The sequence below is a fragment of the Sus scrofa genome, chromosome 2, assembly GCF_054392235.1.
Source record: "Sus scrofa isolate SSC_HxYL_T2T_F1_AM1 chromosome 2, Sscrofa_HxYL_maternal_Yorkshire_Landrace_v2.0, whole genome shotgun sequence".
NCBI lineage: Eukaryota > Metazoa > Chordata > Mammalia > Artiodactyla > Suidae > Sus > Sus scrofa.
In genome coordinates, this window is record NC_139384.1 from 76,620,120 (window position 1) to 76,743,085 (window position 122,966).

Below are 122,966 nucleotides of genomic sequence, written 5' to 3' on the forward strand. Positions count from 1 at the left end.
TGCAACATAGATCACAGACGTGGCCTGGATTCTGCATTGCTGTGTCTGCGGTGTAGGCTGGCAGCTGCACCTCCAATTCAACCCATAGCCCGGAACTTCCATATGTTGCAAGTGCAGCCTTAAAAAAAAAAAAAAAAAAGGTTGAAAAAAAATTTTTCATTTTTGGCAGTCCTGAGGCACATGGAGCTCCCAGGCCAGGGATCAGATCCAAGCTATAATCACAACCTAAGACGAAGCTTTGGCAATGCTGGATCCTTAACACACTGTGCTGAGCCAGGGATCGAACTTGTGTTCCAGTGCTCTCAAGACACCCCATTTCTCTCTCTCTCTCTTTCTTTTTTTTTTTTTAGGGCCGTGCCTTTAGCATATGGAAATTTCCAGGCTAGAGGTAGAATCAGAGCTGCAGCTGGTGGCCTATACCACAGCCACAGCAATGTGGGATCCGAGCCACGTCTGTGACCTACACCACAGCTCACAGCAATGCCAGATTCTTAACTACTGAGCAAGGCCAGGGACCAAAATTGCATCTTCATGGATACTAGTCAGGTTCGTTTCTCCTGACCCATGAGAACTCCCCATTTCTCTTTCATAGTCATTTAGGATACTACTTAAAATGATGCCCTCTTTCTGTAGTTCATCTTGATTATCCCCGCATGATTGACTCTAAACAGCCATTGCCCTGTTTGGTTTGCTGCTGGGAAATCACAGTGCACTTGCAGAAACAAAATCTACATGGGCTGGAGTGATGCAGATGACACTTCTGTTTCTCTAAATGGGTGGAATGAAGTTCTCAATGTACATACTGTACACTCAGTCCATACAACAGAAAGATAAAAACACCAAATACTGTCAAACTTTCAATTATTTTAAAATGGAGTTCCCATTACGGCTCAGTGGAAATCAACCCAACTAGTATCCAAGAGGATGTGGGTTCGATCCCTAGCCTTGCTCAGTGGATTAAGGATCCAGTGTTGCCTGTGAGCTAAGGTGTAGGTTGCAGAAATGGCTCGGATCCTGTGTTGCTGCAGTTGTGGTGTAGGTCAGCAGCTGTAGCTCTGATTGGAAACTTTCATATGCTGCACATTTGGCCCTAAAAAGCAAGAAGAAAAAAAAAGTATCACCTCCTATGATATTAAACACAGAAAGAAACCACATGTATCTAAACATGTGGCCTAAATCAACAGAATGTCTCAATTCCCAGGTTAAGATCACAATGACATCCTCACTCATTGAGGCTTCTGCCTTCATAGAAAACATACATACCCCATCCTTCTTACAGTTCACATTTATTTATTTTTTCCTTGAACGCCCTTTATTTCTATCATATAAGGCAAAGACCATTCCTTAGTGATCTCTTTTCTCACAAAAAACACTATTACTATAAAAACATGATTACTTCAAACCGGTACTTTCAAATCCTACAGTGCCTTCTTCTTTGTGCTAAATTGGATACACTAACTCTAAAATGCATGGTAAAGATGCTGAAATATCAGCATCAAGGGTATAGTCTTTCAAACTAAACAGACATTTCTCCGGAGACAACATTTAGATGGCCAAAAGGCACATGAACAAGGCCCAACATCACTAATCATTACGTAAATAAATCAAAACTACAATCAGGTACCACATCACACTGGTCAGAATGGCCATCACTGAAATGTCTACAAATAATAAATGGTGTGGAGGGTGTGAAGAAAAGGGACCTCTCCTACACTGTTGGTGGGAAAATAAACTGGTGTAGCCATTATGGAGAATAATATGGAGGGTCCTCAAAAGAGCTAAAAACAGAGTGCCATATGATCCAGAAATTCCACTCCTGGGCTCAAATGCAAAAAAAATACACGCACCCCCATCTTCATCTGTTGGTGGGGCATTTAGGTTGTTTTCATGTCTTGGCTATTGTAATTTTTTTTCTTTTTTAGGGCCGCTCCTGTGGCATATGGAGGTTCCCAGGCTAGGAGTCAAATTAGAGCTATAGCTGCTGGCTTACACCACAGCCACAGCAATTTGGGATCTGAGCTGCATCTGCGACCTACACCATAGCTCACAGCAATGCTGGATCCTTAACCCACTGAGCGAGGCCAGGGATTGAACCCACAACCTCATGGTTCCTAGTCGGATTCGTTAACCAGAGCCATGATGGGAATTACGTTGGCTATTGTAAATTGTAAACAGTATTGTACTGTAACTTGTAAACAGTAAATAACACACACAGACAAAACTGCATCAATTTGCTATACAGCAGAAATTAACACATCATAAATCAACTATACTTCAATAAAATATTACCTGGTATACTAAGAAGTGAATTTATGGTTTTATAACCCTATAGCTAACAATGGTAAAAGATAAAATTAGAAATTGGAAAAGTGAACAATAGTATAAACGAATGTAGCTTCCTATTAGTTAAGTTTACTTCCGTGACATTCTTTTTGTCTTTAATGATTATATTCACCAATGATAGAATAAAGTTCACCAATTCGTATTCAATAAAGAAAAACTTCTCGGGGAGTTCCCGTCATGGCACAGTGGTTAATGAATCCACCTAGGAACCATGAGGTTGAGGGTTCGGTCCCTGCCCTTGCTCAGTGGGTTAACGATCCGGCGTTGCCGTGAGCTGTGGTGTACGTTGCAGACACAGCTTGGATCCCATGTTGCCGTGGCTCTGGTGTAGGCGGGAGGTACAGCTCCGATTCGACCCCTAGCCTGGGAAACTCCATATGTCTCGGGAGCGGCCCAAAGAAATAGCAAAAAGACAAAAAAAAAAAAAAAGAAAAGAAAAACATCTTGGGATCTTGGGAGTTCATGTTTGACCCAGTGGGTTAAGAACCTGACGCAGTATCCCTGATGATGGAGTTAACATCAGTGGGTTAAGGATCTGCATTGCCACAAGCTTCGAGGTATGTTGCAGATGTGGCTGGGATCCAGTGTTGCTGTGGCAGTAGTATAGGCCAGCAGCTGCAGCTCTGACTTGACCCCTAGCCCAGAAACTTGTAATATACCTCAGGTGCAGCCGTTAAACTTCCATGGTCTTCTTTTTGGTTGCACCACTGTGAATGTCATGGTGAATCAGGTAAACACTCATTACCACTATTAATAGCATAAAGTGTTTCCTACACAAATTAGACACTATACGGACATAACCTAGAGAAGAGTGGCATCAGAATATTCCCAAGCATTCTGAAATACTTCCCTGGTGGACTCACGAGGCCTTATAGGAAAAAATTCAAATTCTCATGGATCTTTGATGTGGAAGCTGTGATAACATCAGGGGAAAACTACATTTCTATGAAAACAGAAATCAAAGAGTTGGTGGCAGTTGGAGGACACTCTTGACTGAAATCTGGAAAATAAGCTGGAAGACGGTGTCCTTGAAGCTGTTATGTTGTTATATATTTGTCACTCTCCTAGTGTAGTGACTGCAAAATCTGGAGAATGCCTTCTTTGCATCTGCTTTTAAATCACTCACAGGTGATGCTACTGGTGAATTCTGACACTGAACCACACACTGAATCACATACGGGATGGATTTTGGAAAATCTAGGTCCTAACATTACTCAGAGGCAAGATACCTCCAGCTTTAGATTTTCTGTTATCATAAGTTTCTCTTCTTAATTCCAATAGCATTCACCAAATAGCAGTCAGAAGGAAAGACAAAAAGCAAACAGGAAAATTGTAACTGACATAAAATTATACTCATTGACAACCTTGCCATATATAAAACTTTATTCCAAGTGTTGAACAAGAAAGTCACAGAAAAAGGCTTCTGTAAATACCATGCCCCCCAAAAGGCTCTTTCTCAGTAAAAAAAGGTACAATATATGTAGTAGATTACAGATATCTAGGAACTGCTACCCAAGACCAAGAAGAAAACCCCAACAAATACCAAACTGCTATTTTCAATGAACCTTTAATGGAGAATGAAGAGCACATTATAAAAATTCAAGCCTAATTACATCATCGCTTGATTAAACAAAAAGTTACTGAACTTTATGTACTACTGTTGAAAGACAACTTACAGGACTATCTCACATTAATGTTCATTTCTGAAATTAGTAGAAATCCACCATCCAAGGATACACTTCAAGAAATATCCTTAGTAGACACAACATATTTATAAACTTTTAAAACAGCTCTTTCATATTGAAGGTTTTCTGGAATATTAGGCATGGATTGCTTTCCAACTAGTTATGTTACATTTTTATTTCTTCATTTGTGGGAGTTTTCATATGTAAAGATGTGAGCCCACTGAATTGTTTCCCAGGCTGTATACTGACAAGAGGTTTTATCTAGTGAATCTTGTCATCCTTTTGTAAACAAATAAGATCAGAATAGGGTTTCTCACATTCTCTACATTTTATATTGTTTCTGTCTAGTGTGCATTCTCATGTGTCTTCGAATGATTGAGCTACAAATGAAGCCTTTCCCACATTCATGACATCGATAAGGTTTCTGTCCAGTATGAATTCTTTCGTGCACATGAACATAAGTAGAAGTGAAGGTTTTCCCACATATCTTACATTTATAGGGCTTTTCTCCAGTATGGGTTCTTTCATGCATTCGGAAACTTTTTTGAGAACTTAAATTTTTACCACATTTTTTACACTGATACGGATTCTCTTCAGAGTGACTCCTTTCATGTATTTTAAGAGAACTGGGATTAATGAATACTTTCTCACATTCTTTGCATTTATAAGGTCCATCTTTAGTGTGTGTTATCATGTGATATTGTAAGTTATTATACCAGGCATAGGCTTTCCCACATTCCTTACACTCATAGGGTTTTTCTCCAGTGTGGATTCTTTCATGATTTCGAAGAGAACTGGGAGTACTCAATTCTTTAGAACATGTTTTACAGGCATATGTTTTTCTTCCCATGTGCTGTCTTTTGTGTATTTGTAAAGAACTAAAATAAGTGAAGGCTTTTCCACACTGCTTACATCCATAGGGTTTCTCTCCTCTGTGAATTCTTTCATGAATTCGAATAGTTTTAGCACATTTAAAGGCTTTTCCACATTGTTTACACTGATAGGGTTTCTCTCCATTGTGACTCCTTTCATGTATTCTAAGAGAACTGGGATAAACGAATGCTTTCTCACATTGCTTACATTTATGAAGTCCATCTCCAGTATGTGTTACCATGTGTTTTTGAAAGCTTGTTTGCCATGTGAAGGCTTTCCCACACTCCTTACATTCATAGTGTTTTTTTCCAGTGTGACTACTTTCATGTATTTGGAAACGGTTTTGAGATCTGAATTTTTTACCACATTGCCTGCATTCATAGGATTTTTCTCTTATGTGAGTTCTTCTGTGTGCCTGGAAGGTTTTTTGATATAGAAAGGCTTTTCCACACTGTTTACATTCATAGGGTTTCTCTCCAGTGTGACTGCTTTCATGTGTTCTAAGAGAACTGAGATAAATGAATGCTTTCCCACATTCTTTACATTTAGATACCTTCTCATTGCATTTTTGATACTCTTGTGGTTTGTGTTCAGTGTGACATCTCATATGTTTATGAAGGGATGAATGATCCATAAAGACTTTTTCACATGTACTGCATTTACATGATTTCAATCCAGGAGTTTTTTGGTTTAGATTGAGAGTTGGAATAAGGTTGAAGTTTTTTCCACATGAACTACTGTCTTTACTTTCAGGAAGTCTCTTTACCATGGCACTTCTGAAAATAATGAGAATACTATTAATTATTTCTTTAGTAATCATTATACATTTATTATATTTACTATGATTTACAGAAATAGTGTGGTTTTCTATCTTGTGTGCATTGTTAGAAACTAAATATACTAACTTTACCCTTTATATTAAAAATTGGTATTCAAATATACTAGGTATTAATACTAACTGCAAGTGAACTATTTTGCAAACAGTGAACATTTATATCGCATTTAAGGAAATGTTTTTGGTAGACATTTTCTAAGAATAACTAAATTTGAAAATGAGGCTATTTGTTTTGTTTGTTCTTTACGCCACAATTCTTGAGGCAAATGTTTTGTATAATGAGTGTGACTCACCTTAATTTCCTCCCTGGGTTTTTGTACTGATCTTCAATGTCATGATCTTTCCATTTGGTTCCTGAAATTCAGACCCAGAAAAATGATCCCAAAGAACTAGAAATTATATAAAAACTATTATATTCTAGGCCCATGATGAACTCTGACCATGCCTAGTTCCTTTATCCATGTCTATCCTTTTCCACAGTCCACATCTTGGAACAATAGTGACAGGTGAGAAACACTGGCTCTCTAATTGACAAAGTGTGGGAATTTATTCATTCTTACCTATTAAAGACAGGTTCCTGAAGGTTTCCTGCATCACATCTCTGTAGAGTTTCCTCTGTGAAGGATGCAATAAAGCCCACTCCTCCAGGGTGAAGTTCACAGCCACATCATCAATGGTCACTGAGTCCTAAACACCGAAAATATATGTAAAGTATGATGCATCATAAGACTTACAGAACTAGGAGTTCCCGTCGTGGTTCAGTGGTTAATGAATCCGACTAGGAACCATGAGGCTGCGGGTTCAAGCCCTGGCCTTGCTCAGTGGGTTAAGGATCCGGCATGGCCATGAGCTGTGGCGTAGGTTGCAGACGAGGTTCGGACCCCGTGTTGCTGTGGCTCTGGCGTAGGCCAGTGGCTACAACTCCAATTCCATCCCTAGCCTGGGAACCTCCATGTGCCATGGGCGTGGCCCTAAAAAGACAAAAAAAAAAAAAAAAAGATTTACATAACTAAACACCCACTGCATCTACAGGATCATTACATATGATTCTGTTCTTTACAAAGAGTTATTCTATGACTTGATCATGAGAAACATGGAGTTCCACAGGGGCCTAGGGGTTGAGGATTCAGTGTTGTGACTGTTGTGGCTTGAGTTTGATCCCTGGCCCAGGAACTTCTATATGTAATGGATGTGGCCAAAAAAATTAAATTAAAAAAATAAAAGCCATATATGACAAATCCACAGCTAATATTACACTCAGTGGTGAAAAGATGAAAGCATTTCCTCTAAGATCAGGAACAAAACAAGGCTGTCCACTCTCAGCAATACTATTCAACATGGTTTTGGAAGTCCTACCTACCATAGCCATCAGAGCAGAAAACGAAATAAAATAAGTCCAATTAGAAAAGAAGTAAAACTGTTGCTGTTTGCAAATGACATGATACTACACAGAGAAAATTCTAAAGATATTATCAGAAAACTACTAGAGCACATCAATGAAATCAGTAAAGCTGCAAGATATTAAATTAGGAGTTCCCGTCTTGGCAAGCAGAAATGAATCTGACTAGGAACCATGAGGTTGTGGTTCAATCCCTGGCTCTGCTCAGTGGATTAAGGATCTGGCAGTGCTGTGAGCTGTGGTGTAGGCTGGGAGCAACAGCTTCGATTAGACCCCTAACCCCCCTAGCCTGGGAACCTCCATATGCTGGGGGTGGGGTGGAGGGTGGGGGGCGGCCCCCCCAAAAGAAAGAAACTTTTGTGTAACAAAAGAAGTCATTGTAAAAAAAATGAAAAGACCACCCATAGAATGGGAGAAAAATCTTTGCAAATGAAGCAACCCAAAGAGATTTATCTCCAACACAACTCCTGCAGCTCAATAAAAAAAAAAAAAGACCAATTCAATCAAAAAATGGGAAAAGAACCTCGATAGAAAGAAATAGAAGATATAAGTAACTGAGATTTTATTAAAATTGATGATAGACAACAACTGTAGATTCATGAAGCTCACTGTACAATAAACATGAAAACACATAAATGGAGACCAAAGTATATCATACTCAAACTAGAGAAATAAACAAAGGCAGAAAGGAATATATTCTAAGAAGTCAGAGCAAAAAATTCATTTCAGGTATAAAGAAACAGATTAGAATCAAATAGGACTTCTTTTCAGAAAAACAAACAAAGCAGGAACCAGGTGGATTGATACATTTAAAGTCTCAAAATTAGAATACCACTTTCCTAGAATTCTGTTAGAAAGTGCAATTAGGAGTTCCCACTGTGGCTCAGCAGGTTAAGAACCTGATTAGTATCTATAAGGATGCAGGGTTGATCCCTGGCTTTGTTCAGTGGGTTAAGGATCTGGCGTTGTGCAAGTTGTGGCACAGGTCACAGATTCAGCTTGTATCCAGTGTTGCTGTGGCTGTGGCATATGCCAGCAGCTGCAGCTCCGATTTGAGTCCTAGCTTGGGAACTTCCATTTGCCGCAGGTGCAGCCCTAAAAAGAAAAAAATTAAATAAAAGCAAACATCTCTTATATTTCTTATATAATAGAGGCACATTGCTAAATGTATACTGATAATTCAAGGACAACCACTAAAAAAGTGATTTTGAAATGTATAACTGGTTGGCTAAGAATCAGGTAAAATCCTCAATTAAATCCAGAGAAGTTAAAAGGAGAGGGAAAACAAATGAAGAAATAAGGACAATGAATAGTAATGGTAAAAAATGTGGGTGATATTAATCTAACTATATCAACCACCATCTCAATCATCAATGGTCTCATTATAAAAGAGAGAAAAATATATTAATATCAGATTATTTATTTATGTATCTTTATTGAAGTACAGCTGATTTACAATGTTGTATGTCTGGTGGAAAGTGATTCAGAGTTCCTGTCGTGGCTCAGTGGTTAACAAATGCAACCAGCAACCATGAGGACGTGGGTTTGATTCTTGGCCTCCCTCAGTAGGTTAGGGATCTGGTGTTGCTGTGAGCTGTGGTGCAGGTTGAGGTCGTGGCTCGGATCCCAAGTTGCTGTGACTGTGGCATAGGCTGGCAGCTACAGCTGCAATTCGACCCCTAGCCTGGGAACCTCCATATGCTGCAGGTGAGGCCCTAAAAAGACAAAAAAGATTTGTTTCTCTGTTTGTTTTAGGGTGGCACCCATGGTACATGGAAGTGCCCAGGCTAGGGGTAGAATTGGAGCTGCAGCTGCCAGCCTACACCACAGCTATAGCAACTTGGGATCCGAGTTGCATCTGTAACCTATACCACAGCTTATGGCAATGCTGGAGCCTTTAACCCACTGAGCAGCGCCAGGGATTGAACCTACATCCTCATGGATTCTAGTCAGGTACTTAACCCAATGAGTCACAACAAGAATTCCATGTATTTATTTAGATTATTTTACATATGTACATAAACATATAACACATTTATATATATCCTCTTCTGTTATTATTATTATTATTATTATTATTATTATTATTATGGCTGCACCTGTGGCACATGGAAGTTCCCAGGTCATGGACTGAATCCAAGCAGCAGCTGTGACTTAAACCAAATCCTTTAACCCACTGTGCCAGGCCTGAGATTGAACCTGCCCCTCCACAGTGACCCAAGCTGCTGCGGGCAGGTTCATAACCCCTGTACCACAGCAGGAACTCCCCATTAGTACCCTATGCTAAACTGTTTTATATATAGTAGTTTACATCTGCTAATCCCAAACTCCAAATTTATCCCTCCAGTACTGCCTTTCCCCTTTGGTAAGTGTAAGTTTGTTTTTTGTCTGTGAGTCTCTTTTTATTTTGTAAATAAGCTCATTTGTGTCATATTGTAGATACCCTATAAGTGATGTGGTGTTTGTCTTTCTCTGACTTTCTTCACTTAGTATGATAATCCGTAGGTCCATCCATGTTGCTGCAAATGACATTATTTCACTTTTACATCTTTTTTTTAAATCAATTCATCTGTTGATGGACATTTAGGTTGTTTCCATGTCTTGGCTATTTTGTTAATATTGCTGCTAGGAACACTGGGTGCCTAAATCATTTCGAATTATAGATTTGTCTGGATATATGCACAGAGGTGGGATTGTTGGATCACATGGTAGATTTATTTTCAGGTTTTTTAAAAACATTTTTAAATTGTTTTTTTCTTTTCATGGCCACACCTGCAGCATATGGAAACTCCCAGGCTACGGGTCATATCCAGGCCTATGCCACTGCCATAGCCACGCTGGATCCTTAACCCACTGAGTGGAGCCAGGGATCAAAAATGCATCCTCACGGACACTGTCGAGTTTTAACCTGCTGAGCCACAATGGAAATTCCTAGTTTTAATTTTTTAAGGAGGCTCCATATTGTTTTCCATTTTGACTGTACCAACATGGATTCCCATCCACAGTGGAGGAGGATTCCCTTTTCTACACGCCCTTTCCATTTTGCTTATGTTCTCTTCTAGGAGTTTTATGGTGTCATGTCTTATATTTAGGTTCTGAAGGCATTTTTTGAGTTTAGTTTTGTGTATAGTGTAAGGGAGTGTTTTAACTTGATTGATTTACATGCAACTCTTCAGTTTTCCCTAAAACCACTTGCTCAAGAGACTGTCTTTCCCCATTATATATTCTTACTTCCTTTGTCAAAGATTAAATGTCTAGGAGTTCCCGTCGTGGCTCAGCAGAAACAAATCTGACTAGTATCTATGAGGACGCAGGTTTGATTCCCAGCCTTTCTCAGTGGGTTAAGGATCCGGTGTTGCTGTGAGCTGTGGTGTAGGGTGCAGACGTGGCTCAGATCTGGCATCGCTGTGGCTGTGGTGTAGGCCAGCGGCTACAGCTCCGATTCAACCTCTAGCCTGGGAACCTCCATATGCTGCCAGTGTGGCCCTAAAAAGACAAAGAAAAAAAAAAAAAGGATTAAACGTCCATAGGTGTGTGGGTTTATTTCTGGGCTCTCTGACCTGTTCTACTGATCCATATGTCTGTTTTTGTGCCAATGCCACACTGTTTTCATTACCAGAGCTTAGAATTATTGTCTGAAGTCTGGGAAGGCTATTATTCTAGCTTTGTTCTTTTGCCTTAGAATTGCTATGTCTTTTATAGTTCCATATAAATTTTAGGACTATTTGTCCTAGTTCTGTGAAAAAATGTGGTTAATTTAATTGAGATTATATTAAATTTGAAGAATGATTTTGTAATATGGCCATTTTAATAAAATTAAATCCTTCAATCCAAGAGTATGGGATAGCTTGCCATCTACTGATTAATTTCAATTTAGTATATCAATGTTTTATAGTTCTCATCATCCAAGTCTTTTACCTCTCTGTTCATGTTTATTCCTAGATATTTTATTATTTTTGATGACTTTTTTTTTTTTTTTCCTTTTCAGCAGCCCCCGCAGCATATGGAAGTTCCTGGCCAGGGACAGAATTCAAGCCATAGCTATAGCAACATCAAATCATTAACTCACTGTGCCACTGTGGGAAGTCCCTTGATGAGATTTTAAAAGAGATTTTTTGTTTGTTTGTTTGTTTTGGGTTTTTTTGTTTTGTTTTGTTTTGTTTTTGGTCTTTTTGTCTTTTTTTTTCCTAGGGCTGCACCCGTGGCATATGGAGGTTCCCAGGCTAGGGGTTGAGTTGGAGCTGTAGCCACTGGCCTACACCACAGCTACAGCAACGTGGGATCCGAGCCACGTATGCAAACTAAACCCAGCTTACGGCATCCCCGGATCCTTAACCCACTGAGCGAGGCCAGGGATCGAACCCTCAACCTCATGGTTCCTAGTCGGATTCGTTAACCACTAAACCACGACAGGAACTCCTAAAAGGAATTGTTTTTATACTTTCCCTTTCTGATACAGCAATACTATATTTTTAAAATGACAATCATGTGTTGTCTACAAAAAACTTATTTTAAATATGGAGTTCCTGCTGTGGTGCAACAGGACTGGCAGTGTCTTGGGAGTGCTGGGACACAGATTCAATCCCAGGCTTGGCACAGTGTGTTAAGGATCCCATGTTGCCACAAATATGGCTTAGGTTCCAACTATGGCTTGGATCTGATCCCTGACTCGGGAACTCCATATGCTGTGGGGTGGCCAAAAAAGAAAAAAAAAAAAAAAAAAAAAAAAGCTATACAGGAGTTCCCGTTGTGGCTCAGTGGTTAGCAAACCTGACTAGCATCCATCAGGACATGGGTTTGATCCCTGTCCTCGCTCAGTGGGTTAAGGATCTGGTGTTGCTGTGAGCTGTGGCTAGGCCAGTGGCTACATTTCCAACTGGACCCATAGCCTGGGAACCTCCACATGCCTTGGGTGTGGCCCTCAAAGACAAAAAAAACAAAAACAAACAAACACAAACTATATAAACATGAAGACACAGGTGGATGAAGGTAAAAGGATGGAGAAAAAGGCACCATGCCAAAACTAATCAAAAGATAGCTGGCATTGGTATTTGAATTTCAGACAATGTAGATTTCGGATCAAGAGAGCTCAGAGGTCAAAAGGGACATTATATTATGACATTCTCCAAGAAGACATAACAATCCTTCATGTGCACATACACAGCATTAAAGGGGCAAAATACATAAAACAAGAAGAATGCAGGGTGGAATACATGAATCTATTATTATAGTCATACACCATCACCCTCTCATCATAAGCTATATGTGAATATATATATATATATTATAGTAGGCAGAAAATCAAGAAGGACAGATTGAACTGAATAGTGCTATGAAACAACTCAAATTTAATTAATTAATTAATTAATTAATTTTTGTCTTTTTGTCTTTTCTGGGGCTGCACCCACAGCATATGGAGATTCCCAGGCTAGGGGTCTAATCGGAGCTGTAGCCACCGGCCTATGCCACAGCCACAGCAATGCCAGATCCGAGCCGAGACTGCAGCCTACACCTCAGCTCACGACAACGCCGGATCCTTAACCCACTGAGCAAGGCCAGGGATCAAACCCACAACCTCATGGTTCCTCGTCGGATTTGTTAACCACTAAGCCACGATGGGAACTCCTCAATTTAATTTTAATCTATGACTATTTCGTGCAACAAGAGCAGAATACACCTTCTCAAGTTTGCATGGAACATTCAATAAGATAGAGCGCACTTTCTGGGACATAAAACATACCTTAACAAACCTGAAAGAACTAAAATCATATAAACCATGCTCTTAGAAGTCGAAGGTGGAATAACATGGTGGTTCAAAGGGTTAAGGATCCGACATTGTCACTGCTGTGGCAGTGTTCAATTCCTGGCCTGGGAACTTGTGCATGCCATAGGGGTGGCCAAATAAACAGAAAAAAAGAACCCAGAGGCATTAATCTAGCAATGAGTAACAGCAAGAGAGTTAGAAAAGCCCCTAATAAGTACAGATTCCACAACACACTTCTAAACAATACATGGAATCAAAGAAGTCTCAGAGTTCCCGTCATGGCTCAGCGGAAAGGAACCTGACTAAGATCTCTGAGGATGCAGGTTGGAACCCGGGCCTTGATCAGTGCGTCAGGGATCCGGCGTTGCTGTGAGCTATGGTGTAGGTTGCAGATGAGGCTTGGATCTTGCATGGCTGTGGCTGTGGTGCAGACTAGTAGCTATAGCTCCCAGTTCGACCCCTAGCCTGGGGAACTTCCATATGCCTTGGGTGCAGCCCTGAAAAGCAAAAAAATTTTTTAAATTAAAAAATAAAAAATAAGTCTTAAGAGAAATTAAAATATATTTTCAACTAAATTGTAGGATGCAGCAAAAGTCTTATTTACAAAGAAATTTATGCCATCATTAAATACAGCAGGGGAAAAAAGATCTGTAAACAATAACGCAAATACCTTACCTGGAAACAACAAAAAGAAGATATAATCATGAAGTAAGCAGAATAAAATTATAAGAATCAGAAATGAAACTAATGTAATTGTGGGAAACTGGAGGAGAAAAGATTTTAAGCTAGTTCTTTGACAAGAGTAACAACACTGATAAATATCTAGTTAACATCACTAGAAGGGAAGACAGAAATTACTATTATCAGAAAAGAAGAGGGGGGAAATAGAAATTTAAAAGGATTTAATAAAATCCAACTTCTATTTATGATCACAAACAAGTAAAATAGGGAACTTCTACTTCCTGAGAAAGCACATATTCATGAATCCCCTAGCTAAATCCAAATATTTGTTCTCTAGGACATAATTATCTCTGTGAAACATCTGAAAGATTCTCCAACAAGATAACTCTTGGTGTTAATAAGACACATACCAACACTGAAAGATAATCAATTGTGTACACCCCCACTGAACTTAGACAGAGAAGGAAAGGCAGTTCAAATGAAAAGGAAGTCTTTTAAACAAATAATGGTGGAATACAAACACAAACAAGACAGATGTAGACACATGACCTGCATATTTCTGCAATAAAACCCTTGAAACACATCACAGATCTAAGTATAAAATGCAAAAATAATAAATTCCTGGAAATGTATGGCAGAATTTGGCACAACAATGTAAATCAACTATACCTTAATAAAAAATAAAATAAAAAATAAATTCCTAGAAAATATAGATAGAAATCTAGGTCACATTAGGTTTGGTGATGAAATTTCAAATCCAACAACACAAGGTTTATAAAACAAAAAACATATAATTTCACTTCATTAAAATGAAAAAATGCCTCTTCTGAGAAAGTTGAGAGAATGAGAGAATGTTGAGAGAATGAATGAATGGACAAGCCATAGAATACGAGAAAATCTTTGCAAAACACTTATGTGAAAAATGACTGGTATTCAAAATATCTAAAGAACTAATTCAACAGTAAGAAGATAAACAACCCAATAAAAAATGGGCAAAATATCTGGACAAGCAGCTTCCCAAGGAAGACGTACAGAAGGCAAAGATGAAATATGAAAACAGGCTCAACATCAAATGTTAGCAGGAAATTATAAATGAACCAAAGAGACATCACTACACACTTCCTTAATGGTTAAAATGCAAAACACTCAAAAACACCAAATATTGGTGAAGATGTGAAGATAATCCTCATTCACTGCTGAGGGGAATGGAATTGGGTGTCTCTACAATGGAAGACAAGTGTTCTTCTAAAACAAAATAAACTCTTACTATATATAGTAAGATCCTGAGATCACAATCCTGGTTATTTGTCCAAATGAGTTTAGCTGTTAAGCTTACAAAACCCATATTTACGGGCTTTAGTCATAACTGGCATGAGTTATAGGTAAGCAAGATACCATTCAAGAATCAAATAAACAGGGGGGAGGGAGGGACTGGGGTTTGGGACTGGCACATGCACAGTGAGGTATATGGAATGACTGGCCAAAGGGGACCCGCTGTGTAGCACAGGGAACTCTACCCAATATTCTGTCATAAACTGTGGGAAATAATGTGGGAAAAGAATCTGAAAGAGAATGGATGCGTGTACACATATAAGTCAATCACTCTGTTGTTCAGCAGAAATTATCACACTGTAAATCAACTATACTTCAATACAACTTTAAAAAACAAAAAAAAAAGTCCAATAATCAGTGGTGTAGCCATGAGACGAAACACTGATAGAAAGAAATGGGGGGAGTTCCCGTCGTGGCTCATTGGTTAACGAATCCGACTAAGAACCATGAGGTTGCGGGTTCGATCCCTGGCCTTGCTCAGTTGGTTAAAGATCTAGCATTGCCGTGAGCTGTGGTATAGGTTGCAGACACTGCTCGGATCCTGCGTTGCAGTGGCTCTGGTGTAGGCCAGCGGCTACAGCTCTGATTAGACCCCTAGCCTGGGAACCTCCACATGCCTCGGGAGCGGCCCAAGAAATAGCAAAAAGACAAAAAAAAAAAAAAAAAAAAAAAAAAAAGAAATGGGGTATTAAGCTATGAAAACATATGGAGAGGAGTTTTCGTTGTGGCTCAGTGGGTTACCAGCCCGACTAGTATCCATCATGAGGATAAGGTTTTGATCCCTGGCCTCACTCAGTCAGTTAAAGATCCGGCGTTGTCACGAGCAGTGGTACAGGTTGCACGATGTGGCTTGGATCTCACGTTGTTGTGGCTGTGGCGCAGGCTCTGATTTGACCTGTAGCCTGGGAATTTTCATATGCTGCAGGTACAGCTGTAAAAAAGAAAGAAAAATATATTTGCCAAATCCATACGTCATGTAACACAAAAAGTCTACATTGATGTAATCCGTGCACATTAATGCATCAGTATTGGTGCAGCAATTGTAACAAACAGAGCAGTATGCAAGATTTTAAAAATAGTGACTACTGTGTGGATGCAGAAGGGTTATATGGGAACTCTGTAACTGCTGATCAGTTTCTCTGTAAACTTAAAAATGCTCAAAAAAACGAATCCTGTTTTTTTTTTTTTAAAAAAGGATTGACTCATTACAACCCACCCTGATGACTGCCTGATGTTTCACTACATGTGATGACCATTGGGTTGGGTTCCTCATCAAGGATGTCCCAGTCAAGGGATGAAAGGCAGCAACTCTCCACTGAGCCCATCATGCACCAGGCTGAACTGTCATCCTTAGTCTCTGTTCTTCCCACACCTGTGCCTTCACTTAATCCCAAGCAACTACCCAGGGAACCAAGGTGTAGAAGGGTGGCTCCTCTAGCACCAGAGCATCTTTCAAAGGACTGAAAAAAGAAATACCATCTCTCCACTGGGAGAAATAACCCGAGGGCCAAGGTTTGGCTCCTCATATCACAAGAAGGGGTCAGAAGCTGAGCTGGGCTGCTGGTCTGCTGTTTCCAGGACCAAAGTCATAATAAGCACTTCAATGGAGGCCTCTATTTTTTATTTCTTTGAAGGGCCACACCCATGGCATGTGGAAGTTCTTGGGCTAGGCCACATGCATGGCATATGGAATCAGGACTGTAGCTGCCAGCCTATGTCACAGTCACGGCAACATCAAATCCTTAAGCCACTGAGTGAGTCCAGGGGTTGAACCTGCATCCTCAGGGTCACTATGCTGGATTATTAACCTGTGGAGCCACAATGGGAATGCCTTTTTTTCCCCTTCTTTTTCTTTTTCTGATTGCAGCTTTAACGGCATATGGGACCTAGGGCAGTGCCTTACATCAGAAGCTTATGGACAGTGTAAGACCCCCCCCCCCCACTTCCAGAGAGTGTGCAATCACCGCCAGAAGGGTTAGAAGCCTCCACATTGTTAGGTGGTATCTATAACCTGGAGGGAGAATACCAAATGGAGGACATAAACAACCATGCCCTCCAGATCCCACCCAGGCTCCAGACACAATTTCAGCTGACTAAATCAATAGGAAACAGACTCCAGCACGGATGAAGGCCCCAGGACCAAACTAATTTAAGGAGCTGGTAAACCTCAAAATAAACAGAACCAAAAGGAATGGTTAAAATTCACACTTAATGACCTAAATCCTCCTTCTTGTTTCCCAAGCCCCCTACCCTTTTTTCCTTGAGACTACCTGACCTATCACGCAAAATCCTAACTCTAAAAAAGCCCTTGCTCCAATAGCGGGGAGCCTGAGTTCTCTCTGCCCAGTGCTCCGGGCCACTCTTTTGGTCGATAACCTGCTTACATCTCACTGCTCCAGCCTGTTTCTCTTGACTCTGCCATCCTAACACACATGACACCAAATTTTTTAAATAGAGTTTTAAGGAACCCCAGCTTAAGTTGGGTTTGAACCTCTTGCTGTGCCAAACTGAGACTGTGGGTGTTGTCCTTCATAACCCAGAGGACAAGGGTCTTTGATGCAACAGATGAAGGACTGATAGCTCCAGAGGTACTTAAAAGTTTTGGTGAGTCTTCTGCAATCTCACCACCTATTGGCTACCTTTTCCTGTCTCTTCTCTTTTACTTTCTCTCTAATAACTACTCTTTTTAAAGTAGTGACTATTGGAGTTCCCATCCTGGCTCAGTGGAAATGAATCTGACTAGGATCCATGAGGATACAAGTTCAATCCTTGGCCTTGCTCAGTGGATAAAAGATCCGGTGTTGCTGTGAGCTATGATGCACAGGTCACAGACAAAGCTTGGGTGTGGTGTGGCTGTGGCTGTGGTATTATAGGTCAGCGGCTACAGCTCCAATTTGACCCCTGGACTGGGAACTTCCATATGCTGTGGGTGTGGCCCTAAAAAGACAAAAATACATATATAAATAAATAAAGTAGTAAGTATCTTTTGGGCTGACCTCATTCACTGGGTATAATCATGCTTCTAGTCACCAATCCCCCCACACCCAAAAAACCAGCCTCAGTCACACCTTCACTCTAAACACAAGTAGGTTCCTGCTCAGACATCAGCCAGAACCACTGTTAGGAGGGCCCCCTTCTCATACTCCTGCTCCCAGAGTACCAGGAATTAACAAACTGCCAACTCTGGGTCCACTGTGTATAGAACTCAGGTGTGGTGGGCTCGCCAATGTGGGAGTTCAAGGCTTCTCCGAGAAGATAAAACTCAAAAAGCCCAGATAAGAAATGCCAGACCCTTATCCGCCCACCTATCTCACTGTAGTTGTTACAATGTTCCTAAGGACCTCCCCACTCCAGCAACTTGGCCTACTCCTTCCTACCCCTACTAGGAAAGGTATATGGCCCACTCCTCACTTCCTACCCTTGATCAACCTGGACTACTCCTTCCTGCCCACTACTAGAAAAGGTATGTAGCCCACTCCTTACCCCGCCCCTACAGGGGCAACATATGCCCCCAACCAATCAGCAAGTGTAGTGGAAGACCCCATTCTTCCTCAACCAATCAGCAGGTCCACAGGTGTATGGCAAGACCACTCCTTGCGCTCCTCTGTCTTTGGGCTATAAAAACAGACATGCCCATGCACCCAGGGTTGGCTCTCCCTGATTATCAGGAAGTCTGCCTGCTGTGTTAGCAGTGTTTCCTGCCTCAATAAACTTGTCTTTTGTACACCTTGGTTTAAATCCACAAAATTCTTTTTCCACCCTTGTGCAGAGACTGCAACGACCAATGCCATACATGCCAGCACAGCGCAGGGTGCAGGGAAAGCTCCCCAGCAAAGAGCAGCTCAGAGAGCAGGAGCCTCCAGGCTTTCTTATCAGCAGGTAAGAAGCACCAGGGGAAAGGGAGGCGGTGAGACTGACTTTGAGTAGACAAACATCGAATATGTGGATCCTGACTACCCACTACAAGAATAAAAACCTTAAGAAAAATGGGCTGCCAACTTAAAAAAAAAATTAAAAAAGGACAACATGGGAGTTGTAAATTTTATTAGGGACAAAATTGAAAGCTGACATGGCCCTGGGGGCTCCAGGGCACAAGGGTCTTTCTGTGACCCCCATTTCTTGTACTTGGAAATGGGCCTCATTCGGCCACCATGACCTTCCCTGAGTTCCTAGGGACAGGTTCAGACTGTTATGATCAGGGAAGGGAGGGACAGTCAAGCAACAATAGTACAACCTTGGGGCAGAATCCCGGTTCCCTCTCAAGGGATACACATAATAATATAGGCATCTTATACACTTAAGCTTAAGAGTCCTTCTTTTTCCTTCTCCCTGACTTGATGGCACCCTAAACACAATCACCCATAAGCTAAAGATTAGGCACCCTGAGCACAACTGCCTGTGGGTTAAAGATTATTAACACATGATGTTTTTCAGGAACTTTCCTAGTTTCTTCTAATCTCTGATCAATATGCCCTTTTTGCAAGTATTGTTATTCTAGGCAATAACACAGAAGACTACCATCACGAACGGACCAAGATCGCCTGACTCCCAACTAAGATTCCCCCAAAAGAAAGAAGAATGCATGTATGCCCTACATGAAAACCCATTTTTCTCCTTTTTACTATAAAACTCTCACAATTCCTTCTAATGGGGTGGGGGAGGGCGTTAGCCTGGTGTGACCCTCCTTTGCCTGGCAAAGCAATAAAGCTCTTTTTTCTCCTTTACCCAAAACTCTGTCTCTTTGTTTCAATTCAGCACCGGTGGAGACTGAATTCCGACAACAAAACGAGGAATACAGCCCTGGAGGCAGAATCTATCTTTCTTTCTTTCTTTCTTTCTATCTTCCTTTCTTTCTTTCTTTCTTTCTTTCTTTCTTTCTTTCTTTCTTTCTTTCTTTCTTTCTTTCTTTCTTTCTTTCTTTCTTTCTTTCTTTCTTTCCTTCCTTCCTTCCTTCCTTCTTTCTTTCTTTTTTTGTCTTTTTGCCTTTTCTAGGGCTGCTCCCTCGGCATATGGAGGTTCCCAGGCTGGGGGTCGAATTGGAGCTGTAGCCACCAGCCTACACCACAGCAACGCCAGATCCAAGCCACGTCTACAACCCACACCACAACTCACGGCAACGCCAGATCCTTAACCCACTGAGCAAAGGCAGGGATCGAACCCGAAAACCTCATGGTTCCTAGTCGGGTTCGTTAACCATTGCACCATGATGGGAACTCCCAGAATTTTTGAGAGCTCTGAGAAATAGCTCAGAAGAGGGAAGGGGGACACTAGGATATACAGGAGTTTAGGAACAAAAGAAAACTAGGTCCAGCAATCCCACTCCTGGGCATCTATCCAGAGAAAACCAAGACTCACAAAGACACATGTACTCCAATGTTCATTGAAGCACTATTTACAATAGCCAATACATGGAAACAACCTAAATGTCCATCGACAGAGGATTGGATCAAGAAGATGTGGTACATATACAAAGTGGAATATTACTCAGCCATTAAAATACGCACCTCAGCTCTCTGGGGCCAGGATCCTAGTCTTTGTTTTTAACACCCTGAGTTTCCTCAGGACTCACCACTGGGAGTGGCTGCAGTCTGTGGGCTGCTAGAAGCTGGCACTCCTAGTTTCGTCCTTCCTGAGTGCCCTCAGAGCTCATCAGCTCACTGTAAGTGGTGGCTACAATCCTGCAAGACTGTGAAATCCTTTGTTTACTGATAAGGCAGACAATGTTTTATTGCTCAGGTTTTCAGCACTGGATTGTTTGTATATAAAGAAACACTAAATGGATGAAGGCTGAATCTAAATTGGTGATCTGAGGGGGGCTGGAGTTCAGAGCAGAGGAATGAAGCAAAATATATGCGCAGTGCATCTTAAGCTACTTTTCCTTCTTAGTTTAATTTTAGCTTTTCTACATAGGAAACCACTGCAAAATTTGATTCTTTAAACAGATAGAAGACTGCAAAGCACAAAAAAATGAAAACCCCCTTTCTAACTAAAGGCACAAGGGATATTATAGGTTTTCTCTCCACTATAGTTAACATTGGAGATACTTTCAGGAATAAGAACGATATCACACTACATTTGAGGTTTGCAAATTAAGCCTTTGAATGGGCTAGGAATTTGAAAAATTTACATAAACTGAAGTGTTTCAATTAAAATAGAATTCAAGGAGTTCCTGTCGTGGAGCAGTGGTTAACGAATCTGACTAGGAACCATGAGGTTGGAGATTCGATCCCTGGCCTTGCTCAGTGGGTTGAGGATCTGGCATTGCCGTGAACTGTGGTATAGGTCGCAGACGTGGCTCGGGGTGGGTGTGGTGTAGGCCGGCAGCTACAGCTCCGATTAGACCCCTAGCCTGGGAACCTCCATATGCTGCGGGGCAGACCTAGAATAGGCAAAAAGACAAAAAAAAAAAAAAAAAAAAGAAGAAGAAAGAAAGAAAAAAGAATTCCATTCAGTCCCCCCACATCTATTAAAATAGAAATTCATTTGTTTTAAGAACAGTAGAGGCCTAGAGTTCCCTGGTGGTGCAGCAGGTTAATGATTTGGCACTGTTACTGAGGTAGTTTGGACCTCTGCTGTGGTGTGGGTTTGATTCGATTCCTGGTCCAGGAACTTCAACATGCTAGAGATATAGCCAGGAAAAAAAAAAAAAAACAGCAGAGGCCTTTTAGATGTCAAAGTGATACCGGAAAGATGGTACTGGAATCTGGGTTCTTGTTCACAGTGGTCAGCGGTTGAAGAATGAACACCGTGAACACACAGGCAGCAAGCAAGCAAAGTCTTTGTTAAAGAAAAGCAAATAGCTCCCAGGACAGGCTGGGAGCGGGGAGAAGAGCCCGGCTTTCCTATTGCCCTTTAGGGGTTTTTATCTCGTAAAGGTGGGGAGGGGTACCAACGTGGGGTCCAGAAAGATGTGATTTTCTCCCATTGGCCTTGCTCAATTACCTGTATCAGTCCTTGTCCAACAGGGGTTTTAGGGTTGGAAAAGTCCCTTTTAAGTTTTGTGGTTTCTTTGTCCTTTTTTTTTTTCTTAGATTAAGTCACCATTCCTCTCATCCCTTTTTTATCAGTTGAGGAGTGGACTAGAGATTCGCACTTCCTACAGTAAACAAAGTCTGTGGGGAATTTGCATTTCCCATAATAAAACAAGGCCTGTGGAGGTGTTACTGCCTAGAGCCCTTAAGCTGCAAATGTTAATCAATAGCCATATCAAAGGAATGTATGGAGCCCTTGCTCCTACACTAACTACCTGAGATAATATTCTGCCTCATAGGGACAGGTACCTATAAACAAATGTAAAAGCACCTGAAAACTTAAATGCACTCCCATCTCTGGTCTGCGGTTTCTCTTGTGTAAATGAAACAAAAATTCTAATTAACTTCCCAATTTTCTTTCCTTAAATGGCATTTGTCAATCAACATCAAACTTTATTTTTATTTATTTATTTATTTTTGCTTTTTAGGGCCACACCCTCGGCATATGGAGGTTCCCAGGCTAGGGGTCGAATCGGAGCTGTAGCTAATGGCCTACACCACAGCAGCGTGGGAATCTACCAAGTCTTGGCCTACACCACAGCTCACAGCAATTTGGGATCCTTAACCCACTGAGGGAGGCCAGGGATCGAACCTGAGTCCCTATGGTTGCTAGTCAGATTCATTAACCACTGAGCCATGACAGGAACTCTTCAACATAAATTTAAAAGCCCAAATGTTAATGGTAACTAGAATCAAGGCACTGTAATCTAGAATGAAGAAAGGAATCCAAGAAAAGAAACACAAATATTGGAATCAAAACATATAAATAGACTGTGTCCCTACAATTCAGAAAAAAAAGTCCATTTTCAGAAAGTTGAGGAGTTCTGGTTGTGGCTTAGCAGAAGGAATCAGACATCATGTCCATGAGGATGTGGGTTTGATCCCTGGCCTTGCTCAATGTGTTAAAGATCGGCATTACTGCAAGCTGCAGTGTAGGTCACAAAGGCAGCTCAGAACTGGTGTTGCTGTGGCTGTGGTGTAGGCAGCTACAGCTGGTTTAATACCTAGTGTGACCCGGGATGGGAGTGGGGTGGGGTGGGGGGAGGGGGTGGAGTTGAACATCTTTCCAGACTTGAGAGTCTAGATAAACTGGATTGAGCTAGAAGCCCTGTCAAGGGACACCCGAGCGGCGACGAGAATAATCTCTGAGAGCTTCCCATACCCCCCTCCACACACCCTGTAAGCAGGGATGCTCTCCATCCCCCAAGTCTTCCATTACCACATGTCTGCAAACTCTAAGCCAGATTCAGGTTAAAGTTCTGATCCAAATGGACTCCCAAATTCGCAGACCCTGTCCCCAGGACAGAACAGCTCATCCTTACAGATTTCTCGATGTGCAAAAATTACACTGAGTGCACCTATATCATGGAGGCCACACTCAAATATAACATTTAAAATGCCAAATAAAATAAAATAAAATAAAATGCCTAGGACAGGAGTTCCCACTGCGGCACAGTGGGTTAAGAATCCGACTGCAGTGGCTCAGTTGCCAAAGAGGCAAGGGTTCAATCCCCAGCCTGGTGCAGTGGGTTAAAGGATCTGGCGTTGGTGCAGCTGTGGCACAGTTTGCAGCTATGGCTGGCATTCAATCTCTGGCTAAGGAACTTCTACATGCCACACTCATGGCCATAAAACAAACAAATAAAATGTCTGGGTCAAAGGAAATCACAATCACAACCCAGAAATGGTGTCACCCCACACCTTTGTGCCCTTGCACCCCCAGATTTCAGGGGTCTGCAGCTTCGCACAGTATAAGGAGAACTTCAGCGGTGGGTGTGAGCAGGTAGGAGCAAGTGGAAGGCGGGGAGCTCTTCAGGAAGAGCCAACTGGACCTTCGAGCACCTCCTTTCACAGGTCAAACGGGAACTGAGCTTGAAGACATTGACCTCAGGCTCTGCCACCCATTACAGGTGCTCCCGACCACCAAGATACTTTATAGGAAATATCCAGAAAGGCAAAAATAGAGTCAGAAAGCAGATTAGTCATTTCCTAGGCCTGAAGATGCTAATGGTCATGAGTTTCACTTTGGGAGTGATGGAAATGTCTGTCCTAAAATCAGTGCGGTGAGAGTGGAACAAGTCTTTAAATATGATTAGCACCACTGATATATATATGTGTGTATATATGTGTATATATATATACACACACACACACACTTATGGCCATACTTGCGGCATATGGAAGGTCCCAGGCCAGGGGACTGAATCTGAGCCACAGCTGTGGCAACTCTAGATTCTTTAACCTGCTGTGCCAGGCAAGGGATAGAACCTGCACCTCAGCAGCACCTGGCCGCTGCAGTTGGATTCCTAACCCACTGCACCATGACAGGAACTCCTACCACTGATATTTTAAATATACAAACCCTGTTTGAACAATTCAGCAAAATCACTCAAACCAGTGTTTATGTAGAAATGAGAGAAGAAAATCATAAGCCACTTTCAGTAATTCACTTAGAAAACCCCAAATATCTATTCCTTTCTGAAAAAAATAGGTCAATTATTATTTCCAAGGCAAGTTTATTTACTACATAATCATACTTGAATACTTTTATTCTGCAAGTCTAAATCCTGGAATTTCATTTGAAATTAACCAACAGCAGAGTCCATAGAACTCATCATAGGGAATGAAAAAAAAGTGAAACAAAAATTTTTTTAAAATGGAGTTCCTGCTATGGCCCAAGAGGACTGGCAACGTCTCTGCAGTGCCAGGAAGGTTTGATCCTCTGCCCAGCACAGTAGTGAGGCAGAATAATAATTCAGGTAGTTAGTGTAGGAATATGGGCTTCAATATATTCCCTGATTGATGTTCATGGTTTAAGATTTGTAAAAACTAGGAGTTCCTATCATGGTTCAGTGGTTAATGAATCCAACTAGGAACCATGAGGTTTCAGGTTCGATCCCTGGCCTTGCTCAGTGGGTTAAGGATCTGGCGTTGCCATGAGCTGTGGTGTAGGTCGCAGACGCAGCTTGGATCCCATGTTGCCGTGGCTCTGCTGTAGGATGGTGGCTGCAGCTCCGACTGGACCCCTAGCCCGGGAACCTCCATGTGCTGTGGGTACGGCTCTAGAAAAGGCAAAAAGACAAAAAGACAAAAAAAAAAAAAAAAAAAAAAAAAAATTTGTAAAAACTAATCAAGACAAACCAGCCTTGCTTATTGGAAGATTAACTATTGAAAGTACACTTGAGGAGTTCCTATGGTGGCTCAGTGGTTAACGAATCTGACTAGGAACCATGAGGTTGCGGGTTTGAGCCCTGGCCTTGCTCAGTGGGTTAAGGATCCGGCGTTGTCGTGAGCTGTGGTGTAAATCGCAGACGTGGCTCGGATCTGGTGTTGCTGTGGCTGTGGAGAAGGCCCACGGCTACAGCTCCGATTAGACCCCTAGCCTGGGAACCTCCATATGCAATGGGTGTGGCCCTAGAAAAGACAAAAAAAAAACCAAAAAAACAAAAAACAAAAAAAAAGAAAGTACATTTGATTTACATCAACATGGGAGTTAACCCCTGACCTAAACATTTGACTGCTTGCTAAAGAATGTAAAGAGTGGTGACTCTAAGTCTAGGAGAAAGAAGAGCAAAAGGATCATAAAACTTACGGAGCATACCCTAACTCCCTATTGCTGAGGGCTGATACAGGTACACTGCGGAAGGCCAAAGGCCAAAGGGAAAAAGAACGGATAATCTGGAGCCCACGTACTCCTTGTCTTTAACAAATAAAAACCTCCACAGAACAATAGCAAGGGGCGGGGGGGGGGAAACCTCTTCCTCTCCCTCCCAGTGTCTGTGCTGGGAGCTATTTGCTTTCTTGTAATAAAGACTTTTGCTTGCTTGCTGCCTATGTGTTGTCCAAGTTCATTCTTCGGCTCCGTGAACAAGAACCCGAATTCAGGTAATATCTTTCTGGCAGCAGTAGGTTAAAGGATCTGGCATTGTGACCACTGTGGCATAGGTCAAAACCACAGCTCAGATCTGGCCCCTGGCCTGGGAACTCCATATGCCACACAGCGGCCAAAAAAGAAGGGGGAAAATGTCTTAATAAATGAAAACACCATAATATTTTTTCCCCTAAAATTCACCTCTTTTACTTTTTTGGAAATATTCCATATGGTCTTTCAAGTACTATTAATTTAATACATTTCATACTATTGAAAAAATAAACTTAACTGAGTAAATATTTTGAAGGGCACTAACCCAAGGATGGGAACTGGTCACAGGGCAGATTGTTCAGAAATGTGTCCCAAAAACCTCCTGAAATCAAGCAGTACCCTGTGGGGCTCCTGGGCACAAATGCCTTTTTGTGGCCTCCCAATTCCAGTTTTTAGGACAGAGCCTCCAAGACCTTCCCAAGAGTTTCAAAGGGCAGGTTCAAACAGCTGCTAATCCAGGAAGGGAGGGGATGCAAAAGACAAGGAAGGAACCATCAAAAAACAACAGTGCACCCTTGGGGCAGAGTCCTGGTTTCCTCTCAAGGGATACTCGTAAAGATGTAGGTATCTTGGACACCTAAAAGAAAAGATTACATTCCTTACAGTTTAAGGAATGAACAGCTTAAAAATGAATAGCTTGGAGCTGTTTTTTGCCTTTCTCTCTAGCTGGACTGAATTCTAAACACAATCACCTGTGAGCTAAAGATAAGACACTCTGGGCACAACTGCCCCTGAGTTAAAAGACTGTGCTAATAATAAGCACATGGTGCTTTTCAGGTACTTTGCTAGTTTGTCTAATCTCTGATCAATATGCCCTTTTTGCAAGTAGTGTTATTCTAGAAAAAGTCAAGACGCAATAACCACCACCTGCATTGGACCCCTGACACCAGCTTGGATAATTAAGATTCATGAAAGAAAGAAGAATGTGTGTTTGCGCCAAGCCAGATTCTTACCTGGAACCCCGTTTTTCTCCTTATGGTCCTAAAAAACTCTTCTCCAGGAGAGGGCATAGTCTTTAGGGTCTTAGCCTTCTGTGGTCTCCTTTGCCTGGCAAAGCAATAAGGCCCTTTTTTTTCTCCTTCACCTGAAACTGTCTCTGTGTTTCTATTTGGCATCAGAGGACAAAGGCTGAATTTTAGCAACACTCCACAAGACTTCTCATAGAATGTTTGTTTCCAGAAAAAAAAAAATAATAATAATGGAGGAGAAAGGATTTCATACAACCTACTTAGAAGTAGTTATTCAACGCTTGCCTCTCCCATAAAATATCCACAGACCATCCTCCCCAATGCCATCCACCACTCTACGCAAACAAAATAAACATTTAAAATACTGGCTTTGTTATAAATGCACCACGGAAGAGAATAGTTGATAGATGATGTAAATAGAAGTGGGAAAACTGACTTTGGGAATATAGGTAGCGATCTGGAAATTTTATGATTTATTGCCAGCCGTACAAAGCCCCAGGGGGGCCAGGGACTTCGACTTGACACCCCGCTTCCCAAGCTTTTGGAAAACTCAAGAAGAAAAATGGTGGCCCCAGGGCAGAAAGGACGAGCTGAGACCCGTCAGACGATAGCTAATCCCATACCCAAACCCTGGAGAGCGCGTCACAACTGTCAGCTGAAAACCGTGCCGGTTGTCACCGCACAATCTAGGCTAGAAGAGGGGATGCGACAGTAGAGCTGCCCAAAGAGGTTCCGGGGCCGAAGTTCCTGCGCGAAGTGACGCAACAGGACGCTCGGGGTCCCGGCTGCCCGGCCAAGCCCCGCCGCGCAACTGCAAACAGGAGCGGACTGAGATCCGCGCCGCACCCCAGACCCACGCGTATCCGCTGACTCCAGCGGTGACGAGGAGGCCGGGTCAAATGAAAACCGGTTTGGCCGGCTCTGACCAGCCCCTCCGCTACATCTCTACGTCCGGGGCAGCACACTCACCATTACGTTTCCTGGGTCTGAGTACCTCCTAACGACTCCAACGACCAGTGCAGATCACAGGGGAACAAAGATATCGCAGAGTAACCAGAACCAGAGAACTCTACACGGGAGGCGACCTTGTACGCGGTGGGAGAAAAGGAGGAAGTCCTCGCTGATGCTGCGCGTCGCCCCACCCACCTGCTTCAACGGCTTCCCGGTTGGACAGATCCCAATACCCCGCCTCCTTGCGTCTGAGTGACAATCTGTAGGAGGAAGTCTGGCTCCACGGAATTACTTTCTGCGAGTGGGATGGGACCGGTCGCCGCCTGGCACTTTCGTTTGCAACATAACTTATTCCACGCCTAGGGTTGCCTCTGCTGTCTTCCGCAGCCCCTTCTGCCCTGGGATTCCTTATTCAGCTTCAAGATGGAGCAAGTACAGATTAAGAGGATGGCCCAGGCCAGATCTGCCTGGAACAAGAGGGTTTTAGGTACTCCAGGGGACAAGGGCTTGGTGTAACGCTCTGTGGCCATTCATTGAACTGGGCTTCTTCTTAAGAAAGCAGACATTTGATGAGTTCCCTGGTGGCTCAGCAGATTAAGAATTCTGCGTTGTCACTGTTATGGCTTGGGTCGCTTCTGTGGCACAGGCTAGGGAACTTTCATATGCCAATGGGTCGGCCAAAAAAACCCCGGTAAGTTCCCCGTTGTGATCAGCGGTAACGAACCCAACTAGTATCCATTAGGATGTGGGTTCGACCCCTGGCCTTGCTCAGTGGGTTAAGGATCTGGTATTGCCATGAGCTGTGGTGTAGTTTGCAGACTCTGCTCAGATCCTGAGTGGCTGTAGCTGTGGTATAGGCGGGCAACTGCAGCTCTTATTCAACCCAGAGCATGGGAACTTCCATATGCCACAGGTGCAGCCCTAAAAAGACAAAAAAGAAAAAAGAAAAAAAGACAGAAAGAAAAAGAAATGCCGACACTCAAATGTGAACTCACCGTTATAATAAAGATGCTGGCTCCATTTTCAACTTTGGTCCTTTACAGCACTGAGCCTTCCATCCATTCCCACTCATTAGGTACTTAAGCTAAAGAATCCCAGAGCACTTGGCTGTGGAAGGAAGTCTGCCTCAGTCAGCCCTAGCTGGGTGCCAGGATAAATCTTGGTCAAACTCCAAGCTGTGAGGTGTGTTCACTAGCTTCTCAGGTGTATACTAGAAGGAAATTTATCCCAGATCAGTGTTCCCTGTGTACTAGAAAATGTTGCAATGTCAACAGCGATAATATAGCTAAGGAAATTGTATTACTCTTTCCACCGATAGAAGAAAAACAGTAAGTTATTACAAAAATTGTAAACGATGTGAAATTTTATAAAAAAAAATTAGAATGCCCCCAGCTTTATTGAGCTATCACTAATAAAAATGCATTATTAGATTAACTGGTAATTACCTGATGCAGTTACCTGACGGCCTAGGATCCCGCCCTGTCACTGCTGTGGCTAGCATTCAATTCCTGCCCAGGAACTTCGGAGTACTAAAGGCAGGCCTCCCCCGCAATCCCCCAAAAGAGTTCCTGCTGTGGCTCAGTGGGTTAAAGATCTCAAGCTGTGGTATAGGTCTCTGATGTGCCTCAGATCCACTGTTGCCATGGCTGTGGTGTAGGCCTCAGCTGCAGCACCCCTTTGACCCCGAGTCTGGGAACTTCTATTAAAAAAATAAAATAAAATAAAACATGATGACCTGATACACTTATGTTGTATTATATAATTAAAATTTGGCACGAAAGTGGAATTTTTCCCCAAAGGAAATCCTAAAAAAACATTTTAATGGAGAATGGCAGAAACCACAGTGGTCTGTTATCAGAATTGTGTAAATATCAATCTCTCAGTTCAAATGTATTCATGTTCAATGTCTCTCTGTCTTGTTACAGTTCTCTCAATTCTGTAAGTGCACTGGTTATGTTCTCTGTAGATCTGGGGAAAAGGAGCCAGGGATGGAAGTTCTATTTAGTCCAGACAGAATGAATAGCCATGACTGGTCAGCACAGAAGGAAACTGGAAAAGTGTGTTAGTCCCTTTCAGTCTGGCTGGATTTAGGGGAGCGATAGGGTTGAGAGCCCTCCAAAAGTGGACTGCAAGGGGCTCTGAGTCAGTAAGATGAAAGTTTGTGGAAAAAAAAGTGCTGATGTAGCAGTTCATGTCTTGGCTCAGCCATGACATATATGACTAGTATCCATGAAGATGCAGGTTCGATCCCTGGCCTTGCTCAGTGGGGCAAGGATCCAGCACTGCCATGAGCTGTGGTGTAGGTTGCAGACTGGGCTCAGATCCTGCATTGCTGTAGCTGTGCTGCAGCTCTGATTCGACCTCTAGCCTGGGAACTTCCATATGCTGCAGGAGTGGCTCTAAAAAAAAAGAAGGAAAAAAGAGAGCAAGAGAAAGGGAAGAAATACATAGAAAATAAATAAAGAAAATAAAAAGGTGGCTCTTAAGCATTTTCACCACACAAAAATAAAGCTTAACTAAGTAAGGTGATGGGTGGTAGTTAACCTAGAAATTCTTAAACTCTCAGGATCTGAATTAAAAACTTTTCCATTGCAAAACAATTCATGCATTGATTTATTTGAACAGCTTTATTTAAACGTATTTTTCATACCTCTAAGGCACTCATTTAAGTATACATTTTTTATGCTTTTAGTATATTTGAAGATACATACAATCACCACAATTTTTGAAAATTTTTTTTCACTTCAAAGAGAAACTCTTCTACTTTCAGCTGTAAAAAACTGCTAATCTGTAGTTCCTGTCATGGCTCAGTGGTTAACGAATCCAACTAGGAACCATGAGGTTTCGGGTTCGATCCCTGGCCTTGCTCAGTGGGTTAAGGATCCGGCGTTGCCGTGAGCTGTGGTGTAGGTTGCAGACACTGCTCAGATCTTGAGTTGCTGTGGCTGTGGTGTAGGTTGGCGGCTACAGCTCTGATTGGACCTCTAGCCTGGGAACCTCCATATGCCGCGGGAGTGGCCCAAGAAATGGCAAAAAGACCAAAAAAAAAAAAAAAAAAAAGATAATTTCTGGAAAAAAAAAAAAAAAAAAGAATGACAGCATGGTTTTTTTCACGGGGAAGTTAGGAATCAATATTTCCTTCTGGAGTTCCCGTCGTGGCGCAGTGGTTAACGAATCCGACTAGGAACCATGAGGTTGAGGGTTCGGTCCCTGCCCTTGCTCAGTGGGTTAATGATCCGGCGTTGCCGTGAGCTGTGGTGTAGGTTGCAGACGCGGCTCGGATCCCGCGTTGCTGTGGCTCTGGCGTAGGCCGGTGGCTACAGCTCCGATTCAACCCCTAGCCTGGGAACCTCCGTATGCCGCGGGAGCGGCCCAAGAAATAGCAACAACAACAACAAAAGACAAAAGACAAAAAGCCAAAAAAAAAAAAAAAATTTCCTTCTTTGTATGTCAGAACACTATTCCATTGATTGGATAAATACACGTTGTTTATCTATTCATCCTTTCATGGACATTTAGATGTTTCTATCTTTTGGTTTCTATGATTACTATAAAGCTCATGTATAAGTTTTAGCGAAATGTGTTTTCTTCTGCTTTTCTTTCTTTTTTTTTTTCAAATGGCTGCACCCATGGCAAATGGAAGTTCCCAGGCCAGGGACTGAATCTGAGCTGCAGCTGTGACCTGTGGCAACTCAGGATCCTTTAACCCACTGCAGTGGGTGGGAAATTGGCCCTTGCCTCCACAGGTGGGATTCTTATCCCACTGTACTGCAGCAGAAATTCCAACATGTGTTTCATTTTCTTGGGCATATATCTAGAAATGGGGTTGATAGGTCATATAATTCTAGGTTTAATATTGGAGGAACTCTCAGACCTTTTTCTAGAGTAGCTCTGCCATTTTATCTTTGTTCCACCCTTATGAGAGTTCAAATTTCTCCATATATCCTCCATAAAAGTTACTAGCTCACATTCTGTCATCCTCGTTCCAGTGGAATGTCCTTGGGGTTTTGATTTGCATCTCCTTGATAACTATTCATGTCAAGAATCTTCATATGCCCTTGACCATCTGTGTATTTTATTTGGAAAAATGTTATTCAGAATATTTGCATATTTAATTTGAGTTACTTGACTTTTCTTTTTTCTTTTTAGGGCTATACTTGCAGCATATGGAAGTTCTCAGGCTAGGGGTGGAATAGGAGCTACAGCTGCTGGCTTATCTCACAGCTACAGCAACTTGGGATCCAAGCCAAGTCTATGATATACACCACAGCTCACTGCAACACCAGATCCTTAATCCACTGAGTGAGGCCAGGGATTGAACCTGCATCCTCATGGATACTAGTTAGGTTCGAAACTGCTGAGCCACAACAGGAACTCCCTGAATTTCTTGACTTTTTATAATTATGTTACAGGGTCCTTAAATATTTTTAATACAAGTTCCTTTTCGATGCTTGATTTGAAAATTTTTCATCTATTCCATAGGTTGTGTTTTTACTCTCTTGCCCCAAAATATTTACTTATTTTTTTTGTCTTTTGTCTTTTTAGGGCCACACCCTCAGCATATGGAGGGTTCCAGGCTAGGGGTCTAATTGGAGCTACAGCTGCCGGCCTATGACACAGCCACATCAACACCAGATCCAAGCTGCGTCTGCGACCTACACCACAGCTCACAGCAACACTGGATCCTTAACCCACTGAGCAAGGCCAGGGATCGAACCCGCAACCTCATGGTTCCTAGTTGGATTCGTTTCCGCTGTGCCACTATGGGAACTCCCTGTTTACTTTTTTTTTAAAAAAATTTATGTTTTTCTTATGGCCGCATTTGCGGCATATGGAAGTTCCTTGGCTAGGAGCTGAATCGGAGCTGAATCAGAGCTCCAGCTACTGACCTATGCTTGCAGCAAGGCCAGATCCTAAACCCACTGAGCAAGACCAGGGATAGAACCAGCATCCTCACAGACACTGTGTCAGGTTCTTAACCCCCTGAATCACAAGGGGAATCTCCTAAAATGTTTACTTTTTATTGTGCTAATATACACATACCATAAAATTTTCATTTTCACCACTTTTAAGTGGATACTTCTGTAGTATATAATATGTTGATGCATCATTTACACACAAACAGTATTGTCTGCCAACAACAGGGCACTGTGCTCCTTATTGGGCAGTCTCTGTCACCAGGAGATGGAGATTTCAAAGCATAGTGGTAAAACTGCTATCCCATGATTGACATGCTTTCAAGGTCTGGGAGGCAGCAGTGAATCTTTGTTCCATTACTTTGGAAATATTCAGAAATGCTTTTTTAGGAGTTCCTGCTGTGGCACAATGGGATCTACAGCAGCTTGGATCGGATCTCTGGCCCCGGGGAAATATATATTCTTAAAAGGGGGACGGGCAGTGAGCGAGAGAATTGCTTCTTCTGGATCAGAAGTTCTCAGACTTGGAAAAGGGGTCCTTGCTGAATCAGTATTTCAATAAATGAGCGGCTTGCCTATGAGGTCTGTTTGGGCGCATCTACGTGGTGCTACTTTATGCCTGAAGGAGCCCAGGTTTGTAATCTGGCTGGCAATATATGGGATACTTAGTGAGGGAAGATGTCAGGTATCCATGTCCACATTGCCCTGATCATTTAGATGGAAACTTTACCTTATTCCTACAGAAAAGTAAACAGACTAGAGGTGTTCACAGCCAAGGTTGAGGGTGGAACCCGTGACCCACCAGGCTGGAGTTCAGTGTCCAGGGTAGACTCTGTCATTAGTTAATTGCCATCTGTACATCTCCATTTCCCGTGTACCTCTGTCAAGCTATAAGATCAAAACAGGTTGCAAAATACCTGGTAGAGAAGACCTTAAGTCTGGTTGGGGCAGCTCTAGAGTTAGGTATCACTACCTTCCCAGGTCATTCCAGAATTCTGGTTGACCTCTTTGTAGCCTGTGGTATTGGGCAGGCCAACCAAGTCCCATTTATATGGCCTGTAATCCAGGGATACTGTCCAGTGACTAGGCAAACACTTATATCATGACAATCAGTCTTGACTTCATTTATAACATCTGTGGAGGACTTTTTTTCCTTTTAGATCTGTATACTGGCTTAAGTGATTACTTTCCAATTGTGATTTCCTCCATCCTATATCTTCTTACTTCTTTCCTATCTAGAGGAGTCCTTTCAGTATTTTTTAGAATGGGTTTAGTATTGCTGTATTCTTTTTGTTTGTTGGAGAAATGCTTCCTCTTTCTCTTTTAAATGATAATTTGCTGGGTATTCTAGGCTACAAATTATTTTATTTTATTTTGTCTTTTTATGGCCCTACCCTTGGCATATGGAAGTTCCCAAGCTAGGGGTCAAATCAGAGCTGCAGCTGCCAGCCTATGCCACAGCCACAGCAATGTGGGATCTGAGCCGCATCCCGCAACCTACAGGGCAACTCATGACAATGCCAGATCGCTGACCCACTGAGAGAGTCCAGGGATCGAACCTGCATCCTCATGGATACTAGTCAGATTAATTTCCACCGCACCTCAACAGGAACTCCCTCCTCCACCATCTGTGATACCACTCCCTGTAGAAGGTTTGAAGGTGCCATTTGAGTGAAGGACAGAACTTGAGCTTCCACGGGGGTTCCCCAATGCCAAATCACTCTACTGTAGGAGGAAGTAAAGTGTCCAGAATGGGTCTGCCAGGTGCTTGCACTGGCAGGAACAAAACTTAGTTCAGGTTCCCGTGTGTTATTTAGATAATGGCATAACCAGCAATCAAGCTGATTAGTTAAGGTGGCCATGGTTTGGAAGACTGCTATGAGTGGATATTGGGGCTGTGCTAAAATTGTTGAAAAAGCAGTAAGCGTTTTTTTATTTTTTTTGTCTTTTTAGGGCCACACTTGTGGCATATGGAGGTTCCCATGCTAGGGATCAAATCAGAGCTGTAGCAGCCGGCCTATGCCACAGCCACAGCAACACGGGATCCGAGCCACACATGCGACCTATATGCCACAGCTCGAGGCAACACCAGATCCTTAACTCACTGAGTGAGGCCAGGGATGGAACTCCCATCCTCGTGGATACTAGTCGGGTTTGTTAACCACTGAGCCACAATGGGAACTTCAGTACCAAAAGTTAGCTGAAGCAAGACAAAATTTGAAAGGGAGCCCATAGTGAAGGAACAGAGGGAGGATAGGTTAAGAAAAGCCATCTCCAGCCAATCTTTCTATAATTGAAAGAGAAGAGTTTTGTTTAAACTTTTCAGTGCTGGAGTTCCCGTTGTGGCTTAGCGGCTTAAGAACCCAACAAAGTATGCATAAGGATGCCAGTTTGATCCCTGGCCTTGCTCAGTGGGTTAAGGATCCCATGTTGCCACAAGCTCAGCAGGTCACAGGAGGGGCTTGGATCCTGTGTTTTACCATGGCTGTGGTGCAGGCTGGCAGCTGCAGCTCTGATCCAACCCCTAGCCCAGGAACTTCCACATGCCACCGGTGTGGCTGTAAAAAAGAAAAAAAATTTTTTTAATTTAAAATAATAAACTTGGTCAGAGAATTTTCCAGGTCAGGGAGGGGAGAGGCTTTAAGGAACGATATATGGAGACAAAGTTTTTGATCTGAGATCTTGGGTAAAGCTGTCTACTTTGTGATGTCATCTGCTTCTGGAGCCTGAGTAAGCCCTGGAAATCCTCAATATGAGGTCACTCATAGGGACAGCCTTCTAACTCTCCAGGAGGGTGATGATCTGGATCTAGCTTGGTGTCTCATTTGAGTCCAGGAGGATTTTTATTCTGATGACAGTGTAGATGGCTAGCGGTACTTCCTGAGCTTTTCCAGAGAGGTGACAATGTACATTTTCTTCTAGAAATGTTCATGTATACTCATCTCCTGCACTTAGAACTCAGGCCACTGCATCACAGAAACTGGCACAAATTCCTCAGGCCCATGGTCGGTCTGAGATTCACTCTGGCTGCTGGAGGAAAGGCTGGGCCTGAATCTGCTGCAAAGTAGCCTTGGCTGCACCTGCCCAACTCAGTGTGACAAAGAGCCAAATAATCTGTTCTCAACATGGCCTGTACTGAAAAATTCTATTTCAGCATATTCTAATGGAAACACAACAACAGAACACAATATTCATGAACCCCAAGATAATTCGTCTTAAAATGAAGATTTATAGGCATTCCTGTTGTGGCTCAGCAGTAACAAACCCAGCTAGTATCCATAAGGACACAGGTTTGATCCCTAGCCTTGCTCAATGGGTTAAGGATCCAGTGTTGCTGCAAGCCTAGGCCAGCAGCTACAGATCTGATTTGACCCCTAGTCTTGGAACCTCCATATGGCCCTGGTGTGGCCCTAAAAAGACAGAAAAAAAAAAGAAAGAAAGAAAAAGAAAAGAAAAGAAAATCAGACTTCTTTTCAGAAACAATGCAATGAAAAAAAATAAGAGTGGAGTAAAAGATTTAATATTTTGGAGTTCCCATGTGGTTCGGAGGGTTAAGGATCTGGCACTGTCACTGCAGTGGCTTGGGTTGCAGTTGTGGCACAGGCTCAATCCCTGGCCCAGGAAATTTCACATGCTGTAGGCGTAGCCCCCTAAAAACATTTAATGTTTGAAATTAAAAATGCTGTCCTAGAATTTTGTGTCAAGCAAAACTGTCTTCCGAAAATAAAGGAGGAATAAAGACTTTCTGAGATAAAAATTGAGACTCTGTCTTAGTACATGTACTTTGGAAAAGACATGAAAAAAAACTCATCAGAAAGAATGCAAACACTGAAGATGCAGGGTTAGAGAAAAAAATGAAGATAAAATATCCTTCATATTTCTCACCATATTTAATGTAACAGATAAACATTTTGTTTAAAATATTTGCAACAGGAGTTCCCGTTGTGGCTCAGCACTAAGGCACCTGAGTAGTATCTATGAGGATGCGGGTTCAATCCCTGGCCCCGCTCAGTGGGTTAAGGATCTGGTGTTTTTTTGCAACAATATGTGAAATATATTTAGGTCATAGTTTTTTTTTTTTTTTTTTTTGGTTTTTTTAGGGCCTCACCTGTGGCATATGGAAGTTCCCAGACTAGGGTCAAATTGAAGCTATAGCTGCTGGCTACACACAGCTCACCACAATGGTAACACTGGATCATTAATGGGTTAACATTGAGCTAAAAATTATTATTTTTTTAATGGTAGCACTTGGCATATGGAACTTCCAGGGCAGGGGATTAAACCTGAACCTTTGCTGTGACCCCAAGCCACTACAGTTGGATTATTAGTTATTATTATTTTAGCTTTTTAGGGCCGTGCCCATGGCATGTGGAAGTTCCTAGGCTAGTGGTCGAATGGGAGCTGTAGCCCCTGGCCTACACCACAGCCATAGCAACTTTGGATCCAAGCTCCATCTGTGACCTACACCACTACCTTTGCCACAACGAGAACTCACTGGATTCTTTTTTTTTGTTTTTAATTATATGGCTGCACCAAGGCGTATGGAAGTTCTTGGGCCAAGGATTGAATCTGAACCACAATTGCAACCCATGCCACAGCTGTGCCAAAGCTGGAATCTTTAACCCACTGAACCAGGCTGGGGATCGAACACACACCTCCACAGCGATTCAAGTTGCTGCAGTCGGATTCTTAACCCACTGTGCCACAGCGGGAATTCCAATCTTTGTTTATTCTGGGGTGATAATCTATTTCTCCTTTTTGGATCATGTAATCCACTCACATTTAGTATTATTGATGTAGTTGTAATTACACTTACCATTTTGCTTTTTGTTTTCTACAATTCTTTTTTTTTTTTTTTGTCTTTTGTCTTTTGTCTTTTGTTGTTGTTGTTGCTATTTCTTGGGCCGCTCCCGCGGCATACGGAGGTTCCCAGGCTAGGGGTTGAATTGGAGCTGTAGCCACCGGCCTACGCCAGAGCCACAGCAACACGGGATCCGAGCCGCGCCTGCAACCTACACCACAGCTCACGGCAACGCCGGATCGTTAACCCACTGAGCAAGGGCAGGGACCGAACCCGCAACCTCATGGTTCCTAGTCGGATTCGTTAACCACTGCGCCACGACAGGAACTCCTCTACAATTCTTATGTTGTTTTTAGTTCTTAGTCCTCCATTATAACTTTCTTTTGCATTACCTGAATATTTCCAAGTGTAATACTTCCATTTTTAAAAGATTTCTGTATTATACATTTAAAAAAAATTTTAGAGGCTGCTCTTTAACCATATACTCACGGAGCTCCCGTTGTGGCTCAGTGGTTAGCGAATCCAACTAGGAACCATGAGATTGTGGGTTCGATCCCTGGCCTTGCTCAGTGGGTTAAGGATCTGGCGTTGCCATGAGCTGTGGTGTAGGTTGCAGACGCGGCTTGGATCCTGCATTGCTGTGGCTCTGGCGTAGGCGGCTACAGCTCTGATTAGACCCCAGCCTGGGAACCTCCATATGCCGAGGGAGTGGCCCTAGAAATGGCAAAAAGCCAAAATATATATATATATATATATACTATTTTATTAAAATGAGACTCAGATTCATACTAGCTTAATTCCAGTGATACATGGAAACATTACTTATATTAAGCTCTATTCTCTTTTGCCATTTTTTAAGTGTTATGCAGATTATATCAATTTATGATATAATCCTCCTATCTATTTTCTTACAATTACTTACCATTTGTGGTCGTTATCCATAGAAACTCTACCTGAAGTACAGTGTTTTTAATATATATTTTAATATTAGAGCCCTGCTGTTATGGTACAAAGGTGTTTTTGTTGAAAATGTTCTCTCTGGAGTCCCTGTTGTGGCTCAGTGGAAACGAACCTGACTAGGATCCATGAGGACACAGGTTCGATCCCTGGCCTTGCTCAGTGGGTTAAGGATCTGGTGTTGCTGTGAGCTGTAGTGTAGGTCGCCAATGCAGCTTGGATCTGGCATTGCTGTGGTTGTGGTGTAGGCCAGCAGCTGCAGCTCTGATTCAACCCCTAGCCTGGGAACTAAAAAGACAAAAGAAAGGAAGGAAGGAAGAAAGAAAGAAAGAAAATGTTCTTTTATGATTAAACCTGTTCTGTTTTGGTGGGACAGAAATTTGGGACAAGAAACACCATAAGTTTCTTATCATTGATTCCTCCTGATTTGTCAAAGAGGAATCTTGAAGGTAGAGAGTCACTGCTATAACGTGAGTTTGATCCCTGGCCATGGAACTTCTACATGCCTTGGGTGCAACAAAAAAACAAAACAACAAAATTCTCCATGCTGTTACTGTTGCTTCCCACTTCTCCACACCACGCCTGCAACTCTAAGCATATGGACATGAAATTGGGAACAGCAAAAATAGGGTATAGGGCCTTGTAAATCAGTGAAACAAAAGACTTCCAGCCAGGGAGTTCTCACTGTGGCTCACCAGGTTATGAACCTGACTAATGTCCATGAGGATGGAGGTTCAATTTCTGGCTTTGCTCAGTGGGTTAAAGATCTGGCGTTGCCTAGGGCTGTGATGTAGGTTGCAGAAACAGATCAGATCTGACATTGCTGTGGCTGTGCCTGTGCCCAGCAGCTGCAGCTGTGATTCAACCCCTAGCCTGGGAACTTCCATATGCTGCAGATGTGGACCTAAGGGGTGGGGGGGACTTCCAGCCATCCTTGATGAAAAGCAATTGAAAATTTGCCATTTCTCCCTTTATTCTCATTTAGGATATTATTCAAAATGATGCCCTCTTTCTGCAGTTCATCTCAATTATCCTTGCATGACTGCCTCTAAACATCCAAAGAAAATCTTTGGTTTTCTATTGGGAAATCACAGTGCTGCAGAGACAGAATCTAAATGGGCTGGAGTGATGCAGATGACACTCCTGTTTCTCTAAATGGGAGGAATGAAGTTTTCAATGTACATATCGTACACTCAGCAGCAAGATGAAAATGTCAAATCCTGTCATATATCCTCCCCTGTGACACTAAACACAACAGAAACCACACGTATCTGGCCAAAATCAACAAGATGTCTCAATTCTCAGGTGAAAAAGTAAAAATGACACCCTCACTCATTGAAGCTCCTGCCTTCATAGAAAATACACACACACACACCCCAGCTTCCCTATATATCTAACATTTCTTCTACTTTCCTTGAAAGTCCTTATTGGAGTTCCCTGGTGGCCTAAGAGTTAAAGCATATGGCACTGTCACTGCTGTGACTTGGTTCACTGCTGTGGCACAGGTTTGATCCCTGGCCCAGGAACTTCCACATGCCATGAGGATGGTAAAAAAAAAAAAAAAAAAAAAAAAAAAAAAAAAAAAAAAGGAAGAAAGAAAGAAAGAAAAAACAAAAAGTCCGTCACATAAACCAAAGGAATATTATTTCTTAACCATTTCTTTTTTTAATTTATTTTTATTTTATTTTTAGTGCCACACCTGTGCCATATGGAGGTACCAAGGCTAGGGGTTGAATTGGAGCTGCAGCTGCCAGCCTACACCACAGCCATGGCAACACAGGATCTGAGCCTTGTTTGCAAGCTAGCTACACCTCAGATCACAGCAAAATCAGATCCTTAACCCTCTGAGCGAGGGATCAAACCTGCGTTCTCATAGATACTAGTCTGGTTTGTTACCACTGAGCCAGGAGGGGACTCTTTTTTTTTTTTTAAATGGCCACTCTTGTGGCATATGGAAGTTCCTGGGCCAGGGGTCAAATCGGAGCTGCAGCTGCGGGTCTAAACCACAGCCACAGCAGTATCAGATCCAAGCTGCATTACGACCTGTGCCACAGCTTGTGGCAACACCAGATCCCTAGTCCACTGAGCGAGGCCAGGGACCAAACCCACATCCTCACAGAGATAACATCAGGCCTTAATCAACTGAGCCACAACAGGAACTCTGTTAACCACTTCTTTTTCCCACGAAAATACAAACACTATCACCGTAAAAACCTATTTCACACCAGTACATCCAAATCCTACAGTGCCTTCTTTGTGCTAAATTGGGTACACTGATCTAAAGCATATGACAAGGACAGATGTTGAAACCCTAACATCAAGAATAGTCATTCAGAGGGGGTTCACCAGCAAAGTAGTCCTATCTTCCTCTTGTGCTAGATTTGTATTGAGCCACAATTAACCAAATTTTATAGGCCTAAGTTAGGTCATAAAGAAGATTTTCAAAACATTACCTAGCACGCTAAAAAGTAAATTTATGTATTTTATAACTCCATCAATAACAATGGTAAAAGATAAAATTTGAAATTGTAAAAATAAACAATAGTTCTCTCTTCTTACTAATATAATTGAATGAAGCTTCTTAGTAATTAAGTTTAGCTTCATGACATTGTTTTTGCCTTCAAGAAAATGATTATGATCGCCAATGAGAGAATAAAGTTTATTGCCTGAAATCATCCAATAAAGAAAAATATCTTGCTACCCTGAACAGCAAATTCTCTAACACAAGTGAAAATCCTGTAAGAACCCATTTTCAGCACCCTGTTACTCCTATACACCAGTCTTTCATGCTTTGTAATCATTATTAATAGAATTCTCTCTTTTTTTTCCCTTCTTTACTTTTTCTTTTTAGGGCCACACCTGAGGCATATGGAAGTTCCCAGGCTAGGGGTTAAATTGGAGCTACAGCTGCGAGGCTGCACACAGCCATAGCAATGCCGAAACTGAGCCGCATCTGCTACATATGTCACTGTCTGTGGCAACGCCAGATACTTAAGCCACTGAATGAGGCCACGGATCAAACCTGCATCCTCATGGACACTAAGTCGGGTTATTAACCTACAGAGCCACAATGGGCACTCTGTATTAACTGAATTCTTTATACCCCAGTATTTGACTAGAGGTGTGATCCTGAGGGTCACTGGCATGATGGCACTGAAAAAATCAGTTTAACCGTTTTTTTTTTTGTCTTTTTTTGGCCATTTCTTGGGCCACTCCTGTGGCATATGGAGGTTCCCAGGCTACGGGTCTAATCAGAGCTGTAGCCACCGGCCTACGCCAGAGCCACAGCAACACAGGATCTGAGCCATGTCTGTGACCTACACCATAGCTCACGGCAACACCAGATCCTTAACCCAATGAGCAAGGCCAGGGATCGAACCCTCAACCTCATGGTTCCTAGTCGGATTCGTTAACCAATGCGCCACGACGGGAACTCCAGTTTAACCTTTTGCAGTTAAGAATTTGTAAGGAATTAGTTTCATGACAAAAATTAGAACTTAAGAAAATGGCTGAGTAAAAAAATAGACTAATTTTTATGCACAAGATAAAATTGACTAATATTTTACAATAATTAAATGAAGAAAACTGTAAGGTTTATCTGAATATTCATAAGTATAATGGAAATTTTAAAATATTCTCTGAGGAAATGAAAGCCCTAATACTTGGTAGCACACAAAAGCTTCAAGAGATGGGATTAAGATGGCAGAATAGAAGGATTGGAGCTCACCTTTTCTCATGAAAACAACAAAATTACAACCAAATGCTGAACAACCTTAAACCAAATGGACAGGAAACTTTCAAAAAAGATATCCTACTCTAGAAGACAAAGAGGAGGCCACATAAAGATGGTAGGAGGGGCAATTACATGATATAAATAAATCCATACCTACTGGGTAGGCAGCCCACAGACTGGAAAATAACTATATCACTGAGACTCACCTATGGGAGTGAGAGTTCTGAGCCCCATGTCAGGTCCCCATGTCTGGGAATCTGGCATTGGTAGAAAGAGCCCCTGGAGCATCTGGCATTGAAGGCCAGTGGGGCTTGTGTGCAGGAGCTCCACAAGACTGGAGGAAACAGAGACCCCATTCTTAAAAGGGGCACACAGGTTTTCATGTGCACTGGATCTCAGGACAAAGCAGAAACCTCATAGGAACCTGGGTCGGACCTGACTGAAGTTCTTGGAGGATCTCTTGGGAAATAAGGGGGTGACTGTGGCTCATTGTAGGGGAAGGACATTGGAGGCAAAGGTCTCAGGAATATTCATCAGCATGTATTCCTCTAGAGGTGGCTATTTTGGGAAAATCTGGCCCCACCCACCAGTGCTGAGAAGCCCCAGGTCAAACAATAATCCAGGTGGGATCACAGCCCCACCCAGCAGTAAAGAGTCTGCCTAAAGACTCCCCAGGTACAACCTCTAATCTCACCCAGAGACAAAGCCCCACCCACCAGAGGAATAAGAATCAGCTCCACCTACCAGTGGGCAGGCACTAGTCCCTCCCATCAGGAAGGCTTCAGCAATCTCCTGTACCCAAATTCAGACACAAGGGGTAAGACATCAGAAGCAAGAGAGGCTACAAACTGTATTGTCTGCAAAAAGGAGATCACACCAAAAATCTATACAAAATGAAAAGGCAGAGAACTATAACTCAGATAAGGGAGTAAGAAAAATCCCCAGAAAAACAGCTAAGTGCTTTGGAGATTATCAGCCTCTAGGAAAAAGACTTTAGACTGGGGATGATAGCAAAGATGATTCAGGACTTTGGAAATAAACTGAGGCAAAGATTGATCTTTTACAGCAAACACTGAGCAAAGAAATATAAGATTTAAAACTTAAGCAAGCAGAGATGCAAAATACAACAACTGAAATAAAAAATTCACTAGAAGCAACCTACAGCAGAATACAGGAGGAAGAAGAACAAATAAGTGAGGTGGAGGACAGACTAGTGGAAATGGCTGATGCAGAACAGAAAAGAGAAAAAAAGACTGAAAAGATATGAAGACAGTGTAAGAGAACTCTGGGACAACATTAAATGCACCAACATCCGTATTATAGAGGTGCCAGAAGGAGAAGAGAGAGAGAAAGAGACAGAAAAAATATTTGAAGAGATAATAGCCAAAAAATTCCCTAACATGGGAAAGGAACCACTCATTCAAATCCAGGAAGCACAAGTACCATATAAAATAAATCAAAGGAGGAACAACCAAAGAAACATATTAATCAAACTGACCAAAATTAAAGACAGAGTAAATATTGAAAGCAGCTAGGGAGAAGAAACAAACAATATACAAGGGAACCCCAAAAGGTTATCAGCAGATTTTCCAGCAGAAACTCTACAGGCCACAAGGGAATGGCACAATATACTTAAAGTGATGAAAGGAAAAAACCTCCCACCAAGATTGCTCTACCCAGCAAGGCTCTCATTCAGAACTGAAGGAGAAATCAAAAGCTTTACAGATATTCAAAAGCTGAGAGAATTCAGCAACACTAAACCAGCTTTACAACAAATACTAAAGGAACTTCTCTAGGCAGAAAAGAAAAAGCCACAAGTAGAAACAAAAATATTACAAATGGCAAGGCTCACCAGTAAAGGCATATTTTCAGTAAAGGAAGGAAATCATCCATGCACAAATATGTTAACAAAATCAGAAATCATGAGAAGAGGAGGATGCAAATTCAGGACACTGAGGATGCATTTGCAGTTAAGAGACTGACGACTTAAAACAATCTTGTATATATAGAGACTCCTATATCAAAACTTCAGGGTAATTGCAAACCAAAAATCTACAGCTCAAATACAACACTAAAGATAGTCATCAAACCATAAGAGGCAAGAACAAGAGAAGAAGGGAAGAAATAAGAGCAATGAAAACAAACCCCAAATAGTTAATAAAATGGCAATAAGAACACACACATCAATAATTACCTTAAATGTAAATGGACTAAATGCCCCAACCAAAAGACATAGGCTGGCTGAATGGATACAAAAATAAGACCCATATATATGCTGTCTTCAGGAGACCCAATTCGCTTCTAGGGACTTCTACATGAAAGTGAAAGAATGGAAGAAAATATTCCATGCAAACAGGAATCAAAAGAAAGCAGGAGTAGCAATATTCATATCAGACAAAATAGACCTTAAAATAAAGAATATTATAAGAAACAAAGAAAGACATTGCATAATGAAGGGTCAATCCAAGAAGAAGATATAACAATTGTAAATATATATGCACCCAACATAGGATCACCTCAATATATAAGGAAACTGCTAACAACATTAAAAGGAGAAATTAACAATAATACAATAATAGTGGGAGACTTTAACACTCCACTTACAGCAATGGACAGATCATCCAGACAGAAAATCAATAAGGAAACACAGGCCCTGAATGAAGCATTAGACCAGAAGGACTGAATAGATATTTATAGGACATTTCACAAAAAGCAGTAGAATACACATTCTTCTCAAGTGCACATGGAACATTCTTTAGGATTGATCACATTCTGGGCCACAAATCAAGCCTCAGTAACTTTAAGAAAACTGAAATCATATCAAGTGTCTTTTCTGACCATAAGGCTATATGACCGGAAATTAACAACAAGAAAAAACTGCAAAAAACACAAACACATAGAGACTGAACAACATGCTACTAAACAACCAATGGATCACTGAGGAAATTAAAAAATACCTAGAAGCAAATGACAACAAAGATACGACACTCCAAAATGTATGGGATGCAGCAAAAGCAGTTCTAAGAGGAAAGTTTATAGCAATACAAGCCCACCTCAGGAAACAAGAAAAAGCTCAAACAACCTAACTTTACACCTAAAGCAACTAGAGAGAGAAGAACAGACAAAACCTAAAGTTAGCAGAAGGAAAGAAATCATAAAGATCAGAGCAGAAATCAATGAAATAGAATGAAGAAAACCATAGAAAAGATCAATGAAATGAAAAGCTGGTTCTTTGAAAAGATCAACAAAATTGAGAAACCCTTAGCCAGACTTATCAAGAAAAAAAGACTGAGGACTCAAATCAATAAAATTAGAAATGACAAAAAGGGAAATTACAACGGACATCACAGAAATACAAAGGATCATAAGAGACTACTACATGCAAATATATGCCAATAAAACGGAAAACCTAGAAAAAATGGATAAATTATTTGAAAAGTACAATCTTCCAAGACTAAACCAAGATGAAATAGAAAAGATGAACGGACCAATCACAAGAACTGAAATTGAAACTGATTTAAAAACTTCCAACAGGAGTTCCCGTTGTGGCTCAGTGGTTAACGAATCCAATTAGGATCCCTGGCCTTGCTCATTGGGTTAAGGATCCGGCATTGCCGTGAGCTGTGGTGTAGGTCGCAGATGTGGCTCGGATCCTGCATTGCTGTGGCTCTGGCATAGGCTGGGGGCAACATATCTGATTAGACCCCTAACCTGGGAACCTCCATATGCTGCGGGAGCAGCCCTAGAAAAGGCAGAAAGATAAAATAATAAAATAAAATAAAATAAAATAAATAAAATAAAATAAAAATAAAATAAAATAAAATAAAAATTAAAAAAAAAAAAATAAAAAACTTCCAACAAACAAAAGCCCAGGACCAGATGGCTTCACAGGTGAATTCTATCAAACATTCAGAGAAGACCTAACACCTATCCCTCTGAAACTGTTCCAAAAAATTGCAGAGGAAGGAACACACCCAAACTCATTCTATGAGGCCACGATCACTCTGATACCAAAACCAGACAAAGATACCATAAAAAAGAAAACTACAGGCCAATTTTATTGATGAACATAAATGCAAAAATCCTCAACAAAATACTAGCAAACAGCATCCAACAATACATTAAAAGGATTATACATCATGATCAAGTGGGATTTATCCCAGGGATGCAAGGATTCTCCAATATCCTCAAATCAATCAGATACATCACATTAATAAACTGAAGAATAAAAACCATATGATCCTCTCAAAAGATGCAGAAAAAGCCTTTGACAAAATCCAACACCCACTTCTGATAAAAACCCTTCAGAAAGTGGGCATAGAAGAAACCTACCTCAATATAATAAAGGCCATATATGACAAACCCCCAGCTAACATCATTCTCAATGGTGCAAAGCTGAAAGAATTCCCGCTGAGATCAGGAAAAAGACAAGGATATCCACTCTCGCCACTACTATTCAACATAGTTTTGGAAGTCCTAGCCATGGCAATCACAGAAGAAAAAGAAATAAAAGGAATCCAAATTGGAAAGGGAGAAGTAAAACTATCACTATTAGTAAAACTAAAACTATTTGCAGATGACATGATACTATACCTAGAAAATCCTAAAGACACTACCAGAAAACTGTTAGAGATCATCCATGAATTTGGCAAAATTACAGGATTACAAAAGTAATACACAGAAATCAACTGCATTTCTATATACTAACAACAAAAGATCAGAAAGAGAAATTAGGGAAACAATCCCATTTACCATCTCAAAAAGAATAAAATACTTAGGAATAAACCTACCTAAGGAGACAAACGACCTGTACTCTGAAAACTATAAGACACTGACGAAAGAAACAAAAGATGACACAAACAGATGGAAAGACATACCATACTGTTGAATTGGAAGAATCAATATTATCAAAATGACTATACTACCCAAGACAATCTACAGATTCAATGTAATCCCTATCAAATTACCAAAGACATTTTTCACATAACTGGAGCAAAATATCTTAAAGTTTTTTTGGAAGAACAAAAGACCCAGAATAGCCAGAGCCATCCTGAGAATGAAAAATGGAGCTGGAGAAATCAGGCTCCCTGACTTCAGGCTATACTACAAAGCTACAGTCATCAAAACCATACGGTACTTGCACAAAGACAGAAATATAGATCAGTGGAACAGGACACTATGGGATACCACCTTATACTGGCCAGAATGTCCATCATCAAAAAGTCTACAAACAATAAGTACTGGAGAGAGTGTGGAGAAAACGGAACCCTATTACACTGCTGATGGGAATGTAAATTGGTGCAACCACTGTGGAAAACAATATGGAGATTCCTCAGAAAAGTAAAAATAGAACTATCATTTAATCCAGCAATCCATTCCTGGTCATCTATCGAGAGAAAACCATGACTCAAAAAGACACATGTATTCCAATGTTCATTGCAGCACTATTTTCAATAGCCAAGACATGGAAATAACCTAAATGTCCATCAACAGAGGAGTGGATAAGGAAGATGTGGTACATATGCACAATGGAATATCAGCCATTAAAAGGGAAGAAATAACAGCATTTACAGCAACATGGATGGACCTAGAAATTATCATGCTGAGTGAAGTTAGACAGTGAGACACCAACATCATATGCAATCACTTACATGTGGAATCTAAAAAAAGGACACGATGAACTTCTTTACAGAAGACACTGACTCACAGACTTTGAAAAACTTAAGGTTTCAAATGAGACAGGTTGGGCAGTGGGGGGATGTGCTGGGGGTTTGGGATAGAAATGCTATAAAATTGGGTTGTGATGATGGTTGTACAATTATAAATGTAATAAAGTTCATTGAGTAATAAATAAAAAAACAAAATCTTCAAAAAGAGTTGGTAAAATATTGCTCTGAAATGATAAACTATTGTTTCACAAAAAATACACAGTTTTAACTACATGCAACCAACTATGATATAAAACATAATGAGAGATTATATATTTTGCTACCTACACGTAACAGGAAACACCCACAGATTTCCTAACAGAAGGATGGTGTTTATTCTCATATGAACCATATAAACAATGGTTCAAGGATGCTACTGCCTAATGAGGCAGAGAAACAAATTGTCGTGCCTTTCTTTTTGGCTGCACCATTGTGTTTTTGTTTTTTGGTCATGCCCACAGCACATGAAAGTTCCTGGGACAGGGTCAAACCTACAGCAAAGCAGAGACCCAAGACACTGCAGTGACAGTCGCTGGATCCTTAACCACTGAGGGAGGCCAGGGATCAAATCCACATCCTCACAGACACTGTCAGATTCTTAACCTGCTGATCCACAATGGGAACTCCCCAAACTGCTATTTTCAATGGCACTTTAAAGAAGAATGAATAGCATATCATAAAAATTTAAGCCTAATCGCATATTAGAAATACAATTTAACCATGGATCCAAGAAACTTCAAAATGAAAAAACTAAAAATCATTATTTGATTAAATGAAAAATCACCACCTTTTATGTTGTGAAAGACAACTTATAGAATTAACTCAAATTAATATTCAATTCTGAAAACAGTAGAACTCCAAGATGCAAGAATATACTTTAAGATCCTTAGTAAACACAACATTTTAAAAACAGTTCTTTCAAATCAAAGACTTTCTGGAATATTTGCATAGATTACTTTCCATCAAGTAATCTCATGTTACTTACATTTCTATGTCTTTGATGTGAGTTTTCACATCTAAGGATGTGGACCAATTGAAGTCTTTCCCAAGCTCTCTACAAATAGGAGGTTTTATCTAGTGTATATTTTCATGCCTTCTTAAATTACTATGATAAGAGAAGCCTTTCCCCGCATTCTTCACATTTTTATGGTTTCCCTCCAGTGTGTGGTCTCATGTGTCTTTGAATGCTTGAGAGACAAATGTAGGCTTTCCCATATTCCTAACATCCATAGGGCTTTCCAGTGTGAGTTTCTTTCGTGCACTTGAACATAAGTGGAAGTGAAGGTTTCCCCACATATAAGATATGCAATCCTAAAGACCAAAAAATGAAAAAATAATTTTAAAAAGAAGGTTTTTTTTTTCTTTGCCATGTGTATGCCACATTCTTTACAGCATAGGGTTTTTCTCCAGCGTGGATTCTTTCATGACTTTGAAGAGAACCGAGAGTACTCAATGCGTTAGAACATGTTTTACATTCATATGGTTTCTCTCCTGTGTTCCCAGAAGGAATCGAAATAACTGAAGTCTTTACCACCCTGCTTACATTCATAGTTTCTCTCCCCTGTGGATTGATGTATTTGAATAGTTTTTGGACATTTAAAGACTTTTTCACATTGTTTACATTGACAGAGTTTCTTTCCATTGTTACTTGTTTCCGGTATTGGAAGAGAACAAGGAATGCTTCCTCACATTTCTTACATTTCTTACATCTATAAAGTCCATCTCCAATGTGTGTTTCTGTGTTTTTGAAAGCTTGTGTGCCACATGAAACCTTTCCCACATTCCCTATATTCATAGGAGTTTTCCCCAGTGTGATTTCTTTCATGTATTTGGAAACAGTTTTGAGAACTGAACCTTTTACCACATTGCTTTCACTGATAGGATTTCTCTCCTATGTGATTTCTTCTGTGTGTTCAGAAGGTTTCTTGATATAGAAAGGCTTTCCCACACTGTTTACATTCATAGAGTTTCTTTCCAGTGCGACTCACTTGATGTGTTTGAAGAGAACTGGGATAAATGAATGTTTCCCCACAATCTTTACATTTATAAGGTACATCTCAGGTGTGTGTTATCATGTGTTTTCAAAAAGGTGGGAGCCATGTGAAAGCTTTCCTACATTCCTTACATTCAAAGAGTTTTTCTCTCGGGTGGATTTTTTCAGATTTGGAAATCTGTTTGTGAACTGTATCTCTTACCACATTTTTCAAATTCATAGGGTTTCTCTCCTGTGTGAATTCTTTAATATGTTTGTAAGGAATCGGAATATCTGTAGGCCTTCCCACATTTCTTATTTCCACGGGATTTCTCTCCAGTATGAATTCTTTTTTTCTCTCCAGTATGTATTTGAAGAGAAGTTGGAGAACTGAGGGCTTTCCCACATTTCTTGCCTTTATATAGCTTCCCACTGTATTTTTGGTAGTCTCATGGTTTGTGTTCAATGTGACATCTCATATGTCTATGAAGGATGAATGACCCATAAAGACTGTTCCACATGCACTGCATCCTCATGATTTTAATCCAGTAGTTTTCTTGTTTGGATTGAGAGTTGGAAAAAATGCTGAACTTTTCTCCACATGAACTATTGTTTTTACTTTCAGAGAATCTCTCTACCATAGCACTTCTGTAAACAATCAGAAGAGGGAGTCCCTGTTGTGGTTCAGTGGTTAACGAACCTAACTAGTATCCATGAGAATGAAGGTTCAATCCCTGGCCTCACTCAGTGGGTTAAAGATCCAGTGTTGCCATGAGTTGTGGTGTAGGTCGAAGATGTGGCTAGGATCCCACATTGCTGTGGCTGTGGTGTAGGCTGGCAGTTGTAGCTCTGATTAGACCCCTAGCCTGGGAACCTCCATTTGCCAAAGGTACAGCCCTAAAAAGACAAAAAATAAAATAAAATAAAATAGAGAGAGTGAGAAATATTATTAATGATTTCTTTATTAATCATTATAAACTAATTGTATTTATTATGATTTATAGGAATAGTATGGTTTTCTATCTGTGTGAATTGTTAGAAATTTAATATACTGACTTCACACTTTTCTTAAAAACTGGTATTAAAATATAGAGTTTAATAATGATTGCAAGTTGAACTATTTTGCAGACAGTGAACATTTATATCACATTTAAGAAAATATTGTTGGTAGACATTTTCTAAGAATAACTAAATTTGAAAATGAGGCTGTTTGTTTTGTTTGCTTCTTTTAACATTTTCATAATATACCACAATTCTCATGAGACAAATGCTTTGTCTTGTAAGTGTGCCTCACTTTAATTTTCTCCCCTGGTTTTTGTCCTGATCTTCAATGCTATGATCTTTCTGTTGTGTTTCTGAAATGCAGATCCAGGAGTTCCCATTGCGGCACAGCAGAAACCAATCTGACTAGGAACCATGAGGTTGCCAGTTCGATCCCTGGCCTTGCTCAGTGGGTTAAGGATCCAGCGTTGCCATGGGCTGTGGTATAGGTTGCAGACAAGGCTTGGATCTGGCATTGCTGTGGCTCCGGTGTAGGCTGGCAGCAACAGCTCCAATTGGGCCCCTAGCCTGGGAACTTCCATATGCCGCAGGTGTGGCCCTAAAAAGACAAAAGACAAAAGACAAAAGACAAAAGAAAAAAAAGAAAGAAAGAAAGAAAGTAAAAGAAAAAAAAAGAAAGAAAAAGAAAAGAAATTCAGACCCAGAAAAATTAGAAATTATAAAAAAATTTTAGATCCTAGGTCCATATTGAGCTCTGACCACACCTAGCTTATTTACCAATGTCTATCCTTCCCTATATTCCATATTTTGGAACAATATTAATAGCTAAGAAACACTTGTTTTCTAATTGATATCTCATTCTTACCTATTGAGGCCAGGTTCCTGAAGGTTTCCTGCAGCACATCTCTGTAGTTTCCTCTGTGAAAGATGCAGTAAAGCCCATTCCTCCAGGGTGAAGTTCACGACCACATCTTCAATGGTCACTGAGTCCTAAACACTGGAAACATGTAAAGTATGATGTATCATAAGACTTACAGAACTAATATTCACGCTCCCTTTATTGGATGGTTACACGTGATTCTGTTCTTTACAAAGAGTTATTCTATGACTTGATCATGAGAAACTTACTTTCCACACTTCCTTAATAACTTAAGAGCATCATGAACAAATGAAAATTGTTCTGATCACATTATAGGTTATATCTTATTATTGGCAGGGCCCACAGAACTTTGGAAAACGACAGAAATGCTATACCAATGAAACATATGTTTTAAGAACATATTCTTATGAAAAAATTCCTTTATTTTCTTCCTTATGATGCAACATTTACAGGACTCCATGAGGTAGAGGTTCAGGACTCTATGAGAAATAAATGAATAAAAACACAGTGAAGAACTAAAAGTTTTGGTTTGTTTTTTGTTTTTCATTTTTGTCTTTTTTTTTTTTTTTTTTTTGTCTTTGCTATTTCTTTGGGCCGCTCCCGTGGCATATGGAGGTTCCCAGGCTAGGGGTTGAATCAGAGCTAGAGCTGTAGCCACTGGCCTACGCCAGAGCCACAGCAACTTGGGATCCAAGCTGCGTCTGCAACCTACACCACAGCTCACGGCAATGCCGGATCGTTAAACCACTGAGCAAGGGCAGGGACCGAACTTGCAACCTCGTGGTTCCTAGTCGGATTCGTTAACCACTGCGCCAGGGAACGCCTTCATTTTTGTCTTCTTAGGGCACCCATAGCATAAGGAGATTCCCAGGCTAGGGACTGAATTGGAGCTATAGCTGCCAGCCTACACCACAGCCACAGCAATGCGAGATCCCAGACATGCCTGCAACCTACACCACAGCTCACAACAATGCCAGATCTTTAACCCACTGAGCAGGGCCAGGGATTGAACCCCAGTCCTCATGGATACTAGTTGGGTTTGCTAACCACTCAGTCACAAAGGGAACTCCTGGAAGTTTTTTTTTTCCCCTAGTCCCACCACCTAACGTGAGAGTCCAGGAGGCCTGTAGAAATCACACGTTTCACAAAGCCTAGGTGGCAACATTGTCCAAAGTCATCCAGGCCTTTTAAAAGAGTTTGGATGCAGCTACCCAAATATAAAAATTTGGAGGGGAAATATTGCCTTCAAGATTGGTAACAATTAATCAGACTCTGTTTTTCCTTTCTCTATATACATAATTTGATGCAACCAGAGAGTTATTTGAAACTTAGAGCTCTAACATGGGGAAGAATAACTTGGACCACAAAATCACTGTGCCCATGTGCCTCAGGGCTGCTTCCAGCCAAGTTTTAGACACACGGTGCAAGAAACTCTTTTTTCATCAAAACTTAACAGTATACCCTGGGCTTACTATACTGGAGGAACAGGTTAAGAGCTATGGTTTGGAAGGGAGTTCAAAGAAGTCCACAATGGTGTGATGGTGAATTTTCCCATGATTATGAAATATATAAAGTTTTTATCAGTGGTCTTCTGCAAACTAATATCAAGTCTCCTGCAGTTTCCAGAACAAGTCTTTCCCAAGCAGCCACTATAGCTGCTTCAGCACAAAATCTAGTATGTAATTTATGAATTTAGAAGCTGTGACTTTTAATCTCACAAGAAGAAAATGAAAAAGTCTGAAACAAATAAGTATTCCCAGAGCCATAAGAACACAGACTTCAAAGGGCAAACTGATGTCTCTGACACTAGGAAAGAAAAATAAACATGTTTTACAAATATGCCCCAAACTATCTTTTCTTAAAGCCTGTGCTCAAAAAAATCTCTTTCAGAGTTCCTGTTGTGGCTCAGCAGTTAATGAATCTGACTAGCATCCGTAAGGATGAAGATTTGATCCCTGGCCTCGCTCAGCGGGTTAAGGATCTGCCATTGCCATGCGCTATGATGTAGGTTGCAGGTGCAGCACGGATCTCATGTAGCTGTGGCTGTGGTGTAGGCCGGCAGCTGTAGCTCTGATTAGACTCCTAGCCTGGGAACTTCCACATGCCACAGGTGTGGCCCTAAAAAGCAAAAAATAATAATAATAAAATAAAATACATATAATAAAAATAACTGAAGGAAAAATACAGAAATAGAAGATATATGTTAACAATCACTGAGATTTTTCTAGACAACTGTAGATCCATGAAGCTCAACAAATACTAAATAAGAAAACTCCTAAAATGGAGACCAAGGCATATCACATTCAATCTAAAGAAAAAAAACAAAGGTAAAGAGAATACATTGTAAGAAGACAGAAGGGGAAAATACACTTTAGGTATAGAGAAACATAGATTAGAATCAAATTGGATTCTTTTCAGAAACAGAAGCAAAAAAAAAAAGAGAGAGAGAAGAAGCAAGAACTGAGTGGACTGAAATAAAGTTTTTAAATTAAGGGAGTTTCCATCATGGCTCAGTGGTAATGAACCCTGCCAGTATCCATGAGGATGGGGGTCAAGTCCTGGCCTTGCTCAGTGGGTTAAGGACCTGGCATTGCTGTAGTTGTGACATAGGCCAGCAGCTGCAGCTCTGATTTGACTCCCAGCCTGGGAACTTCCATGTGCCGTGGGTGTGGCCCTAAAAAGAAAGAAAAAGTTTCGAAATTAAAAAACTACTTTCCTAGAACAAAGGCAACAAACAGAAACAGTACAAGGTGTGGTAAATATTAATCCAACTATATTCATCACCACTTTAATCATCAGTGGTCTCAATACAATCCAATACAATATCTGAAAGACAAATACAGTAATATCATTTTTTTTGTGGCATGTGAGAGTTCCAGGGCCAGGGATTGAACCCACACCACAGCTGAGTAATATCATATTTTAAAATTGTAATTATATATTGTCTACAAAAAACTTGATTTAAATATGAAGACACAGAAAAATGTAATGTTGAGCAAATGCAGACAAGCACTAAGAAAGGCACAATGAAGGATTCATCACATAAAAGGCAGAATTTGGAAAAACTAAGCCATTTTGTTGGAATCAAGATACAGTTGGTTTCCACCATTCATACCTTCTGCAGGCTGGCCTCCATTGTCTGGTTTTGAGCACTACTGTACCAAGAGGGTGACTGTACCATTGGGATGAAGCTGGTGAGATTTTACATGAAATTGAGGCATGAAATTGTAACCACTAATTAAAGAATGGAACACAAGTCCACAGAAATATCACAGGTGTAGATGTCAACATGAACACACATCTTGGAGTTCCATTGTGGCGCAGTGGTTAATGAACCCGACTAGTATCCATAAGGACTCGGGTTCTATCCCTGGCCTCGCTCCATGGGTTAAGGATTCGGCATTGCCATGAGTTGTGGTATAGGTCACAGATGGGGCTCGGGTCCTAAGCTGCTGTGGCTGTGGTGTAGGCTGGCAGCTACAGCTCCTATTTGACTCCTAGCCTGGGAACGTCCATATGCTGCAGGTGTGGCCCTAAAAAATACAAAAGACAAAAAATAAATAAATAAATAAATAAGAATACATATCTTAAAGGTGTGAAAATGACCCTGAAGAACAGGGAATCTGTGCAGCTGCAAACACTGAGTATTCCAGGAAATAACATTCGATATTTTACTCTGCCAGACAGCTTACCTCTGGATACACTTCTCGTGGATATTGAACCGAAGGTGAAATCTAAGAAAGAGAAGTTATTACAGGAAGAGGCTGAGGACGAGGAAGAGAAAGAGGGGGTCCTAGGCAATAATGTCTCTCAAGATTACTGTTTCAAAGTGATATGTGATTAGGGATTTTTTTTGTACAGGTTTTGTTTGTTCATGTCAGTATTTATTTATTTATTTATTGTCTTTTCAGGGCTGCACCCGCTGTACATGGAGGTTCCCAGGCTAGGGGTCCAATTGGAGCTATAGCTGCCAGCTCACACCACAGCCACAGCAACATGGGATCCAAGCTGCATCTGCAACCTATACCACAGTTTACGGCAACGCTGGATCCTTAACCCACTGAGCAAGGCCAAGGATCAAACCTGCATCCTCATGGGTTCTTTTTTATTTTTATCTTTATTTTTTAAATTACTCAAATGAATTTATCACATCTGTAGTTGTATAATGATCATAGCAATCTGATTTCACAGGATTACCATCCAACAGCCCAAGCACATCCCCCCACCCCTCAATTGTCTCCTCCGGAGACCATAAGTTTTTCAATGTCTGTGAGTCAGCATCTGTTCTGCAAAGAAGTTCAGTCCATCCTTTTTTCAGATTCCACATGTCGGTGAAAGCATTTGATGTTGGTGTCTCATTGTATGGCTGACTTCACTTAGCGTGATAGTTTCTAGGTCCATCCATGTTGCTAACGCATGGGTTCTTAACAGGTTGAGCCACAACAGGAACTCTTCAACACCTCCTTATCAAAAGCTATACATGACAGCAGGCCAAATATCAAGAAAAATTTGAACTGAACAGCACTGAAACAATTCAATTTGATTGTAAGCCATGGAATACTTCATGAAACAAGGGTAGAATACACATTCTTCCCAAGTTTACTTGGAACATTCAAGGAGACAGAAAACTTTCAGGGACATAAAACAACCTTAATCTGAAAGAATAGGAGTTCCTGTCACGGTACAGTATTTAACGAATCCGACTAGGAACAATGAGGTTGCAGGTCTGATCCCTGGCCTTGCTCAGTGGGTTGAGGATCTGGTGTTGCTGTGAGGTGTGGAGTAGGTTGCAGACGTGGCTTGGATCCCGTGTTGCTGTGGCTCTGGTGTAGGCCGGCGGCTACAGCTCCAATTATATACCTAGCCTGGGAAATTCCATATGCCACAGGATCGGCCCTAGAAATGGCAAAAAGCCAAAAAAAAAAAAAAAAAAAAAAAACTGAAAGGACAAAAATCACACAAACAATGCTCTTAAATCTCAAAAGCATTAACCTAGCCATCAATAAAGCAAGAGAGTTGGAAAAGTCCCAAATATGCAGATTCCACACACATTTCTTTTTCTTTCTTTCTCTCTCTCTCTCTCTCTTTTTTTTTTCTTTTTAGGGCCGCACCTGCAGCATATGGAATTTCCCAGGCTAGGGGTCTAATTGGAGCTACAGCAGCCTACACCACAGCCACAGCAACACCAGATCCAAGCCTTGTCTGTGACCTACATCACAGCTCACGGCAACACTGGATCCTTAACCCACTGAGCGAGGCCAGGGATCGAACCCGCAACCTCATGGTTCCTACTTGGATTTGTTCCTGCTGCGCTACAATGGGAACTCCTCCACACACATTTCTAAATAATACATGGGATCAAAGTAGTTTCGGAAAGAAATTAAAACTAATTTTGAGCTAAAGAGCGGGATGCAGCAAAAGCAGCACCTACAGAATTTATACCATCAAGCAAACACACTGGGGAAAAAACAAAGAGCTGTAAACAATAATACAAGCGTCTACCTTAGGAAACAATTTTTTTAAAAAAAGATGTAATTACAAAGTAAGGAGAATAAAATTATGATAATCAGAAAATAAATTAACAAATTGTGGGAAAATGAAGGAGAAAACATTTTTAAGCTAGTTCTTTGACAAGGTGAATAACATTGAAAAACATCTAGTCAAAATTATTAGAAGGGAAGACAGACATTACCAATACCAGAAAGGAATAGATGGAATATGAAAATAGAAAAGGATTTGATAAAATCTAACTTCCACTTATGATCACAAACAAGAAACAGAGGGGACTTCTACTTCCTGACAAAGAACATACATATTCATGAATCCTCTAGGTAAATCCAGACCTTTGCTGTCTAGGACGTAATTATCTCTGTGAAACATCTGAAAGATTCTCCAACAACAGATAGCCCTTGGAGTTAATAAGACACATACCAAGACTGAAAGATAATCGATTATTTTTCTATAGACTCACACAGAACTTGGACAAAGAAGGAAAGGCAATTCAAATGAAAAGGAAATTTTTTAAACAAACAGTGCTGAATATAATGGATATTCACATACAAACTCAGACACAAACAAAACAAATGTAGACATGGGACTTACACATTTTACCCCCCCCCCAAAAAAGTCTCAAAACACATAACAGATTTAAATGTAAAATGCAAAAGTAGTAAACTCCTAGAAAATCTCATAGGAGGAAATATAGGTCACACTCAGGTTGGTGATGAATTTTCAAATATAACAATAAATGCAAGGTTTATAAAAGAAAAAAGTATAATTTTATTTTATTAAAATGAAAAATGCCTCTTCTAAGAAAGACTATGTTAAGAGAATAAAAAAGAGAAAATCTTTGCAAAACAGTTTTGTGGTAAATGACTGATATTCAAAACACCTAGAGAACTGGGAAATTCCACATGCTTCAGGTGTGGCCTTAAAAAGGAAAAAAAAAAAAACAAAACAGCAAAAAACCTCAACAGTAAGAAGATAGCCTAATTAAAAATGGGAAAAGATTTGGACAGTTTCCCATAGAAGATATAAAGAAGGGAAAGAAGAAATATGAAAACAGACTCAACATCAAACATTAATGAGAAACTGCAAATAAAACAATGAGCTAGTACTTACTACACACTGCCTTAATGGCTAAAACGCAAAACACTCAGAACACCAAATATTGGTGGAGATGTGAAGATAATCCTCATTCATTGCTGGGGGAATGGAATTTGGTGCCTCTACATGGAAGACAGGAACTTTCTTTCAAAACAACATATATTTTTACTGTGTATGATAAGATCCAGCAATCTTACTCCTGGTTATTTGTCCAAACAAGCTCAACGCTTAAGTTCACACAAAACCCATCCACAAATATCTGTACAGGCTTTAGTCATAACTGGCATGAGTTACAGGTAAGCAAATAATCAGAGGTATATCCATAGGATGAAATACTGTTTACCGATAAAAAGAAATGAGGTATCAAGCTATGAAAACACACGGGGGAAGCTTAAAAGTATATGGCAAAGAAAGAAGGCAATGTGACAAAGCCATATCCTGTATGATTCCAAGTTAAGTGAGGTTCTGGAAAATGATCTTTTGGTTCTGAAAGACTTGGGGATTAGAGGAATTAAAGGATTAAAGGAGGAGATGAATCAACAGGTGGAGAACTGAGAAAGTTTAGGGAAGTAAAATTACACTACATGTGCAGAAATGATGAACACATGTTATTATACATTTGCCAAATCCATACCTTTTGTACCACAAAAAGTCAATAGAATGTAATCTGTGCACCTGAATGCATCAGTATTGGTGCAGCAATTGTAACAAACAGACTGGTCATGCAAAAGATTTAAAAAGTAGTGATTACTGTGTGGATGCAGAGGTGTTATGTGGGAACTCTATAATTGCTGGTCAGTTTCTCTGTAAACTTAAAACTGCTCCAAAAAAAGCTGAAGTCTGTTTAAAAAAAAAAAAAAAGGAGTTCCCACTGTGGCTCAGTGATAACAAACCCGACCAGCATCCATGAAGATGCAGGTTTGATCCTTGGTCTCGCTCAGTAGGTTAAGTATCCAGCATTGCTATGAGCTGTGGAGTAGGTCGAGGATGCAGCTTGGATCTGGTGTTGCTGTGGCTGCGGTATAGGTTGGCAAATGAGCTCCGATTCGAACCCTAGCCTGGGAACTTCCACATGCTGTGTATGGCCCTAAAAAGACAAAAAAAGACAAAAAAAAAAAAAAAAAAAAAAAGAATCGCTTGTTACAATCCACCCTGATGACTTCCTGATGCTTCACTACATGTGATGACCATTGGGTTGGGTTCCTCATCAAGGATGTCCCAGTCAAGGGATGAAAGGCAGCAACTCTCCACTGAGCCCATCATGCACCAGGCTGAACTGTCATCCTTAGTCTCTGCTCTCCCCACATCTGTGCCTTCACTTAATCCCAAGCAACTACCCAGGGAACCAAGGTGTAGAAGGGTGGCTCCTCTAGCACCAGAGCATCTTTCAAAGGACTGAAAAAAGAAATACCATCTCTCCACTGGGAGAAATAACCCGAGGGCCAAGGTTTGGCTCCTCATATCATAAGCAGGTGTCAGTAGCTGATATTTCCAGGACCAATGTCATAACAGGCACCTCTGTGGAAGCCTCTCTTGTCAAGAGATCCCAGTATGTGGGCATAGTTGCAGCTTTAAAGGTATATCAATGTGGGACCTAGGGCAGTGCGTTGCATCAGAAGCCCATGGACAACTCAAGACCCTCTTCCACAGAGCCTGCAATCACTGCCAGCAGGGTTAAAGGCCTCCTCGGAACACTGATTGCTTTAGAGATCTTAAGGAATCTCAGCTTAAGTTGGGTTTGAATATACTGCTGTGCCAAACTGAGACTGTGGGTGTTGTACCTCATAACCCAGCAGGGAAGGATCTTTGTTGCAAAAGATGCAGGACCAACAGCTCCAGAACTACTGAAAAGTTTTGGTGAGCCTTCTGCAATCTCACCACCTACTAGCTGCCATTCCCTGTCTTTTCTTTAACTTCCTCTGAAATAACTGCTCTCTTTAAAGTAATGGCTGGAGGGAGTTCTGTTGTGGCTCATTGGTAACAAACCCAACTAGAAACCACGAGGAAGCAGGTTTGATCCCTGGCCTTGCTCAGTGGGTTAAGGATCTGGCATTGCTGTGAGCTGTGGTGTAGGCTGCAGACGAGGCTGGGATCTGGTGGCACTGCTGTGGCTGTGGGGTAAGCCGGCGGCTAGAGTTCTGATTTGACTCCTAGCCTGGGAATGTCCATATGGTGTAGGTGTGACCCTAAAAAAACCAAAAAAAAAGTAGTGGCTGGAGTTGAAGGATCCAGCATTGTCACTGCTGGGGCTCAGGTTTGATCCCTGCCTTGGGAACTTCTGAATGCCACAGGCATAGCCAAAAAAGTAGTGACTATCTTTTGGGTTGACCTCATTCTAGTCATTCATTGGTGACTAGAATCATCCTTCTAGTCACCAATCCCCCTACATCTAACAATGTCTGGGCAAAGCTGGCCTCAGTCACACCTTCATTCTAAACTCAGGTAGGTTCCTGCTCAGACATCAACCCAGGACCACAGTTAAGAGGGCCCCCTTCTTATACTCCTGCTCCCAAAGTACCAGGAATTAACAAACTGCCTACTCTGTACATAGAATGCAGGCATGGTGGGGTCACCACTGCCACACAGGGCAGCACAGCACAGGGCACAAGGAAAGCTCCCCAGCAAACAGCAGCTCACAGAGCAGGAGCCTCTAGGCTTTCTCACCAGCCTGTCCAGGAAAGAAGCACCAGGGCAAAAGGGAGGGGTACGGATGAACTTTCAGTAGTCAAACATCAAATAGGTGGATCCCAAATAATCATTACAACAATATAAACTGTAAGCAAAAGAGGCATCTGCATGGAGTTGTCTGTACACAAAGAAATACTATGAGGATGATGAAGGCTTGATCTAAACTGATTATCCGAGGATGGCTGGAGTTTAGAGCAGAGGAGTAGAGCAAGATACGTTGGCAGTCTTCTTAAGTTACTTTTCCTTTCTTTGGAGTTGAATTTTAGCTTTTCTACACAGGAAATCACAGCAAGATTTGATTCTTTAAACAGTAATGGATGTAAAATTGCAAACCACAAAAAAATGAATGACCCTGTGAAGGGTCAGTCCCTAAATGAGGGCAGGGCCACCCAAGCAGCCACAGGAATAATCTCTGAGAGCTTCCCATACCCTCCCCCATCCTGTAAGCAAGGAACTCTCCCTCTCCCAGGCTTCCATTATCACACGTCAGGAGACTCTGGTGTTGCTGTGAGCTTTGGTGTAGGTCACAGGTGCGGCTCAGATCTGGCATTGCTGCGGCTGTAGCTTAGGCCCCTAGCCTGGGAACTAGGCTGCACGTTCAGCCCTAAAAAGAATTTTTTTTTGTCTTTTTGCCTTTTCTAGGGCCCCTCCCACGGCATATGGAAGTTCCCAGGCTAGGGGTTTAATCGGAGCTGTAGCCACTGGCCTACGCCAGAGCCACAGCAACTCGGGATATGAGCCTTGTCTGCAACTTACACCACAGCTCACGGCAATGCCAGATCCTTAACCCACTGGGTGAGGCCAGGGATTGAACCCTCAACCTCATGGTTCCTAGTCGGATTCGTTAACTGCTGCACCATGACAAGAACTCTTAAAAATTTTTTTTTAAATAAAATAAAATGTCTAGGCCAAAGGAAATCATGATTACAACCCAGAAAGTACATCACCCCACACCCCTGTGCCCTTGCACCCCCAGATTTCAGGGCTCTGCAGCTTCTTGCAGTATAAAGACAACTTGAGGTGGGTGTGAACAGGTAGAAGCAGGCAGGGGGAGGCTGTCCAGGAAGAGCCAACTGGGCCTTCGAGTACCTCCCTTTGCAGGTCAAAAGGGGCCTTAGCTTGAAGACACTCACCTCACACTCTGCTCCCCATTATAGTCACTCTTGACCAACACTGATATTTTAAATACACAAATCTTGTTTAAACAACTGAGCAAAAATCACTCGAACCCAGTGTTTATGTGGAAATTAAAGAATGAAATTATAAACCACTTTACCAGTTTACCCGGAAAATCCCAAGTATCTATTCTTTTCAGAGAAAAATGTCAGTCAATTATTATTTCCCAGGCAAGGTTATTTATCACATAATTAATTGTTCTTTCATACTCTTTGTCTGCAAATCTAAATCTTGGAATTTCATTTGAAAGCAACCAAAAGTGAAGGAGCATCTGCAAAAATTTACCACTAACTCAGGGAATGACAAAATGTGAAACGAAAATTCTTAACAAATGTCCTGGGCATATACCCAGAGAAAACTTTAATTCGAAAAGATAATGCACCCCAGTGTTCAGTGAAGCACTATTTAACATAGCCAAGATGTGGAAGCAACCTAAATGTCCAAGACAAAGGAATGAACAAAGAAGATGCGGTACATAAACACAATGGGCCACTAGACATTAAAAAAAAAACACAAAAAACTTGAAATAATGTCATTTGCAGCAACATGGATGGACCTAGAGATTATACTAAGTAAACCAGAGAAAAACAAACATAATGTATCACTTATATGCAGAATCTAAAAAAGAAAAAAAAGATACAAATGAATTATTTACAAAACAGAAACAGAGTCACAGGCTTTGTAAACAAACTTATGGTTACCAAAGTGCAAAGGTAGGGGAGAGCGATAAATGAAGAAGATGGGATTAACATACACACTATTATATATAAAATAGATAGGTAACAAGGAGCCACTGTATAAGCACAGGAAAATCTACTTAATATTCTGTAATAACCTACATGGAAAAATAATCTGGTAAGGAATGGATATATGTGTATGTATAACTGATCACTCTGCTGTACACTTGAAACTAGCACAACACAGTAAGTCAAGTATACTCTAATATAAAATAAAAATTAAATTTAAAAAGTCTTAACAAACATAATTTAATACTGGAATTACTCCCCCTTAAATTCACATCTCATACGTCTTCTGAATGTATCTATATGGTCTTCCAAGCTTTATTAATTAAATACATTTTACAGTATTGAAAAAAGAAAGTTAAGCGAATAAATCTTTTCATAGGATTAACCAGGGAAGGGCAGTGGTCAAGGGCAGACTGTCCATGAAAGTTTCCCCAAAAAACTACCACAAAAGGACTTCCTACAGAACGTCTGTTCCCAGAAAGAAAAATCAGAAGGAGAAAGGACTTCATGCAACCTTTCTCAGTGGTTATTCAAGGGTCTCAGTGGTTATTCAGGTAAATATCCACAGACTCACCTCCCTCAAAAAAAAAAAAAAAAAAAGCCATCTATAACTCTTATGCAAAGAGGATAAACAATTAAAATATTGATTGGGGAGTTCCCGTCGTGGCGCAGTGGTTAACGAATCCGACTAGGAACCATGAGGTTGCGGGTTCGGTCCCTGCCCTTGCTCAGTGGGTTAACGATCCGGCGTTGCCGTGAGCTGTGGTGTAGGTTGCAGATGCGGCTCGGATCCTGCGTTGCTGTGGCTCTGGCATAGGCCGGGGGCTACAGCTCCGATTCAACCCCTAGCCTGGGAACCTCCATATGCCGCCGGAGCGGCCCAAAGAAATAGCAAAAAAAAAAAAAAAAAAAAAAAAAAATTGATTGGGCTTGTTTTAAATGCACCATGAATGACAGATAATGTGACTCAGAGTCGGGAAGCTGACTGGGAATGCGGGGAATGATCTGGAAATTTAATGATTTATTGCCAGCCCTACAAAGCGCTGCTTTGGGGGGCCAGGGTCTTGGATTTGAGACTCTGCTTCCCAAGCATCTGACAAACTTAGAGGAAAAAATGGTGGCCCCTGGGCAGAAAGGATGGGCTGGGACCCCTCAGGCTACAGCTAATTCCATGCCTGAACCTTAGAGAACCAGTCACAACTGTCTCTAAGATAAAGACCATCAATCTAGGGGAGAAGAGGGCCCGCAGGCACAGAGCTGCCCAGAGACTCCAGGGCCCAAAGTTCTTGCGCGAGTGACGCAACAGGATGCTTGGGGTCCTGGCTGCCGGGCCAACCCCAACGCCGCGGGCCAGAAGGGACCAAGGTCCTCACCGCGCCCCAGACCCATGCTTATCCGCAGACTCCAGCACTAACTAGGAGGCCGGGTCCCAAAAGGCCGGATCCCGCGGGGATCCGTTCGGTCCCTCCGCTGCTTCTCCGCACCCCGGCCGCAGCATACTCACCATCGCGAGGTTTCCTCGGGTTCTGCGTCCTTCCCTCTACTCCAACGACCAGGGCAGGTCAAGGCAGGACAAAAGAGGCTAACAAGCAACCAGAGACCATTAAGGATAAGCAACGCGCACCTGAGCGGTGGGATGGAAAAAGGGCGCGTCCACTCCGTGCGCGGCGACCGCCCCGCCCACCTGCCTCAGCCGCCTCCTGGTTGAGTAGTTTCCAATATCCCGCCCTCTCGTGCCTGAGTGACAACCTGTGGGAGTTCGAATGGGACCTTTCCCCACCAGGCACTTTCGAATTGCAGAACTTTTTCTAGACTTGGGATTGCCTCCGCTGTCTTCCGCAGCTCCTCCTGCACTAGGATTCCTGATTGGGTTTCAAGATGGAGAAGATACAGATGATTAAGAGGATGGCCCAGGCCAGACCTGCCTGGACCGAGAGGGCCTGATATCCTTCAAGGGTAAAGGGCTTGGTGTAAGGCTCTGTGCCACTCATGGAACTGGGCTTCTTGTTAAGAAAGGCACTTAAATGTGAACTCACCGTCTCTAATAAAGAAGCTGGCTCCATTTTCAAAGTTGGTCCTAGACAGCGCTGAGGCTTCCACCCTGACCTATCCCCAGTCACGGGGTACTTAACCTCAGAACAAGTGGCTCTGGTATGAAGTCTACATCAGTCAGCCTTAGCTGGGTGCCAAACCCCAACTCTGACGCGGTTTTTTTGCTTTTGTTTTCTTTTCAGAGCTTCATCTGCAGCATTCCAGGGTTAGGGGTCAAATCGGAGCTGCAGCTGCTGGCCAGCGCCACAGCCACCGCAACACAGGATCTGAGTGGCATCTGTGACCTACACCACAGTTCACCGCAAGGGCAGATCCTTAACCCACTAAGTGAGGCCAGGTATGGAACCCACATATTCATGGATACTGATGGGTGCTTAACCCACTGAGCTACAACAGAAACTCCTGTGAGATGTTCATTAACTTCTCAAGTGTATATTTTACCCTGGAAGGAAGTTTATCTAAATTTCCTGTGGCCTTGCAATGTCAACAGCTATATCTAAGGCAATCATATAACGATTTATACTGATAGAAGAAAAACAATAATTAGAATGTAAAATTGGAATGCACCTAGAAATTCTTCCTGCCTCCCTCAGCTTTAATGAAATGTAACAGACAATACAATTTCATTTAAAGATTAATGGATGATAATCTGATACACAGATACTGTATTGTTCAACTGAAATTTGCTAAGAGAGTGGATCAAAAGCATTCTGATCTCACAAACAAAAATATAGGATACTGGAGTTCCTTTCTTGGTTCAGCGGAAACGAATCTGGCTAGTATCCATGAGGATGCAGGTTTGATCCCTGGTCTTGCTCAGTGGGTTAAGGATCCTGCATTGCTGTAGCTGTGGTGAAGACTGGCGGCTATAGCTGCGATTCGATCCCTGGCCTGGGAACCTCCATATGCCATAATTGCGGCCCTAAAAAGACAAATAAAATAAAATAAAAAATACATGTATGTGTGTGTATATATATATATATAGAGAGAGAGAGAGAGACACACACACACACACACACACGCATAAATATGTAGGATACTAAGTGAGGTGATGGATGTGAATTAACCTGGAATGTTGTACTCCCAGGAGATTACATTGCAACTCTTTTACGTTGTAAAACACCTCATGCATTGATTTATTCAAACAGCTTTATTAAGCTGTATTGCACATGACAGCATACGTTATATGTACATTTTCATGGTCTCAGTATAATTGTAGATACATGCAATCATCACCACATGCAATTTTTGAAGTTTTTGGTCACTTCAAAATAAAATTCCTGAAATTCCTGTCTTGGCTCAGTGGTTAATGAATCCAACTAGAAACCATGAGGTTGCAGGTTCAATCCCTGGCCTTGCTCAGTGGGTTAAGGATCCGGCATTGATGTGGGCTGTGGTGTAGGTTGCAGATGTGGCTCGGATCCTGTGTTGCTGTGGCTGTGGCTGTGGCAGTGGTCGGCGGCTACAGCTGGAATTAGACCCCTAGCCTGGGAATCTCCATATGCCACAGGTGCGGCCCTAGAAAAGGCAAAAGACAAAAAAAAAAAAAATTCCTCTACCCTTCAGCTGTCACTCTAATCTTCCTGACCTCTTCCTCTAAACCCTGGCCTTAATAAACCACTGGTCTACTTTCTTTTTTAAAAAAGATTTGTATGTTTTCTATTATAGTTGATTTATAATGTTCTGTCAATTTCTGATGTACAGCAAAGTGACCCAGTTATATATATATATATATATATACATTCTTTTTCTCACATTATCCTCCATCATGTTCCATCACAAGTGACTAGATATAGTTCCCTGTGCTATACAGCAGGATCTCATTGCTTATCCACTCCAAATGCAATAGTTTGTATCTACTAACCCCAAAGTCCCAGTCCATCCCACTCCCTTTCCCTCCCCCTTGGCAGCCACAAGTCTGTTCTCCATGTCCATGAGTTTGTTTCTTTTCTGTAGATAGGTTCATTTGTGCCATATATTAGATTCCAGATATGAGTGATATCATATGGTATTTTTCTTTTGTCTTTCTCATTCTGACTTGCTTCACTTAGTATTAGAGTCTCTAGTTCCATCCATGTTGCTGCAAATGGCATTATTTTGTTATTTTTTTATGGGTGAGTAGTAATCTATTGTGTATATATACCACATCTTGTTAATCCATTCATCTGTTGATGGTCATTTAGGTTGTTTTCATGTCTTGACGATTGTGAATAGTGCTGCATGAACATAGGGATGCATGTATCTTTTTCAATGAAAATTTTGTCCAGATATATGCCCAGGAGTGAGATTGCTGGGCTGATCTACTTTCTATTTCCCTATCCTTGTCTTTCAAATGAAAAGAATTATAAATATATGGTCTTTTGAATGACTCAAATAATTTTTTCAAGGGTCATTTATGACTAAATATTTCCTTCATTTTTTGGTGGAATAATATTCCATCGATTGAATAAAACATGTTGTGTTTATCTACTCATCCGTTAATGGTAATAAAAGAAATTTTCACATATTGAGATATGGGAAAGTCATTCTGGCTTAAACATGAGTTAATTTGAATTTTATGCTAATTAAAATAGTCTGTTTTGGAGTTCCCTGGTGGCCTAGCAATTAAGGATTTGGCATTGTCACTCCTGTGGCTCAAGTCACTACTTCGGCACAGGTTTGATCCCTGGTGTGGGAACTTCCACATGCTGTGGGTGCAGCCTAAAAAAAAATGCTGACCTTGGATTTGGAAAGAATTTTTAGATAATACACCAAAAACAGAAGCTGAAAAAAAAGTAATTTGGACATTTAATGACTTTTGTACTTCAAAGGAAACTATCAAGAAAGTGGAAACATCCTTTGGAATCCTTGTTTGCTATTGCTTGGAATATAAAACCATGTTGAAACAACATTGTAAATCAACTATAATTCAATAAAATTAAAATCATAAAAGGAATAAGAATCTGAAAATATAAAATAAAACCAAATCATGTTGATGGTATAAAAAAATGGCAATTCCTCAAAAAATTGCAAAATGAGTTTACCAGTTGATTTAGCAATTCAACTTATGTCAATTGAAGTACAACTGAAAGCAGTGACTCAGGGAGTTCCCATTGTGGCCCAAGGGGATCAGTGTTGTCTCTGCAGCGTCAGGACATAGGTTTGACCCCTAGCCTGGTGCGGTGGGTAAAGGGCCAAGCCAAAAAAGCAAGCAAGCAAGCAGTGACTCAAACATACACATATCTAAACAGATATATGTGTTCATATTTGCATTATTTATAGTAACCAAAAGATGAGAGTAACTCAAAAGTTCACCTACAGTTGACTGGATCAAAAACATGGTACATACATTGTATTACTTAGCCGTAAAAAAAGAAGAAAATCTAACACGTGGCACAACATGGATGAACCTTAGGACATTATGTTAAGTGAAATCAGCCTGTCAAACATCATATGATTCTATCGGTATTAGGCACCTACAGTAGTTAAATTCCTATAGACAAGAAGTAGAATGGTTTTTGCCAGGGGCTGGGCATTGGGAGTAAGAGCACTTGTATAATGGTTCTAAAAAAACAAAACAAAAAAACCAGAAACCTCAATTAAATAGAGTTGAGAGACCAGAAGAGGGAGTGCTCACAGCCTAGAAAAATAGCTGCACCCAAAGGGAAGAAGACTCTTTTCTCTGGTTTCAAGACCTTGGCCAAAGAGAAACTGTCATAACTCCACTAGTGAAAATCCACTGTACTTTGTTTGTTTGTTTGTTTGTTTGCTTTATTATTATTATTTTATTTTGATTTTTTTGTCTTTTCTAGGGCCGCACCTGTGGCATACGGAGGTTCCCAGGCTAGGGATTGAATCGGAGCTGTAGCCGCCAGCCTACACCAGAGCAGCAGCAACGTGGGATCCAAGCCATGTCTGGGACCTACACCACAGCTCACGGCAATGCCAGATCCTTAACCCACTGGGCGAGGCCAGGGATTGAACCTGCAACCTCATGGTTCCTAGTCAGATTCATTAACCACTGTGCCAAGATGGGAACTCCAATCCACTATACTTTGAACTCTCAATTCTTCAGATCACTCTTTGATTACTATAGTCCTCCCAACATTCTTTCCCTTCTTTAAAAGAATTCTCCTTTCCCAACAAGGTCTTGCATATTCAATATCCTGTGTTAGGGAGTTCCTATTGCAGCTCAGCGGGTTACGAACCTGGCTAGCCAGGAGAATGAGGGTTCCACCCCTGGCCTCTATCAGTGGGTTAAGGATCCTGTGCTGCCGTGAGCTGCAGTATAGGTCGCAGACATGGTTCAGATCCTGAGTTGCTGTTGCTGTGGCTTTGGTGTAGGCCGGCAGCTGTAGCTCCGATTCGACCCCTGACCTGGGAACTTCCATATGCTGTGGGTGCAACCAAAAAAAAAAAAAAAAAAAAAAAATCCTGTGATAAACCATCATGGAAAAGAATATGAAAAAGAATATATATGTATAACCGAATCACTTTGCTGTACAGCAAAAATTAACACAACTTTGAAAATCAACTATATCTGAATAAAATTAAAAAAAAAAAGAATCCTCCTCTTCTTGCTGCAGGGGAACTTGCCATGGCTTGCCAAGATTACAGACCTCGATGTGCAATTCTTTGCTAATCCTGGATAAACCCATATTTTGCTGGAGAAACAACTGACAGTCCATTTGTTCAGGTCAACATGGGTATAGAGTTTTGGTTTTGAAAGATGCAAATAGTTCTGCAGATTGCTTTCCCAATAGCAATATATTTCATAGTACTGAACTATACACTTAAAATGGTAAAAATGTAAGAGATCTCACTGTGGCACAATGGGATGAGCAGCCTCTGTGGAGTGCTGGGGCGCGGGTTCAATCTCCTGCCCAGCAGAGTGGGTAAGGATCCAGCGCTGCCGCAGAGGTCTCAAATTCCACTGGGATTCAATCTCTGGCCAGGGAACTTCCATATGCCACGGGTACAGACCATTTAAAAAAAAAAACAAAACACAGCATATAATTATTTATTTTTTGGCTGCACCCGTGGCATATGGAAGTTCCTGGGCCAGGGACTGAAACCGTGCCACAGTTGTGCCGAAGCTGCGGCAATGCTGGATCCTCAAACCACTGAGCCACAAGGGAACTTCTATACATAATTCTTTTCACACAAAAGATCAGAATAGGGAACTAGAAAATGGATTAGTGGTTTTCTAAGGCTAAAGATTGGAGGGGGAGGATGGGAAGATTAACTGTCACAGCTAAAGAGCAGAGGAGTTACTTTTTTTTTTTTTTTTTTTTTTTTGGTCTTTTTAGGGCCTCACCTGAGGCATATAGAGGTTCCCAGGTTAGGGGCCTATGCCACAGCTCACCTCAATGATGGATCCTTAACCTGCTGAGTGAGGCCTGGGATGGAACCTGTGTCCTCATGGATGCTAGTCAGATTCATTTCTGCTGGGCCACAACAGGAACTCCCAGAGGAGTTACTTTGAATTGACAAAAATCTTCAAAAATTGACTGTGGTGATGATTGCACATATCTACAAATATACTGAAATCTTTCAAATGTACACTTAAAGGGTGCCCTCCACAATATGTGTAATATATCTCAATAAAGCTGTTATAAAAAATGCATGAAGTGTTTTACAACATAAAAGAGTTTTGCAATGCAGTCTCCTGGGGTTATAAGAGTTTCCATGTTACTTAATACACCCAGTCTTCGCTCAGTTTATTTTTGTTTGTAGGGTCAGAATGCCTAAGATTCAGTCTCTTAGAAAAGTTCAATTATATGATACAGTATAAGTGTATCAGATTATCATCTGTTAATCTTTAAATGCAATTTTGTCAGTTATACTACATTACAGTTGGGAACATGGGGTGGGAAGAGTTCAGGTGCATTCCAATTTTACAAAACAATTATTTTCTTCTATCAGTGGAAATAGTAACATGATTGCCTTAGAGATGTTACAGCTCTTGACGTTTCAAGGTTTTCTAGGCACACAGGGAACACTGATCAAGAATAAATTTCCTTCTAGCATAAAATGTACAGCTGAAAAGTTAATAAGCAAACCTCACAGCTTGGGATTTGACTGAGATTTGTCCTAACACCCGGCTAGGACTGACTGATGCAGACTTCCTCCCACAGCCAAGTGCTCCGAGATTCTTTAGCTTAAGTATTATGTACTGACTGGGGATGGGGCAAGGATGGGTGGAAAGCTCTGTGCTGTCAAGGACCAAAGATGAAAACGGAGCCAGCCTCTTCATTACAGACAGTGAGTTCCACATTTAAGTGTCTGCGTTTCTTAAAAAGAGGCTCAGTTCCAAGAGTGGCCACAGAGCCTTACAACAAGCCCTTAATTCCCTGGAGGACATCAGACCCTCCTGCTTCAGGCAGGTCTGGCCTAGGCCATCCTCTTAACCTGTATCTTCTCCATTTTGAAACTAATTAGCAATCTCAGCGCACGAGGAGCTGCGGAAGACAGCAGGGACAATCCCCTGCCAGGAAAAAAGTTCTATTCCTAACCAAAAGTGCCGGGCGGGGACAGGTCCTATCCCACCTCCCACAGGTTGTCACTCAGGCACGAGGGGGCGGGGCATTGGAAACTGTCCAACCAGGAGGCCGCTGAGGGAGGTGGGCAACCCGCAGCACAGGCGTGGACGTCCTTTCTCCTTCCCACCGCGCAGGTGGTGCGTGTTGCTGATCCTTCAGGGTTCCTTCTTGTGCTTCAGTCTCTCCTTTCGTGCTCTGACTTGCACTGGTCGGTGGAATCGAGGGAAGGACGCAGAAGCCGAGGAAACCTCGCAATGGTGAGTGTGCTGCCCCGGGGTGGGGAGACCCAACGGAGGCACTGGTTGGAACTGGCCGGAAGCGGCCTCCTCTGGGGCAACTCCAGAGTCTGCGGACCCGGGTCCACCCGGTTGCGCGGACCTCAGTCTCCTCCGGTTCGCAGCCTGGGGGCTGAGCCGGCAGCCGGGACCCCGGGCGTCTTGTCGGGTCACTGAGGGTGGCGACTTCAGCCTGACCCTACAGCCTCTCTGGGCAGCTCTGCACCCGCAGCCCTGAGTCCGCCCCAGGTTATGGGTTGACCACGTGGAGGGTCATCCCGGAACAATAGTGTTTACTATCGCAGCGGGACAAACTATTGTGCCCCTGTCCTTTTATTTTGAAAAGGAGGTTTTCTCTTTTTCTGGATTGCAGTTTTTATGGGATCAAATCAAGGATAAGATTTTTTTAAATTACTGTTATTGATTTATTACAAAGGATATTTCGAAGGATACAAGTGAGCAGCCAGCTGGAAGAGATGTAGGTGTAGGGCAAAGTTTGGGGGAAGAGGGCAGAGCTTCTATGCCTTCCCTAGACCTTTGACCTTCCCAGCGCCATCATGTGTTCACCAGTGCCGAAGCTCACCAAAACCTCTGGTTTAAGAGGTTATTTTCCCTCTTTATTTATTTTATTTTATTATTTTTAGTTTTATTTTTGACGTGCGGGGCATGTGGAAGTTCCTGAGCCAGGGACGAAACCCTCTGCACCGCAGTGACCTGCTGCACCACAGCAGGAATTGCTTATTTTATTTTTATTTTTTAAATGTTTAAAATTATAGTTGGTTTATAATATTGTTAGTTTCAGGTGTACAGCACAGTGATTCAGACATATATATGTATATATAATAGTATATGATATCTTTTCAAATTCTTTTTCATATAGCTTATTACAAAACATTGAGTATAGTTCTGTGTGCCATAAGTAGGTCTTTGTTGGTTATCTGTTTTATATATAGCAGTGTGTATTTGTTAATCCCAACCTCCTAATTTATCCTTCCCTGCACCCCGTAAAGGATCTTATCTTGCAGTAGTTTCCTTTGTGGAAATGTTCAAATTCCTGAGGGAGGAAAGTTAACTCGAGACTCCCTGCCTGCACATCCTCTGCCACTTCTCAGCTCTTAACTCCAGCCACCCTGAGATAGCCAGTTTTGAGTACTGCTTCATTATCCTTTTATTGTTTCTTTATATACGAACAACCCAGTGCCAATGCCCATTTTTCATACAGTTTTTGTCCTTGTGATATAATGATTGTTTGGGATCCTCGTGCTTGATGTTTGACTACTAAAAGTTCATCTGTAACCCTCCCTTTTGCCCTAGTGCTTCTTAAGTTCACAGACTGGTAAGAAAGCCTAGAGGCTCCTGCTCTGTGAGCTGCTGTTTGCTGGGGAGCTTTCTATGCCCTCTGCTGCCCTGTGTGGCACTGGTGACCACACCATGCCTAGGTTCTATATCAGAGGACTCCAAGTTGGCAGTTTCTGTAATTCTTTGTCCTTTGGGAGCAGGAGTATGGGAATGGGGCCCTCCTAACAGTGGTCTGGGTTAATGTCTGAGCAGGAATCTATTTGTGTTTAGAGTGAAGGTGTGACTGAGGCTGGGTTTGCCCAGACATTTGTGTGTGTGTGTGTGTGTGTGTGTGTGTCAGGGCGGGGACTGGGCATTGGGAGATGATTATACCCTGTGAATTAGGTCAGCCCAAAAAATAGTACTTTTTTTTTTCCCCTTTGGATCTGAACCTGCCTCATATGGAAGTTCCCAGGCTAGGAGTTGGATGGAAGCTGCAGCTGCCAGGCTACACCACAGCCATAGCAAAGCCAGATCGAAGCTGCACCTGTGACCTACACCACAGCTCATGGCAAAGCTGGATCCTTAACCCACTGAACAAGGCCAGTCACTGAACCCAAATCGTCATGGATACTAATCGGGTTCTTCACTGTTGAGACGCAATAGAAACTCGGATAGTCATTACTTAAAGGGCAGTTACTTGAGAGGAAGAGAAGAGACAGAGTAAGGCAGCCAATAGGTGGTGAGATTGCAGAAGGCTCACCAAAACTTTTAAGTAACTCTGAGGCTGTTGGCCCTGTATCAATTGCAACAAAGATCCTTATCCTCTGGATTATAATGGCCAACATCCACAGTGTCTATCTGGCACAGCTTAGAGATTAGTTCAGACCCAGTTTAAGCTCAAGTTCCTTAAATTCTCTAAAGCAGTCATTGTCATGAAGAGGTTTCTGACCCTGTTGGCAGTGATTGGAGGCTTTGTGGAGGAGGGACCTTAAGTTGTCCATTGGCTTCTGATGCAGGCACGACCCTAGGTCCCACATTAGTATATCATTAAAGTTATAATTGTCTCCATGCACTGGGTTTTCTATGCAATAGTGCTGTCTCATAAGCAGTGGTCATATGGCCTTCCACTGACGTGCCTCTTATGGCTCTGGTCCTGAAACAGCGTCTCAACACCTCAGCTCAGCTTCTTACACCTACTTATGATATGATGGAACCAAACCTTGGCTCTTCAGGCTATTTCTCCTGGTGGAGAGATGGTATTTCTTTTTTCGGTCCTTTGAAAGATGCTCTGGTGCTAGAGGAGCCACCCTTCTACACCTTGGTTCCCTGGGTACTTGCTTGGGATTAAGTGAAGGCACAGATGTGGGGAGAACAGAGACTAAGGATGACAGTTTAGCCTGGTGCGTGATGGGCTCAGTGGATAGTTGCTGCCTTTCATCCCTTAACTGGAACATCCTTAATGAAGAAGCAAACCCAAGGGAAAAAATCACACATAGGGAAAAATCAGACTGTCCTCAGGGGCGAGTTGTATTGGTCTGTCTTCATTTTTTTTTTGGCTGTGCCTGCAGCATGTGGAAGTTACTGGGCCAGGGATAGAACCAACATCACAGCAGTGACTCAAGCTGCTGCAGTGACAATATAGGATCTTTAACCTGTGCCACAGAACTCCCATCTTTTTTTTTTTTTTTTTTGGTATAGATATCAGGTGTTTGTTTGTTTGTTTTTGACCACCCCCAGGGCATGTGGAAGTTGCCAGGCCAGGGATCAAACATATGCCACAGCAGTAACCAGAGCCACGACTGTGACAACACCAGAACCTTAAGCCCCTTTGCAACCAGGGAACTTTTAAGAGTTCAGCTTTTTTAGAGCAGTTTTAGGTTTATAGAAGAATTCATCAGAAATTATAGAGACGCTCACGTAACCATTCTCCTCCACACAGTATTCACTATTTTTCCACTCTTGCAGGACTCGTACATTTGTTAGAATTGCTACACCAATACTGATGCATTAATACAAATAGACTACCTTGGCATGGACTTGCTGTATTGTATAATGTAGTGATAAAGTATCACTTTGGCAAATGTATAGTATGTGTCCATCCTTTATCCACATTTAGAGTAGTTTTACTTCCCCCAAAATATCTGTGCTTCATCTATGGATTCATCTCTCTCTCTCTTTTTTAATGAATTTTATTTTTCCATTATAGTTGGTTTGGATTCATGTTTTTCTCCAACCCCCCAAATCCTTCAAAACCAGAGATTTTTTTGGGGGGGGGGTGCTTTTTAGGGCTGTACCTGCAGCACATGGAGGTTCCCATGCTAGGGTTTGAATCAGAGCTATAGCTGTCAGCCTGCACCACAGCCACAGCAGTGCTAGATCTGAGCCTCGTCTGCAGTCTACACTGCAGCTCACCACACGCTGGATCCTTAACCCACTGAGCAAGGCCAGGAATTGAATCCATGTCCTCATGGATACTAGTTGGGTTCTTAACCCACTGAGCCACGACAGCAACTCCAAAACCGGAGCTCTTTTTACTGTCTCACATTTTTGTCTTTTCCAGAACATATCTTTGGAATCATACAATGTATAACCTTGTTAGTCTGGCTTCTTTTACGTAGCAATATGGTTTTAAGCTTCCTCCATGTGTTTGCATGGCTTGATACCTCATTTCGTTTTATTCCTGAATAATACTTCATCTTGTGATGAATAAACCACTAATTGTTTATTTATTGGACTATTGAAGGATAACTTGCTTAACACTCACTCTTCCCAGTTATGAATCAAACCCCTACAGATACTAGTGTACAGGCTTTCTGTGAACATAAGATTTCAGTTAATCTGAACAAATAGCAATGAGTGTGATGGCTGAATCTTACCTAAAATGCTAAGAGTATATATTTTTAAAGAACATTCCTGTCTTCCATTGTTGGAGTAGCAAGTTCCTTTCCCCCCAGCAATGAATGAGGATTATCTTAACATTGACACTAATATTTGATGTTCTTTACCCATTTATAAATGTTTAGTGATATCTTATTTTTTTTTCTTCATTTCCCATTGACGTTTGATGTTGAGTTGTTGTTTTTTTTAATGGTCCCACCCTCAGCATGTAGATGTTCCCAGGCCAGGGATGGAATCTAAGCTGCAGCTGCAACCTACCCCACAGTTGCAGCAATGCCAGATCTTTAACCCACTGTGCTGGGCTGGGAATTGAACCCACACCTCCTCAGTGACCTGAGCTGCTATGGTCAGATTCTTAACCTACTGTGCCACAGCAGGAATTCCTCTCTCTCTCTCTCTTTTTTTTTTTTTTTTCCTTTTTGACTCAGATTTTATTTTCTTTTTTGTATAGGATAGAAAATTGAAATAGGGAGTTCCTGTTGTGGCTCAGCAGTTAACAAACCCAGCTAGCATCCATGTGGATGCAGGTTTGATCCCTGGCCTCCCTCAGCGGTTAAGGATCCCATGTTGTCATGAGCTGTGGTGTGGATGCGGCTCAGATCCTGAGTTGCTGTGGCTATGGCGTAGTCCGGGGCTGCAGCTCTAATTCTACCCCTAGCTTGGGAACCTCCATATATGCCTTGGGTATGGTCCTAAAAAGACAAAAAAAAAAAAAAAGAAAGAAAAAAGAAAAAGAAAATTGAAATGAAAGTATATAGTATCAATTAAGAGGATATCAATTGTACTTTTTAAATAAAAATGCAGTGTCTACTCCTGCTTCTCAAATAAAACTGCATTTTCTGTATCTGCCAGAACTTTCTCTAATATCAGTTTCTTAAGTTAAATTTGTGATTTCTGTCATGCAAGCAGAAGCATCCTAAAGGGTTTGATAATGATCTGAGTAGGTGCTCAAGGCTGCAAATGTGACCTTTTAGACAGATTCCCTTTCTCTTTGTTGTGCTTCCCCTGTCCTTTAATGTTGCCTATATTCTCATGTAACTATTTCTTTTTTTTTTTTTTTTTCCTTTCTAGTGCTGCACCTGTGGCATATGGAAGACCTGGGCTAGGAGTCGAACTGGAGCTGCAGCTGAGACCTATACCACATCCCTGGCAACACCAGATCCAAGCCACATCTGCAGGGCAGTGTGGGACCCTTAACCCACTGAGTGAGACCAGGGTTCGAACCTGCATCGTCACGGACACCATGTCAGGTTCTTAACCCTCTTAGCCACAATGGGAACTCCTAACCTATTTCTTTTTGGTATATCATCTTAGGGGAGCTATTTGTTCAGATTCTTTGCCCATTTTTAATTAGGTTGTTTTTCTTCTTACTGTTGAGCTTTAATAGTTCTTTGTATCTGTTGGATACCAGTCATTTACCATGTTAGTGTTTAAGATTTTTTCCTACTCTCTGTCTTTTTGTTCTCTTAACACTGTTTTTCTTAGAGTGGGTTTTTTTCATTTTGATGAGGTTAAATTATAGCTTCTATTATTTAACAGACCTTGAGTTTGGTGTTATGGTTGCAAATTCTCAGTAAACCTAGAGTCACCTACATTTCCTTCTGTATTAATTTCTAGGAGTTTATTACTTTTGCATTTTACATTTAGATCTGTGATGTGTTTTGAGTAATTTTTTTGTGAAAAATGTAAGGCCTTTTTCTGCATTCGTTGTGTGTCTGTGTGTGTGCATGTGTTTTACGTGGTTACCCATTATTTCCAGCACTGTTTGTTTAAAGGACTTCCTTTTCATTAGAATTGTCTTTTCTTCCTTGTCCCAGTTCAGCTGAATATATTTGTGTGGGTCTCTAGGGAAGCAGCAATTGATTAACCTTCAATCTCAGTCTCTTATTAAATCCAAGAGTTATCTGTGTGATTGTAGATTTGTTCAGAGGTTTCATAGGGATAATCATATTATACAAACAAATGTTCTAGATTTAGCTACAGAATTCATGAAGATGTTCATTCTCAAGAAGTGAAAGTTCCCTTTTTATTAGTTTGTTTTCATAAGTGAATGTTGGATTTTATCAAATCCTTTTTAGGTTCATGTCCCACTCTGTTCCTCTCTGTCATTAGTACTTTCTCTCTTCCCTCTTATCTTATTATCTTGACTTGATATTTATCAGTGTTATTAATCTTGTCAAAGAACAAGAATTAAAATTTTTTTCTTTGAGTTCCCATCATGGTTCAGCGGAACCGAACCTGACTGGTATCCATGAGGACATGGGTTTGATCCCTGGCATTGCTCAGTAGGTTAAGGATCCAGTGTTCCCATGAGCTGTGGTGTAGGTCACGGAAGTGGCTCAGATTCTGAGTTGCTGTGGCTGTGGTTTAGGAAGGGGTTGTGTAGCTACAGCCTTGATTAGACCCCTAGCCTGGGAATCTAAAAAGACTAAAAAGAATTTTTTTTTCTCCATCCATATCCTGCAGTTACACTAGTTTTTCCTAATTTTTACTATTTCTTTTATCCTGCCGCCTTTGCTTTTTCTTTCTCCCCCCCCCCCCCCATTGGGTCACACCTGCAGCTTATAGAAGTTCCCAGGCTAGAGGTAGAATCAGAGCAGCAGCTGTCTGCCACAGCCACAGCCACCAGCCGCATCAACACTAGATCCTGGCCGCATCCGTGACCAACACCACAGCTTGTGGCTACAACTGATCCTTAACCCACCAAGCAAGGCCAAGGATCAAACCCACATCTTCATGGGTACTAGTTGGGTTCATTACCTCTGAGTCACAACAGGAACTCCCTTACTTTGCACTTTATATCTTCTTCTTTTTCTTTCTTTCTTTCTTTCGTTCTTTCTTTCTGTCATTTCCTAAAGTAGATGCTTATGTTATTGTTTATACATACATTTTGGTGTTTTTCCAGTGTTTTTGTTTGATGGCATGAATTTCCGTCTAGGCACTGCTTTTGCTGCATCCCAGACCCTTTGATACATTGTGTTTTCATTTCATTTAGTTCAAAACAAATTTTATTTTTCTTGAGACTTCTTTGATCTTATTTGTTATTTAGAAATGTCATACTGCATCTCAAAATAAAGGGGTGTTTTCCAACTCTTGCTATTATTGACATCTAGATTAAGGCCTTTGAGGTCTAAAAGCATAGTTTTTATCATTTTCATTTTTTTCAGACTTGTTAAGATACATCTTATATCCCAGAATGTGTTCCGACTTAGTGTATGTTTCATGTGAGCTTGATAAGAGTGTGAGTTCTGCCCTCGTTGCATAAAGCATTCCATAGATTACAGTTAAATCAAGTTTTTTAATGGTTTCTTGTTCAGTTCAACTCTTTCCTGATTTTCTACCTGCTGGAATTTATAGCTTGTGATGAGGAGTTGATGTAAGATAATAATGGATTTGTGTATTTCTCCTCTCATCTTGCTTTATGTATTTTGCCCCTTTGTTGCTTTGTACATACACATGAAAGATTCTTATGCCTCCTTGGCAAATGGACCTTTTGTCATTATGTGTAAAGTCCATTTTTACCTCTTAGTTTTCCATGGTAGGAAATCTGCATTGTCTGAAATTCTTATACCAGTGCCAGCTGTCTTTTCCTTAGTTTTGGCATGGTGTATTTTCCCCCATCCCTTTACCTTTCATCTACCTGTGTCTTCATATTTAAAAGTGTTTTTTTTGTAGGCAACATGAAACTATAATTTTTTTTTTTGGCCACCCTGAGGCATATGGAGTTCCTGGGCCAGGGATCAGATCCAAGCCATAGCTGCAACCTATGCTGCCTCTGCAGCAGTGCCAGATCCTTAACCCACCTTGCTGGGCCGGGGATCGAACCTGTGTCCCAACACTCCCGAGATACCACTGATCCTGTTTCACGACAGCAGGAACTCCAAAAATATAATTTTTTTTTTTTTGGTCTTTTTTAGGGCCGCACCCAAGGCACATGGAACTTCCCAAGCTAGGGGTCAAATCTGAGCTGTAGCTGCTGGCCTCTGCTGCAGCCACAGCAACACCGGATCCAAACTACACCTGTGACCTGCAACACAGTTCCTGGCAATGCCGGATCCTTAACCCACTGAGCAAGGCCTGGGATCAAACCTGCATCCTCATGGATACTAGTCAGGTTCGTCACCACTGAGCCACAGTGGGAATTCCCTAAAAATATAATTTTTAACTTCTGATATTACTGTATTTGTCTTTCAGTTATCATGAGACCACTGATGACTGAAGTAGTGAATAACTCCCTGGGAATGGTGCTTTTTTCTCCATCCCTTTACCTTTCATCTACCTGTGTCTTCATATTTAAAACTGTGTCTTTTTTTTTTTTTTTTTTTTTTTTTTTTTGTCTTTTTTTACCTTTTCTAGGGCCACTCCCACGGCATATGGAGGTTCCCAGGCTAGGGGTCTAATTGGAGCTGTAGCCACCGGCCTACACCAGAGCCACAGCAACTTGGGATCCGAGCCTCATATGCAGCCTACACCACAGCTCACGGCAAGTCTGGATCCTTAACCCATTGAGCGAGGCCAGGGGCCAAACCCGCAACCTCATAGTTCCTAGTCGGATTTGTTAACCACTGCGCCACGACGTGAACTCCAAAACTGGGTCTTTTTAAAAGCAACGTACAGTCACAATTTCTAATGTCTAGTGGTACTGTAGTTGTCTGTGAGTTGTATTGTGATCATTGATGATTGAAGTGGTGATGAATACAGTTAGATTAATATCTACCACATCCTTTACCATTCTGTTTGTTGCCATTATTTATTTCATTTGTTTTCCCTACCTTCTCTGGCTTTGAGCATTTTACCTGATTGTTCATTTTAGTCTCTCTTAGTTTATCAATTACACTCTCCTTTTTTTGGCCTCCTCACAGCATATGGAGTTCCTAGGCCAGGGATCAGATCTGAGTGACCTAAGCTGCAGCTGTGGCAACATTGGATCATGCCAGGCTGGGGTTTGAACCTGCATTCCAGGGCTCCCAATATGCTGCTGACCTGTTGAGCCACAATGGGGACTCCTAATTACACATTTTTAAATTAAAAAAAATTTTTAGTGGTTACCCTTGAGTTTTCAGTCTGCATTTAGAACTAACCCACATCTTCTGTTAAGAAACACTGTACCTCTTCAGTGATTGTACAGGTACCTCATACCACACAGTTCTCAGTTGCTCTCCTCTGTCCCTTTCTTACATGGCTATCATTTATTTCACTTAACCACAAAGTTATTACCAATGTCATTGTTACTAATATTATTTTACACAGAGTGTCATCTGTTATATAAGAAATGTAAAAGAGGAGTTCCCTCCTGGCTCAATGGGTTAAGGATACAGTGTTGTCACTACTGTGGCCTGGGTTCAATCCCTGGCCCAGGAAATTTGCATGCCACAGGTGTGGCCAAAAAAAAAAAAAAGAGATAAAAAATAATTACCTTTATTTATTCCTCTTTTAATCCTCCTTCCTAATTTCTATTCTCTCTGATAAATTTTTAAACATTCCTTTCAAAGTTGGCATGTTAATGACATGCCCTCAATTTTTGTCTCAAAAAAAAGTCCTACTTTCTTAATTTTATAGGATAATTGCACTTTTTTTTTTTCCTGAAAAAGAAGTCTTATTTGCTTTTTGTCTTTGTTTCTCTATACTGGAAGTATATTTTTCCCTTGATGTTCTTATATTCTCTTTGCCTTTGTTTTTTGTTTTTTTTTTAAGATAAATTGTGTTAAGAGTATAGTCGACTTAGAAAGTAGTGTTAGTTGCAGGTGTGTAGCAAAGAAGTCAGTTATACATATACATATATCTGATTTTTTTTTTTTTTTTTTGGTCTTTTTGCCTTTTCTAGGACCACTCCTGAGGCATATGGAGGTTCCCAGGCTAGGGGTCCAATTGGAGCTGTAGCCGCCAGCCTACATATACTACAGCCACAGCAATGTGGGATCCGAGCCGTGTCTGCCACCTACACCACAGGTCACGGCAACGCTGGATCCTTAACCCACTGAGCAAGGTCAGGGATGGAACCCACAACCTCATGGTTCCTAGTCGGATCCGTTAACTGCTGAGCCACGATGGGAACTTCCATATATCTGTTTCTTTTCAGATTCTTTTCACATATAGGTTATTACACAGTATTAAGTAGATTACCTTGTGCTATACAGTAGGTCTTTGACACCTATCTATTTTATATATAGTAGTGTGTATATGTCAATCCCAACCCCCTAATTTATCCCTACCTCCTTTGGTAACCATGAATTTGGTTTCAGAATCTTTCTGTCTGTTTCTTCTTTGTAAGTTCTTTTTTTTGCTTGTTTGTTTTTTTGGGTTTTTGTTCTTTTAGGGCCACACCTGCAGTGTATGGAAGTTCCTGGGCTAGGGGTTGAATTGAAGCTACAGCTGCCAGCATGTGCCACAGCAACGCCAGATCTGAACTGCCTCTACAACCTACACTGCAGCTTGTGGCAGCACCAGATCCTTAACCTGCTGAATGAGATCAGGTATCGAACCTGCATCTTCATGGATACCAGTCAGGTTCTTTTCCACTGAGCCATAACAGGAACTCCTGTAAGTTCTTTTGTATCATTTTTTGTTAGATTTAGCCTTTTTTTTCTCTACTTTGAATATGATGTATTTTGGTCTCCATTTTAGGTGTTTTCATGTTTATTGTACACTGAACGTAATGGATCTGCAGGTTTTGTCTATCATTAATTTGAGGAAAATCTTAGTTGTTACTTATATCTTCTATTGTTTTCTGTCTTTCTTTTCCTTCAGTTATTTTTATTATATGTACCTTAAATCATGTGTCGAAGAAGGTCATGCCAGGGTTCATGGATATTGTGAATATTCACCTATTATTTTGCTCTTTTTTGTCTTTGTGTTAAACTCTGGTGGAACAGTTTTTTGGGTACAGGCATGTAGAAGTTCCTGGGTCAGGGATTGAACCCACACCACAGCAGCGGCACAAGCTGCTGAAATAACAACTCCAGATTCTTTATCCACTGAGCCACAAGGAAACGCCCCAGTTTGCCTTTTGAAGTAAGTGCTGTCATGGCTCTGGCCATGTGTTTTCATTCTCTTCTTGTGAGATTAAGAATCACAGCGTCTCAATTCATACATCCCAGACTAGATTTTCACTTGACGGTAACTGTAGTGGCTGCTTGGCGAACACTTGTTACCAAAGTTGCAGATTAGAGATTTACGTTCTTTTGAAGGAACCTCTGATGAAACTTCTACATATTTTGTAATCATAGTGTCAACTTAAAAAAATGTTGCAGCCTGAAAGTTGAGACTTAAGTTTTATTTGGTGCAAAATTAGGACTTAAACCCAGGAGACAGTATCTCAGGCAGCCCTGAGAAACCGCTCCAAGGTGGTGAGGGAGGAGCTAGGATATATTGGAGTTTTTGCACCAAAGGGCAGGGAACAGGAACAAAAAAGGCCTGAGCTCACTGAAATCATTCCTTTGATATGCACCTCCACTATCAGGGCCAGTATCCTGAGTTTTCACAGCCTGCAAGACTCACCAGCTCTCACCATTGGAGGTGACTGCATTCACTGATGACTGTGACATTCTTTGTTTTATCCTTAACTACAGACCAGGCTGAAATCCTACCCAGGAGGAAAAGGGGGAATATCAGGATTTGATAAAGGTGAGGGGGAGGTGCATGAAGCATCACACATTTTACAAAAGTTTGTTGCTGATCTACTGAAGGTTACCACCAGTCACAAGGAGCAGACATCCCCATGAAGGACTTTATAGTGTTTTTCTAGCTTTGAGGAGATGCAAGAACTGGGCACATAAAACTTCTCCTAAAAATAGCTGCCTGAAGACCTGTTCTTCCAGTTTTCCCAGAGCACAGAGTGCCTCCTGATTTTCACCCTGAGCTCTGCTCAGGGGGTGTTGTGGGTAGGCAGCTGCCGTGGCTCATGATTTAATCCATGTAGAGGCTAATGGCAAGTGCCAAACTTAAGTTCACAATAGGAACACTCACCATCAAACTGTTACGGACTTTGGTGAACTCTCTTGTAAACTGTAGCTCTTAACCTGTTGTTCAAGGGCAGTAAAGCCCAGGATAATATACTGTTATGGTCTGATGAAAAAGAGATTTTCTGGCATGTAAGTGCACTTCATGTCTAAAATTGTCTGGAAGCAGCCCCGAGGTACATGAGCCCAGGAATTTTGTGGTCTAAGGTATTATTCCTTTTTCCCCATGTCTGAGTTTCAAATAACCTTCTACCTGCATTAAATTTTATATGTAGAGAAAAGAAAAACAGAACCTGTGATAATTATTACACAACTTAAAGGCAAAGCTTCCTCAGAATACTGATATTCAGGCAACTGCATGTCATTTTTTCTAAAGGCCTGGAGGACTTTGAGACAATGTGGCTAGCTGGACTCTGCTATTAGGTGATAGGACAAGAGAAAAGGTGCCCATTCTTTACTGTATTCATTGAAACGTCATGCAGACTTGATCCTCTGCCTCATGAAGTGCTATAAATGGAGGGTCATGAGAAAGAAGACGAAGGAATTTTTTTTCCTCAAGAAATAAATGTCCTTAAAATGATATTTGTTTAATTTGTATAGCATTATTTTCATTTCCCTGTATTCTCTGGGCTCTGCCATTATGATATAAGCAATACTGTGACCACAGAAATAATGTGTAAATACGTTTCATTTTTTTCATGATGCTATTAAATTATTGAGGAAGTGTAGAGAGTAAACTTCCTGTGATCAAGTCATAGAATCACTTTTTGACAGAACTAATCATCCACACATCATTTATAGGAAGGTTACATACGATTCTGTTGCTCACAGTCTCATGCATCTTACTGTACACTGATTTTGGGTCTTTTAGTATTCACTGGTCTTTGAGGATGTGGCTGTGAACTTCACCCTGGAGGAATGGGTTTTACTGGATCCTTCACAGAGAAAACTCTACAGAGATGTAATGCGGGAAAACTTCAGGAACCTGGTCTTAGTAGGTAAGAATGAAGGATTCCCTCATTTTGTCAGTTAGAGAACAAGTGTTTCTTACCTGTTGGTATTGTTGCAAGATGTGGACTGTGGAAAAGGATAGATGTTGATAAATAAACTAGGTATGGTCAAAGCTCATCATGGACCTAGAATCAAGTAATTTTTCTAGTATTTCTAATACTTTGGGATCATTTTTCTGGGTCTGCATTTCAGAATCACAACAGGAAGACCATGTCATTGATGATCAGTACAAAAACCAGGGGAAAGAATTAAGGTGAGTCACACTCACAATACAAAGCATTGTCTCATGTAGGAATTGTGGTATGTTATGAAATTTTTAAAAGAAGCAAACAAAACAAATTGCCTCATTTTCAAAATTAGATATTCTTTGAAAATGTCTACAATGTTTTCCTTTAAAAAAATTTTTATTATAGTTGATTTACAGTGTTCTGTCAATTTCTGCTGTATAGCAAAGTGACCCAGTTATATGTATATATACATTCTTTTTCTCATATTATCTTCTATCATGTTCCGTCACAGTGGTTGAATATAGTTTACTATGCTATACAATAGGATCTCATTGCTTATCCTCTCCAAATGCAATAGTTTGCATCAACTAATCTACTACTCCAAACTCCCAGTCTGTCCCACTCTCTCCCTCTCCCCCTTGGCAACCACAAGTCTGTTCTCCACATCCATGAGTTTGTTCCTTTTCTGTAGATAAGTTCATTTGTGCCATATATTCAATTCCAGATATAAGTGATATCATATGGTATTTGTTATTCTCTTTCTGACCTATTTCACTTAATATGAGAATCTGTAGTTCTATTCATTTTGCTGCAAATGGCATTATTTTGTTCTTTTTTGTGGCTGAGTAGTAGTCCATTGTATACATGTACCTCATCTTAATCCATTCACCTGTTGATGGACATTTAGATTGTTTCCATGTCTTGGCTATTGTGAATAGTGCTACAATGAACATAAGGGTGCATGGAGTTTCCGTCGTGGCTCAGTGGTTAGCGAATCCAATTAGGAACCATGAGGTTGCAGGTTCGATCCCTGGCCTTGCTCAGTGGGTTAAGGATCCGGCGTTGCCATGAGCTGTGGTGTAGGTTGCAGACACGGCTCAGATCCAGGTTGCTGTGGCTCTGGTGTGGGCCAGTGGCTACAGCTCTAATTAGACCCCTAGCCTGGGAACCTCCATATGCCACAGGAGCAGCCCAAGAAAATGGCAAAAAGACAAAAAAACAAAACAAAACAAAACAAAAACAAAGGGTGCATGTATCTTTTTCAATGAAAGTGTTGTCCAGATATATGACCAGAAGTGGGATTGCTGGATCATATGGTAGATCTGTATTTAGTTTTCTGAGACACCTCCATACTGTTTTCCATAGTGTTTGTACCAATTTACATTCCCACCAGCAATGAAGGAGGGTTCCCTTTTCTCCACATCCTCTCCATTATTTGTTATTTGTATACTTATTAATGATGGTCATTCTGACCAGTGTGAAGTGGTACCTTATTGTAGTTTTGATTTGCATTTCTCTAATAACTAGTGATATTGAGCATTTTTTTTCATGTGCCTGTTGGCAATCTGTATGTTTTCTTTGGAGAAATGTCTATTCAGTTCTTCTGCCCATTTTTCAATTGGGTTGTTTGTTTTTTTGCTGTTGAGTTGTATGAATTGTTTGTATATTTGAGAGATTAAGCCTTTGTTGGTTGCATCATTTGAAACTATTTTCTCCCATTCCATAGGTTTTTTTTTTTAATGGTTTCCTTTGCTGGTGCAAAAGCTTGTAAGTTGGATTAGGTCCTATTGGTTTATTTTTATTTTTATTATGTTTTCTTAAATATGATATAAATGTTCAGTTTTTATAGTTCACTTGTAATCAGTATTAATACATGGTGTATTTGAATACCACTTTTTAATAAAGAGGGTGAAGTAAGTATATTTAATTTGTAACAATTCACACAAGGTAGAAACTATTCCTATAAATCATAATAAATACAGTAAGTATAAATGATTAATAAAGAAATCATTAATAATTTTCTTCACATTCTTTACAGAAGTGCTATGGTAGAGAGACTCTCTGAAAGTAAAGATAGTAATTCATGTGGAGAAAACTTCAACACTTTTCCAATTCTTAAGCTGAAGAAGAAGACTCCTAGATTAAAACCATGGAAATGCAGTGTATGTGGAAAAGTCTTCATGCATCATTCATCACTTAATAGACATATGAAATGTCACATTGAACACAATGCACAAGAGTATCAAAAGTATGGTGAGAAGGTACATAAATGTGAAGAATGTGGGAAAGCATTCATTTATCGCAGTTTTCTTAGAACACATCAAAGGACTCACACTGGAGAGAAACCCTATGAATGTCTACAATGTGGAAAAGCCTTTATATATCAAAAAAGCTTTCAAACACACAAAAGAACTCACACAGGAGAGAAACCCTATGACTGCAAGGAATGTGGGAAAGCCTTCATGTGGTACACAAGCTTTCGAAAACACATGGCAACACACACTGGAGATGGACTTTATAAATGTAAGAAATGTGAGAAAGCATTCATTTATCCCTGTTCTCTTAGACTGCATGAAAGGAGCCACACTGGAGAGAAACCCTATCAATGTAAACAATGTGGAAAAGCCTTTAAATGTTCTAAAAGTATTCGATTACATGAAAGAATTCACAGAGGAGAGAAACCCTATGAATGTAATGAGTGTGGAAAGGCCTTCAATTATTTTACTTCTTTCCAAGTGCACAAAAGACATCACAGAGGGGAGACACCCTATGAATGTAAAACATGTTCTAAAGTGTTGAGTACTTCCAGTTCTCTTCGAAATCATGAAAGAATCCACACTGGAAAAAAACCCTATGAGTGTAAGGAATGTGGGAAAGCCTACACATGGTATAATAACTTGCAGTATCACATGATAACACACACTAAAGATGGACCTTATAAATGCAAAGAATGTGAAAAAGTATTCATTAATCCCAGTTCACTTAAGATACATGAAAGGAGTCACACTGGAGAGAAACCATATCAATGTCAGGAATGTGGGAAAGCCTACATTTGTCCCTCAAGCATTCGAAGACACATGAGACTGCACGCTAGTCAGAAGCCATATGAAATGTGAAGAATGTGAGAAAGCCTACTCTGATCTCAGCAGTTTTTGAGAGCATGAATTTACTAGATTAAAACCTCTTGTTTGTAAACAGCCCGGGAAACACTTCTATTGACCAGTATCATTATGTATGAAAACTCCCATGAAGGAGTATAAATGAAAGTAACATGAGATAACTTGATGGAAAGTAATCCTTGTCTAATCTGAGCCACAGCTGTGACTCATACTGCAGCTGTGGCAACCCATTTAACCCACTGCACCAGGCTGGGGATCAAACCCATGCCTCCACAGCAACCTGAGCCACTGCAGTTGGATTCTTAACCCACTGTACCACAACAGAAACTACTCTCCATTGTATATTCTTGTTCTTTTGTTGTAGATTAATTGACCATAAGTGAATATGTTTTGTTGTAGATTAATTGACCATAAGTGAATGTGTTTTTCTCTGGGCTCTCTGTTCTGTTCCATTGATCTTGGTGAATGTGTTTGTGCCAGTACTATATTACTTTTTTTTTTTTTTTTGTCTTTTTGCCTTTTCTAGGGCCACTCTTAGCATATGGAGTTCCCAGGCTAGGGGTCTGATTGGAGCTGTAGCTGCTGGCCTACACCAGAGCCACAGCAACTTGGGATCCAAGTCACGTCTGCAGCCTACACCACAGCTCACGGCAATGCTGAATTCTTAACCCACTGGGCAAGGCCAGGGATCGAACCTGCAACCTCATGGTTCCTAGTTGGATTCATTAACCACTGAGGCACTTTGGGAACTCCTTTTACTTTGATGACAGTAGCTTTGTATTATAGTCTGAACTGAGGGACTATGATTCTTCCAGCTCTGGTCTTCCTTCTGAAGATTGATTTGGCTATTGGGGCCTTTTGTATATCCATGCAAATTTTAGAATTATTTATTTTGGTTCCGTGAAGTATGACATTGGTATATTGAAAGGAATTGCATTGAATCTGTAGATTGTCTTGTGTAATATGGTCTTTTTTCTTTTTTTCTTTTTTTTCCTTTTTTAGCTATGCCCATGGCATACAGAAATTCCCAGGCCAGGGGTTGAAACCTAGCCACAACAGTAACCTGAGCCACAGCAGTGACAGTGCCAGATCCTTAACTGCTAGGCCTCTAGGGAACTTGAATATGGTCATTTTAACAGTATTAATTCTTCCAATTCATGAATATGGTATAAGTTTGCATCTGTGTATATTCTGTTCAGTGTCTTTCATAGGTTCTTTTAGTTTCCTGAGTACAAGTCTTTTAGCTACTTATATAGATTTATTCATAGCTATTTTATTCTTTTTGATGTAATGGTAAATGGGATTATTTCCTAAATTTATCTTTCCAATAGTTTGTTGTTTAGTGTATAGTTTTTTGTTTCTTGTTTTGTTTGCTTGTTCATTTTGGCCACACTGAATTTATGTGTAAATTCCTGGGCCAGGGACTGAACATGCACCACAGCAGTGACCCAAGCTGCTGTAGTGACAATGCCTGATCCTTAACCTGCCACAAGGGAATTCCTGTTGTTAGTGTAGAGTAACTCAATGGATTTGTGTATATATTTTTTATCTTAGCTTTACCAAATTCATTGATGAGCTATAGTAGTTTTTCTTGGTATCTTTATGATTTGGTATGTGTAGTATCATCTGCAAGTCGTGGCAATTTTACTTTTTCCTTTTCAATGTGAATTTCTTTTCTTTCTTGTCTAATTACTGTGGGTGAGACCCCCAATATTATTTTGAATAAACATGAAGAGTGTGAGTATCTTTGACTTTTTCCTGGTCTTAGAAGATATACTTTTAGCTTTTTACTCTTGACTGTGTTACTTGTGTGTTTGTCATACATGGCCTTTATTATGTGGATCTATACATACTTTGTGGAGAGGACTTTTTTGTTGTTGCTGTTGTTGTTTTGGTTGGTGCATGGCATGTAAGAATTCCTAGGCCAGGAATTGAACCTGTGCCACACAGCAACCTGAGCTGCTGCACTGACAACACCAGATCCTTATCCTGCTATGCCACAAGGGAACTTCCTTTACGGAGAGTTTATCATAAATAGGTGTTGAATTTTGTCAAAAGCTTTTCTCATATATTGAGTTCATTATGTGGTTTTATTCTTCAGTTTGTTAATCAGGTATATCATGTTGATGAGTTGCAGATGCTGATAAATCCCTGCATCTCTTGGATAAATCCTTCTTTATCATGTTATACAATCCTTTCAGTGTATTGTTGGATTTGGTTTGCTAAGATTTTTTTGAGTTATTTTGCATATATGTTCTTTTTGGGGGGGGGCGTATATCTCTGTATGGCTTCATTATTAGCATGATACCAGCCCCGCCCCCCCCAGCATGAATTCAGAAGCATTCCTTCTTTTGCAATTTTTTTGGAATAGTTTGAGAAGGATAGCTGTTAACTTTTCTCTCGGTTTTAGTACAATTCACCTGTGAAGCCACATGGTCCTATCTTTTGTTTAGTGGGAGTTTTAAAATTATTGCTAATATAAGTATCAGTAATTGGTCTATTTATATTTTCCATATTCTCCACTCAGTCTTGGGCATTTGTACAGTTTTAAGAATTTTCTCATTTCTTCTAGGTTGTCCATTTAATGAACATATAGTTATTCATTCTAGTCTTTTGTGATCTTTTGTATTTCTGTGGTATTGGTTCTAACTTTCCCTTTCTTCATTCTGATTTTATTGATTTGGGCCCTCTGTTTTTCTTGGTGAGTCAGGCTAAAGGTTTAGTAATATTTTTATCTTTTCAAAGAACCAGCTTTTATGTTCATTGGTATTTTCTTTTTCTGTCTTTCATTCTTTTTTTTTGTTTTGTTTTTATTTCATTTATTTCTGCTCTCATTTTTATGATTTCCTTCCTTGTGCTAACTTTGAATTTTTTGTTTGTTCTTCGCTTTATAGTCTCTTTAGGTTTAAGGTTATGTTGTTTATTTGTGATTTTTCTTTTTTTCCAGGGTAAGTTTGTATTGCTGTAAATTTCTCTCTTAGAACTGCTTTTTCTGTGTCCTATAGGTCTTAGATCATTGTGTTCTCATTTTCACTTGTCTCCAGGAATTTTATCCTTTCTGCTTTGATTTCTTCAGTGACTCATTGGTTTCTTAGTAGCATATTGTTTTGCCTCCATGTGTTTTGTGTTTTTTGAAGTTTTGCTCTTGATTTCCAGTCTCAGTATTGTGGTTAGAAAAGATACTTGAAGAATTCCCATTGTGGCTCAGTAGAAACAAATCTGACTAGTATCCATGAGGATGCAGGTTTGATCCCTGGCCTTGCTTAGTGGGTTGGGGATCTGGTGTTGCCATGAGCTGTGGTGTAGGTCACAGACTCTGCTCAGATCCCACGTTGTTGTGGCTGTGGTTTATATAGGCTGGCAGCTGTGGCTCAGATTTTTTTTTTTTCTTTTTAGGGCCACACCTGTGGCATATGGAATTTCCTAGGCTAGGGGTCTAATTGAAGCTACAGCTGCCAGCCTACACCACAGCCACAGCAACGCCAGATCTGAGCCACATCATCTACCTACACCACAGCCCACAGCAATGCTGCATCCTTAACCCACTGAGTGAGGCCAGGTATTGAACCCGAAACCTCATGGTTCCTAGTTGGATTCATTTCTGCTATGCCACGATGGGAACTCCTGTATCTCCGATTAGACACCTAGCCTGGGAACTTCCATATGCCACGGGTGCAGCCCTAAAAAGCAAAAAGAAAGATGTTTGACATGTTTTGAATTTTTAAAATTTCTAAGGCTGCTTTTGTGGCCTATGATTAATTTAAAAATAGAATACCTGTACAGGCCAAAAGAAATAACAATGAAAAATTCAAAAAATTAATGTCAGTGTTTTAAAAAGTATTTCAGAAACTAGCAGTGCAAGGAATGCTCTCAAACAAACTCGGTTTGCAAGACCAAGATCTCCCTAATATAAGACATCACTGTCCAAGAAATAAACAAGCCACTACCTCTTGGCTTAGCCGTAGTACCCAGTGGAACATTCTACTGGATGTTTTTCTGTAGAGTTTTTCGCATAAGATTACCATTTTAAGGGATGGAGTTGAGTAAATCTGATTACTTTCTTTAGTGAGGGTGCACCTCACCTAATTAATGTAGGATTTTTTTCTTTTAGTTTTCAACATAGGTTTTTATCATAAGCTTTATATACAAATTCTTGTACAACTTCAATTATATATATATGTGTGTGTGTGTGTGTGTATATATATATATATATATATTTTTTTTTTTTTTTTTTTTTTTTTTAGAGCCACAGCTGTGGCATAAAGTTCCTAGGGTAGGGGTCAAATTGGAGCAACAGCTGCTGGCCTAGGCCATAGCCACAGCAATGCCAGAGCTGAGCCTCATCCACGACCTACACTGAAGCTTGAAGCAATGCCAGATACTCAACCTAATGGGTAAGCCCAGGGATCAAATCCACATCCTCATGGATACCAGTTGGGCTCTTCTTTTTTTTTTTTTTTTTTTTTTTTTTTTTTTTGTCTTTTTGCCATTTCTTGGGCCGCTCCCACGGCATATGGAGGTTCCCAGGCTAGGGGTCCAATTGGAGCTGTAGCTGCCGGCCTACGCCAGAGCCACAGCAACACGGGATCCGAGCCGCGTCTGCGACCTACACCACAGCTCACAGCAACGCCGGATCGTTAACCCACTGAGCAAGGGCAGGGATCAAACCCGCAACCTCATGGTTCCTAGTCGGATTCGTTAACCACTGCGCCACGACGGGAACTCCACCAGTTGGGTTCTTAATCTGCTGAGCCACAATGGGAACTCTTGTAATTCTTGATAATACAAAAACTGATCTTCCCTGAGCCAGAAGAATTCTGGCACTAGAGTGTTCTTGGACTTGAGCTACAATTATTCCCTTGGGCTTTCAATGTGTCCATTTAGATTGCATGGGTTTGTTTGTTTTAATTTTACTCAAGTATAGTTGATTTACAATGTGAAATTGCATATTTTTTATTTAGCCATTCCTCTATAATCACATGAGCTACTTTCTTAAAAAGGAAAAAAGTAAAGGAATAGTAATGTATATGTATAAACACTTACCCTCCTGTATCATGATGGTTCTGTGTCTGTGAAGAATCATGACTAACATCATATTTTAATTTTTATCTATTAGAAATCAAATAATGCCTTATAAATGAGAAGCCATTTCTTCTGTGTAATCTCCTATACAGTGAATTTTGTGAAAAGTTCAGTGTCTCTTTGGAAATCATAAAAAATAAAATTTCTCAAAAAAAATTTTTTTTGTCTTTTTAGGGCCATACCCACAGCATATGAAAGTTCCCAGGTTAGGGATCAAATCAGAGCTATAGCTGTCAGCCTACACTACAGACACAGCAATGCCAGATCCAAGCCACAAATGCAACCTACATCATAGCTCACAGCAATGCCAGATCTTTAACCCATTGAGAGAGGCCAGGGATTGAACCTGTGTACTCATGGATATAGTTGGGTTCCTTACCACTGAGCAATGATGGGAACTCCCAGAATTTCTCAATTTTGATCACATATTAAAATGACAAGTGATTTTAAAGCTTTCGCTTTCATCCTCTGTTCATTGTAATGGGCTTCATACTAAATACATTGGGTTGCCCAGTGTGAGGAAGTCTGCTGACTCTCTCCGCAATAAAGCTGGGGAGAATCGTTATAATAACAGACATTTCAAGCTGCTGAAAATGGTCTTAAAGGAAAATAATAGGTGGAGAACATTTGTTCACAAAAATCTAGGAAAGGGTCAGTAACCATGTAATATCTTTATAAGGTGATTGTTGGTAACTGGACTTAGCATGGTGATCATTTTGAAATGTGTAGAAATATCAAATCATTCTGTTGTTTAAGAGGAACTAACAGTGTATAGGTCAGTTATATTTCAAAAACAAACTCATAGGAAAAGAAAAGAAATTTGTTGTTACCAGAGGCAGGAAGTGGAGTGGGGAATTGAATGAATGCAGTCAAAAGGTCCAAACTCCAGTTGAAAGATAAATAAGTACTAGGGATGTAATGAACAACATGATAATTAAAATTAGCAGTGCTATATGTGTTCTTATGGTAGTAGTTGAGAGAGTAAATCCTAATGGTTCTCATCACAAGGAAAAAACATTTCTATTTCTTAATTTTGTGTCTATAGGAGATTATGGATGCTTACTAAACTTGATGTGATAATCATTTCACAGAATGTATACTGTGCTATATGCAATACATCTCAATAAAACTAGAAGAAGAAAAAAACTCATGAAGATTTGTAGGAAATGTGATCTGTGTTATTTGAATCAAGAGTACTCCCTCTTGTCAAAAAATTAATCTGTTGATGTAAGAAAAATTTCGACAATTTTATTTGAGCCCAATTTGAGGATTATAACCCAGGAAGAGCATTTCAGAAAGCTCTGAGAACTATTGCACCCATTAGAAGTCAAGGCACAGACATGGAAGTTTTTCGAGATAGAGGACTGTACATCAAATGATGTAGTATTGACAGTTTACATAGTTCAGATGTAAGCATAATCCTGGTGAGTCGTGAGACCCCTAGAAATCAAGAAGGAATGTTATCTTTTAAGGAGTCGTCTTGAGGAGTCCCCATCGTGGCTCAGTGGAAACGAATCTGACTAGTATCCATGAGGATGCAGGTTCGATCCCTGGCCTTGTTCAGTGGATTACGGATCCAGTGTTGCCACAAGCTGTGGTGTATGTTGCAGACGAGGCTCAGACCTGGTTTTACTTTGGCTCTGGCATAGGCTGGTGGCTACAGCTCTGATGCGACTCCTAGCCTGGGAACCTCCATATGCCACGGGTTCAGACCTAAAAAAAAAAGAGTCATCATGCTGACCCAAGGAAATTGTTGCTCTTTATAGCTGAGCAGGTATTTCTGCTGATTGGAGAGGTATAGATGATGCATAATACAGATGCGCAATGCATAGTGAGGGGAGAGAGGAGGCCAAAGAGCAGGGAAGAATTTATGTTCAAACTCTTCTTGTCTTGCTATAAAATACAAATTTTATTTTACATACTCTCTGGCTCCTCCCAGCTCAGTTTGCTGAAGATTTCACTTTAGGCTACTGTGGCCTAGAACACATGGCACCCTGTTACCCCAGCTCCCACTCAGAGTGCTGTCTTCCTGGGAAGTATAGGACTTCCAGCTTTTCAAACCCACCCCTTCCTACATCTTGCTGAGGGTTGATACATACTGGGTGACTTTGCTTGCACGGCTGGGACACCTTTCTTGTATTCCCCACACATAGAACAGAGGTAATGCCTTTGGAGTGGGCACTGGCAATACAGGGTGTTGATTGTCTGTTTCCTAGTAGACGAGGTGGCTGTATCATAAGTCATTCCTGAGGTGCCAGAAGATACAATCAAGTGGGCCACAGGCTGCCACCTCCCTCCACTGAGCACTCAGCTCTTTAATTGGGATTTTCATACTGACAGGCTTCTTATTGCCCCCCAAACAGTTCCAGGATTGGCACAGAGATTTTTCCTGAGTACAGGGAGCTGAGTGGGTGGGGGGCAAGCAACTTCTGACTATCTTTCCAAAGTATTGATGTGACCTCTTAAGATGTGAAAAATGAACTTCAAAGGACACTAGCAAAAAAGTGGAAAATATGATGAAAATCAGCTAGGAGTAGATTGTGTATTTAATGATTAAAGTAGGAGTTCCCGTCACGGCTTAGTGGTTAACAAATCTAACTCGGAGCCATGTGGTTGCGGGTTTGATCCCTGGCCTTGCTCAGTGGGTTAAGGGTCTGGTGTTGCAGACACAGCTCGGATCCTGTGTTGCTGCGGCTGTAGTATAGGATGGTGGGTACAGCTCCGATTACACCCCTAGCCTGGGAATCTCCATATGCCGTGGGTGCAGCCTTGGAAAAGACAAAAAGACAGGAAAAAAAAAAAAAAAAGCTTTACAGACAAGCAAAACCTAAGAGAACTCAGCACCACCAAACCAGCTTTAAAACAAAAGCAAAAAAAACTTTTCTAAGCAGAAAAAAAAAAGGCCACAACTAGAAACAAGAAAATTGTGAATGGGATAGCTCATTGGTAATGGCAAACATGTAGTAAAAGTAGGAAATCATCCACACACAAATATGATATCAAAACCAGCAATCATGAGAAGAGGAGAAAGTGAATGTAGGCTATTGGGGAGGCATTTGATATTAAGAAACCAGCAATTTAAAACAATCTTGTGTGTGTATATATACACACACACACACACACACACACACACATGTATATATGTGTATATATACATATATATGTGTGTGTATATATATATATATATATATATATGGAAAGAGAGAGAGACTGCTATATCAAAAACCCAAGGTAACTGCAAACCAAAAACCTATGATAGATACACATGCAAATAAGAAAAAGCAGTCCAAACACAACACTAAACATGAACACAGGAGAACAAAACAGGAAGGAAGAAAAAAGACCTACAAAAACAAATGCAAAATAATGAACAAATTGGCAATAAGAATATACATATCGACAACTACTTTAAATATAAAGGGGTTAAGTACTCCAACCAAAAGACATGCACTGATTGAATGGGTACTAAAACACAACTGAGGAATTACTATCATGGCACAGCGGAAATGAATCCTACTAGGAACCATGAAGTTGCGGGTTCAATCCCTGGCCTTGCTCAATGGGTTAAAAGATCTGGCTTTGCCATGAACTGTGGTGTAGGTCGCAGATGTGGCTTGGATCTGGCTGGCTGTGGCTTAGGCTGGCAGCTGTAGCTCCCATTTGACCCCTAGTCTGGGAACCTCCATATGCTGTGGGTGTGTTGGGGATCTGGTGTTGCTGTGAGCTGTGGTGTGGGCCAGCAGCTACAGCTCCAAATAGACCCCTAGCCTGGGAACTTCCATATCTGCATATGTGGGCTTAAAAAGCAAAAAAAAAAAAAAAAAAAAAACAACAAAAAACAAAAAATCTGTCAACAACAACCCTATATTCGCCAAAACTACCTTCGGGGAAAAAAATGAAGGAAAAAAATCTAAGGAATCTCTTAGATCAACAAAAACTGAAAGAGTATATTGAGAGCTATCTGCCTCACAGGAATTACTGAAGGACTTTTTCAGGCTATAAGCAAGGGATTGCAGAAGGTAACATAAAGAGAGAAAAATGAAGTTCTCTTGTGGCATAGAGGATTAAATTGTCACTGTAGCAGATGAGGTCACTGATGTGGGGGTTCAGTGCCTGGCCAGGGAACTTTCACATGGCACAGGTCCTGCCAGAAAGAAAGGAAGGAAGGAAAGGAGAAAGGAAGGATGGGAGAAAAAGGAAAGAAAAATAACCCTGCAAGTAATTCTGTAAGTAGAAAAAGTAGGATCAATACAAATATTTTCTCCTTTTCTTCTTTTTTTTGGCCACCCAGTGGCATATGGAGTTCCTGGGCCAGGGGTCAGATCTGAGCTCCAGCTAGGGCATACTTTGTCAAGGCTGGATCCTTTAACCCACCATGCTGGTCTGGGCATCGGACCTGTATTCTGGTGCTGCAGAGATGCCACCGATCCCATTGTGCCACAGCAAAAGAACTCCTTTCTGTTCTTCTTTTAAGTGATGTCAAGGAAAATATATAAATCCTATGTTTATAACCTGTTACTAGATTATAACATATAGCAATGTAATATTTGTGTTGTACATTTGCCATTAAAAAGCCAAAGAAGGGAGTCCCAGTCGTGGCGCAGTGGTTAACAAATCCGACTAGGAACCATGAGGTTGCAGGTTCGATCCCTGCCCTTGCTCAGTGGGTTAATGATCCGGCGTTGCCGTGAGCTGTGGTGTAGGTCGCCGACGCTGCTTGGACCCTGCATTGCTGTGGCTCTGGCGTAGGCCAGCAACTAAGGTCCGATTGGACCCCTAGCCTGGGAACCTCCATATGCCGTGGGAGCGGCCCAAGAAATGGCAAAAAGACAAAAATAAAATAAAATAAAATAAAAAGCCAAAGAAGATTGGAATAAAACTGCTAGGCTAAGGAAATGACCACAGATGGTTAAAAAAAAAAAAAAAAAAAAAAAAAGGTGTATGAAAATACTTAGGGGGTCATTTCTTCAGTTGATATAATCTGTATAACAAAAATAATACAAAAATGGCAAATTGGGAGTTCCCGTCGTGGCTCAGTGGTTAACGAAACCGACTAGGAACCCTGAGGTTGCGGGTTCGATCCCTGCCCTTGCTCAGTGGGTTAAGGATCCAGCGTTGCCATGAGCTGTGGTGTAGGTCGCAGACGCAGCTTGGATCCTGTGTTGCTGTGGCTGTGGTGTAGGCTGGTGGCTACAGCTCCAATTAGACCTCTAGCCTGGGAACCTCCATATGCCGCAGGATCGGCCATAGAAAAAGCAAAAAAAGACAAAAAAAAAAAAAAAAAAGGCAAATTGGAATAGAGCTTTATATGAATAATGTTTTCATGCATCACTGGAATTAAACTAGTTATAAATCTGAGTCTCATTTTAGTAATTTAATGTGTATATGTTCAAAGAACAACTTCCAATATTTTTAAAGAATATACAATGTCAAAGTCATTTAAAAATGAAAGTATTATTCTTGAAAATCTTTATTTAATGCCAAAGAAAGTTATAAAGGAGGACTCAGTACTTAACATGAGAATGGAATTTTCCTAGTAGCCCAGCAGTTAAGGATTTGATTTGTCACTGCTGTGGCTCAGGTTCGATCCATGGCCCAGGAATTTCTGCATGCTGCAGAATATGGCCAAAAACCAAAACAAAACACATGAGAATTGTAGAAAACTAAAAGTAAAATGACATGTGTATATGATATCACTTATATATGGAATCTAACATATGGCACAAATGAAACTTTCCACAGAAAAGAAAATCATGGACATGAAGAACAGACTTGTGGTTGCCAAGGGGGAGGGGGAGGGAGTGGGAGGGACTGGGAATTTGGGGTTAATAGATGCAAACTATTGCCTTTGGAATGGATAAGCAATGAGATTCTGCTGTATAGCACTGGAAACTATATCTAGTGATATGATATAGTTACGATATCATGATAGAGCATGATAATGTGAGAAAAAAGAATGTATACATGTATGTGTAAGTGGGTCACCTTGCTGACAGTAGAAAATTGGTAGAATACTGTAAACCAGCTATAATGGAAAAAATAAAAATCATTATAAAAAATGGCATATGTAATTCTAGCTATCTCAGTAATACTAGATGTGAATGGATTTCATGATCCAAACAGGAGGAAGAGATTGTCACCTCAGATTAAACAACCTATGATCTAAATATGTTCTATGTAGAAGAAGCATACTTTATTGGCCACACCATGGTATGCAGAAATTCTGGGGCCAGGGTTTGAACCCACTCCATCACTGTAACCCAAGCCACAGAGTGACAATACTGGACCCTTAACTTGCTGCCAGGGAACTCCAGAAGTGCACTTTAAATGCAAACATACCAACAGATTAAAAGCATGTGATAAGTACATCTGTGAACAGCACAACATGAAAATTGGAGAGATTATACAAACATCAGGAAAAACAGACTAGAAAACAAAATATATTAGTAGAGAATTGGCAGATGCAAACTAGTATGCATGAAGGGTGTGCCATTTAGCTAATGTATTACAATGTGCAGATAATGAGCCCAAGGTCCACCGGAAGCGAAAACTTCCACTACCTTAGGCCTAAGCGGTTTTAATGAGTTTTTGTCACGTTCTCAATGGCTATGTTATTTTTTAAAAAAGATTGTGTCCTTCCCTCTTCCCTCTTGGTTCACCTCTAATAGCAAAGAAGGAAGATCTCAGGTCAGTAACCAGTTTCCCTTAACAGACTTTAAAGATGAGGAGCCAAACCCAGTAGAAGGAGAAAAGGAAATAATTAAAACTAATGTAGAAATGAATGAAATGGGAAATAGTAAAACCATATAGAAGAATGAAACCAAAAGTGAGTTTGTTACCTGGAAACTTGGTTTTCCTCTTGGTGGGATTTTAGCAAAAGACACATCTAAGCCAAAGATCAGGAGTTCCCGTTGTGGCACAGCAGAAATCAATCCAACTAGAACCCATGAGGTTGCCAGTTCAATCCCTGGCCTCCTTCAGTGGGTTAGGGATCCAGCATTGCCGTGAGTTGTGGTGTAGTTCGCAGATGCGGCTTGGATCCCGAGTTGCTGTGGCTGTGGTATAGGCCAGCAGCTATAGCTCCGATTAGACCCCTAGCCTGGGAACCTCCATATGCCTCGGGTGCGGCCCTAAAAGGACAAAAGACCAAAAAAAAAAAAAAGCCAAAGATCAGGAGAGGAAATGATACATGTCATATATACATGACAATCCTCCTTGAGGAGAAAGTAGGACTCTGTTTTCTCACTGACCTGTTGTTACTTGACTCCTCTTCCTTTGTTTCTGCATTCCCTTACTTACTTCAAGATCATTAATTACTGAGACCTGTTCAAGGGAAAGCATTGCTGTCAGGTAGGTCACAAAATGGCTTAGGCTATTTTCTATCAAGAGAGCCATGCCTGGGGTTCCCTCATGGCCTAGAAGGTTAAGGATCCAGTGTTGGCATTTCAGTGGCTGGGTCACTGCTTTGGCATAGGTTCAGTCCCTGGCCTGGGAACTTCTGTAGGAAGCTACACAGCAAGTGGGGAAAAAAAGTACCATGCCTGGTTTCTTTCTCCAAGAATCCCTTACCCTCTCTGCTTACAAGTTCAATGGAAAAATTAACAAAATTGACGTATCTGTAGCTAAGCGGATCTAGAGAGAAAGGAGTATTCACATTCATAGAGTCATCAGAATAGAACTATAGAAAGTGAAGTAGTTGAGTTGGTAAACAAAAAGCACCCATAAAATAAACCTAGACTCTTCCTTTGTGTGGATGCCTTCCACACAAAATGGGTGGGACTCCAGGAGACCCAGGAAAATGATGTGGTGAGTGTTCCTCCCTGGGGTTATGAAGATGCTGCAGATAGACTGGTCGGAATTGGCGGAAACCAGCCCAGGCATGACCCATACATCCCTGTGGTCAACTTTGGAGTCTGTAGACCTGAGTCCTCCCACAGTGATGCTCATGCTTCAGTTCCCCCTGCAGGCAGTGTGGGGGCATGGCTGACAGTGGGACCTTGAGTGTCCTGTCCCCTCACTCTTCGCAGCCATTTCAGCCCTGACCCCGAACCTCTAGACAGCTCTGCAACCTCAGCCTCATTTCTCCCCCACACTGTGCAGTGACCATGGGGAGGGGCATCAGGGGACTATATTGACTAAGTCCCTGGGGTTCCTGCCTATTAAAAGCTACATGGAGTCCCCAGCCCTGCTTTTCTTTCCAGAGTGGGACCCGTTTGCTCCTGAGTTTTCCAAATGGTTGTGTTGTAGAAGGACCCCTTCTGGGGCCCAAGAGTGGGGGCCTGTCTCATAGTTGGAAACGAATTGTTAGGGAAGACATATGCACTGTGTTAAGTTTGCCAGGGGAGGAATGTGCAAGGCCAGGTCAGTAAAGCAAGAGAGATTTATTAAGGCATTCGAAAGATGGGCTGAGCTCAAGATGGTGCCAGTGCCAACTGGGTCTGTGGCAGGAGTTTATTATGGCAGGAACTTGTGGAAACAGTGAAGAAGGAGGGGAAAGTCAGGGGAGGGGTAGGGGGTCCAGTCCCATGACAGAGGGCATTTAGTCTTTGTAGGTGGTTAATCTATGCTGGCAGTTGTTTTCCACAAACCATTGCTTTTTTGCCGACCAACTTGAGTATCCACATTCCAGGAGAGGGTGTAAATCTTGCACGCAGCCATATCCATGTCTACAGCTGGTCTCCCAAGTTGAACAGCCACATTAGAGGTGGGTAGGGGGGTCTGTCCCCATCCTCTTGGGGACCTATCATACTGACAGACAAAAGACTTTTGAAATGCATCAAACCACTCAAGCAGAGAGTAAGTAGTAGGGTAAGTGAACCTAGGGCAACTGCTTTTGCCTGAGGCTCATGGACTCAGGTTTTACAGCAGTGGGGTTAGCTTTCCCAGTTGTCTCCAGCCAATCATCTTGATTGTGCCACTCAGGGCCCTTCCTGGTGATGCTGGCATCCCTCAGTCAAGAATGATTCTAAATGTGAGGATTTCTGGGAGGTTGGCAAGACATACCATGGGCTGATGTCTGTCCTCTCTTTTTGGTCCCTCCCTCCTGAATTTTTCCGTTGTGTTTGGTGGCAGGTTGTTAGTTCCGTGTTCCTGATTGGGACATCCTGTTGTGAGACAATTTATGCACATGATTATTCTGGCCAGGGCAGGTGCTTTCAGTTAACAGTTCCCTGGAGTTCTGAGAACAACCTGAGAGTTGTTGCTCAGCAGGTTAAGGACCCGGCATTGCCACTGCAGCAGCTCATCCCCCTTGGCAACTCTAAGTCTGTTTTCTATGTCTGTGAATCTGTTTATCTTTTGTATATAGGTTCACTTGTGCCATAGTCTTTTTAGATATTTATATTTCTTTTGAATATTTTACAGCCAAGAATAACCACATGGAGCTATTGTTTGAATGCTTGTGTCTCTGCCTCAGGATCTTTTCTGGGCACAGACATCCTATCTGAAAATCTGTCAGTTGAGGTTCCTCTTTGGAAGCTTTGCTGGTTGGTCTGTCAGCCTTGCCCCTCTCAGGCTTTGTCATAGGACATTTTTCTTCATCCCTTTAACATTTATCTGTCTATGTCTTTATGTTTTAAGTGGATTTCTTGTGGACAATGTATGATAAAGTGTGATTTTTAAAAAATCAGTTATTAATGTATGTATCTTTCAGTGGTGTTAGAACCACTGATGACGTTCCTGTCATGGCGGAGTGGAAACAAATCCAACTAGGAACCATGAGGTTTCAGGTTTGATTCTTGGCCTTGCTCAGTGGGTTAAGGATCTGGCATTGCTGTGAGCTGTGGTGTAGGTCGAAGACGTGGCTTGGATCCTGTGTTGCTTTGGCTGTGGTGTGGGCTGGCAGCTGTAGCTCCAATTGGACCCCTAGACTGAGAACCTCCATATGCCATGGGTGTGGCCCTAAAAACAAGAAACAAACAAACAAAAAAAGAACCATTGATGATTAAAGTGATGGGTGACACAATTGAATTAATATCTACCACACCTTTTGTTACTTTCTATTTGTTACCCTTGTCCTTAGTTGCTTTTTTCTTTCCTCTTTTTTCTGCCATCTCTGGCTTTAATTGAGCACTTTATCTGATTCTTTTTTCACTTTTTTAGTGCTTTCCCTTGAGTTTTCGGTACTCATTTACAACTAAGCCACATCATTTGTCAGGTACCACTATACAACTTCACTGGTCATGCAGGTACCTCATACCAACTTCCCCCATCTCTGTCCCTTGTCACATAGCTGTCATTTATTCTATTTAGTCATAAGTTTATAATTACCAAATACATTGTAGCTAATATTTGAAACAAGGTGGTTATGTTATATTAATTATGATGACATAAACATATACTTTACTTTCATATTTTTTCTCATCTTCCATCTTCATTATTTACATTCTTTCTGATGAGGTTGTGAACTTTTCTTTCAAATATGTGTGCTAAGACAAAGTCTCTCAATTTTTCTGAGAAAGTCCTCATACCTCCTATATTTTTGGAAGATGATTTTGGTTGATATAAAATTCTAGGACAGTGTTTTTTCTCTTTCAAATATTTCACTCCACTCTTTTATTTCCTGCATGGCTTCTGAAAAGAAATCTGATTTAGTTCTAATCTTTTTTTTTTTTTTTTTTTTTTTTTTTTTTTTTTTTTTTTTTTTGTCTTTTTGCCATTTCTTGGGCCGCTCCCACAGCATATGGGAGGTTCCCAGGCTAGGGATCCAATCGGAGCTGTAGCTGCCAGCCTACGTCAGAGCCACAGCAGTGTGGGATCCGAGCCGCGTCTGCGACCTACACCACAGCTCATGGCAACGCCGGATCATTAACCCACTGAGCAAGGGCAGGGACCGAACCCGCAACCTCATGGTTCCTAGTCGGATTCGTTAACCACTGCGCCACGACGGGAACTCCTAACTTCGGTATTTTTTCCTCTGTCTTCTTTCAGTATCTTCACTTTGTCCATGATTTTTGTCTAGTGTGAACACAAGACTCTTGGGAGTATATTTTTTTCTTTTTCTTTTTTTTTTGCTTTGTAGGGCTGCACCCTCAGCATATGGGAGTTCCCAGGCTAGGGACAAATTGGAGCTGCAGCTGCTGGCCTACACCATAGCTCACAGCAATGTTGGCTCCTTAACCCACTGAGTGAGGCCATGTATCAAACCTTCATCGTGAACAGTAGTCAGGTTTGTTTTCGCTGAGCCACAACAGAAAGGTTTTTGTTTGTTTGTTTGTTTTTGTCTTTTTACCTTTTCTAGGGCCGTTCTCACGGCATATGGAGGTTCCCAGGCTAGGGGTCTAATCAGAGCTGTAGCCGCCGGCCTACGCCAGAGCCACAGCTCATGACAACGCCGGGTCCTTAACCCACTGAGCAAGGGCAGGGATGGAAACCTGAAACCTCATGGTTCCTAGTCGGATTCGTTAACCACTGCGCCACGACGGGAACTCCTCTTTTTCTTTTTTGGCTGCACCCATGGCATATGGAATTTCCTGAGCCAGGCATTGAATCCAAGCCATAGCTCTGACCTCCACCAGAGCTGCAGCAATGTCAGATCCTTAACGCACTGCACCAGGCTGGAGATTGAACCCGTGCTGCCTCAGAGACAACATTGGATCCTTAACCTGCTGCACCACAGCAGGAACTCCTGTGTTCTGTATTTTTCATTCTTCTTTGTCTTTTCATTAGGCTCTGCTGAAATAGAATTTCTTGAGTACAGGCCATAGTAAGAACAGAGTATTGGGGGCTTATTCATATAATGTTTTATATTATATTCTCTTCCCTAATTTGAAAGATCCTCTGTTTCCCTGTGATGTAAGTGCTCTGATTATCAAGTTATTTTGCTTTTTTTCCTTAGAGGTTAGAAATGATTGCTTTTTTTCCTTAGAGGTTAGAAATGATTGCTTCTAAGTTTTTAAATGCCGGACAAGGAAGGGAAGCCTCTGACTCCAAAGTTTGACAATTCACTGCTTATAGCTCTAGAGCCTCAACCCTCCTTCTTCCCCTTGTGACCACTTGTTTCTAAGGAAAAAAGAATGCCTTTGCAGAGTTACCACTGTGGCACAGTGGATTAAGGATATGGCAATGCTGCAGCTGTGGCTCAGATTCAGTCTCTAGCCTGGGAACTTCCACATGCTGCAGGTATGGCAAAAAACAAAAACAAAAAACAAGGGAGTGGATGGACTGGGAATTTGGGGTTAGTATATGCGAACTATAGCATTTGGAGTGGATAAGCAATGAGATCCTGCTGTATAGCACAGGGAACTGTATCAAATCACTTCTGATGGAATGTGATGGAGGATAATGTGAGAAAAAAAAAAGCGTATATATAGGAGTTCCCATCGTGGCCAAGCGGTTAACAAATCTGACTAGCATCCACGCAGGTTCGATCCCTGGTCTTGCTCAGTGGGTTCAGGATCCAGCATTGCTGTGAGCTGTGGTGTAGTTCGCAGATGTGGCTCAGATCCTGTGTTGCTGTGGCTGTGGTGTAGGCCACTGGCTACAGCTCCGATTCGACCCCTAGCCTGGGAACCTCCATATGCTGTGGGTGTGGCCCATAAAAGCAAAAAATAATTTTATTTATTTATTTATTTTGTCTTTTTGCCATTTCTTGGGCTGATCCTGCGGCATATGGAGGTTCCCAGGCTAGGGGTCCAATCAGAGCTGAGCCGCCAGCCTACACCAGAGCCACAGCAACGTGGGATCTGAGCTGCACCTGCAACCTACCCCACAGCTCCCGGCAATGCTGGATCGTTAATCCACTGAGCAAGGCCAGGGATCCAACCCGCAACCTCATGGTTCCTAGTCAGATTCGTTAACCACTGTGCCACGACGGGAACTCCCAAAAAATAATTTAAAAAAAAGAATGTGTATATATATTTTATGTATAACTGGGTCATTTTGCTGTACAGTAGAAATTGACAGAACATTGTAAACCAACTATAATTTTAAAAAATTGTGGAAAAAACTCAAGAGCCTTTGCTCCCACATTTGTTGTAACAAATGCTGAATCCACACCTGCTCTGCCTTTGGGTGTAAACTTTCACCTTATTCCTCCACAAAAGGTCAATTAAAAAAAAAAGTCCATGCCCTTTCCTTGCTCTTTGAAGCCATTTTATGTGTTCCTGAGATGCCTGCCTTACTCTCTCCAGAGACCTTAACTCTGGAGGAGTTAACCCTTTTATAGCTTACTGGCAGTGTATAGTGTCATCAGCCGAGGGATTCCTATGCTTAGCGGTTGAGCTGTTATGCTCCTTTCCTCCCCAGGGGAGCTTGGCAATGGCAGAAGAAGGGAGGGCAGCTTCTAGAGTGGCTGGTCAGGGATTAGAGAATGGTGATTTTACGTTCTTTTGGTGGCAAACACTGTGGAGAGATTTAACTATTTTATAATCATGGGGAAATTCACTGTCAAAAACATTGTGGACTTCAGTGAGCTCCTTTGCAATCTGCAGCTCTTGTTTTTCAATGTCAGCAGAGATGTGGGTATACAGTTACAGTTGTGCCAGAAAGGGCTCTTCCGACATTTAGTGATTGCAGTGTATGTGCCTCTCTGTGCCCAGAACTAGCAATAAGCTGCCCTGAGGTACAGAAGTATAGGGATCTTGTGGTTCAAGTTGTTAAGCCTTCTTTATTTTGTCTGAGTTTCATGTTCCAAGTAACTTTTTTTTTTTTTTTTTTTTTTTGGTCTTTTTAGGGCCACTCCTGTGGCATATGGAAGTTCCCAGGCTAGGGGTTATATTGAAGCTGCAGCTACCAGCCTATGCCACAGCCACACAACCTGGGATCTGAGGTGCCTCTGTGACTTGCACTGCAGCTTGTGGCAACGCGGGATCCTTAACCCACTGAGCTAGGCCAGGGAGTGAAACTGCATCCTCATGGATACTAGTTGGGTTCTTAACCTGTTGAGCCACAGTGGGAACTCCCAGCTGGACATTGTTAAAGTTACATGCCACAGGCTTCCTTGTGTCCCATGCTTGGTGATGGGAAGAGGACAATAAGCGTATAGGCCTTCACTGTGTTTTTACTCATTGAAACTTCATGAAGCTTTGACCCTCAGCCTCCTTGGGGTGCTGGAATGGGTGCGTACTAAGGAAAGAAATGAAAGAATTTTTCTCATGAGGAACTGATGGTTTTAAAATGATAATGTTTATTTCATTTGCATAGCATTTCTGTCATTTCCCAATGTTCTCTGGACCTGCCATTAGAATGTGATCACAGTAAAATGTGTAAATAATTTCCATGTGTTTATTGTCGATAAATTTATGAGGAAGTCAGTGTGGACAGAGGGTAGGTTTCTGATGTTCAAATCAAAGAATAAATGTTTGGAAATGATAAAATCATACATAACCTTCCCATAAGTGGAGTATAGATGTCCAGCGCAGTCAGTCTCACTTATCCTACTACACACATATTTGAGATATTCTAGGACTCCGTGACCTCTGAGGATATGGCTATGAACTTCACCCTGGAGGACTAGGCTTTACTGGATCCTTGACAGAAGAAACTACAGAGATGTCATGCAGAAAAACTTCAGGAACTTGATCCCGGTGAGTAAGGATGATGCCTTTCCTTCAGGTAGAGAGGACGACATTAGTCAGGTAAAGATCAAATCCTTTTCATTCATTGATCTTCTTCTACATTGTGGAACGTTGGGAGGGAGGATGATAGTATATAGACTGGGCATGGTCATAGCTAAAAATGTACATGGAATTGAATAATGTTTCTCTTATTTCCAATTCTTTGGAATCATTTCTCTGGGTCTGCCTTTTAGGAACAAAATGGGACTCTCATGACATTGAAGAGCAGTGCAAAAACCGGGGTGGAAAACTAAGGTAAGCCACACAATAGAGAGCATTGACTCATGAAAATCTTGGTATATTATTAAATATTTTTTTTCATGGTTGTTTGTACTGTTTTTTCTTTTAAGTTTTTTTTTTCATTATAGCTGGTTTACAGTGTTTATTATGAAATTTTTAAAAGAAGCAAACCAGAAGTTCCCATTGTGGCTCAGTGGAAACAAATCTGACTAGTATCCATGAGGACACGGGCTTGATCCCTGGCCTTGCTCAGTGGGTTAAGAGTCCAGTGTTGCTGTGAGCTATGGTGCAGGTCGCAGCTACAGCTCTGTTTCCACCCTTAGCCTGGGAACCTCCATATGCTGCAGATGCAGCCCTAGAAAGGCAAAAAAAAAAAAAAAAAAAAAAAAAAAGAAGAGGAAGAAGCAAACCAAAGAAATAACTCTTTATTCTAATTTATTTATTCTTAGAAAATTTCTACAAAAAATGTATTAATAAATGCGATACAAACATATGGTATTTGCAAAATAGTGTACTTGCAGGCAGTATTAATAAACCTATATTTGTAAAGAAAAGACTTGTGATTGCCAAGTGCTTGGGAGTGGGATGGACTGGGAGTTCAGGATTAGTAGATGCAGACTATTACATTTAGAATGGATAAGTGATGAGTTCCTACTGTATGGCACAGGGAACTATATCCAGTCTCATGGAATAGAACATGATGGAAGATAATATGAGAAAAAAAATATATGACTGGGTCACTTTGCTGTACAGCAGAAATTGGCACAACATTGTAAATCAACTATATAATATAAATATACATATATTTATTTACATAAAAAATTAAAATGAACCCTGTATTTGAGTATCTCTTTTTATTTTTTTTATTTTATTTTTTTTATTTATTTATTTTTTTTTTATTTATTTTTTTTGTCTTTTGTCTTTTTGTTGTTGTTGTTGTTGTTGCTATCTCTTGGGCCGCTTCCGCGGCATATGGAGGTTCCCAGGCTAGGGGTTGAATCGGAGCTGTAGCCACTGGCCTACGCCAGAGCCACAGCAACGCGGGATCCGAGCCGCGTCTGCAACCTACACCACAGCTCACGGCAATGCCGGATCGTTAACCCACTGAGCAAGGGCAGGGACCAAACCCGCAACCTCATGGTTCCTAGTCGGATTCGTTAACCACTGCGCCACGACGGGAACTCCTTGAGTATCTCTTTTTAATAGAAAGGGATAAGTTCCTTTGCAGAACATTCTTAGCAGTTCACGAAAGGTACAAAACCACACAATTCATATAAATTATAAATGTAATTCATATAAAATAATTAATACAAAATGCTAATATGCTTCTCATTTTTCAGAAATCATGTGGTAGAGAGACTCTCTGGACATAAAGACAGTAGTCCCCATGGAGAAAACTTCAACTTTATTCCATCTCTCAATGGGAACAGGAACTTTCCTTGATTAAAAGCATGTGAATGCAGAAGTTCCCCTTGTGGCTCAGCAGGTTCAAGAACCTGACTAGTATCTATGATGATGCTAATTCCCTGGCCTTGCTCAGTGGGTTGAGGATCCTGCGTTGCCCAGAGTTGTGGTGTAGGTTGCAAATGCCGACTGGGATCTGGTGTTGCTGTGGCTGTGGCTGTGGCTGTGGCTGTGGCTAGCAGCTGCAGCTCGGATTGGACCCCTTGGCCTATAGGAAAGCTGAGTGCGGTCCAAGGACCAAAGATGAAAATGGAGCCAGCCTCTTTATTACAGAGGGTGGGTTCACATTTTGGTGTCACTTTTGTGTGTGTGTGTGTTTGCCTTTTCTAGGGCCGCTCCCTCGGAATGCGGAAGGTTCCCAGGCTAGGAGTCTAATCGGACCTGTAGATGCCAGGCCTAAGTCAGAGTCACAGCAACGCAGGATCCGAGCTCTGTCTACACCACAACTCATGGGCAACAACGGATCCTTAACCCACTGAGCAAGGCCAGGGACCGAACCTGCAACCTCATGTTTCCTAGTCGGATTCATTAACCACTGCGCCAGGACGGGAACTCTTAGTGTCACCATTTCTTAATAAGAAGCACAGCTCCAGGATTGGCCACAGAAGCTTATGCCAAGCCTTTGACCCCTGGAGGACACGAGCCCCTCTTGCTCCAGGCACGTGTGGCCTGCGTCTTCCTCATTACCTGTATTTACTCCATTTTGAAAATGAGTCAGCAATCCCAAACACGAGGAGTTATGGAAGACATTAGAGGCAATCCCAGTCCAGGAAAAAGTTCTGATAACAAACCGAAAGGACCAGGCGGGGGGTGGGGGGGTGGGGGGGTGGTTAGGTCCAGTCCCACTTCCCGTAGGTTGTCACTCAGGCACGTGGGGGCGGGGTATTGGAAGCTGTCCAACCAGGACGCCGCTGAGGGAGGTGGGCGGAGCGACGCGCCGCACAAGGGTGGACGTCCTTTCTCTTTCCCACCGCGCAGGTGGTGTGTGTTGCTGACCTTTTAGGGTTCCCGGTTGCGCTTCAGTCTCTTCTTTCGTGCTCTAACTTGCATTGGTCGGTGGACTCGAGGGAAGGACGCAGAAGCCGAGGAAACCTCGCAATGGTGAGTGTGCTGCCCCGGGGTGGGGAGACCCAGCGGAGGCACTGGTTGGAACCGGCCGTAAGCGGCCTCCTCTGGGGCAACTCTGGAGTCTGCGGACCCGGGTCCACCCGGGACGCTGCGCGGACCTCAGTCTCCTCCGGTTCGCAGCCTGGGGGCTGAGCCGGTAGCTGTGATGCTGGGCCTCCTGTCTGGTCCCCGCGACTGGCTTTTTCAGCCCGACCCCGGAGCGCCTCTGTGCAGCTCTGCAACCGTGTCTCTCCCAGGTTGTTTGTTGACCGCGTGGAGGGTCGTTAGGGAACAATTGTGTTTACTGTGGTATTGGGACAAACTTAGTGCCCCCTGTCCTTTTAGTTTGAAAGGATTTCATTTTTTATGGATTGCAACTTAATATCCATTACTGTTTAAAGGATGAGATCTTGCAGTAATTTCCTTTGTAGAAAAACATAAATTCCTGAAGGAGAAAAGTAACTCAAGACTCCCTGCCCGCACATCCTCCTCCACTTCTCAGCTCTTAACTCCAGCCACCTTGAGATAGCCAGTTTTGAGTACTACTTCATCATGCTTTTACTGTTTCTTTATGTACAAACAACCCAGTGCCAATGCCTATTTTTCGTTCAGTTTTTGTCCTTGTGATATAACGATTATTTTGGAGCCACGTATTTAATGTTTTGACTGCTAAAAAGTCAGGCCTGGCCCCTCCCTTTCTCCCTGGTGCTTCTTACTTGGACAGGCTGATAAGAAAGCCTGGAGGCTCCTGCTCTGTGAGATGTTTGCTGGGGAGCTTTCCCTGTGCCCTGCGCTGTGCTGCCCTGTGCTGTGCTGCCCTGTGTGGCATCGGTGACCCCACCACGCCTGGGTTCTATGTACAGAGGACTCTGATTTGGCAGTTTCCATAGTTCCTTGTCCTTTGGGAGCAGGAGTATGAGAAGGGGGCCCTCCTAACGGTGGTCCTGGGTTGATGTCCCAGCAGGAGCCTGTCTTTAGAGTGAAGGTGTGACTGAGGCTGGGTTTGCATAGACATTAGTGTGGGGGATGATTAGGGGAGTAGGAGAATGATTATACCCCGTGACTGAGGAGAGCCCAAGAGATAGTTACTACTTAAAGTGCAGTTATTTCAGAGACTGTGAAAGAAAAGGGACAGAAAATGGCAGCCAGTACATGATGAGATTCTAGATGGCTCACCAAAACTTTTAAGCATCTCTGGGGCTTTTGACCTGGCATCTATTGCAATAAAGATTTGTACCCTCTCAATTATAGTGGACAAGACCCACATTGTCAATTTGGCAGAGCAAAGGAATTAGTTCAAACCCAGCTTAAGGTCGAGTTCCTTAAATGTCATGAAAAGGCCTCTGACCCTGCTGGCAGTGATTGCAGGCTCTGTGGAGGAGGGGCCTTAAGTTGTCTATAGGCTTCTAACGCAAGGCACTACCCTAGGTCTCTCATTAACATGTTATTTAAGCTGCTGTTATCCCCGGAGTTCTGAGATTGCTTAAAGATAGAGGCCTCCACTGAGGTGCCTATTATGACTTTGGTCCTGGAAACCACAGCGCAGCAGCTCAGCTCCTTACATCTACTTGTGCTACAAGAGAACCAAACCTTGGCCTGTGGGTTATTTCTCCAGGTGGAGGGATGGCATTTCTTTCTTCTGTCCTTTGAAAAATGCTCTGGTGCTGGAGGAGCCACCCTTCTCCTGCACCTTGGTTCCCTGGGTACTTGCTTGGGATTAACTGAAGGCACAGGTGTAGGGAGAACAGCGACCAAGGAGACAGTTCAGCCTGGTACATGATGGGGCTCAGTGGAGAGTTGCTGCTCTTTATCCCTTGACTGGGACATCCTTGATGAAGAAGCAAACCCAAGGGTCACCACACCTAGGGAAAAAGTCAGGCCTTCCTCTCAGGGGAGTTGTCCTGATCTGTCTCTCTCTCTCTCTCTCTTTTTTTTTTTTTTTTTTTTTTTTTTTTGGTATAGACAAGCTTTTTTAGAGCAGTTTTTAAAAATTAATTAATTAATTTAGTATTTTTTTTTTGTCTTTTTTGCCATTTCTTGGGCCGCTTCCCATGGCATATGGAGGTTCCCAGGCTAGGGGTCTAATCGGAGCTATAGCCACCGGCCTAGCCAGAGCCACAACAACTTGGATCTGAGCCTCACCTTCGGCCTACCCCACAGCTCACGGCAACGCCAGATCCTTAACCCGCTGAGTGAGGGCAGGGATCGAACCTACAGCCTCATGGTTCCCAGTCGAATTCGTTAAGCACTGCGCCACTACGGGAACTCCTTTTAGAGCAGTTTTAAGTTTACAGAAAAATTCATCAGAAATTATAGCATGTTTTCACATAACCCTTCTCCATTCCCACAGTATTCACTGTTCTTTAAATCTTGTAGGACTGGTTCATTTGTTAAAATTGCTGAACCAAGACTGATGCATTAAAGTGCACAGACTGCATTAGCATGGACTTTCTGTATTACATAATGTAGGGATTAGGTACGGATTTGGCAAATGTATTATATGTGTCCATCCTTTATGTGTAGTTTTACTTCCCTAAAATTACTGTGCACTTTGCCTTTTGTTTCATCTTTCTCCAAATCCTTCAAAAACCAAAGATCGGAGTTCCCGTTGAGGCACAGCAGAAAGGAATCCAGTTCCTTAAATGTCATGAAAAGACCTAGGGTAGTGCCTTGCGTTAGAAGCCTATAGACAACTTAAGGCCCCTCCTCCACAGAGCCTGCAATCACTGCCAGCAGGGTCAGAGGCCTTTTCATGACATTTAAGGAACTCGAGCTTAAATCCAGGGTTCTATCCCTGGCCTCGCTCAGTGGGTTAAGGATTCAGCGTTGCCGTGAGCTGTGGTGTAAGTCGCAGATGCAGCTCGGGTCTGACACTGCTGTGGCCGTGGCACAGGCTGGCAGCCGTAGCTCTGATTAGACCCCTAGCCTGGGAACCTCCATGTGCTGAGGGTTCAGCCCTTAAAAAGACCAAAAAAAAACCTCCAAAAAAACCAAAGATCATCTTACTGTCTCATGCTTTTGTCTTTTCCAGAACATCATGTCCTTGGAATCATACCATATATAACCTTGTTAGATTGTCATCTTTTACTTCGCAATATTGTTTTAAGCTTCCTGCATGTGGTTTTATGGCTTCATATCTCATTTGTTTTATCCCTGCTTAATATTTCAGTGTGTAGATGTACCACTAATTGTTTATTTATCTGGACTGTTGAGGATAGCTTGCTTAACTCTTAACTCTTCCCAATTATGAATAAAGCCTCTACAGATATGTGTGTACTGGTTTTCTGTCCACATAGGATTTTTTTTTTAATTGGGCCCTGGCATTGATGTGCGATCTCACTTCTCTGTTCCCAGACCAGAGGTTGAACCCAGGCCACAGCAGAGAAAGCCCTGAGGCCTGACCCCTAGGCCACCAGGAAATTCCCTACCTTTCAACTCGTGTGGACAAAAAACAAGGCTTGTGATGGCTGGATCTTACTATATATAGAATATATTTTTTTTGGAAGAAAGCTCCTGTTGGGAGCTCATTGTTGGGATACCAAGTTCCTTTCTCCTCAGCAATGAATGAGGATTATCTTCATGTCTGCACCAATATTTGGTGTTCTGAATTTTAAAAGTATGTAGTGATACCTCTTTGTTGTTTTATTTTCTACTTCCCGTTGACATTTGATATTGAGTATGTTTTCACAGAGCCTGTTTCTTTTCAAGTATATCTTCCTTGGCGAGCTATTTGTTTAGATATTTTGCCCATTTTTAAGTAGGTTGTTTTTTTTCTTCTTATTCTTGAGCTTTAAGAGTTCTTTGCATCTGTCAGATGCTGGTCATTTATCAGATTAGTGTTTTGCAATGATTTTCTCCAACTCTCTGACTTGGGTTTTCATTCTTCCTCTCCCTCGCTCTCTCTCTTTTATCCCTCCTGTTTTGGCTGCCCTGCAGCATACGGAGTTCCTGGGCCAGGGATCAAATCTGAACCGGAGCTGCAATCTACACTGCGGCTGTGGAAACACTAGATCTTTAACCAACTGTGCCGGGCCAGGAATTGAACCTGCATTCCTGCCTCTGCAGAGACACCATCAATTCCATTGCACCACAGAGGGACTCCTTCTTTTCATTCTCTTATCAGTCTTTCTCAGAGCAGGGTTTTGCTCATTTCAATGAGGTGAAATTACCCTTTTTTTTTCCTTGTTCAGACATTGCATTTGTTGTTAACGTTTGAAAATTCATCAGTGTGTCCAGAGTCACCTACGTTTACTCCTATATTGATTCCGGAGTTTATTACTTTTGCATTTCACATTGAGGTCTGTGATGTGTTTTGAATTTTTTTCTGTGTAATGTGTAAGGCCTCTGTCTACAGTTGTGTGTCTGTGTGTGTGCATGTGTTTTATGTGGTTATCCATTATTTCTAGCACTGTTTGTTTAAAAGATTTCCTTTTCACTGGAATTGCTTTTCCTTTGTCCAGTTCAGTTGAGTACATTCGTGTGGGTCTATAGGAAAGTACTTCATTAACCTTTAATCTCAGTCTCTTACTAATTCCAGGAGTAATCTCTGTCATTGTGGATTCTTTTGGAGGTTTCACAGGGATAATCATGTTATGTAAACAAATGTTATAGATTTAGCTACAGGATTCATGAAGATGTTCATTCTCAAGAAGTGAAAGAGGGAGTTCCCTTAGTGGCTCTGCGGTTAACAAACCCGACTAGGATCCATGAGGATGTAGGTGTAATCCTTGGCCTCACTCAGTGGGTTAGGGATCTGGTGTTGCCCTGAGCCCTGGTACAAGTAGTAGCATACTCCGCTTGGTTCCCAGTTGCTGTGGCTGTGGTATAGGCCAGCAGCTGTAGCTCCACTTCCATCCCTAGCCGGGAAACTTCCACATGCTGCGGGTGTGGCCCTGAAAAGAAAAAAAAAAGTGAAAGATCCCTCTGTAACTAGTTTGTTTTCATAAAGGGATGTTGGGTTTTATCAAATCCTTTTTAATTTTCATTTCCCCCCCTCTGTTCCTTTCTGATAGTAGTACTTTCTTTTTCTTTTCTTTCTTTCTTTCTTTCTTTCTTTCTTCCTTTCTTTCTTTCTTTTTTTTTTTTTTTTTGGCTTCTTAGTGCCCCACCTGCAGCATTTGGTAGTTCCCAGGCTAAGGGTTAAATTGGAGCTACAGCTGCAGGCCTACACCACAGCAATGCAGGATCTGAGCCGCATCTGTGACCTACACCACAGCTCATGGCAACACCGGATCCCTGACCCACTGAGTGAGGCCAGGAATTGAACGCACATCCTCATGATACTAGTCGGGTTCGTTACTGCTGATCCACGACAGGAATATTAGTACTTTTTGTCTTCTATCTTTTCTTAGTTATCTTGCTAGATATTTATCAGTATTATTAATCTTGTTAAAGAGCAAGAATTAAAATATTTTTCTCCATTGATATTCCATAATTACATCAGTTTTTATCCTAATTTTTATTACTTCTTTTATTCTCTTGGTTTGCATTTTTTATGCTCTTTTTATCATTTCTTAAGGTAGGTACTTAACGTTACTGCTTATACATCTTGGTGTATGTACTTGATGGCATAAATTTCCCTCCAGGCACTGCTTTTGCTGCATCTCACATCCTTTGATACATTTCATTTAGTTCAAAATAAATTTTATTTTTCTTCAGAGTTCTTTGACCTTATGTATTACTTAGAAGTATCTTGTTGAATCTTCATGTAGTGGTGTATTTTCCAATTCTCTTGCTATTATTGACATCTAGATTAATGTCTTTGAAGTCTAAGAGCATAGTTTATATGATTTTTGTTCAGATTTGTTAAGGTATGTTTGATATCCTAAAATGTGTTCTGGCTTGGCGAATGTTCCATGTGAACTTGAGAAAAATGTGCATTCTACCCTTGTTGCATAAAGCATTCCACAGGTAGCAGTTACATTGAAATGTTTAATAGTACTTGTTAAGCTCAACTTTATTCTTTCTGATTTTATGCCTGTTGAATTTTATAGCTTGTGATAAGAGAATATTGATATAATAATGGGTTCATGTATTTCTCCTTGCATCTTCCATGTCTTGCTTTATGTATTTTGTCCCTTTGTTGCTATGTGTGTACACATGAAGGATTCGTATGGCTCCTTGGAGAATGGACCTTTTTGTCATTATGTAAAGCCCATATTATTTATTTATTTATTTATATTTTTATTTTTTCCCATATCTTTAAGATATTTTATTTATTTATTTTTAAAGCCCGTGTTTAGCTCTGAGTTTTCCCTGGTCTGAAATCTGTATTGTCTGAAATTCATATACCAGTGCCAGCTTTCTCTTCATTAGTTTCAGCATGGTAATTTTTTTTTTTTTTTTTGGCCTACACTGCATCTTGCGGCATTGTCGGTTCCTTAACGTGCTGAATGAGACCAGGGATTGAACCCTCATCCTCAGGGAATCTATGTCAGGTTCTTAATCTGCTAAGCCTTAATGGGAGCTCCATAAAACGTCTTTATTTTCTCTTTCCCAGTTTTGGAGGCATCAGTTTCCCCTCTGAAGTCAGTACTCTCATGGCTCTAGAAGGATTTATTTTGAATTGTTTCTTTCTTTTCTTATGAGACTGGGAGTCAAAGCTGCTAACTTCATAAATTTTAGACTGGAAGTTGGCCAGGCAACAGCTAAGGTCACTGCTCATGAAACACTAAGTTCTGAAGTTGGCAAAATGGAGACTGAATGTTGTTTTTGGAGACCACTGTTGAAACCATTGCATAATTTTTAATCATGGACAAATTCACCATCAGCATATATGGACTTGCCCTGCATTTGTAGCTGTAGCTCTTAACCTGTTTCTCAAGGGAACAGAGTTTGGCCTGAAAGAGCTATTCTGGAACATTATCTCACTGTGTGTTCTAAAACTTGGTTGGAAGAAGCCCTGAGTGTAGGTATTTTGTGATCTAAGTTGTTGTTCCATTTTTCCTTGAGTCTGAGCTCTAAGTTTAGAATAACTTTCTAGCTCCATGCAATTATATCTAGAGGGAACAGAAGAACCGGGTCTATGATAATTATTTCACAATTTTTTTTTCTTTTTAAGCCCTCACCTGTAGCATATGGAAGTTCCTAGGCTATTGGTCCAATTGGACCTGCAGCTCCCAGCCTATGCCACAGCTACAGCAACACCAGATCAGAGCAGCATGTGCAGCCTACACCGCAGCTTGCAGCAACACCAGATCCTTAACCCACTGAGTGAGACCAGGGATTGAATTTGCATCCTCATAGGACACTATGTCAGGTTCTTAACCCACTGAGCCACAACAGGAACTCCTTATTACACAATTTAAAAGCAGTGCTTGCTCACAATAATAGTGTATCTGATAATTTCTACTGACCTGGAGGACTTCGGAATAGTGTGGTCAGCTGAGCTTTGTTAAAAGTTTGATTTCTGAAATTCCTTGATGGCTTAGAAGTGAAGGATTTGGCATTGTCAGTGCTGTGGCTCAGGCCATTGCTGTGGTGCGAGTTTGATCCCTGGCTGGGGAACTTTTGTATGGCATGGGCACAGCCAAAAAAAAAAAAAAAAAAAAAAGGATAGCTACAGGCTCCCAGGACTCTCATGTTTGGTGGTAGGACTAGATAAAAAAAAGTTCTGGGTCTTCTCAGGAGACTCAGTCATTGGAATCTCATGCAGCCTTAACCACCTGCCTCCTGGAGTACTGTAAATGGTGGATAACAAGGAAGAAGATGAAACAAGTTTCCTCTCATGGAATCAATGTTAAAGTGAAATTTGTTTCATTTGTGTAGCATTTCTTTCAGTTCCCAACAATCTCTGACCTCTGTCATTAATGAGGTATATGGTATAATGTGGTCACAGAAATAATGTGTCAGTAATTTACATGTGTTCATGATGCTGTTCAATTTATGAGGACGGGTGTGGAGAGTGAATTTCTCATGATCAAGTCATAGAATGTTTGCAGACGACAGAATCATAATAACCTTCCTGTAAAGTGGAGTTTATATGTCTAGTTGTCAGATTCATGCATCTTACTGTACATGTATTTTGGGTATTTCAGGACTTGCTGGCCATTGAGGATGTGGCCGTGAACTTCACTCTAGAGGAATGGGCTTTACTAGATCCTTCACAGAAGAAACTCTACAGAGATGTGATGGAGGAAACCTTTAGGAACCTGGCCTCACTAGGTAAGGATAATGACTTTCCTTCACTTCATCAATTAGAGAACAAATGCTCCATGCTAATTGACTTTGTTCTAAGATGTGGAATTGAGGAAGAGAGGATGTTGGTATATAAACTGGATTCAGTCATATTCAACAGAGGACATAGAATCAAATCATTTTTATATAATTTCTGATATTTGGAATAATTTTTCTGGGTCTGCATTTTAGGAAAAACATGGGAAGATCACGACATTGGAGATCAGTACAAAAACCAGGGGAGAAAACTAAGGTAAGTCACACCCATACCAGAAAGCATCATCTCATATGAGAATCCTGGTATATTATGAAATATTAAAAACATGCAAACAAAACAAAGAGCACCTACTTCAAATTCAGTTCTTCTTAGAAACTTTCTACAAAAAACATTTTCTTAAATGTGACATAAATGTTAGTTGGTTGCAAAATAATTCCTTGCAATGAACAATGTTAATAAACCCTGTATTTTTAAAAAAGCAAACAAAACCCCGTAGTTCGCCTGTGGTGCAACAGGTTAAGGATCTGATATTTTCACTGCAGTGACTTGGGTTGCTGCTGTAGCACAGGTTCAGTCTCTGGCCCAGGAACTTCTACATGCCATGGGCATGACCAAAAAAAAAAACAATATATAAATAAAAGAAAAACCCATATTTGAATATTACTTTCTAATAGTGGAAAGGGTGAAATATTCTTGCAGAATATTCAGTATTTCAATGCCTAACAATTTACACAAGGTGGAAAACTTATTTATTATGATTTATAGTATTCCTAGAAATCATAATAAATAGAATGAATATAAGATCAATAAAGAAACCATAAAAGAAATTCCTGCTGTGGTGCAGAGGAAACTAATCTGACTAGGAACCATAACGTTGCTGGTTTGATCCCTGGCTTGCTCAGTGGGTTAAGGATCTGGCATTGCCATGAGCTGTGGTGTAGGTCGTAGACGTGGCTCAGATCTGATGTTGCTGTGGCTGTGGTGTAGGCCAGCAGCTACAGCTCCAATTAGACCTCTAGCCTGGGAACCTCCATATGCTCTGAGTGTGGCCCTAAAAAGCAAAAAAATGAAAAAATAAAAAAGAAACCATTAGAAATGTGTTTCTCATTTTTTACAGAAGTCATTTGGAAGAGGGATTCTCTGAGTATAAAGACAATAGTCTGTGTGGAGAAAACTTCAGCCTTGTTCCAAATCTCAATCTGGACAAGAAAACTCCTGGGTTAAAGCAATGGGGATGCAGTGCATGTGGAATAGTCTTCATGGATCGCTCATCCCTTAAAAGACACACGAGACATCACAGTGAACACAAACTGGAAGAGTTTCAAAACTGTGGTGACAAGTTGTATAAATGTAAGCACTGTGATAAAGCCTTTAATCATTACACTTCCTTCCTAATGCACAAAAGATGCCACACTGGAAAGAAACTGTATGAATGTAAAACATGTTCTAAAGCATTGAGTTCTCCCAGTTCTCTTCGAGATCATCAAAGAACCCACACTTTAGTAAAACCCTATGAGTGTAAGGAATGTGGGGAAGCCTTCACATGGCTCATAACCTTTCAAAAACACATGATAACACACACTGGAGATGGACCTTATAAATGTAAGGAATGTGAGAAAATATTCATTAATCCCAGTTCTCTTAAAATACATGAAAGGAGTCACACTGGAGAGAAACCCTATCAATGTAAACAATGTGGCAAAGCCTTCAGTTATTACTACTCCTTACAAGCACATGGAAGAACTCACACTGGAGAGAAACCTTATGAATGTAAACAGTGTGGAAAAGCCTTTAGACGTCATGAAAGTGTTCAAATACATGAGAGAATTCACACGGGAGAGAAACCTTATCAGTGTCAACACTGTGAGAAAGCCTTCAGATATCACATTTCTCTTCAAAAGCATGAAAGGATTCACACTAGAGCGAAACCATATGAGTGTAAAATATGTTCTAAAGCATTTAGTTTCCCCAAATATCTTCAAAAACATGAAAGGTTGCATGCTGAAGAAAAACGCTATGAATGTAAAATTTGTGGGAAAACCTTCACTTCCTCTTATATTCAAGTGCATGAAAGAACTCACACTGGAGAGAAGCCCTATGAGTGTCAGGAATGTGGGAAAGCCTACGTTTGTCTCTCAAGCATTCGAAGACACATGAGACTGCACACTGAACAGAAACTGTATATATGTAAAGAATGTGGGAAGGGCTTCTCTGATCTCAGTACTTTACGAAAGCATGAAAGGACTCACTAGATAAAACCTCTTGGTTTTATTTATTTTGGCCGTGCCTGTGGCATGGGGAATTTCCTGTGCCAGGGATGGAACCTGCATCACAGCAGCAACGCAAGCCACAGCAATGACAACACCAGATCCTTAACCCACTGAGCCCCCCAGGGAACTCCAGAGATTCTTATTTGTAAACTCTTGGGAAAGACATCAGTTGGCCCACATCCTTAGATGTGAAAACTCCCATGGAGGAGCAGTGTAAATGTAAGTAGCACTAGATAACTTGATGGAAAGTAATCTCTGCATAATGTTCCAGAAAAACCTTCAATATGGAAAAGTTGTTTTAAAAGTTTATAAATATATTGTATTTACTAAAGATTTTTCTGTCTTTTTTTTTTTTTTTTTTTCTGGCTGTGCCTGTAGCATGCAGAAGTTCTCAAGCCAGGGACCAAGCCCATGCCATAGCAGCGACCAGAGCCACTACAGTGACAGCATTAGACTAAGGATCTTTCTTAAAGTGTATTCTTGGATCATGGAGTTCTACTATTTTCAGAAATGAGTATTAATTTGTGTTAATTCTGTAAGTTGTCTTTCAACAATAGTTCATAAGGTTAAAAGTTGGTGGTTTTTCATTTAATCAAATGATGATTTTTTTTTTCTTTTCATTTTGAAGTCTTTTGGATCTATGGGTGAATTAAAGTTCCTTCCTTCCTCCCTTCCTTCCTTCCTTCCTTCCTTCCTTCCTTCTAGTTCCTGGGCCAGGGATTGAACCCTCACCACAGCAACAACCTGAGTTGCTACAGTGACAACACTGGATCCTTAACCCACCGCGTCACAGGGGAACTCCTAAAGTATATTTCTAATGTGTAGTTAGGCTTAAACTTTTATAATATTCTGTTCTTTTTGAAAGGGCCATTGGAAAATAGCAATTTGGTATTTGTTGGAATTTTCCTATTGGCCTTTGGGTGGCAGGTCCCAGATGTCCCTAATCTGTGACATATATTGTACTGTTTTTACAGAGAAAGATCCTTTTTTGGAGGTGGTGGGTTTTTCCATTTTCCATTCTATTAAACACTTAGAATGAATTTTTGTGTATGGTAGAGTTGTCTTGAGTACACTTTTGTTAATTGTGATTTTCCGGTTTGCTTTTTGTCTTCCCTTCTGACTGGTATTTGGTGAATAGAATTTAAATTAGGAAAAGAGACTGGTGGGAGTTCCCACTGTGGCTCAGTGGGATCAGTGGTGGGTCTCTAGTGCTGGGACGCAAGTTTGATCCCTGGTCTGGCACAGATGTTTACCCTGGCACAGTGGGGTAAGGATCTGGCAGTGCCACAGCTGCTGTGTAGATCACAAATTGCAACTCACATCTGATCCCTGGCCTGGGAACCCCATATACCTGGCACCCCCCAAAAAAAAGAAAGAAATGAGACTTGTGATGGCACAAAAAATGTAGATTTGGGATATCTTGTCTGTGATTAATGTTAGCTTCTAGATTTTCCAGAGTCCACACCCTTCATGATTCTGTGTTAGAATTCATCAGTTGCATCACTTGAACCGGATTAAAAGGCAGTACAAAGAATAAATTCTTCAGAATGTATGTGTTTGGATCCACCACACTGGGAGAGGGACAGGTGCATAGGAGGTTTGAGGACACAGTCTTTCAGCTTCTTTTCCAGATTCTGTGCCCTTGTAGTCAAAAGTATCCTCAACACCACCAACAAATGTTTGACACGCACTTTCTTAGAAGTGTAGTTTTCCCCTGATAGCTTCACAAATTCAACATCAAAATCTGTCAGAATTTTTTGAGTTTTTCTATAATACCTCCCGTTGGAAAGTCATTCAGATTTTCATGGTTGGGAGTATTGTCTAATTACCATCTTCTGCAGGTTATATGATGTCCAGTATATATAGGAAACACCTTTAACAATTAACAGCGCTAGTGAGTATGTTTCCCTGGTTTACCATGAAATTCACAATGGTGCAGCCAAAAAGAATGACATGGGGAGATCTCTTGTGACGCAACTAGTT

The 122,966-nt window shown here is 41.3% G+C and overlaps 3 protein-coding genes, 2 long non-coding RNA genes and 1 pseudogene across 7 annotated transcripts in view; 3 read left to right on the forward strand and 3 right to left on the reverse strand.

Annotated features, from left to right (window-relative positions):
* Window positions 1-3,708: 3,708 nt before the first annotated feature.
* LOC106508100 (zinc finger protein 490) lies at window positions 3,709-27,952 on the reverse strand. The gene is given in 6 exon segments (XM_021083741.2): window positions 3,709-5,484; window positions 5,486-5,677; window positions 6,030-6,090; window positions 6,297-6,423; window positions 26,819-26,912; window positions 27,803-27,952. Coding segments are annotated over 5 exon segments (627 nt in total). The 5' UTR covers window positions 26,876-26,912; window positions 27,803-27,952; the 3' UTR covers window positions 3,709-5,294.
* Window positions 11,081-19,845, reverse strand: LOC146405478 (uncharacterized). The gene is made up of 2 exons (XR_014837564.1): window positions 12,013-19,845; window positions 11,081-11,385 (listed from the first exon to the last, which is right to left on the reverse strand). It is a non-coding gene; the product is annotated as an uncharacterized LOC146405478 (long non-coding RNA).
* An 827-nt stretch (window positions 27,953-28,779) lies between the features above and the next one.
* On the reverse strand, window positions 28,780-64,651 carry LOC146405479 (uncharacterized). 3 transcript variants are annotated; one of them, XR_014837551.1, is made up of 3 exons: window positions 64,474-64,651; window positions 51,739-51,870; window positions 28,780-28,994 (listed from the first exon to the last, which is right to left on the reverse strand). It is a non-coding gene; the product is annotated as an uncharacterized LOC146405479 (long non-coding RNA). The 3 variants fall into 3 exon arrangements; XR_014837552.1 differs by lacking the exon at window positions 28,780-28,994 and adding an exon at window positions 48,885-50,768; XR_014837550.1 differs by lacking the exon at window positions 28,780-28,994 and adding an exon at window positions 48,885-51,471.
* Window positions 54,939-55,557, forward strand: LOC146405480 (small nuclear ribonucleoprotein Sm D1-like; annotated as a pseudogene).
* A 6,534-nt stretch (window positions 64,652-71,185) lies between the features above and the next one.
* On the forward strand, window positions 71,186-88,168 carry LOC100517213 (uncharacterized). The gene is given in 6 exon segments (XM_085011701.1): window positions 71,186-71,264; window positions 71,522-71,799; window positions 84,826-84,952; window positions 85,158-85,218; window positions 87,012-88,083; window positions 88,085-88,168. Coding segments are annotated over 6 exon segments (1,662 nt in total). The 3' UTR covers window positions 88,130-88,168.
* Window positions 88,169-110,355: 22,187 nt separating this feature from the next.
* The window catches only part of LOC110255283 (uncharacterized), a 12,914-nt gene continuing 303 nt past the window's right edge, over window positions 110,356-122,966 (forward strand). Inside the window, exons 1-4 of the mRNA XM_021083745.2 lie at window positions 110,356-110,534; window positions 118,577-118,703; window positions 118,908-118,968; window positions 119,831-122,966. The exon at window positions 119,831-122,966 is cut by the window's right edge and continues 303 nt beyond it. Of these exons, the coding sequence (XP_020939404.1) occupies window positions 110,532-110,534; window positions 118,577-118,703; window positions 118,908-118,968; window positions 119,831-120,965 (1,326 nt within the window). The 5' untranslated portion in view covers window positions 110,356-110,531 and the 3' untranslated portion in view covers window positions 120,966-122,966. The remainder of the gene's footprint in view (window positions 110,535-118,576; window positions 118,704-118,907; window positions 118,969-119,830) is intronic.